The following is a 141,057-nucleotide window of genomic DNA, read 5'->3' as shown; positions in this document are numbered from 1 at the left end:
GCCTTGCCTTGTGTATGTGCTCAGCTAACTCTGTGCAACCCCATGGACTGTAGCCCTCTAGGCTCCTCTGTCCATGGGATTCTCCCAGACCAGAATACTGGAGTGGGCTGCTGTTTTCTCCTCCAGGGGATCTTCCCTGTCGTGGCCACATCCCAAACGACGGTGATCAAACCTGCGTCTTCGTGTCTCCTGCATTGGCAGGCAGGTCCTTTACCACTATGCCATCTGGGAAGCCAAGATATGGGGTGGGGGAAACCTATGAGTGAAACCATTAGGTGTCATTTCGGGGGCTCCAAAGAGCTCTGGTACCATAGTCCTTTATGTCTCAGCCCAGAAAAAAATTCAGCAAGAGGTAAAGTAGAAGATAAGAAGCAATTTATTAGGATAGGATGCCTGTGAGACTTACAAGTGGGCAGGCAAGGGAATGCCATGCCCTGAGAACTTACCTGACTAGTTTTATAATCAAAGGAAAATTCAGGAAGAGGGAGAAGAACGTCTTTGTCTTTCTTGAGTTATTTAGTCCCTGAGTTGTGTCCAACTCTTTGTGACCCTATGGACTGTAGCCCACCAGGCTCCTCTGTCCATACGATTCTTCAGGCAAGAACACTAGAGTGGATTGCCATTTCCTTCTCGTGGAGATCTTCCTGGCCCAGGGATTGAACCTGCATCTCCAGCAAGTCTGCTTTGCAGGCAGGTTCTTTACCACTGAACCACTGGAGCAGGAGAGTTTTCTTGTCCCTGCGTGGTCAAGCTAGGTCCACAAATTATTGTTTTTAGTGTGTGCAGAGAGCATGTCCTGGGGTCACTGACTGCTCGCTGGGCAGATGTGGGTCTCATGCCACCATTATTTTATTGTTTGGGGGCATGTCTCATGCTTCTGTTGCATGGTTTCGTGCTAAGCAAGCCTGCTTTCTTGAGCAATCATTAACTCACAGGGATGTCCTATTTTTCTACTTACTTCCTTGAGTAGTCATTAGCTTACAAGGTGTCCAATGTTTTTTTCTACTTACCATCCCCTGGTGGGATTAACCAGTCGCCCACTTCGTCTCTTTACTCTGTCTGTATCACATCTGCGAAGCACCTCCTGCACCTGGCACAGTATTGAGCAGGGTTTGAGGCCACGGGAGGGAAGAGGGACTGGAGAAGACTTTCCTTCTGCCTTCCCCCCACCGCACAGGGCCCCCCTGACTTCTCCCACAAACACACCTGGAAACCTGCCGTGGTTGGGCCTTCAGGATCAGGCCTGAGTCGCGGAGATGTGAGCGCCTGCTGCCAGCCTGTGCTGGACAAGCCTGGAGCTCCGGGTTCCCTGCACCGTCTGGGTGGATGTGGGGTCAGAGGCAAGGGTCAGGGTGCAGTTTAGCCTCGCCCTCCACGAGGATCTCAGAATCCTCCCTCCCCCATCTTCCCTGGGCCTGGGAAGGGAGTCCAAGAGCAGGCTCCACCCCTCCCCCAGACCTGCAGCACAAACGGAAACAGTCTGGAAAGAGAAGGTGAGCTGCCCAAGGTCTGGGTCTGGGAATTCCCAGGTCTGTGCTCTGACCTCTACTCCACGAGGCTGTCTCAGCCTGTGTCTCTCTCAGGAAATACGGGGACTCGGGGATGCTAGGGTTCTGTCTCCAAGGAGGGCATTGGTGTGCAGTGTGGGCTGGGCTCTTTCCAAGCACAGGACTCAGAGGGAGGTGGTGGAGATGAGTCTGCAGAGAGGCTGGGAACCACCGCGTGCTGTCTCAGCTGCACGTGTGTGTAAGAATGTGTGTGTGTGAACATGTATGTGTGTGAGAGTATGTGTATGTGTGTATGAACCTCTGTGTGTGCATGCGTATGTGTGTAAGGGTGTGTGTATGAGCCTGTGTGTGTGAGCCTACATGCTCACCATCTACATGTCCTCCATCGTTCTTGTGGGCTTCAACACCACCTGTGTTTCCAGAGAAGAGACCAGGTACTGTCTTGCAGCAACAGCCTCAGTCTGTGATGAGAGGGTCCTTATTTTATTTTAATTTTTTTGCCACACTGTGTAGCATGAGGGATCTTAGTTTCACAACCAGGGATGGAACCCAGGCCTCCTGCCATGGAAGCGGGGAGTCTTAGCCACTGGGCCTCCAGAGGAGCCCCTAGGGGGTCCTTAGAGATCAGCTGAGTGCCCTGTGGGACAGCCTGGCCCACGCATCCCCCTTCTAGCATGGATCTCAGAGTGCAGGGGCTGCTGGGCAGAATGTGCCTGGCAGAGGAGCAAACAAAATCCGGCTCCCTGTCAACTGTGGCCTCTAGATATGCCCTCAGGCATGCGGGCAGCTGGCTGGGGCCGGGGCACCTCCTAGGGTCCAGTGGAAGGACGGTAGAGGAGAAGAGCGCAGAGAAAGGGTAGGTCTCAGCACAGCCCAGGGGTTCCTAGAAAGGGTGAGAGGGACCTAGACTCTAGTTCTGCCTCTGTCACTTACCAGCTTTGTGACCTTAGGCAAGTCATTCCACCTCTCTAGCCTCGGTTTCCTCACCTGTAAAATGGGGAGTGAAAATAGATAAATTCTCAAAAAAAAAAAATAGATAAATTCTCCTTTCTGTGTTGCTGTGAAGATTAAATAAGAAGCAGCACTCAACCCAGGGTGCCCGGTACACAGTGAGTGCATCATTAACATGCTGGCTCCCAGGTCAAGGCTGCAGGGCAGCCCCACAGCAGCCCCATCTCACATTTATGGGGCCCCTATTGAAAGCATCCCACTTCTGAGACTTAAGCTGATCCTGTATTTTAACTAAGCAAGCATCCTGTTAGACCAGAGCCCTAAGCATCCTATACAGGCCCCACCTCCAGACCATTGGGCCCCGAGGCCAACGGGACTTGCCCTTATTGAAAGCCAGACCCCGCTGCCCGCCAACCCGATGCTGCCCTGGGAGGACTGTGTGCCCTGAGGTGGACTCTGTCAACCCATTTCACAGATGAGCCTGAGGTCCAGAGGCCGAGCAGCCCATGAGATGTGACCAGGCTAAGAGGGCACTTCAGAGCCCATGCCCTGGGGAGCCTATGGCATGGGGACCCCTCCCACAGCGCTGGCCCGGCTCCGAGCGCCGGGGCTGAAGCTGCTTTCCTCTGGGCAGCCTGATGGGGGCCTGTCGCGCAGGGACTCCTGCGTCAAGCACAGGGCTGGCACACACATCCACAATTAAGCCGAGTAAATATTTACAGCCATTACGACGATTGATCGCCTTCGATCCTGTGCTCGGCTGTGAGAGAGTCCTGCTTACTCATGCTTTCTTAAAACCAGCCTCTCCTCTCACACATCTTTAATAATTCAGCTCCTAATTGTCTCCGAACGCAAACCCGAAAATGCCAACTCAGGGCCTCCCTCCCCGCTCTGGTCCTCCTATGGCCTCCCTCCTATGCCCGGGGGCCCCTCACTCAGTTTCTGCTGCAGCCCCGGCCCCCTGCTTGGCCTGTGATCACTTCAGGAGGGACCCGGGCCGCTGGGTTCCGATGCTCCCCCGCTCTGACTGCTGTCCCACAGGGAGGGGCCCCTGGAGCAGCCTAGATGCCCGGCTGGGAGGAGGCCGGAAGCGGAAGGTGTGGCCAACGCCCCGCAGTCTCCGAGGAACGGGAGGGAAGGGGGAGGACACGCGGCATCTTGGGGTGACGGCGGAGGCCCCCCTGCCTGGGTCCCTGGATGGGCCTCTGGCTTGGACTGGGGGCCGGGGGTGGAGCCTGAGCACTGCTTCCGCGTCCCCTGGGTGCCCGGGATCCCGGGGCTTCTTGGCTGGTGGCGCTCTTTGGCGCCCTCTGGGGGCCATCTCCATAAGGGGAGACGGGCGGGGGCGCTGCAAAGCGTATCAGGTGGCCGTGCGGACCGCGTCCCAGCACTGCCTGTCTGCGTGAGCACGGGATACTAAAAGCCCCATTCTGGGCTAACCACTGGGGGTCCAGTGGTTAAGACTCTGCGCTTCCAATGCAGGGGGCACAGGTTTGATCCCTGGTCGGGAAACTAAGATCCCACATGCTGTGCAGTGCAGCCAAAAAACTCCTCCACCACTCTGAACCCCACTTCCCGTCTTACTTGAACTCCAGCCAGGTTGACACAGACGTGCTAGGGAAGAGTTGCCCACTCCCTCAAGCAGAGCGTCTTACGGGGCCAGGGCTGACTGGGGTGGACATCACGGCGGGGGAAGCAAGGAGGGACCCAGGGATGATGGTCTGCCCCAGGTCACACCCGCTGCTGCGGGGGAAGCAAGGAGGGACCCAGGGATGATGGTCTGCCCCAGGTCACACCCGCTGCTGCCAGGGAACCAGAGGCCAGGGTCCCCAGTGCCGGTGAGGTCTCTGGGTTGGTCCTGTGCAGACTTCCAGGACGCCCTGCCCTCCAGTCCCAGGCCAGGCCGAGAGCACCCTGCAAGTCCTTGAGTTTGCCCACCAGGTGCTGTCCTGAGCTCTGGAGACATAACACGCAACAGGGAACTGGACAAGTCAAAATTCCTCTAGAGATTTTTTTGTCTTTTGTTTTTTAATTAATTTTGCTGTGCAGGGTCTTAGTTGCGGCATTCGAGATCTTTAGTTGTGTCATGCGAACTCTTAGCTGCAATATGTGGGATCTTAGTTCCCTGACCAGGGATTGAACCTGTGTCCCCTGCATTGGGAGTGTGGAGTCTTTGCCACTGGACCACCAAGAAAGTACCCCCACTAGAGTTTGTGTATATGTCTTAGTTGTGTCTGACTCCTTGTGACCCCATGGACTGTAGCCCACCAGGTTCCTATGTCCATGTCCCATTACCCCCAGGGAAGAATACTGGAGTGCATTGCCATTTCCATCTTCAGGGGATCTTCCCAACCCAGGGATCAAACCCGCATCTCCTGCACTGTGGGCAGACTCTTTACCAAGTCACCAGAAAGTCCCACAAAGATGGGATTTTAAAGTCAAGAGGCTGGACGGAAGTTGTCCAGGGTGAGCCAAGCATGAACACCAAGATTTAAGGGTCTCTGACTCCTGTGCCCACCCCCTGAGCTTGGCTCCTGGCATCTGCAGAAGGGATCAACTGTTTATTCTGTCCCGAAAAGCACTTATCTATGTTCCAGACCTTCATTTTGTTCTACCGCTGATCAAGACAAGGTGCCCAGCTGTTTACAGGCTTCTGGGTCTAGAGGTGGACCCATGACCTGGCCAGTCAGTCATGGAGGGAAAATGCCCCAGGGCAGGGTCAGCACCAGGCCCAGACTGGGACAATGAGAGCCCTTCCAGATCTTTTGACAGTGAATGCCCCCAGGCCTGGAAAAGAGAAACTGTGACTCACAGGCCTGGTGGCTTCTAGCAACCCCCTCGCCGCTCCCATCTCTGTGCAGAGGTGGCCACAGCAGACCAGAGCTAAGTGTAGGCATGATGTCCTGAGAGCAGTGCCCGGGGCGACGGGCAATACCCAAGAAGCACAGAGATCCTGGCCCCAGAAAACAGGCCATGGGTAAACCCCATGACCTGCCCACCCCCCATCCCCCACCTGCAGGGCTGGGCCCACACGCACGTGACAATCAGATTTGGACACAGGCTCAGCATGTGAGAAAAACCAACGACATTAAAGAGAGACATTAAGCTCAATGAAATGCATGCATGCTCAGTCACTCAGTCGTGTCCGACTCTGTGTGACCCCATGGACTGTAGCCCGCCAGGCTCCTCTGTCCTTGGGATTCTTCAGGCAAGAATACTGGAGTGTTGCCGTGCCCTCCTCCAGGGGATCTTCCCAACCCAGGGACTGAACCTGCAACACTTATGTCTCCTGCACTGCAGGTGGATTCTTTACCACTGAGCCACCTTGGAGGTTCTCAAGCTCAATGAAATAGACTCTCAAATCAGCAGAGTTGCTAAGGCAAAAGAAAAGTAAACAATGGAAGGAGTATCATTAATATTCTCAGAGACCCAAGAAGACGTTATCTGCATACAAAAGAATCAACAATCTTGGAAGTGAAACTATAATTGCTGAAACCTAGAAAATTTCATGGATGGGTTGAATAGCAGAATGAACACCCTGAAAAGCAAGGCACTATAGCCTTTTCAAGTGATATATACTAAAAAGCGAAGAGAGGAAAATATGAAACATAAGATCATGAAAATATGAAACTAAATAAGATCATGGAAGAGAGTTCCATGAGGAACTCTCATGAGTGAGGGCCCCAGAAGAGATGGGAAAGGGACTTTTCCATGGCCGCATAGCTAGGACTAGAATCTGCTCTGGGTCTGCCTGACTCTAGATCTGGGCTCATGCTCAGACATGCTGGTTACTCCCTAGAAGCTTATATTGGGAGAACAGTTCCTCCAAGTGTGGACCACGGGATATTAATATGTGTTCCATGAAAAAGGGTTCTGTCGCATTTGCATTCAAGAAGCGCTAGGTGGAGGCGGTTTAACAAAGTGATGCGCTCTTTCTGTTTTGAAGGCAATATGGTGGCTAAGCACCCTGGCTGGCCTTGGAATCAGTCAGATGGGTTCTCAATACCTCTCTGTCTCTTTTGTGTGTGTGTGTGATGGTTGGGAAGACATTTTGTGCCACTACACTACCCTACCAACCCACCAGGCCTCACTTTTCCCATCTGTTAAATGGGAATCGTAATTACATCCTTGAGATCCCTGGCTGTCTTTCAGGATTTAGGGGCCACAGGCAATGATAGCTGTGGAACTGCTCCTAATGTGTAAGGTTGTACAAATATGACACATCCTGTCTCCCACGAGTCCTGTCACTAAATCCTCCCTCTACCTGCCGCATCAGGCCTTGATGGGCAGCTGTGCAGATTCCGTCTCCTACACAGTTCAGCAGTTTGGACTCCAGCGTCTGATCTCTTGGTAAACACGTGAGAGGTGAGAATAGGCCAGGATGCTGGCTTCAGGGGAACCTTGGGCAGCCCTGTGACCCGTTCCTGAGCCCTGGACATTGGGGTACAGCAGGAGGCGCCCAGAGATCATCCCTCCTGCTGCCGGGGGGCAGTGGGTTCTGTGTGCTCCCAGCACACCATCAAGCTTCTGCCAAACAGCATTATTTAATTGAAGCTAGTTGATTTACTGTATTATATAGGTTCAGTTCAGTTCAGTCGCTCAGTCGTGTCTGACTCGTTGCGACCCCATGAATTGCAGCATGCCAGGCCTCCCTGTCCATCACCAACTCCTGGAGTTTACTCAAACTCATGTCCATTGAGTCGGTGATGCCATCCAACCATCTCATCCTCTGTCGTCCCCTTCTCCTCCTGCCCTCAATCTTTCCCAGCATCAGGGTTTTTTTGAATGAGTCAGCTCTTCGCATCAGGTAGCCAAAGTACTGGAGTTTCAGCTTCAACATCAGTCCTTCCAATGAACACTCAGGACTGATGTTCTTTAGGATGGACTGGTTGGATCCCCTTGCAGTCCAAGGGACTCTCAAGAGTCTTCTCCAACACCACAGTTCAAAAGCATCAATTCTTCAGCGCTCAGCTTTCTTTATGCTCCAAATTTCACATTCATACATGACTACTGGAAAAACCATAGCCTTGACTAGACGGACCTTTGTTGGCAAAATAATGTCTCTGCTTTTTAATATGCTGTCTAGGTTGGTCATAACTTTCCTTCTAAGGAGTAAGCATCTTTTAATTTCATGGCTGCAATCACCATCTGCAGTGATTTTGGAGCCCAAAAAATAAAGTCAGCCACTGTTTCCCCATCTGCTTGCCATGAAGTGACGAGACTGGATGCCATGATCTTAGTTTTCTGAATGTTGAGCTTTCAGCCAACTTTTTCACTCTCCTCTTTCACTTTCATCAAGAGGATCTTTAGTTCTTCTTCACTCTCTGCCATAAGGGTGGTGTCATCTGTGTATCTGAGGTTATTGATATTTCTCCTAGCAATGGTGATTCCAGCTTGTGCTTCTACCAGCCCAGCGTTTCTCATGATGTACTCTGCATATAAGGTAAATAAGCAGGGTGACAATATACAGCCTTGATGTATTCCTTTTCCTATTTGGAACCAGTCTGTTGTTCCATGTCCAGTTCTAACTGTTGCTTCCTGACCTGCATATAGGTTTCTCAAGAGGCAGGTCAGGTGGTCAGGTATTCCCATCTCTTTCAGAATTTTCCACAGTTTATTGTGATCTACATAGTCAAAGGCTGTGGCATAGTCAATAAAGCAGAAGTAGATGTTCTTCTGGAACTCTCTTGCTTTTTCAATGATCCAACGGATGTTGGCAATTTGATCTCTGGTTCCTGTGCTTTTTCTAAAACCAGCTTGAACATCTGGAAGTTCACGGTTCACATATTGCTGAAGCCTGGCTTGGAGAATTTTGAGCATTACTTTACTAGTGTGTGAGATGAGTGCAACTGTGCGGTAGTTTGAGCATTCTTTGGCATTGCCTTTTTTTGGGATTGGAAAGAAAACTGACCTTTTCAAGTCCTGTGGCCACTGCTGAGTTTTCCAAATTTGCTGGCATATTGAGTGCAGCGCTTTCACAGCATTATCTTTTAGGATTTGAATTAACTCAACTGGAATTCCATCACCTCCACTAGCTTTGTTCATAGTGATGCTTCCTAAGGCCCACTTGACTTCACATTCCAGGATGTCTGGCTCTAGGTGAGTATGAGTGATCACACCATCGTGATTATCTGGGTCGTGAAGATCTTATTTGTACAGTTTTTTTGTGTATTCTTGCCACTTCTTCTTAATATCTTCTGCTTCTGTTAGGCCCATACCATTTCTGTCCTTTATTGAGCCCATCTTTGCATGAAATGTTCCCTTGGTATCTCTAATTTTCTTGAAGAGATCTCTAGTCTTTCCCGTTCTATTGTTTTCCTCTATTTCTTTGCATTGATTGCTGAGGAAGGCTTTCTTATCTCTCCTTGCTATTCTTTGGAACTCTGCATTCAAATGGGAATATCTTTCCTTTTCTCCTTTGCTTTTTGCTTCTGTTCTTTTCACAGCTATTTGTAAGGCCTCCTCAGACAGCCATTTTGCTTTTTTGCATTTCTTTTTCTTGAGGATGGTCTTGATCCCTGTCTCCTGTACAATGTCATGAACCTCCGTCCATAGTTCGTCAGGCACTCTGTCTATCAGATCTAGTCCCTTAAATCTATTTCTCAGTTACACTGTATGATCATAAGGGATTTGATTTAGATCATATCTGAATGGTCTAGTGACCATTTTCTAAATGGTTCCTAAAGTTCCCCACTTTATTCAATTTAAGTCTGAATTTGGCAACAAGGAGTTCATGATCCAAGCCACAGTCAGCTCCCGGTCTTGTTTTTGCTGACTGTATAGAGTTTCTCCGTCTTTGGCTGCAAAGAATATAATCAATCTGATTTTGGTGTTGGCCATCTGGTGATGTCCATGTGTAGAGTCTTCTCTTGTGTTGTTGGAAGAGGGTGTTTGCTATGACCAGTGTGTTCTCTTGGCAAAACTCTATTAGCTTTTGCCCTGCTTCATTCTGTACTCCAAGGCCAAATTAGCCTGCTACTTCAGGTGTCTCTTGACTTCCTACTTTTGCATTCCAGTCCCCTATAATGAAAAGGACATCTTTTGGGGTGTTAGTTCTAAAAGGTCTTGTAGGTCTTCCTAGAACCGTTCAACTTCAGCTTCTTCAGAATTACTGGTCGGGGCATAGACTTGGATTACTGTGATATGGAATGGTTTGCCTTGGAAATGAACAGAGATCATTCTGTTGTTTTTAAGAATACATCCAAGTACTGCATTTTGGACTCTTTTGTTGACTCTGATGGCTACTCCATTTCTTCTAAGGGATTCCTGCCCACAGTAGTAGATATAATGGTCATCTGAGTTAAACTCACCCATTCCAGTCCATCTTAGTTCACTGATTCCTAGAATGTCGACATTCACTCTTGCCATCTCCTGTTTGACCACTTCCAATTTGCCTTGATTCATGGACCTAACATTCCAGGTTCCTGTGCAATATTGCTCTTTACAGCATCGGACCTTGCTTCTGTCACCAGTCACATCCACAACTGAGTGCTGTTTTTGCTTTGGATCCATCCCTTCATTCTTTCTGGAGTTAGTTCTCCACTGATCTCCAGGAGCATATTGGGCACCTACTGACCTGGGGAGTTTATCTTCAGTGTCCTATCTTTTTGCCTTTTCATACTGTTCATGGGGTTCTCAAGGCAAGAATACTGAAGTGGTTTGCCATTCCCTTCTCCAGTGGACCACATTCTGTCAGACCTCTCCACTATGACCCGACCGTCCTTGGTGGCCCCACACAGCATGGCTTAGTTTCATTGAGTTAGACAAGTCTGTGGTCCATGTGATCAGATTGGCTAGTTTTCCGTGATTATGGTTTCAGTCTGTCTGCCCTCTGATGCCCTCTCTCAGCGCCTACCGTCTTACCTGGTTTCTCTTACCTTGGACGTGGGGAATCTCTTCACGGCTGCTCCAGCAAAGCACAGCCGCTGCTCCTTACCTTCGACGTGGGGGAGCTCCTCTCGGCCACTGCTCCTGACCATGGACATGGGGTAGCTCCTCTGGCCATTGACCTCGAATGTCAATGGCCAGAGGTAGCTCCACTCGGCCCCGCCCCTGACCTTGGACGTGGGGGAGCTCCTCTCAGCCACTCCTGCACCACACAGCTTATTATATAAGCTACAAGTATATAATATAGAGATTCACAATTTTTAAAGGTTATACTTCATTTGGGCTTTGCAGGTGGTGCTAGTGGTAAAGAACCTGCCTGCCAGCACAGGAGATGTAAGAGATGTGGGTTGAATCCCTGGGTCAGGAAGATTCCCCTGGAGGAGGAAATGGCAATCCACTCCAGTATTCTCGCCTGGAAAACCCCACAGACAGAGGAGCTACAGTCCAGGGGGTCGCAAAGAGTCGGACATGACTGAGTGACTGACGCTTTCATTTTATGAGTGATAGCACATGCTGCAGTGGTTACTATAATGGAAATAAACCAAAACACACCAGATGCTGCGTTGCCCTAGAAATGAAGCCCTGTCCCAGTTCAGGTTTGACCTTGGGCCCCTGCGGCCCTGCCTCGCTGGGCGGCGCTCCCTCTGATCATGATACCAGCTCAGCTTCAGTCCCACACACCGCCCACCCTTCTGCCCCAAGCTTCATAGCCTGGCCCATCTCCCCGAACCCTCCACACACCCTTCCTGGCCTTTAGACGTTTCCCATCCAAGCTCCCTCTGGGAAACCTGGTCTGGACCTTATGTCCAAGCTGGGAGCTCCTCTGACGTATTTCTCCAGTCAGAGTCCTTACTTCTGTATCATAACTGTTTCACTGTCTGTCTGCCCTCAAGAATGTCAGCTCCTTGAGGCCAGTGGCAGTGTCTGCCCGACACACAGTAGAAAATAAAATATGTGTTGAATGTGTAATGCGTGAGTGAGCCTAGGCCTCTTCTATTCTGAACTCTTATGACTCTCCAGATTGAAGGAAGAATCTAGACCATTTTTCCTCCTCTGGTCCCGACCTCTCCTCTGTGAGGGCCTCCCAAGTGTCCATCCTCATGGACTTGCCTGGTGGGCCAGTGGTTAAGACTCTGCGCTTCCAGGGCAGGGGGCACATGTTCAGTCCCTGGTCAGGGAACTAAGATCTCGAATACTGTGCAGTGTGGTAAAAAAAAAAAAATTAATTAATAAATAAAATAGAGACAAGTCCCTGCCCTCAGCCAGTCCAGCACTCTGAGGAGAGTTGGATATTTCCAGGGACGTTCTCAGAGCACCTGTTCAGGTTAGAATTTTGATGCTTTTGACAGTGGGTAGCGGAAGTCTGCAGCCTGTATTGTTTGCAGTTGTGACTGGGGATGCTAATAGGGATGTTGAGGATGACATGCTATTACGTACGTCAGTTCCTGGGGCTTCCCAGTAGCACTAGTGGTAAAGAACCTGATGTACAAGCCACAAGCGTCATCAGTTCGATCCCTGGGTTGGGAAGACCCCCTGGAGGAGGGCACAGTAACCCACGCCAGTATTCTTGCCTGGAGAATCCCACAGAGAGAGGAGCCTGGCAGGCTATAGTCCATGGGTCCACAGAGAGTCAACACAACTGAAATGGCTTAGCATGCACATGTCAGTGCCTAGAATACGGGCACTCAATAGATGAAGATGCTGCTATTACAACGATTACCCAGTTCCCTCCCTCCACTGGGCTCGGGGAGGGGAATGGACAGCTTGAGGCCACAGGCTGGAGACAAAGATGGGACTCAGATCCTGGACGTCCAGCCCTGGCACCCTCTCTGGAGCTCTGGCATCTCCCCTGCTATTTTCCATCCCAAGGTTTGGATTCCCAAGTCATTCATCTGTATCCAGCTGACCAGGGCATGTGTAATAACATACCTCCCCGAGCTGCCAGAGGCCACCACAGAAGCCGAGTAAGCAGCGTGCCGGGTGGAAATTCCCCAGGACACCCTTGGGCCCTTGGCTCGAGTTCAAACAAAGAAATACTTTTGTCCAGACATCTTTACAGATCAGCAACAAAGATGTGATTTGAGAGCACTTAGCGGCGTTGTCATAAAACATGAGGATTGATGGCCCCCTGTGACTGGGGCGAATGCCAGGGGGAACAGGCAGACTCTGAGCTGGCCAACGATGCTTCCTGGGCACCTCTTGCGAGCAGAGACTCAGCCCTGATTCAGCGCTGCACTAAAATACCGCAGCACTGGCCAGTATGTCCATAGGGCCCCTCACTGCTCAGCACGCTCTCGCATGCATGGATGCACCTGAGTCTCATGGCAGCATACAAGGGGGTGTCCCTGGGATTAAAGGATGCTTTCCCCACTTTGGAGGTGAGGACCTGTGGCCCAAGGAGGTGGAGAGCAGCATGACGTAGGCTGCACAGCCTCGGAACTCCTGACTCACCATCACCCTGTCCTCTTGCCAACACAGAGGCGGGAAAGCCGAGGTCCGCCGAGAACTAGAAATGGACCCAGCGAAACTCACAGATCAACATGGTGGGCGCTACGTAAACTCCAAGGGTTTCAAGACTTCCCTGGGGATCCAGTGGCTGAGACTCCACGCTCCCAATGCAGGGGCCTGGGTTCAGTCCCTGGTCAGGGAACTAGCTCCCACATACTGCAAGTGAGATCAGGGGCAGCCAAGTAAATTCATTCTTTTTTTTTTTAAGACGTTAAATTTTTAACAGCCAAAAACAAACAAACAAGCAAAAGCAAAAAGCAAAACAAAACAAAACCTCTAAGGGTCTGAAGTGAAGTTGCTGAGAACTATGGCTGCCCTTATCTGGTCCTGTCATTTTGGAACTGGTTGGTTCCCCTGGGATGGAGCTGGGTAAGGTTAAGAAAAGACACAAGAAGAGGTGAGAAGTCCTCCACCTGAGGGAGAGAACAGGAATTCTCCATCACAGTGGACAGTGGACATGCTCTTAGGGGCCCTAAGAGCATGATGCCCTTAAGCATTCCATCACTCACTCAGTATTACTAGACTCTGAAACCCCTGGGGCAATAGACGGGGATTTGGATAAGCCTTGCACAGGGATGGAAGCATGAAGAGAGATCCTCTCCTTCTGACCAAGGGGGAATCAAGCAGGTCAATGGGCAATCAAAAGACTGTTTTCCCTTCAAGTAGGCAGTGAGGGTTCCCCCAGCATGGTGACACTGGAGATGTGCGCACTTGGTCGGGTTGCTCAGTTCTCGCATGCTTTCCAAGTCTTTCCAGACCATGAGAGCCATGGAACCTGAACTGCTTAACTAAGCCACATGAAGTTCTTTCCTTCCAGAGACCACTGGCCCTGATTCTGGCCAAGATGCTGAGAGATCCCAGAGACTCCTGTGGTGGGCAAAGACTTACTCCTAGAAGCTGGTTCCACGATGGGGAACTTCATCTCTTTAGTACTCCTTGTGTAACGTGTCTAAATGAAAACCTCTCTCAGGTTTAAGCTCTGAATGTCTTAATCTGCCTCAATGTCTTAATCCTTCATTTTGAAGGACATTATTTTTGGGGGGTATATAATTATAGATTGGCCTATTATTCCTCCTAGAGTACTTTGGGGAGAAAGTACTTTGGAATTCCACTGTATTCTGGCTTCTGTGGTTTTTGCTGCAAAATCTGCCGTCGCTTGGACTCATTCCTCCCCACCCACTGGATGTCTTATTTCATCTGGATGCCTTTAAAGTTTTCTCTTTACTGTTGGTTTTCAGCAGTTTGACCATGACATGCCTAACTGTGGTTTTCTTTGTATTTATTCTGCCTGGATTTTGTTGACCTTGTTGAAAGGGTGGTGTGATATCTTTCATCAGTTTGGGGAAATTTTCTGCCATTGTTTCTTCAGATTTTAATTCTGTCCCTTTTTCTCTCTCCTCTTATTTTGGGACTCTGTTTATACATTTGTTAGTCTTTTTCAACTTTGTCCTTTGCCCACATCTTCCTTATATTCTTTCCAGTTTTTTTTTTTTCCATTCATTTTTAGTTCAGTCACGTTTACTATAATTATTGTTACAGTTGTATTTAATCCATCATTTTACTACTTGTTTTCTAAGTGACACATTTTTATTCTCTTCCTCCTTCACTGCCACCTGGCATGTAAAACAAATTTCTTTTAGTGTACCATTTAAATTCCTCTGTTGATTTTCAAAACTATTTATTTTGAGTTACTTGCTTAGTGGATCTTCTAGGGATTACAGTATACATTTTAATTTATCACAGTTTACCTCAGAGTAATATTAAATTAGTTTCAATAAAATGTAAAAACTTTCCTCCAATATGTTTTCTTTTTCTCTCTTCTTTTTTTTATCATCACATATGTTATATCCATATATTGTTATAAGCCAGAACATACAGTGTTATAATTATTGGTTTATGCAAACTTATATCTTTTAAAGAACTTAAGAGTAGAAATTTTAAAAATATATTTATACAATATTTTAAGTTTATCCACATAATTACTATTTCTGGCACCCTTTGTTTCCTTCTGTGGATTTGAATTATTTTCTTTCAATGTGAAGGACTTTCTTATGTATTTCTCATTAGGCAGTTCTTATAGTAATGAATCCTCTTTGTTTATCTGCGAATGTCTTTATCTTCATTTTTGAAAGATGAAAAGTGAAAGTCGCTCAGTCGTGTCTGACTCTTTGCAACCCCAAGGACTGTAGCCCGCCAGGCTCCTTTGTCCATGGAATTCTCCAGGCAAGAATACTGGAGTGGGTAGCCATTCCCTTCTCTATGGGATCTTCCCCACCCAGGAATCGAACCCGGGACTCCTGCATTGCAGGCAGATTCCTTACCATCTGACCCACCAGGAAAGCCCTTTTGAAGGGTAGTTTTTGCTGAATGAAGGATTCTTGGATGATAATTTATGTTTTCTTTCAGCACCTTAAGTATGTCATTCCACTGCTTTCCAGCCCCCATTTCTAAAAAGCTTATTTTGTGTCAGGGTAGTAGACACAACTTAGCAACTGGACCACAACAATAGCCAAGTAACAATGCGGTGATGGTTCCAGGTGAACAATGAAGGGATTCAGCCATACATACACATGTATCCATTCCCCCCAAACTCCTGTCCCGCCCAAGTAGGTAATATTGAGCAGAGCTCCCCGTGCTATATGGTAGGTCATTGTTGGTTATTCATTTGAAATGTAGCAGTGTGTACATGTTCACCCCAAACTCCCTAACTATCCCTTCCTCCCAGCCTCCATAATTTTGATGGGAAATCAGCTTAAACTCATATTGTCATCTGTATATGATGTGTCCATTTTCTCTTGCTGCTTCTGAGATCTTTTCTTTGTATTCCATTTGACAATGATGTGTATAGGTGTGAATATCTTCATGAGTATATTTTGGATTATTTGTGCTTCTTGGATCCATAGATTTATGTTTTCCGTTAAACTGGGGAACTTCAGGCTATTATTTCTCCAACTATTTTTTCTGCTCCTTTCTCCAATTCTTCTGGGACTCTCATCACACATATGTTGGTATGTTTAATATTTGTCTGCAAGTATCTGAGACTCTTCAATTTTCTTTATGTTCTTTTGTTTTAGTAATTCCTATTCCTATATCTTCAATGTTACTGATTCTTCTGCCAGTTCAAATCTGCTAGTGAACCCCTCTAATGAATTTTAAATTTCAGTTACTTGACTTTTAATCTCCAGAATTTTCACCTGGTTCTTTTATATTTTCTTTCACTTTATTGAGATTCTCCATCCACTAAGCCATCAGTTATATTTTCCTTCAATTTTTAAAATAGGGTTTCCTTACGTTCTTTGAATATATTTTAATAACTACTTTGAAGTCTTTGTCTGCTAAATCTGGCATCCTGTGATATTCAGAGACAGTTTCTTCCTCTTTTTTATCATGTTATTTATTTATCTTTGACCGTGCTGGGTCTCCGTTGCTAGAGGGGCGTTTCTCTAGTTGAGGCAAGCAGGGGCTGCTCTCTAGTTGCGGTCCTCAGGCTTCTCTTGTTGAAGAACATGGGCTCTAGGGCACTTGCACGTCAGTAGCTGTGACACTGGAGTTCAGTAGTTGCGAATTCCAGGCTCAAGAGCTGTGACGCATGGGCTTAGCTGCTCCATGGCATGTGGGATCCTCCTAGATCAAGGATCAAACCTATGTCTCCTGGATTGGCAGATGGATTCTTGACCACTGAGCCACCAGGGAAGCCCAGAGATGGTTTCTTTTGACTGTTTTGTTCTTTTTCCCCCTGAAGATGAGCTGTATTTTCTTGTTTCCTGATACGACTTTTCACTTTCTGTTGAATACTGAGCCATGTGCAGCTGTTTAGCAGATGGGATCAGCTTCTATGGGTCCCCTGCGTTGTCAGGGTTGGAGGCAGTGAGAGGCAGATGTGGATTCCAATTTGTTCTCACCTTCACTTCATGTCCAGTTTTGCTTTTTTTCCCCTGTCTTCTGGAGCTGCTGACCTACAGCAACTTCAAGCATAGTCAGAGGGACCGCCTTCCATACATAGACTTCTTCCTCAGCTGCCACTGTTGTGTAAGGACTCATTCTTATAATTAACCCCTTATTCCATATCACTTGTGGTGGTTCTGCTTCCCTTACCAAACCCTAACTGACACAAGATCCCAATTCTCTGTTTAAAATTTAAACTTCATCTTTTCATTCATCTCATCCATTTCTTTTTCCATTTATAAAAATATTAATTACAGTTATTTTGAAGTTCTTATCTGCTAACCCCGGGCCTCCCAAGTGGCATGAGCGGTAAAAAAAAAAAAAAAAACCCACCTGCCAACGAAGGAGATGTAAGAGGCGTGGGTTCGATCACTGGGTTGGGAGGATCCCCTGGAGGGGTCATAGCAACCCACTCCAGTATTCTTGCCTGGAGAATCCTCATGAACAGAGGAGCCTGGTGGGCTACAGCCCCTGGGATCGCAGAGTCAGACATGACTGAAGCAGCTGAGCACTCACGCACATCTGCTAACCCCAGCATCTGGGTCACCTCTGCATTCTGTTTCTGTTACCTCCATGATCGGTCACCTTTTCCTTCTTCTGTTTAGCAATCTTTCATTGCAGGGCAAACACTGTAAATGAGATGCTGTGGATCCTCTGGATTAGTTTCTCTTCCCCTAAAGCATGTTAAGCTTTGTTTTGGCAGGCAGTTAAATTCCTGGCAAATCACACTAACTCTGTCAAAGCTTACTTTTTGACTTTGTTAAGGCAGGTCTGTTTCAGCTTTTCTCCTTATTTATAGAGTGTAGCTGTTTTCTTAAGGTACGGTCTTAATTCTGAAGTGTGGCTTTCGTGATCTTAAAGGAAAGCACAGGGGTTCACCAGTGTCCTCCCTTTTGGCTGGGTGTGAACCTCAGTATTTCCTTGGAGCTGTGTGACCTCTGAAATCTCTGTTCAGCAATCAGTCTTCCCAGCAGCTATTTTCGGCAAGTCCTCTTGAAGTTCCCTGTTCATGCACAATCTGAACTAAGGACCAGGGGACAGTTTCATATAGATTTTGGGGGCTGATCCTTCACTGTGGCTTCTTCCTTTCCAGATCCCTGCCCTCCTTAAATCACGGCCACTTAAGCATTTCTGAACTCTGATTTCTTTTTCCTCTACCCAGTGTGACCACCAGTGCTGGGAGGTTTTACTGCACTTTTTTAGCATTTTGGAAAAACATGATCAGATGAAATGAATGTGGGAATCATTTAAAGTGATTCTGTCTCTCAAGGACCATTATCCTGTGTTAATTGCTGTCCAATGCCCACATAGAGTTGTTTTACATTTTTTCCCCAGTTGTTTTCCGTGGTAAGAGAGAGCTGATGCCAGCTATTCCATTATGATTGGGACTTCCTTTTCTGCCCTCAAGGGAGTTGAGTGATATAGTGGCATTTGTATGGTTAAAAATGCAGACGTATTCAAGCTCACCCATATTCCTCCTTGGCCTCTGAGCATCATTAGGATGTGCAATAAATCCTTTTTCTGTAATAACAATAGAAGCTACAGCCCTCAAATGGGCAAAGGACACTGTTCTAAGTGTTTTACATGTACTTATTTTACCCTCAACACTCACTTGATATAGATATCACCGTTCCCACTTATGGTTGCAGGAACTGAATCAAATTGAAGCTAAGTTACTTGCCTAAGATCACATGGCTAATAAGTGGAGAAGCCACGATTTGAACCGATGCAGCCTGACTTTGAACTATGGTGCAGAAGATGACTCTTGAGAGTCTCTTGGACAGTAAGGAGATCAAACCAGTCAATCCTAAAGGAAATCAACCCTGAACATTCATTGGAAGGACTGATGCTGAAGCTGAAGCTCCAATACTTTGGCCACCTGATGTTGCAACTAAGACCCAGTCAAATAAATAAGTAAATAAACAAATAAAATATTTAAAGAAGAAGAAGAAGAAACCGATTCCTTTGCAAAACACTCACCGGGACCATCCACAGAGTGAGGGCTCAGTAAATACTTACATCATTGACTTATCTAAGCCCTACCCACGGAGAGGCCTATCAGTAGGGGTCGATGAGACACAATCTGAAGCCTTTTTAAAACTCTGCATTGGAGGAAATTGATTCTCTTTATTTAATATCTCTTTACTCAGCAGGCAGATGGGTAAGACCTTGGACCTTGGGCCTAGGTACCATAAACAGGTTTTTGTCCAGGCAATGTTCCTTGTTTGCCTCAATATACTCCTTACCTTCTCCCTGTTTAGAAAGGGCTACTCACTGTCTCAAGGCTTCTGCAGCAGTCTTTGCTACCCTGGTGTTCTCACTTCTCTTGCTAGCAACTGGTTTAGGGATGTCATGTGAAACAATTCCAGCTAATGAAACATGAGGGATTGTCCCTGCTATAAATAAGAGACATAGGAAGAGATGGTCCCTTCTTATTTTCCAGGATATGCCAGGGTGTGATGTCTGGAACTGGGCATCCATCTTGTGATCTTGAGGTCAGTCTACTGTGGATAAGACAGACACTGTGTGGCTTGCAGTGTAAGTAGATACAAGAAACTAGATCTTTAAAGGTACTGTTGAATCTGAGCTGACTGTCCCTGGAGCCAGCCTCCTACTGGACTTCCCATATGTACATGATAGAGTTCTTTGTGGTTTAAGCTAATGAATGGAGGTTTTCTGTTACCTGTGGCCATAAATCTCTCACATTTCATCTGAAGTTGGGCTGGGACAGAGATTATGTGAATAGGTTCTGTGTGGTCCCATGGGTCTGCTCGATTGGAGGGCTTGGGCAATGAAATAAGGCAATACTGGACCCCTTTCTGTCACTCCCTAGGTGGTCCTGGCTCTGAGAAAGCAGCTCCTTCAAGAACAAGGTCCCTCATGTGTGGCTCAGGATGCTTTCACATCCATCAGCTTGTCAGATACTCACAGCTCACAGTGTGACAGGCGGGTAAATGTCACTAAGTGACCCCATTTTGCAAGAAGGAAAGGAAGGCTCGGAGAGGTGTAATGCCTTGGCCAAGTCTGCCGACAGTTCAGGGTTGCAAATAGGGACTTGGCCCTGGTTCATATAACCAGCCTCAGCTGAATGTAGAGACTGACAAGGGGGAAGAGGCCAGGAAAGTCACCTCTGTAGACAGGACATTAGGCTGAGACCCAAAGAATGACTAGGGTGGGTGAAGAGGAGGAGGAGGGTGGGCACTACGGCTGGGGAAGAGCCTGCACAGCGATCTGGGGAGAGAGAGGGCTGGCAGCTGCGGGCGTGGGTGGGGTCCTGTGAGCAGAGGAGAGGTGGAGGAGCCTGACCGTGCGGGTCTAGAGGGATAAGGTGCTGCTGGGTTACAATCGCAGGCTCTGAGAACTTCCCTGGTGGTTCGATGGTTGAGAATCTGCCTTCACATGCAGGAACGCGGGTCTGATCCCTGGCTGGGGAACTAAGATTCCCAGAAGGCTGTACACTGTGGCTAGGACCCAATGCAGCCAAATAAACAAATTTTTTTTTTTTTTTTAATCACAGGCTGTGGAGCTGACTGCTTGGATTCAAATCCTAACACTGTGGTTTATCAGCTGTGTGCCCTTCAACAAAGCATTAACCATTCTGTGCTTTAATGTCTTGTCAAGAGATCGGAATCTGTGAGGAATAAGGGAGACTAATCTGTGAGCTATACTGAAGCGCCTCGTAATAGTGAGTGCTCAGAAGATGCCAGCAGCTCTCATGGGGCTTGTTAGGGATTTTGATCTTTGGTCTGTGAGTCACGGAGAATTCATTCATCAGGACCATCTTGGTCGCAAGGGACAGCAACCCAGCTCACATCGGCTTAAGCAACAATAGGGGGATTTATCGGCTCCTCTCACTGGAATAAATAGGTTTGGATGTGCCATCAGGGACAGCTGGATCCAGGCACACGACACCGTCAGTGGGACTCAGTCTCCTTCTCTCCACCCTTGGCTCTGTTTTCTCATGAAGGGGCTACATTCTCAGGGTTGCTGTTCTCACGTGGTGGCAGGCTGGCCAACTATCTGTCCTAGTAAGAGACAGAGCTTCTCTCTTGTCCCAGGGCCAGTCTCACAGAGGTCTCTCATCACCCTGGCCCCCGTGGTGCCCATCCCTGAGCCAGTCGCACGGCACTGAAGCAGAATTATGGAGTTGGAAAGAAGAGTCATTGCTGATGGACCAGTCATGTCCCCAAACCTCTGAATTTCTGGCCTGAGGCTAGGAGCTTCCTGCACCTGCCAGAAATCAGGGTGCTGCTACCAAATCAGACGGAGAAATACGGAGCAGGTTGAGTCAGAGAGTCACTGAGGTTTCAAGCAAGAGAAGGACCTGATGTTCACCTTGAGATGATCACTCTGGCTGCTGAACGGAGACAGGAGGACAGGGTGGAGGTGGGGGGGCTTGCAGGGCAGTGTCGGGAGTCCAGGAGGAGCAGAGATGGAGGAGAAAGAGGCCGGTGCCTGCGCTGAATGACAGACAGGCAGGAGTGGGGACAGGCAGAGCCCAGTCTAAGAGCCAGGGTTTGGGCCTGAGCAGCCGTGACGGCCTCAAGCCGTGAGCTTGAGGAGGGACTGGTTTGGGGTGAGACTGCGTGGTCAGCTTTGGCTGCACTGCATTTCAGGAGCCCTGGGACATCACATGGAGGAATCTTAGAGGCATTTCTTTGGCTGTGGAATTCCACTCCTGGGCATTCTCGTTTGGCTGTTATGAAATATGAGAAGGATGACTAAATTGCATGATGCCCGTTCTGCCCAATAGAATGTACTAGAACCAAGGAAGGCCTGCCCTCCAGAGAGTTGGGACAGGAACAACTTGCTGGGCTGTTTGCAGGAAATGGGTCTCTTAAACAGCATGTGTCCGTCCCAATTTCTCCCTTAAGAGCTGAAAGACCTCTCCAAATCCTTGGGCAGCTAGGTGGTCAGGAACAGTAAGCAGGCAGCACCCGGTGAACGCTGGCCAAGCTGACAGGGTCTGCGCTCACAGGAGTGGGCAGGGCAGCTGGTGAGAAGAGGACCAGGATCATGGGAAGTGTGGGGGCTGACAGCCAGCACGCAGCACGGAAGGGGTGGCCCAGGCAGCAGAGGCCTTGGGGCTCAAAGGAGACGGCGCTCATGCTGGGGGTTAGTGCAGGGCTCCAGGGTGGCTTCCTGGTGGTAGAACTGGCGTGGCATCAAAAATATTCCAGGCACCTATTGTACAGCACAGGGAACCCTGCTTAATGTCACGTGGCAGCCTGGATAAGAGGGGAGTCTGAGGGAGAATGGATGCATGTGTATGTATGGCTGAGTCCCTTTGCTGTCCAGCGGAAATTTTCGCAACATTGTTAATTGGCTATACTCCAAATTAGAAGTTAAAAAAATATTCCAGGCCAAAGGAAGACTATGACCTCAGGTGCGAGGTGCAAGCCTAGGTTTAGAGGGTACCCCACCCGGCCCCAAGGCAGCTGGGTCTCTGAAACATTCTAAATTAGATCAGTCCCTCTGGGACCTCCCATACCACCTGTAAGGTCTCTATGAGGGTTCAGCCACCCCCACCTCGCCCACCTTCCCCTGTCTCCTGAGGAAAAGCCAGCATCCCCTGGAGTTCCAACCTCTGCGGCCACCCTCAGCCCCCTGCCTTGCAGAGATTTCTCTGTCTGCACTCCTCCCCTGAGCCTGGCCCTCCCCTAAGCTCAGAGAGCGGGCATCAGGGAGCACAGCCAACACCCAACTTGCTTCCTGCCCCCTGAGGCCTTTAGGGGGTGAGGAGGAGTGAATGAGTGCCAGGGCAAATGCCCCCCTGGGAGGGGAGCCAGAGGCAGCTGGAAAAGGCTAGGCCTGGCCTGGCCCTTCATGGGTGTGGTGAGGATGTACGGGACTTGGAGGGTTGTTTGCCAGCTCCCCCTCCAGGTCCTGGGCAAGTGGGCTGTGAGAGTGCTGCCAGTGCAGCCTCAGTGGGCCTGGGTCGGTCCCCAAGCTGGCAGGCCCCAGGCTAGTGAGCGAGCAGGGCAGTCAGCTTCCCATCCATTAGGCCCCTGGCCTGGGCTGCTAATGCCAAGCAAGCGGACATTCTCCTCTCAGCCCTGGTACCCACTTAGGCATCGTTAATATTTTACGCTGCATAGCCAGGGATCGATGTCTGGTTTCTAGCTCGGTGTTTATGGGTAGTCACTGAAGCTCTCATGGGGGAGGTGTTTGGGAGCACCAGGGGAAACTGAGGCAGGAAGCAGAGTTGGGGCAGCTCAGGAGGAACCCCACTCACCCCAAGATGGTTGCTCTCTTCTCTGCCCCCTGCCCTCCATCTATCTTAGGTCTGGCACCCTGCTTGGAGAACATGGGCCATCAGAGCCTGTGACAGATGCCAGTCCTTGTATTATTCAATTCTTTTCAAGCCCCTGTAGGGTCTGGATCATCACCACCACCACCCCTTTTATGAATGCATGAGAGAGTGCTTAGTCACTCAGTCAACTCTGCCACCCCATGGACTGTAGCCTGCCAGGCTCCTCTGACCATGGAATACTCCAGGCAAGAATATTGGAGTGGGTTGCCATTTCCTTCTCCAGGAGACCTTTCCCACCTAGGGACTGAACCCACATCTCCTACATTGCAGGCGTTTTCTTTACTGTCTGAGCCACCACGGAAACCCCTTTTATGGTGAGGAATAGGCTTAGGGAGGTTTCATGCCGCTGGGCTCTTAACCAGGCTGTTGAGTGAGGACTGGCAAACTAGCTGGGAAGCAGGCTAGACTTTGCTCAGCACTGAAGTGCGTAAATTAGACGGCAGGAGGCTTTTTAACCTTTCTAGACTATTGCACACAAGCAACTCGTGGGTTCCAGCAGAACCACTTAGACCTCTTGCTTTTGGTCGGTGGAGACTCACCACATGCCCACTTAAGTGGAGTTAAACGTTGTGGATTTACAGTTCTTTAAAAATATCTCCAATAACTCAGTCTTTTACCCACGTGTGTTAAACAGCGAGGTTGAACTGCACGGAGACGCCAGGCCTTTCTCTGCTTCAGCTTCCACCGGAAGCAGCCCTGTTCCAGGACAGCATCTGCTCTGGGACTCAGCGGGCCTGGGCTGCACCTGTATCCCCTTCCATAATCCACCCTCTAGGTCTCAGTGTTTCCACCTGTAAAGTGGGAGAAGAGGAATGCCCGTTGGGGGAGCCCTTAAGGATTACAAGTGAACCTAAAGGCTCGGCGCGCCTGCAGCTCCAGCAGGGCCCTCGGCTGTGCCCGCGGCGGTTTTCCGCCACGCCACACCCCTCTGCACCTGGGGCGCAGTACACGCTCAGTATTTGTTGAATGAAAGAGCGGGTAGCAGGGCTCCATAAGTGGAAGCCGCTATTGTTCAAGCGCTAGGGCCAAACAGGGTTTACTTTCCCGGGCGTGGTCCGGGGCTGGATTTCCCACTGCACTAAGAAACCAGAGAACAGGAGAACTTAGTGTTCACAGCAGCCCACCGCGGCCGCGCTCCGAGTCCTGGGTCGGTGAGCGCACCGCGCGCTCAGCGCCCGCCGGAGGGCAGCAGAGAGTCACGGCTTCGGCCCGCAAGTCCCGGAGTTTGGGGGCTAGGAGGATTCCGGGCTCCGCCCTGCCACGCCCCCACCTCTCCCCTTTCTTTCTCCTTCCGTGCGCGGCTTTCCTTTCCTACTCTGTGTCCCCGGGCAGGAAGAAAGCGATACACAAACGATTTAGCACTCCCTCTAACTGCCCGCATGTAGCACTTGACATCCGCTCGGCTCTTTCCCACAGCCGGAAAGGCAGGCACCAGCCCCTCTTTGTGGACGAGGAGGAGGAGGCTGCAAGTCCCTGACTGGACCAAGGTCACGCAGCAAAGTCAGGACTTGAACTCAGCTTCGTAGACTCTTAATGCCAAAGGCCAACTCCCTCCTAAAGCCTCGAGCGCATGAACTCGAGAACTTTGGGTACCAACTTTTCCATTTTTTTGCACGGAAGCCAGACCAGGGCCAAGTTCAATCTCCGGCCGTGGACTGATGGTTGTGGGAAATACCCTGGGGCGAGAGGGCTTCCCGGCTCCTCCGAAGGCCAGCTGTGTCCTGGCCCGCCGGGCGAAGAGCGGCGGTGGCCAGGCTCCGCGCCCCTCCATCGGGAGAGTGGAGCCCCGACTCCCCCCGGGAGTGGCGCTGCGGCTCCCTTCCGGCCCCGGCCTCCTCCCCTGCCACACGGCCCCACCCTGCACGAGCGATTCTGTAAAACCGCGGACCGCTCGGCCACGCGGGGGCTGGCTGGGTAGCGCTGGCTCTGCGCCAGGCACCGTCTGCGGGCTGGCCCGTGCGGGGCGGGGCCACCTCCCTCCGCCCCTTCCCGGTCTGGCGCGCGCGGTGTGTGGGGGGGTGGGAGGGGGAGCCTGCAGGGGACTCCTCCCCTGGTGGTCGCCGCGCCTAGGCCAATGAGCGCGCGGGGATCCGCGATGGAGGCTGGGGCGACCGGGAGCGCTGGGGACCCCCGCCGCCGCCGCCGCGCCCCCGTGCCCCGGAGCCCTTGGGGCTGGAGAGGGGCCGAAAGAGGCGCGGCGCCCGCTCTGGGCATGGAGGCGCCTCTGGCCAGAGCGGGCCACGCGAGCTGCGCTCCGCGCCGCCGCCGCGCCTCGAAGTTTGCCGGCTGACTCGGAAAGTTGCGCTCCGGCTCTGTCGCCGCTCAGCATCCGACCTCCGGGCCGGCCCCAGCTCGCCGCCGCCGCCGCCGCCCTCCGCTGGGCCCCGGCCCCGCCGACGCCCGCAGCCCCGCCTGCCGGGGGCATGTGAGCCGCGGTCTCCCCTAGAGGCCGGGCGGGCTGCACCGGCCCCCGTGCCTCCGGAGGCAGCGTGAGGGCGAGGGGCACGCCCCGGCCCCAGGCAGCAGGGGCCGCCATGGGCATCCAGGGCATGGAGCTGTGCGCCATGGCCGTGGTGGTACTGCTGTTCATCGCTGTCCTCAAGCAGTTCGGCATCCTGGAGCCCATGTCCATGGAAGGTAACGCGTGGCCACCCGCCCCTTGGCGGCCCTGCGCCGGGGGCCGGCGGTCAGAGGGGAGAGAGCAGCACTCGCGCTCCGGGGTGCGGGTGCCCAGGTCCACCCGGCGAGGGGCGGCCCTCGGGGACGCTGTGCTCTGCGGCCCTGCCCGCCTCGGCCACCGCCCCCTCCTGGCTCCGGAGGGCTGGTCTGGATCTAAGGGCGCATAGAGGGCTCAGACTCTGAAAAGCCCCAGAGGGGATGCAGCCGCGGTGTAAGCGAGATCCCGGGAGAAGCCTTGAGCTGGCATCCCCGGCTGTCCTAGGCCCGCCGGTCCGAGCCGGCCCCGGTGAGCTTGGCGCCCGGCGGTGGGAGGTGGCAGAGGGTGAAGAGAGCAGGGACGACCCTCAGCCCAGGGCGTGTAACTGCAGCAGCGAGTAACACAAAACCTCTGCCTCGTGATGAGGCCGGCCCTTCACCGGTAGCCCACATCCAGTCCCCTTTCCCTAGGCAAGACTCAGGAATGGGTAACCGACCCTCAGGCGCCCCTGTTTTTGTCCCAATAAATATTAACCGAGGAGACAGACAAGCTCTTAAATCAGACCCTGGCGGTGTCCCTGGGACCCCTGACAGGTAGGTACCCTTAAGAGTCGCCTCCAGCCCCAGTAGCTCCCACCCACCTCTGGGCAGGTCAGGAGAGGAAGCCGCTCCAGGGCGCATCCCCTGTGAAGGGGGACCTTGACCCAGCAGGGCTGTAACTTGTCCTCTATGTGCTGTTCCTCTGGGCTGCGGGGAAGGGGCTGGCCGGTCTTCTTTCCGTCACCTGCGCGCCCCTGCGGTCCTCAGGGGAGGATGGGCGTCCTGCCTGCCTCAGCACTCCACTGACCTTGCCAGACTCCAGCTCCTGGGACTGAAACCCGGAGGCTCAGGGAGGGGAGGAGCGCGAAACTGCCCTTGCCTCTGGACGTCCAGCACACCCTCTGGCCTAGGGACGTGCCCCCACCCCCTGCAAAGGGCTGCCGAGGGCAGGAAGCGGCCCAGGGCCAGGAAGCAAGGCCTGGCTCGATTCAGAGCCCAAGTCTGACTTGTTACCTGAAGTCCGTGGCCATGAGCCCTTCAGAAGGCATTGAGCTGCTTCACACCTTTTCAAGGTGAGTTCAGGCGACCCTGAGAGAAGGGACTTGCTGAAGGTGGTTCTCGGAGGTGCCGTCTTGAACTTTACATCGTAGCTGGGAGAGTCAGGTTTCCCTGGTGGCTCAGATGGTAAAGAATCTGCCTGCAATGCAGGAGACCCGGGTTTGATCACTGGGCCAGGAAGATCCCCTGGAGAAGGGCATGGCAGCCCACTCCAGTATTCTTGCCTGGAGCATCCCATGGACAGAGGAACCTAGCGGGCTACAATCCGTGGAGTCAGAAACAGTTGGAGCTACTGAGCGACTTTCACTGGGAAGATAATTGCCCAAACTGGGCCTGCACTAGGCTGGATGGATACTGGCCCTGGCAGGAAGAGTCTGTGACAGGCACCTCCATGGGGAGTGCAGGTAGGGGTAGGGGGCATCTCACCCAGCGGCGCCCTCAGAGCCCATGCACTCTGCATGCACTAGCACCCCCATCCCCTGCCTCGCCCCACCTGGAGTCCACAGTAGGCAGGGGGGTGTTTGGTACTCAGGAATCTGAGGCTCCTACATTACTCTTCCTCCACTTCCTGGGCCCTCCTGGGACCACCATGGCCTGGGAGCACCAGCCAGCCTCACTCTGCTTTTTATTGACACTATAAAGTCTTCTTAAGGGAACCTCGCATGCTTGTGGTTCTGGGAGCTTGCAGTTTACCTTTGCGATTTCTAGGCAGGGATTTGTTCACAAGGTGAGCCAGACGTGTCAGAGCACAGGTGGTTTATTTGGCTTGCGGCGGAGCCCACTTCTGGCTCTCATCAGTTTGTCTCTTTTGGTACATCTGTCCACTCACGCCCTTTGACTTCTGCGGTCTCGATGCGGTGGGAGGCGCACGGAGCCTCAGAGTCAGCCAGAGATCCCTGAGCTCGGACCTCCTATCACCCGCACATACCGGCTGTAAAGCCCCTTAACCTGTTTGAGCCTTGGCCTGACTATCTATAAAGGGGGGCCAATAATAATGCCTGCCCGAAGGGCTGCAACGGGCTTTGAACTAGTTAAGTGAAGGTGTTAATACCTTCAGGAGCATTCTTGGTGTGTAATAAATGCACAAACTTTGTGAACCATGGCTATCACCAATAATTAGAGGATGATTACTCTTAATAGCAGAATTGAGTCATGGTTGAAAGCATTCTCTCACTCAGATCAGCCACCTCTTCCTACGTCAGAAGGGAGTTCTGAGTACCAGATGGTCCATGTTGATGGCAATGATGCCGGCTAAGTGCCTGGCAGGGCCCATTGGCCAGGCAGTGCCTAAGGGACTGTCATGGGCTGTGAGAAGCCCAGGCCGTTGGGCCCCAGCCTGGGTGTGAGCTGGCACTGCGAGAAGAGGGCGCCCCTCCAAGAATACGTGCACTTAATTGGATGTTGTGTCTTGTCCTCTTTGAGCCTCTGTAGTTCTCATCTGTAAGAGACCAGAGTTATGGTGCCCCTGGGGATTGTTAGGAACTAATGGATTTGAGTTCTGGGGACACAGGCTTCTAGAAGTAGATGCAGAAGTCGAAAGACCTTCCTGTCTGTCCAGCCAGTCTCTGTGTCTAGGCGACTCCATTGACGGGGAGTTCCAACCTGGCTTGACCACTAGCTCACTGGGTGACTTTGCTGCGTCAAGCCTTCTCGAGGCTCGGTCTCCCGGATTCCCAGGTTGCTCGGTGGTAAAGAAACTGCCTGCAGTGCAGGAGGCGTGGGTTTGATCCTTGGGTCGGGAAGATCCCCTGAAGAAGGAAATGGTGACGCACTCCAGTGTTCTTGCCTGGGAAATCCCATGGACAGAGGAGCCTGGCAAGCTACAGTCCATGGGGTTGCAGAGTCCGACATGGCTTAGCAACTAAACAGCAACAAGAAAATGAGGATACTAATAGAATATTTCCCCCTGTACACCTCACTGCCGTCTGTGGGGTCACACAGAGTCGGACACGACTGAAGTGACTTAGCAGCAGCAGCAGCAGCAGCGTACCCCCAGGGGTGTGGTGAGCTGAAGCACCTTGAAAAAGTTACCGACCGGACACAAATCTAAGCGATCTCATGAGTGTGGACACCCTGGTGAAAAGTGAGCCTGGACTGGTAAGCTTGGTGCTCATTGGTAAGGCTGGCTTGGCCCAGACACCGGACTTTGTCGTCCACATCTGTGGCCCGAGGCTTGACTTGAGCTGCTGCCTGTCTTATCTCAGTCCCTTTTTTCCAAGTTCTAACTAGTAGCTCTCAATTGAGAGCAGTTTTGCTCCTCAGTGGACGTTTGGTGGTGTCTGGAGGCGTTCTGGATTGCCACAACTGATGGGGAGGGTACCAGGGGCATCAAGTGGGTAGAGACCAGGGATGCCACTAAACATCACGCAAGGCCCAGGCAGCCCCTCACCACAAAGAATGCTCAGGCCCAGGGACTTCCCTGGCGGTCCAGTGGCTAAGACGCCGTGCTCCCAGTGCAGGGGGTGTGGGTTCAATCCCTGGTCAGGGAGCTGAGATCCCACATAGCACAAAGTGTGGCTGCAAAGTAAAAAAAAAAAAAAATTGTAAAAGAATGCTCAGACCCAAATGTCAGTGGTAAAGTTGAGAAACCTTGTTTTAGAAGGAGCACTGGCCAGGAGCTTGAGCTGCCTTTCAGCTCTGACGTGGCCCCTGACATGCTGACATAACTTGGGAAAATCACTATTCCTGCCTGAGCTCCACTTCCTTGTCTGAAGTGGGAACCTCATCTGTCAGTGGGGAATGGGATTAGAAGCACCCTCTCCCCCTGGGAACTCCCCCTGACCCTTCCGGACCCCTGCCCCGGGGTTGTATTAGATGACACTGTCCTGGAATTTTCTGTATCCCTGTCCCCACTTACGGTGACCCCTCCAAAGGCTGCAAGCGCTTCTGTCCATACACTTGTGGCCCTGGGGTGTGCCCAGCACTGCATGCAGCAGGTGTGGAGTCTAGATAAATCGTATGCCATGTTCAGCCATACTTAAGGGGCACCCACTGTATACCAGGCCTGGAGCACCAGAAATGCCGGGTCTTGGCCCTCCCTGTAGGGTGGCCCTGGGAGACACCCTTGGAGGGGAGGTCCCTCTGGTTGGGGTGGAGGCAGAGCTGGCAGCTTGTGGGGGCCTGCATAAGATAGGTGAGGAGAAGAGTGGGAGGGGAAGGATGGGGAGTGCCCAGGTGGAGACAGCCTCCTCCGGAGTTTGGTCTGCTTGTGGGCAGAGCCAGTGCCCCCACGGCTGGTTCCGATGTGTTCCAAGTGTTGGGCTGGTCATGCCCATTCACTGCAGGAAGGCGCTGCAGCGCCAAGGGCAGGCTGACCAACCTCTGGGTTCTAGAGGGATTGGAACCAGCAAGTGTGGATAGAGCAGCTTGGAGCTTTGCTGCAAAGGGGAGTGAAGCCGGATACTGGCTGGCAGCGAAGCGTTGTAGTGCAGAGCCTTGCAGGGGTGCCAGGGCAGCCAGGTGGGGGGGTCATGCACGGGGCTGCCCGTCGCCCAGTACCTTGTCCTTAGCTCAAAGGACTGAAGACTCGGAGCCACCCTTCCCTCACCCCTGCAGGCGGGGCTGTGTTGAGTGGGGTCATGGGACAGGGACTAAGGCTTTTACTCAACGGGAAGAAAGCCTGGTTTGTAACCTGTCAGACCATGGTACGACTTTGCGTGTGTGCTGTGTCGCTTCAGTTGTGTCTGACTCTTTGCAATCCTGTGGACTGTAGCCTGCCAGGCTCCTGTGTCAATAGGATTCTCCAGGCAAGAAACTAGAGTGGGTTGCCATGCCCTCCTCTAGGAGATCTTCCTGACCCAGGGATGGAACCCACATCTCTTACATCTTCTGCATTGTCAGCCAGGTTCTTTGCCACTTTGCGCAAACAACCATGGAATATTCAACCATAAAACAATTTTCTTTTAAAGCCTTATGCTTTCATGCCTTTGACAAAATGCTTGTTTGATAAGGAGGTGAAATCTGTATTGCTGATCCCCTGGTTATCACGAATACTTGATGGAGAGGGGATGATCCCAGAGTAGCCCTTGGAGAGGGAGGGTGAGGGCTGAGCAAGGAAGACTGTAGAGGCAAGTTAGCTTCATGGTTTTGCTGAACAAGGCTACTCATCGTGGGGAGGAAAGCCGTGTGGGTGGTTGTTTAGGTCCAGGACCGCCTTGCCCCGTCCACTTGGTAGCCAGGGTCAGTGGCTCCTTCTTGACACCTCTCGCCAGTCTCTCCTCTCTATGTCACTTTGTTTGACCCCCGAGGCCAGAGAGGCCATTCTGGAATGGAGATCAGACAAGCCCTTCCCTCTCCTTGGCTCTTAGGTGGTTCTCATCCTCACATACCTCTTGGTATACCCTGGACCTGCTCCCCGGGGTGCCCTTTGACCCTGTTGTCATTGTACATGATTCTTGGAATATCGCTTCTCTCTGATTCCTCACCCATCCCCTGCCCAACAGGTGTAAGCAACAGGGAATGTTGCTTCAAGAGATAGGCCCAGCCTGGAGACATTAAAACTGACACCCAAGGGACTTCCCTTGTGGTCCAGTGGCTGACACTTCTTGCTTCCCAATGCAGGGGGCCCAGGTTTGACCCCTGGTCGGGGAGCTAGATCCATGTGTCACAACTAGAGCATCCCACATGGCTGCAGCTAAGACCTGGTGCAGCCAAATTTTTTAAAAAGTTGACATCCCAGTCAGCAATTCATGGACCCACCCAAGAAAACATAGCTGTGAGGGATCCGACCCAGCGTATGTTACAGGGCACCTCCCACACTGCGTGGGGCCCTGTTCCAGACTGGGTGAGCTGTGAGCAGACAGGAGGGCCAATTGGCTTGTTCTCCTTGAGCTGCCATAACATAGACTGTAGCCCGCCAGGCTCCTCTGTCCAGGGGATTCTCCAGGCATGAGTACTAGAGTGGGTTGCCATGTCCTCCTCCAGGGGATCTTCCTGCCCCACGGATCAGTTCCAGGTCTCTTGCATTGCAGGTGGATTCTTTACCATCTGAGCCACCAGGGAAGCCTAATAGAATATCTGACCAGGGACCTTAAACAACAGAAATGTATTTTCCCACAATGCTGGAGGCTAGAAGTCCCCAGTCAAGGTGCCAGCAGAGTTGGTTTCTGGTGAGGCCTCTCTTCTCCGCACATAGACAGTCACCTTCTTGCTGTGTCCTCATGTGACTTTTCCTCCCCCTCCTTTTGGAAAGGAAATCACTCTTCATCCTCTTATAAGGTCACCAAATCCTTTTGGATTAAGACCCCACCTTTATTAAGATTTCATTTAACCTTCAGTTCAGTTCAGTCGCTCAGTCGTGTCCGACGCTTTGCAACCCCATGAACCGCAGCACGCCAGGCCTCCCTGTCCATCACCAACTCCCGGAGTTTACTCAAACTCATGTCCATTGAGTTGGTGATGCCATCCAACCATCTCATCCTCTGTAGTCCCCTTCTCCTCCTGCCCTCAACCTTTCGCAGCATCAGGGTCTTTTCCAATGAGTCAGCTCTTCACATCAGGTGGCCAAAGTATTGGAGTTTCAGCTTCAGCATCAGTCCTCCCAGTGAACACCCAGGACTGATCTCCTTCAGGATGGACTGGCTGGATCTCCTTGCAGTCCAAGGGACTCTCAAGAGTCTTCTCCAACACCACAGTTCAAAAGCATTAATTCTTCGGCACTCACCTTTCCTCACAGTCCAACTCTCACATCCATACATGACCACTGGAAAAACCATAGCCTTGACCAGACGGACCTTTGTTGACAAAATAATGTCTCTGCTTTTTAATATGCTGTCTAGGTTGGTCATAGTGTTCCTTCCAAAGTGTAAGCGTCTTTTAATTTCATGGCTGCAATCACCATCTGCAGTGATTTTGGAGCCCCAAAAAATAAAGTCAGCCACTGTTTTCACTGTTTTCCCGTCTATTTGCCATGAAGTGATGGGACCGGATGCCATGACCTTAGTTTTCTGAATGTTGAGCTTTAAGTCAACTTTTTCACTTTCCTGTTTCACTTTCATCAAGAGGCTTTTTAGTTCTTCTTCACTTTCTGCCATAAGGGTGGTGTCATCTGCATATCTGAGGTTATTGATATTTCTTCTGGCAATCTTGATTCCAGCTTGTGCTTCCTCCAGCCCAGCATTTCTCATGATGTACTCTGCATATAAGTTAAATAAGCAGGGTGACAATATACAGCCTTGACATACTCCTTTTCCTATTTGGAACCAGTCTGTTGGTCCATGTCCAGTTCTAACTGTTGCTTCCTGACCTGCATACAGGTTTCTCAAGAGGCAGGTCAGGTGGTCTGGTATTCCCATCTCTTGAAGAATTTTCCACAGTTTATTGTGATCCACACAGTCAAAGGCTTTGGCATAGTCATAAAGCAGAAATGGATGGTTTTTTTTGAACTCTCTTGCTTTTTCAATGATCCAGGGGATGTTGGCAATTTAATCTCTGGTTCCTGTGCCTTTTCTAAAACCAGTCTGAACATTTGGAAGTTTACGGTTCACATATTGCTAAAGCCTGGCTTGGAGGATTTTGAGCATTACTTTACTAGCGTGTGAGATGAGTGCAATTGTGCGGTAGTTTGAACATTCTTTGGCATCGCATTTCTTTGGGATTGGAATGAAAACTGACCTTTTCCAGTCCTGTGGCCACTGCTGAGTTTTCCAAATTTGCTGACATATTGAGTGCAACACTTTCACAGCATCATCTTTTAGGATTGAAATAGCTCAACTGGAATTCCATCACCTCCACTAGCTTTGTTCATAGTGATGCTTCCTAAGGCCCACTTGACTTCACATTCCAGGATGTCTGGCTCTAGGTGAGTATGAGTGATCACACCATCGTGATTATCTGGGTCGTGAAGATCTTATTTGGACAGTTCTTCTGTGTATTCTTGCCACTTCTTCTTAATATCTTCTGCTTCTGTTAGGTCCATATGATTTCTGTCCTTTATTGAGCCCATCTTTGCATGAAATGTTCCCTTGGTATCTCTACTTCTTGAAGAGATCTCTAGTCTTTCCCATTCTATTGTTTTCCTCTATTTCTTTGCATTGATTGCTGAGGAAGGCTTTCTTATCTCTCCTTGCTATTCTTTGGAACTCTGCATTCAAATGGGTATATCTTTCCTTTTCTCCTTTGCTTTTCGCTTCTCTTCTTTTCACAGCTATTTGTAAGGCCTCCTCAGACAGTCATTTTGCTTTTTTGTGTTTTTTGGTTTTTTTTTTTTTTTTTTTTTTTTTTAACATTTAAGCTTAAGTACCTCCTAAAGACCTTGTCACACTGGGGATTAGGGCTCCAATATATGAGTTGTAGGTGGAGGGGGAAGTGATTCCCTGGCGGCTCACGGATAAAGAATCTACCTGCCCATGCAGGAGATGCCGGTTCCATCCCTGGTCAGGGGAAGGTCCCACCTCCCTAGGAGCAACTGAGTCCATGCACCACAACTATTGAGCCTGTGCTTCAAAGCCCAGGAACTGCACCTAGTGAACCCGTGTGCCTTGACTGCTGTAGCCCACACACCCCGACTAGAGAGTAGCCCCCCCTTGCCCCAACTTCATTGCTGCTGAGGGGAACAGTATTGAAGACCCAGCACAGCCACAAATTAATGTTATTTTTTTAAAAATTGGGCTTCCACAATGGCTTAGCAGTAAAGAATCTGCCTGCCAGTGCAGGGAACATGGGAGACTGGGATTTGATCCCTGGGTTGGGAAGATCCCCTGAAGCAGAAATGGCAACCCACAGTGTTATTGCCTGTAAAATCTAATGGACAACGGAGCCTGGAGGGCTGCAGTCCATGGGGTTGCAAAGAGTCAGACAGGCATGCATGCAATAATATTGCAATTAAAACAAAACCAAAACATATGAATTGTGGAAAGAGACAAAATTCTGTCCATCACACCAGTAAACAGAGAAATATGTATGTGCCAGGAAGTCATGGCCAAATGAAGAAAGTAAAACAGATGAGGGAAGATAGGAATGGTGGCGTGCATGACACCCTGGAGGAGGTAACAGTCAAGCAGAGGAAAGCAGGAAGTGTGGATTCCAAGGGAGAGCATTCAAGCCAGAGAGGACGGCAACGGAATGGGCCTGGTGGGTTTGAGCAGGGGCAGCATGGCTGAATCCAGAGAGCGGTGAAGGGAGGGACCCAGGAGATGAGGTCAGAGCTGGGGGGCAGGGAGCACAGTTATTGGCCATTTATGGACTTCTGTGTTTATACTCAGAGCCTGGGGGAGGCTGTTGCACAGAGGGGGCCTGAGGATATGTTTTCAGCAGCTTCCTCCAGCCCTATTTGGAAAATAGACCAGCAGGATGCAGGGCAGAAGCAGGAAGACAAGGCAGGAGAGATGGTTGCCGGGAAGGGCCAGGGGAGGTGGGAAGGGGGCTCAGAGGCGGGTGCAGGTTGAGGGGAGTGCTGGCAGGGTTTGCAGGGGGCTGAGGGCTGGGAGGAAGGTCTGTGCCCAGGCTTTTGGTGAGAGCATCCACAGGGTGGAGTTGCCACCAACTGAGCCGGGGAAGGCTGTGGGTGGAGTGGGTTTGCAGGGGGAGATTAGGAGCTCAGTTTGGGTTTGGTCCATCTACGGACCTCCTGGGTTTCCACTTGCAGGTGGTAAGCAGGCAGGTGAGTCCGGAGCTCGGGAAGAAGTTAGCCCACATCTCCAGACTGAGGCTTGACTCTGTAAGGAACTTGCTGATTTTGCAGGTTCATTGGGTGTAACTTTTTTTTTCTCATCATTCTCAGATGCATTTTTCATACTCATGATTTTAAACACCGATGTGCATGTTTATTAGCTTTTTCTGTTTCCTTATCTGTCAATTTCCTGTGTATATCCTTTAACTATTTCTCCTGGGGTTGCTGTGCTTATTTTCAAAGTCACCAATGGTTCATCCAGACCAAAGGTGTTTTCTCTCTCTCCCCTCTCTTGCTCTGGGGACTCTAATTACTTTTAAATATTTTAGTTAACCTGTACTAAATGCATTATGGGGTTCCCCGATGACTTGATGGGTAAAGAATCCATCTGCAGTGCAGGAGACCCAGGAGACTTGGGTTCAATCCCTTGGTCAGGAATACCCGCCAGAGGAGGGCGCGGCAACCCCCTCCAGTATTCTTGCCTGCAGAATCCCATGGACAGAGGAACCTGGCGGGCTACAGTCCATGGGGTCACAAAGACTCAAGCAAAACTGAGTGACCAAGAACGTTAACCTAACACATTAAATGCATATGTGAGGATGGATATATATATTCGATATGTGAGTCACCAAGAATAATATAATGATCACTAGTGAACCCATTCTTCCCCTAGAACTGGAGCATCACCAGCCTGCCTCTCTGAGTCCCTCTCTTCTCCCACCTGTAGAAGTTGCTACCAGCATTTGTCATTCCTAGTTTTTTTGTTCTTATTCATAATGTTATCTCTTATGTCTCCCTGTGAATATATTGTTTGGTTATTCTTGAATTTTTTCTTTTTATTTTTCTTTGACTGCACTGCATGGCATGTGGGATCTTAGTTCCCCAACCAGGGATCAAACCCATGCCCTTTGCAGTGGAAACATGGAGTCCTAACTACTGGACCACAAGGGAATTCCCCTTGGCTTTGAATCTTATACAAAAAAAAAAAAAAAAATGCAATCATGGTCTCCTAGGACTGTTTTTTCAGCTACACTGCTTCTAAGACTTACCCACATTGGTCTGTGTTATAGGTCATTCATTTTTCACTGCAGTGTAACATTTCCTCCCGTGGGGGCACAATCTATTTATCTGCTCTGTTTCCATGGACATTTGCTTGATTCAGGCTATCATTACTGTGGAGTCCTCTAGGGACCCCCGGGCAATGATTTTCTCTGACATGTATACCCCAGGGAGGATTACCGTGCCCTGAGATTAGTTGTGTGTGCTCAGCCATGTCCGACTCTTTGCGACCCCATGAACTGTAGCCTGCCAGGTTCATCTGTCCAGGGGAGTCTCCAGGCAAAAATACTGGAGTGGGTCGCCTTTTCTAAGGTATGCAGATATGAAAATGCAAGTGGTTTTCCACAGTGGTTGTACCAATTTACACAGTCACCAGCATGTTTAAAAAATGACCATTGATCTATTCCTCTCCTGTGACTCTTCTTATTTCATTATTATTGTTTCTTGTCAATCAGAAGGTGTGGTCTCCTCATCGTAATTTTCATTTCCTGTTCGTTGAGGAGGTTGTGCCGTCTTTCATGTCCTTATTCATTTCTCTGGTTTCCTTTCCCGATGTTTATCAGTTCTAGACATTCTTCTTTCATCGGCTGTAAATATTGCCTGCTGTCTCCTCCCATTGTGTCAAGCATTCCTCACTGGTCATGGTGCCCTCTGTTGAACAGAAGTCCTTTGATGTGATGGAGTTCATCAATTTTTGTCCTTTCTGGTTTGAAGTTTTAAGAAATCTTCCCCCACCTTTAGGCTGGCAAGATACTGTTTTACATTTTATTTTTATTTATTTATTTATTTGTTTTTGGCTGCACTGGGTCTTTCTTGCTGGAAGTGGGCTCCTCTAGTTGCAGCAAGCAAGGGCTACTCTCTTGTTGGAACTTGCAGGCTCTAGAGCTTTGGCTCAGTAGCTATGGCATGCAGGCTGAGTTGCTCCTTGGCATGTGGTATGTGGGATCTTCCCAGACCAGGGATCAAACGCATGTCCCCTGCACTGGCAGGCAGATTCTTAACCACTAGATCACCAGGAAAGCCCTACATTTTATTTTAACTCTAGAGCTCACTTTTCACGTTTTATCTTTAGTTAATCTGGAGCTCGCTTTTGCACATGGTATTTATTTTCTTTATATGATGAGTCAGTTTTCCTAACGCCGTCTACTATACTGAACAACTGGCCTTTCCCCAAAGCTTCTGGGAAGGGCCCGCTATACCTCAGCCTCTTTTTGAGCTCTCTGGTTTGTTTGCTAGTGGGTCTGTCTGTTCTTGTACCAAGCACACAATTTTTATTACAGTGATTATAAATGTTTTAGTATATAATAGGGAAAACTCTCTCTTTACTCTTCCTTTCTAAATTCTTATGGATTTTTAAATTCTTTATTATACATTTCAGAGTAAATTTATCAAAGTCCTCAAAAATTCAACTGGATTTTTTATTGAGATGGTGTTGAATTTATAATTTTTCACAGGAGAAATAGCATCTTTATAATGTTATTATAATCATATCTAAGATGGAATGTCTTATTTATTCAGATTAGCTTTCTTTATAGAGGTTCTTTGAGTTTTGGTTAATACTTCAATACTTTTTTTATTTCTATTATGAATGTTATTTTTATTGTATTTTCTAGGTGGTTATTACTGGTGTAGAAAATTGCTATTGATTTTCATAAATTAATCTCACATCTGACAACCTACACTGAACTCTCATGTATATTGATTCTTTTGTTCCCTGTAGGGACCATGTCGTCTATAAATAGTGTTAATTTTATCTTATACTTCCCAACTCTTACACTGTTTGGAGTTTTTCTGTTTGTTTTTTTCCTTTTTCAAAATTTCCTTAGAGTATTGGCTAGACATCAGTTAGTGGTAACTGTGGCCAACTTTGGCTTGTCCCAAATCTTAAAGAAAATGTGTGTGAGCCTTTGCCATTAAACCTAGTATTTTCTGTAAAGAAATATTTGTTTTACAAATATAAGCCACATCAAGTTTATAAAGTTCCTAGTTTGCTAAGAGTTTTTGCTTGTTTATTTTAATTATAAATAGATGTGGATGTTTATCAAATGCTTTTTCTGTATTAGGATTTTCATATGATTTTCTCTCCTTACACTCTTACAGATAAAACCTTGTTGATCCTGGTGTACTTTTTTTTTTTAATTTCAGTTGGATTAATTTACCTAATGTGGTTTAAGATTTTGCATCTATGTTCAAAAGTGAAATGGGCACATAATTTTCTTTTTGTTCATTTGTTTTTCCAGCTGTATTAAGCCATAATTAACACCTAACATTGTGTAAGCTTATGTAAAGATCGCCCACAATAAAGTTAGCTGATGCACCCATCACCTCGCATAATTACCATTTTTATTTTGTGGTGGTAGTGGTGAGAACATTGGAGAACTACTCCCCAGTGGTTAAGAATCCAGCTTGCAATGCAGGGGACACAGGTTTGATCCCTGGTTGGGGAACTAAGATCCCACATGCCTTTCGGAACAGCTAAGTCTATGCATTGCAACTACTGAAGCCGAGGAGCTCTGGAGCCCACACTGAAACTAAGACACAAAGCAGCCAATAGTTACTTAATTACTTAATTTAAAAAGTAATTTTAAAAGATCTATCCCTTAGCAACTTTCAAGGGTACAGTACAGTATTGCTAACTATAGTCACGTACTGTAGCTTAGATTCCCCAGAATTTGTTCGTCTTGCACTCGGAAGCTGGTACCCTTTGACCAACATCTCTCCACCCCTGCCCTCTGCTTCCTGGCAACCGCCAGCCTACGCTCAGTTTCCTTGAGTGCGGCTTTTTTAGGTTCCACATATAACTGAGATCATGCAGCATTCGTGGTTTAGACTTCTTCGCTTAGCGTGATATCCTCAAAGTCCACCCGTGTGGTCACTGTGCTTTTCGTTCTCAGCTGTCCTTGCCTGCCTGAGGAGTCTAGATGACTGTGCTGGTCACTGGACTAGCAATACGGAGCTTACTGGCGATCTAAGAAAAGCAGTTTGCTTGCAGTGGCGGGGCACAGACCCCGCAGAAGTAAGATCAAGGGAGACTAAGAGGAGAGGAGGTGAGGATGGGAGTTAAAGGAGAGAAGAACGCAACGGCTCGAGAGGAAAGTAGGGCCAGTGGAGCTTTGGTTCCCGTATTTTCAGTGAAAGAACCCGCCTGCCAGTGCAGGAGACGTGAGTCACGGGTTCAATCCCTGGGTTGGGAAGATCGCCTGGAGGAGGGCAAGGCAACCACTCCAGCATTCTTGTCTGGAGAATCCCACGGACAGAGGAGCCTGGCGGGCTATAGTCTCACGACTGAAGCAACTTAGCACATGATTCTTACTGGTGTGCAGTGGTGTTTCATCGTGGCTTTAATTTGTATTTCTTTAATTGAATATGGTGTTAAACATCTTTCTCATGCTTATTTGCCATCTGTGTATCCTCTATGGTGAAGTGTTTGATAGGTTTTTTTTTTTTAATCCATTTATTGATATTAATTTGAGTTGTACTTTTTCTTACTGATAAATTTTGAGAGTTCTTTATATATTCTGAACATCCTTTGTTAGAAGTTTGATTTGCAGATCTGTAGTTTCCCTTTCTATTTATCAACGTCTCTTACAGAGCAAAACTTTTCTTATTAAGAAGTACAGTTTTTCAATGTTTTCTTTTATAAGTGCCTATTGGTGCCATGTCTAAGAACTCTTTGCTAAATCCAAGCCATAAAGACTTTCTCCTATTTTTTTTCTAAAAGTTTTATAGTTTTACATCTGACTTTTTAAAATGTATGCTCCATTTTGAGTTAATTTTTGTATAAGAAATAAGATTTAGGTCAAAGTTCATTTTTTTTTGAGTACATGGATGTCCAATTTTTCTAGCACCATTTGTTGAAAAAAATTAAACTTTTTCCATTGATTGCTTTTGCACATTTCTGAAAAGTCATCTCAGTCATATTTATGTGAATGTGTTTCTGGGTTCCCCGTTTTGCTTCACTGATCTGTATGTCTGTCTTTTCTCCAACACCACACTTTCTTCATTATTATAGCTGTATAATGTTTTGAAACCGGGTAGACTGATTTCTACCACTTTTTTTCTTTTATCTAATCTATTTATTTTGCCTTTCCACATAAGTTTTAGAATCACTGTGTCTATATCAACAACAAAAAATTGTCCTGGGATTTTTACTGGAATTATGTTCAATCTGTAAATCATTTTGAAGATAACTGACATCTTTATAATGCTGAGAACACAGTGTGTCTCATTACTTATTTAAATCTTCTGTGATTTCTTTTATCGGCATTTTGTAGTTTTCAATATACAGATTATGTGCATGTTTTGTTAGATTGTTTTACCTATTTATTTTTGCATTTTATGTTATCATTTTATTGTTTATTATTATCATTTAATATTTTATATTTCATTATTTATATTTTTAATATTTTGATCTATTTTCCCTACTTCACTTATGGGATGGGTGATTATAATTAATATAACAAGTTTTTAGAATTTTGGTTACAATGGTATATTGTTGATCAGTAGAAATGTAACTGATTTTTTTTAATGTGGACCATTTTTTGAAATTATATATTTATTTATTTTTGGCTACACTGGGTCTTTGTTGCTGCATACAGGTTTTCTATAGAACTGTGATTGATTTTTGTATTGACTTGGTATCCTGTAACCTTGCTAAGCTCATTTATTAGAGGATTTTTTGGTATGTTCTTTGAAACTGTCTGCATGGATAATTATGTCATCTGTAAATAGGGATAGTTTGGGTTTCTTCTTTCTCATCCATGTCCACGTGACCCTGCTGTCGATTTTGATGTGTTGTGATTAAATAAAAGATCTGGTCCGTACCCTACAGACAGAGAACTTGAAATGTGACTTTCTACTCAAATGTGAACTAAGCCCGTACACGAAATGTAGCCAAGCAGCAGTGTGATGAGCAAGAGGGTGCCCTTCGCATCCCTGGGGGAAGTCAGGGAGCGCTGCATGGAGGAGGTGGTCCAGGAGTCGGGTCTTAAAGGTCGAGGTGCCCTGTAACTCGTCTCTGTCTTTTTCCTTTCCACCTCCCCTTGTTTAGTGCCTTTCCAGTACAAGACTCACTCCCACCTCCCACCCCATCCCACCACATGGCTGAGAGGGTGAGCCCAGCAGGGAGGGCCCATTTTGTATGAGGAGCAGGGCAGCAGAGAGACCAGGAGGCACAACTGAGTGTGCTGTAAGCTGCAGCCCGGTGGATTTGTGCAGTGCACAGCCTGGGCAGCCGTACGTGGTAGTCACACAAGGAGAGTCTCCCCACCCCTACTTCCACCCGGAGCCTGGCACCCACACTGGGGGGAGATGGGAGCAGGGCCACATGTTCCACCCTCCTGGGTCTGTGTCCCCCTCCAGATAGCAGCGACAGTGAGCTGGAGCTGTCCGCAGTGCGCCACCAGCCAGAGGGGCTTGACCAGTTGCAGGCACAGACCAAGTTCACCAAGAAGGAGCTGCAGAGCCTCTACAGGGGCTTCAAGAACGTGAGTGCCCCACATCCCCCACCTCCAGGGCTGGCCCTGACCCCCCGGCTCTCCTGTTCCTGGCTCCAGGGTGCTGGCAGACCTTCTGGAAATTCCCCATGGCACAGTGCATACCTCAGCGTCTTTATGGGGCTCATGTTTTGCGGGACAGCTGTCTGGGGGGAGGGCCAGGGCCCAGAATCACTGTTCTGAAGGCACTACCTTTATGAGTGTCTCAGTACTGGTGCAATGGAGGAACATGGGGACAGACCAACTTAGCGTGAGGGGTCCTGCCACCCCCTCCCGCCTACCCCTCCCATGATGCCCACTCCACTGGGCTTTCCCCTGCCTGGGGCTGGGGAGCCCAGCAGTGCCTTGCATAGCAGGCATCGGCCAGAGGGAAGAGAGAGGCCGGGCCCCGGAGTCGGGGGGCAGGGCAGGGTGGCTGGGGTCACTGAGAGGAGTCCGTTCCTACTGCAGGAGTGCCCCACAGGCCTGGTGGACGAAGACACGTTCAAACTCATTTACTCACAGTTCTTCCCTCAGGGAGGTGAGTCCAAGGCCCACGGTTCCTCCCGAAGTCCCTGCTTCCCTGTGGCTGCCCCACAGAGTGTGGGCTTCCCTTTTATAGGGAGGGGACCCTCAGCCCCCCCACAATCTCCCCACCATTCCTTGCCTGGTGCTGCCTCCATCCAGTAGGAAGCGGGCACTCCAGCCCAGGACACAGTGGGAATGCCCAGTGGAGCAGCCTGGGGTTGGGACATGGGCGGCCGGGCGGCCTGGACACTCCCAGCCTCGCGCTTGGTCTCCCTAGATGCCACCACCTACGCACACTTCCTCTTCAACGCCTTCGACGCCGATGGGAACGGGGCCATCCGCTTTGAGGTAGGTCCCTGTCAACCCCTCCCGCATCCCCGGCTCCTGCATCTCCCAGACGTGGTACCACCCCTTCGGGGCCGTCCAGAGGCTCAGACGTGACCCTGGTGTCAGCGGCCCGGTGGGTCACCCAGGGAACACATGGACTCTGTGTGGCTGGCCCTGGGCCTGATTGAAGTCGGGGTAATTCGAGTTTGCTGTCTGGCCATCCTATTCTCAGCCTTTCCTTCTAGCCCTGCCAAGCCACGGTGCACTGAGGTGGTAGTGACCCAATGGAAATTTGCATTTGAAAAGGAAGCAAGGTTTAACTAGAGGTCTGCGCCCAGAATTTACCCCTTTGCCCCCAAACAGGCAGAGCATCCCTGCCTGAACAGGCTTGGGGGTCATGCCAGCCACAATGTGAGGCACTCGTGCTCCCCACCACTGGTAAAGCAGCCCCCTTTCCCCAGGAGGGCTCTGCCTGGGCTCTGAGCAGGCAGCACGTGGGCCCCACCGACACCCGGCCACACAGCATCAGTTGAGAGAGGCCCCAACCGCGGAGCCCAGGCCCCTAAAAATAGCTGCAGGCAAAAAGCTGAAACCTCTTTGGAGAGGAAAACCTTGCTGAGAGCCGGGCTTAATCAATAACCACCCAGCTCGGCTTCCAAGGCCAAGGGCAGCTGACCGGAAAGTGAGAGAGAAAGCCCCTGGACCGGCTGGGGTAATAGCCCTAGATTCCGCTCAGTTCCCTTTATGCTCACATCCAGCCTGGCTCACTGACATCGGGCTGGGCGGGGCGGCCCAAGGGCATCGCCAGCTCTGTGACCACAGGGGCCCCACCCTCCCTGGACCACACTTGTAATGTGCCTGTGAACTCACAGTGTTTTCAGCTTTTCTGTTTTCAGTTCTGCCTGCACATGGTAAAATGCAGTCGGTCCAAAGGAGTCAACAGGGAAACCTCACTGTCCTCCCTGGCCCCAGCCCAGCCTCCACCGTGACCAGGTTCTTGCGTGTCCTGGGAGAGGCACCTGAGGCTCCTGGGAGTGAAGTGCCAGAAGCAGTTGTGTGGTCCGCCCAACCAGGGCTCTGATGAGGGCTTCTCTTGTTCAGGGGTCCGATGACCAGACCGCGTAGCAAGGCCCTGGCATGGTACCGGGTGTCAGGACGGTCTCTGTCAAGCTCCTGTGGCCGCTGCTCTCACCGTGGTCCCTTTGAAGCGGTCGATGGTGGGTCTTGTTGGGGGCACTGCAGTCGCTGAGTTGGGGGTGCTGGTGCTGATCCCCTTCTGCTCGGCACCTTCTCAGAAGGTTGTGCATCTCTGGCATGAAATTAATCCTCATGTTCCTTCCAGGGAAGTTTGTTTACTGTGACGACCTTCTTCCTTGTTCACCTTCAGGATCTTGATATCAGAGCTCTGCTCTAGGAAGCCTTTTTGGGGTGTACCTCTCAGGGACCTTCAACTGGGCAGGGCCTATTCCTGGGTGCACCACAGTGGGGACCCCTGTGGTCAGGAAGGATCTGGAGGGGATGGGGTGAGGGGACACTCAGCCCACCTCGCTGCTTCAGACCAAACGTCTCAACACGCCCATGAAATCGAAAGTCAGGGGCCTTCCTTGGTGGTCCAGTGGTTAAGCATCCACCTTCCAATGCAGGAGACGTGGGTTCGATCCCTGGTCAGGAAACTCAGATCTCACATGCTGTGGGGCAACTAGGACCCAATGCAGCCAAAAATGAAAATAAATACATGAATTTTTTTTTAGTTTTTTTATTTTTTTAATATTTTAAAACAAAACAAAGAACCCAGAAAGTCAGATCTGCTTATCAATATTTACAACAATTCAAATCCTTTTTGTATATTCTTGAGATAAGACACATGTTAAGTAGAGTTTATTGATATGGTAGCCATGACAAACCTAGACAGCATCTTAAAAAGCAGAGACAAAAAAAGCAGAGACATCACTTTATGGATAAAGGTCTGTATAGTCAAAGCTATGGTTTTTCCTGGTAGTCCTGTGCGGAAGTGAGAGTTGAACCATAAAAAAGGCTGAGCACTGAAGAATTGATGCTTTTGAACTGTGGTGCTGGAGAAGACTCTTGGGAGTCCCTTGGACTGCAAGGAGATCAAACCAGTCCATCCTAAAGGAAATCAACCCCGAGTGTTCATTGGAAGGACTGATGCTGAAGCTGAAGCTCCAATCCTTTGGCCACCTGGTGCAAAGAGCTGACTCTCTGATGCTGAGAAAAATTGAGGGCAAGACAAGGGTGAGACAGAGGATGAGATGGTTGGATGGCATCACCGACTCAATGGACATGAGTTTGAGCAATATCCAGGCGGTAGTGAAGGACAGGGAAGCATGGCATCCTGCAGTTCGTGGGGTCGAAAAGAGTCGAACCTGACGTAGAGACGACGACGACCGCAAAGTTGACGTGAACAGCCTTCTCTTGCACTGGGAAAATGAACTGATGTTTGAAATGGTGTTAAAATATTTTTTAATTAAAAGAACACTCTGGAAAGTACTAAATACCTGTAACTTACAAACACCCACTTTTGACGTAGTAAGTACGCCTTAATCTCATGTGCGCTTCATGGGATTATATAGACTTTGTGGCCGTGCTGGGTCTTCACTGCTGCACAGACTGTTCTCTCGTTGTGGCGAGCAGGGGATACTCTGTAACTGCACTCCACAGGCTTCTCATTGCAGAGGCTTCACTTGTTTCAGAGCAGGGCCCTAGGCTCCTGGGCTTCAGTAGTGGTTGCAGATGGGCTCGGTAGTTGTGGTTCCTGGGCTCTAGAGCACAGGCTCGGCAGTTGTGTGCATGGGCTTAGCTGCTCCTGGGCCTGTGGGGTCTTCCTGGCAGGGGTTGAACCCACGTCTCCCGCACTGGCAGGTGGATTCTTTACCACTGAGCTACCAAAGAAGCCCAGATTTCTTATCCTTTGTTAAAATATGTACACTCAGTGGACAAGTAATACCAAAATATGTATATGTTATTTAAATATATATATCTACATCTCAAAAAAGTGAAAGAAAGATAACACCATTTCTCCTTTCCTGTATCTTCATTTTCTTCACTTATACACACACAAGACCTTCAGGCTCCAGTAGACTTATAGGGCGTGCTTTGGAAAAACAGCAGTTAACCACCTGCAGACACACCTTTGTTTTAGCTGCCTGTCACTGTCTCCTTGTTGCCTAATAGTATCCTTTTATTGCTGCTTCTCAGCTGCCCAGTTTAGATGCTATCCCTTGGCTCTGCACAAGTGAGGAGTTGGATCTCCCACACACACACCCCTTGCCCATCCCCTGGCTTTCCAGAACTATGCAATTCAGATTGGATAAGCACTCTTGGTTTTCTCCTGATGTGAATTTGTTCCCCAGCTGAGCCTGTCAGTGAACTGTGATTACGTTTCCCTTGCCTGCATAGATTTTTCTTTTGCCTACAGTTAACAGTCATCTGGCTGGTGTCTGGCATCACCGACTCGATGGATGTGAGTTTGAGCAAGCTCTGGGAATTGGTGATGGACAGGGAAGCCTGGTGTCCTTGGGGTCGCAAAGATTCGGACACGATTGAGTGACTGAACTGAACTGTGACCTTACCAGTAATTCACCCTTGACTCTTTTGCAGTCATCTCAATGAACATCTGCCTAGCCTCTGACCAGCTCCGTCATCGTGGTGCTGATGGTCCTCTGTGGACCTCTTCCCCTCTCTCCTGGGTTGGGTCTCCTGGTTCTGAACTCCTTCGTCTTCTTCCGTGCTTTTCTTTGCAAAAGCTCGGGAGCCACTGTGCTCATTTGCTTCGGTCGCGTCTGAAGCACAGCTGTGACCCCGTGGACACACACAGCTGTGACCCATCAGGCTCCTCTGTCCGTGGGATTTCCCAGGCCAGAATACTGGAGTGAGCTGCCATCCCCTCCTCCAGGAGATTTTCCTGATCAAACCCTCCTCTCCTGGATTGCAGGCAGATTCTTTACCGCTGAGCCACCAGAGAAGCTCCTTTCAAAAGCATATCTTTCAGGAATTTCCTACAGAAGACTACACGGGAGGTCATTTCTGAGCCTTTAGACACCTGCAAGTACCTTTGTTCTGTCCTTCCTCTTTTTGTTTGTTAAATTTATTTATTTGGCCCTTTGGGTCTCAGTTGTGGGCACTTGGGATCTTCCACTGTGGCACATGGGCTTAGTTCCTCTGCAGCATATAGGATCCTAGTTACCTGACCATGGATCGAATCTGTGTCCCCAGCATTGCAGGGCGGAGACTTAACCTCTGGACCACCAGAGGAGTCATTCCATTCTCACTCTTGTTTGACCTGTTGTATGGAACCGGAGCTCTGGTAGATGCTGTTTCCTATGATGCCTGACCCTGTGGACAGGACCTGATTTTGTGATTGCTGTAGTTGCGGTTTGGCTTTGTTTTTCTCTCTGGAAGCTCACAAGATCCTGTCATTGCACCCATTTTCTGAGATGGCTTGTGATAGTCCAGCCACACCTCGGGCTGTTTGCCTTCATTGTTAGGTCCTTGGCAGGACCTGGACAATCACAGCCTTCCCCTTTATCCCCTCTTGGACACACCCCCTCCATTTCCTCAGCCTCTTCCAGGAACTTCTGCTGGTCGAGTTTCAGTCCCTCTGGAGTGGACTGCTCATTATCCGCTTTTCTCTTCTCTTTTCCAGTTTGGCCTTTTCAGGCTGCTTTATGGAAGATTCCACATGCTTTTCAAACCCTTCTTCTGAGTCTGTCATTTTGTTTTCTCATTTTTAATTCCCAAGAGCTCTTTCTTGTTCCCAGTGCTGACTTTAAAAAAATGTACAACCTGAGTTGTTGTTAAGTCGCCAAGTCATATCTGACTCTTGGCAACCCCATGGACTGTAGCCCGCCAGGCTCCTCTGTCCATGGAATTCGCTAGGCAAGAATACTGGAGTGGGTTGCCCTTTCCTTCACCTGGGTATCTTCCCAACCCAGGGCTCGAACACACATCTCCTGTATTGGCAGGCACTGAGTCATGGGCTTCTCATAAAAAAAAAAACAAAAAACTACAACCTGAGAGTTGTGAGTTAAGTTTCATTTGGGAACAAAAATGAGGACTGTAGCCAGGGAAGCAGCATTTCAGATAACCCTGAAATACTGCTCCAAGGAGGTAGGAGATGATGTTGTTTAGTCACCCAGTATCTGACTCTTTGTGACCCCATGGACTGCAGCACGCCAGGCCTCCCTGTCCCTCACCATCTCCCGGAATTTGCCCAAGTTCATGTTCATTGCATCAGTGATGCTCTCCAGCCATCTCATCCTCTGACACCTCTTCTCATCCTGCCCTCGATCTTTTCCAGCATCAGGGACTTTTCCAAAAAGTTGTCTGTTCACATCAGATGACTAAAACACTGGAGTTTCAGCTTCAGCATCAGTCCTTCCAGTGAACATTCAGGGTTAATCTCCGTTAAGATTGATGGTTTGATGTTCCTTGCTGTTTAAGGGACTTTGAGGAGTCTTCTCCAGCACCACAGTTCAAAAGCATTGATTCTTTGGCGTTCTGCTTTCTTTACGGTCCAGCTCTCACAACTGTACATGGCCACTGGGATGACCATAGCCTTGACTATACTGACCTTTATCGGCAGAGTCATGTCTCTGCTTTTCAACACACTATGTTTGTCATCATTTTCCTGCCAGGAAGCAATCGTCTTCTGATTTCATGGCTGCAGTCACCGTCCATGGTGATTTTGGAGCCCAAGAAGAGGAAATCTGTCACTACTTCCACCCTTTCCCCCTCTATTTGCCATGCAGTAATTGGGCTGGATGCCATGATCCTAATTTTTTAAAAATTATTCAGTCTTAAGCTGGCTCTTTTACTGTCCCGCTTCACCCTCATCAAGAGGCTCTTTAGTTTCTCTTCGCTTTCTGCCATTAGAGTGGTATAATCTGCATATCTGAATTGTTGAGGTTTCTGATGTAGGTCAGTATATATGTGATTTTGGTGAAGGGGGAGTACATGCAATCAAGCACATATTTTTTTGCAGAAGGTTTCTGATAGTCATGGGCTTCCTTGGTGGCTCAGATGGTAAAGAATCTGCCTGCAATGCAGGAGACCCAGGTTCTATCCCTGGCTTGGAAATATCCCTGGAGAAGGGAATGGCTACCCACTCCAGTATTCTTGCCTGGGAAATCCCGTGGACAGAGGAGCCTGGCAGACTACAGTTCTTGGGGCTGCAAAGAATCGGACACAACTGAGTTAACTAGCACTTTCACTTTCTGCTAGTCACAAGGAGCAGTCACCATGAGAGGATTTTAGTGCTTTTCTAGACATAAGGAGATACAAGAGTCAGACTCATAAAATTGGCTCCTGAAAATACACCTAACTGTCTGAAGACCTGTCCTGCCAGTTTTTCCCAGAGCACAGAGCACCTTATTTCTGCTCTCCACCCTGAACTCCTTTCAGGGGGTGTTGAAAGTCAGCAGCTGCAGCAGCACATGACTTAATCTTTGTAAAGATGGGTGGCAAGTGCCAGTTTGTAGTTGACATCAAGTGTTCCTTTTTAATAGCATCCTATTCTTATTGTTGTTATTTGGTCGCTAAGTCATGTCCAACTCTTTTGAGACCCCATGGATTGTAGCCCACCAGGCCTCTCTACTGGAGGGGGTTGCCGTTTCCTCCTACAGGGGGTCTTCCTGACACAGGGATTAAACCCACATCTCCTGGGTTGCAGGCAGATTCTTTACCACTGAGCCACCAGGGAAGCCAGATTATTGTAGGGAAGCCAGATTATTGTAGGGATGCCAGATTTCTAATCTCTGAATCTAATAGTTTCTGTGAAAAAAAAAAAAATTTTTTGGTCCTGGAATAATTTTTATTTCTTCAAAACTGCTTCTCTCAGTTTTCCTTAGTTTTTGTTTCTCATGATACAGGCTTCCTGTGATCCAGAAAATCTAAAAGTTGAATGAGGGACTTCCCTGTTGGTCCAGTGGTTAGGGCTTGATACTTTCACTGCTAGCGCCCAGGTTTGACCCCTGGTTGGGGAAACTAAGATCCCACAAGGATGTGGTGCAGCCAAAAATAAGCATTAAACTCTGAGCGGGGCCCTTGGAGCAGGCCCTGTCCCTTCAGTCTGCTGTCCCCGACTTCCCACCTGCAAGACAGCCCCTCTCAGCTCCCCTTCTTTTGGAGTAGCCTGGGAGACCCTGTGGGGCAGGAAGGGCTTTATCTTCGAACCTTCTGGAAGTGACAGGAAAGAACTGCTTTCCGTCAAGTGTTCTAACAAAACAGTTGAAGTTTTCACACAAACCCATCTGAACGTTGGCATCTTGCCACATTAGTGATAACCTGCCGCATCTCAGACGTGGCCGTGCACGGGTACAGCAGGACCCCAGAGCCGTTGGTTCAGTCTTTCGGGTGTGGTTCTTCAAGCACCCTGGCGTGCAGACACTCGATACAGTGGACAGAGCGCCCTCTTCACGAAAGGAGCACCCGCAGGCCTCCTCTGTCAGTGGCAATGCACTAAATGGGTCTCACACACCAGACGCTTAGGAATTCCCTGGTGCCCAGTGGTTAGACCTCCACGCTTTCAGTGCCGAGGGCCTGAGTTTGATACCTGGTCAGGGAACTAAGATCTCAAAGCTTCACAAAAAAAAACACCCAAAAGTCATACATTTGAATGTCTTTTATTTTGAGACGAACAGCACCAGCCACCATGCCATCCCCACCACACTCACACACTCACACACACACACACATACACACACACTCACACACGCACACACACACTCACATGCACACACTCACACACATTCACACACACATTCTCACACGCACACACATACACTCACACACACGCACACACATACTCACACTTGCACACACACTCGCGCGCACACACACACTCACACACACACGCGCACACACACACACACTCACACTGTACCCACCTGATGGGCACCACCCCCCCGGTCTGTGACGGAGGCGCCTCACCTACACAGACGAGCACTTCAGTGGGAGCCACACGGCAGACTGGAAATAGAACCCGCCACCCTTTCTCCACAGGACTTCGTGGTTGGTCTCTCCATCCTGCTGCGAGGAACAGTCCATGAGAAACTCAAGTGGGCCTTTAACCTCTACGACATTAACAAGGATGGCTACATCACCAAAGAGGTACGGGACTGTCTGAGGAGCTGAGGGTAGCCTGTCTGCCCGCTCCACACCCCTGACCTCTTTCCTCATCTCTCTCACTGCCCTCATTTCCCGTTTCCTCTCCCTGTCCAAGGACAGAGCACCCAGCCCGCCCTCGGAGGGGACAGCGGCCTGGAGCTCTCCTCCTCTCCCAGGCTCTCGGGCCTGGATACCTGGGTGTGCGGAGTGTGGCGCTTGTGTGCCCCTCACCACACATCCCATCCCCTTCAACAAGGTCCCCAGTCGCTGTTTCTTACGGCGAGGGCGTGTGGGAGACCCGCGTGGAGAAGCTGGAGGCAGGGGTCGGGCAGCTGGCCTTGGTTCCCAGCTATCAAGGGAGGGCAGTGTGGTCCCTTAAGGAAGGGTGTCAGTGGGCCCACCGTCCAGTTTCGTTTGGCCCAAACACTCTTATGTGTGTTAAAAATAGTTGCTATTCATATACAAAAAAAAAAGTATTTCATATACAAAAAAGAGTGTTTGGCTGGAACACTCTTTTTGTATATGGAAGAGTTACTTTTCATATAGTGTCAAATTCTAGAGCTTGCACATAAAAACCTATCTCCAGATGCCCTGGAGAGTCAGAAGCTTGCGCTGGGCGGACTGGATGGGGGTGAGCCTATCTCTCTTGGCTCCTACAGCCTCACCCTCTCACCCACCTGGCAGCCAGGCTCATGCCAGCCCCTCCGCCCTCCCCTCACTCCCCCGCAGGAGATGCTGGCCATCATGAAGTCCATCTATGACATGATGGGCCGCCACACCTACCCTATTCTGCGAGAGGATGCGCCGCTGGAGCACGTGGAGAGGTTCTTCCAGGTGAGCGCGCAGGGAAGGGGCCATCAGGAGAGGAAGGAAGGGACTTTCACCCTCGGGGCCCGCTGCTCCCCTCTGTGAGCCTTCCTGCTCCCACGGGAGGTGCAACTTCCCTCCCCCGTCTGGCTGACTGAGTGAATTAAAACCATCCCTTTGCCCCCCATCTGCTGAACCTCATCTCAGAGCGGTCAGGTTCATGGATTCTCAGTCAGCCGATACCCCCGGCAAGAGCTTCTCCTACCCCCTGCCGCCCCATCTCCACCAGGGACTTCTCTTCGAGGGGAAGGGGTCGGGGTCACTAGGGGGACTGAGGCTCCATCTCCCACTTCCTGAGGGCCCTCAGCCGCTCCACCTCCCCAGCTGCCTGTCAGGGAGGTGAGGGGGTCCATGAGCATGGGGGTGCATTCCGGGAGGTGTGAGCTTGGGAACGCTGCTGGGAGATGGCTGAGGTTGGGGGCGGCCTGGGGAGACACCAGAGTGGCTGGCATGCGGTGGAGGTGGAGGAAAGGGAGCTTTATGTGGCCTGGATCCCAGGGAGGGGCCCGAGGGGACGGGCTGGGGTGGAGGGCACACGCCCAGCCACCCACCCACTGCCATGTCCTCAGGCCTGGGGCAGGGAGCGGCCCCAGCGGGACATAGCCTCACTGAGGGCATGGCTTGAGTTGCAGAAAATGGACCGGAATCAGGATGGGGTGGTGACCATCGACGAGTTCCTGGAGACCTGTCAGAAGGTAGGCAGCATCAAGGCTCGGGAACCCCTGGGTCCCCCCCTGCCACTGCCCTCCTCAGCTCAGACTTCCGACATCCTCTTGCACTGTTTCACCGGAGCCCACAGCCTAGCCAGGCCACGTCCCGCAGCTCTGCCCTCAGCGGCCCCCATCAGAGGGGACAGACGTGGGGCCCTGAGGACCGGGTCACGCTGTGGGAAGGAGCCTGGAGTCCCCCCCACCCCGGCCTTGTGGCTGACCATCCTCTGCAGAGCGCTTTCAGGGGGCAGGACGCTGGGCCTCCACCTGCCTCTCTCCTCCCGGTTACCCTGTAAACCTGTTACCCTGTAACCTCCCCCCGGTTACCTTGGCCTGCACCTGGGTGGGTGGCGGTTGTCCGTCAGTGGTTAACAGCTCCCAGACGGACTGGCTGTCAGACCCTGGAGCTGGAGACAGGCTCTGCATCACCGGCTCGTCCTTCGTCCAATAAGATGGGCAGAGTTCCTGGAAGGTCGCAGGTGCCTAATGAGACTTTGAGCACGGTGAGGCTGGATATGGGCCCCACCCGCCCAGAGCTGACCAAGCCTCTCGTCCTCTCTCTCCACGCAGGACGAGAACATCATGAGTTCCATGCAGCTGTTTGAGAACGTCATCTAGGACTTGTGCGTGGGGAAGGTGGAGGGGCTGCTGAGTGGCTGTCGCCACCTCTGCCCCCAAAGAAACCTCAGTCCTGCCAGGAGCAACCTCCATGCGAAACTTTTTTCTAATATATTTGCACAAAGTGAATAGTTTGCTCCACACACACACACAAACACCCCCCCACACACACACACACCCTTCATCTGGGCTGGCAGGTGGGGGGACAGAGGTGAGAAAGGGGCCGGGTCTGGCTGGGAGCTGAGTCCGGGGCATGAGACCACACAGCTCCCAGCACCGGCCCCCCAGGCCTCTGGGTGGATAGCTGAAAGAGAGGCATTTTCAGGCCGCCAACCACTGGGTCATCTACAGGTGAGGGTCCAGCCCTGTGAGCTCACTTGCCCGCCCCTCCCTTCTGCCGCCCTTCTTTCCCGCTACACTCACAGGCCCCGGGGGCTGCTCTGACCTGCTTGGCCCCCAGCCACTCCCTGCCCACCGACGACCCTTCCAGAATGGCCCTCAGCTCAGGACCCCAGAGGGGCAGCGCAGGGTCAAGGGAATTCAGACCAGGAAAGAGGTGGCACTTAGAGCCTGCTGCTTCCTGGAAGCGCTCCCCTGGGTGTCAGGACGCCCACCGTCCACTGAGCTGGTGTGAGCCCCAGTGGGGACGCACCAGCGGGCACTGCTCTCCCCCACCCAGTAAGGGGGCTTCCAGTCTGGGGACTGGGTTTCTTGGAATCTGAGGGGACCTCTCTGCCAACGCCGCCTCCCTCGCCCCAGCTGGCTCAGTGAGGGCCCAGCAGGAGTCGCTGCCCACAGCCCTCAGGTACCCAGGTCATCATTCAGGGGTCCTGAGAAGGTCCCAGGGCTCAGGGCCTGGCAGCCAGGGAGCCCAGGGGGCCAAGCAGGCCTGGGAAGGGGCTTCTCTCTCCCGTTGGCCCCCAGCTCCCTTGCCCCCCCCAGCTTGGATGAGCCCCCCTCTTCGTGGTTAGGGTCTTGGAGCCATGTGGCCACCCCTCCGCACACAGGCGCACCCCAGCCCCATGCACAAAGCACATGCGTCCCCAGAAGCTCAGGCTGCAGCCCCCGAGGGGAGCCCAGACAGTGCTTTTCAGGGCCAGGCCTCCCGGTGGGCTGAGGCTCGGGCCCCACCGGCCGGCATCAAGAGGCCGCCGGGGTTCTGGGGGAGTCGTTCTGTGCCTCCGAGCAGTGTGTGTGTGTGTGGGGGGGTGCCCAGAGGGGGCCCACCCCCGACTCCCCGAGCCCAGCCCAGCTCACTAACATTCAAAAGCACAAACCCCTGGGATTCTGCTTGGCCGGGTCCTGCCCTGAGGACGGAGGCTGACGTCGGCCGGAGTCCAGCGCCGCTAGGGGTCGCGGGGCCGAGGGGCAGGTCAGCAGAAGCCAGCGGGAGCGGGGCTGCGCCTCCAAGTCTAGGCCGCCCTGGAGGGGCGCAGCCTCACACCAGAAGCCCACAGGAGCGGGAGCCGGGCTGCGCCCCTGCGCCCAGGCCACCCGGGAGGGGCGCAGCCTCGGGCCCACGGCCAGTCCCAGGAACGTTCCCGATCATACATTCCATCGGCTGCCGCCCCCGTCTCTGCCCGGGCCTGGCCTGAAGATGAGCGGGGACCTGGGAGGAAGGACGGGGCGGCAGAGGCCGTGGAGATGGGCTGGCTCGGCCGCGGGGACCCCTGGGCACCACACATGGGCGGGCCCCCTTGGAGTTGCACTGACACCCCACCTCCAGTCTGAATGGGGCTCCCTCCCCTTCCCCGGGGAGGGGGACATCAGCGTTCCCTGGCTCAGGGATCTTCTCCCCGCCCCCACCCCCGGCCCTCAGCCCAGCCCTCCCCGCTGGCGTGGCTTTGCTTCTGAGGGTCCGAGGCCAAAGCAGAGGGTCACGGCCACCACGCTCTGCCCTCCCCACCGTGGCCTTGGGCAGACGGGCTGCACGTGCCCCTGGAGGGGTCTGCCTCCCATGCTGGGACGCGGGCTGGCCGCATGTCTGCATGGCAGAAGTGTCTCCCTTGGGCACGGCCAAGGAGGGTGGTGCCTGTTCTCAGCGCCCACCAGTATTCAGTCCTGTATATTTTAATAAAATAAACTTGACAAAGGAGAGCGATTCTTGCTGGCTTTATCCTGACTCTCGTCTAGCCTCTCCCATTCCTGCTGCTGTTAGCCAAGGCTGTTGCCCAGAGATGAGCTGGTAAATGTTAAACATTCCCTGAATTGTCCAAGATCCCTGTGTAGGCCCCTGAAAGCAGAGTCAGGAAGAAGGGCCCACGGTTGGGAAGCCTCTGTGAGAAGCTCCAGCCCTCCAGCCTGTATACGGAGCCGTGAGTCAGGGTAACTCCTTGAGGTGCCACTGTGTTTTGTTCCCAGGTTTTTTTTCTTCCAGTTCTAAGAAGTCACTTCTGCATATCCCCTTGGCTAGAGGGTGCAGGTCACAGGCCAGAAGCAGAATTTGCCTGAAGACATCTTCCTTTCTTGGTTGTAGTTTCAAAAATCTAAACTCAGTGCAGATTATGCCAGGGGAAGGGCAATGAGAAGCTTCCGGGGAGGAGAAGTGAAAGAAGTCAAAAATGCAAGTGTGAGTTGCTCAGTTGTGTCTGACTCTGCAACCCCACAGACCATCGCCCACCAGGCTGCTCTGTCCATGGGATTCTCCAGGCAAGAATACTGGAGTGGGTTGCCATTTGCTTCTCCAGGGATCAAAGCCAGGTCTCCTGCGTTGGAGGCAGATTCTTGACTGTCTGAGCCACCAGGGAAGCCCCAACTCAGGGATGGCGGTTCTGAGCATCTGGCAGCGCTTCAAGGGCCAGACCCCAAGTCATGTGACGTCACCTCCACTGTGAACACAGACCTAATCCTCCATGAGTCACCAGATGTGGCTGATGGGAATCTCGTCAATAACCAGGAGGACTGACAGCAGGAGCCCCGTTCTACCACCAGACACCCCGCAGGCTGCAGGCTCCCGGACTGCCAGGGTGCCGACGCGATCCAGGCAGGGAGCCCTGACCTTGCTGCCTGGAATAGGTTTTCTTGCAGTTCCATGGGCTGGTCCCTGCACTGCGGGCACCTGCCCCGGCCACAGCCTTCTGGGCACGGATGGGGAAGCTGGCTGAAAGGTGTTACGACAACCCTCAGCCATCGAAGAGCGGAGCCTGCTCTTGGACCCAGGCAGGAGGCTCCAGGCTGGGTGTGAGCACTGAAGTGCCCACTCCATGACCGGCCACAGAGCTCAGCGAGGTGGGCCGTGTCTCTAAGGCCCGTGTCTCTAAAGCACGGGGCCCACGCTTTGCTTCTGGGGCTTTCTATTTTATCTTAAGCCTGTCAGTTTACCTGACTGAGCCTCAGTTGCCTTATCTGTAAAATAAGCAGAAAAACAATCCTCTGGAACTTCCCTGGTGGCCCAGCAGTTAAGACTTTACGTTCTAGGACAGGAGCCACAGGAGACTCGGGTTCAATCCCTGGCTCGGGAAGATCCCCTGGAGAAGGAAATGGCAACCTGCTCCAGTCTTCATGCCTGGAGAGTCCCATGGATGGAGGAGCCTGGGGTCGCAGACAGATGTACACAACTGAGCCCACACACGCAGTCATAAACGTGAGCGTCCTTCTTGTCCTACCGAGTTTTCATGCACTTTTTCCCCTTTCTATCAGAAGGTGACTCATACCAGTAAACCACCAGAGCAAGGACAGACATTTCAGAAGTTTCCAGGGGCTGCAAATGAATCTGTGACGGTCCCCAGTTTCCCTGGGAGCCCCAAAGCCCATTTAGGAGTCAGCCAGCTAAGGACGGGCAGGCATGCAGAGCCGTCAGTATGCCCCACCCTCCTGCCACCACTCACTGCGTGGCCATGCTGCCCCGCCCAGGCTCCCGAGCCAGCACTTAGCCTCCCAAGTCCCTGCCTGACTCACAAGCCTTTATAGAACGGGATGGGAAAAGGGCCACAGGCACTGAGTAAAGCACCCATACCCTTCCTCCACCCAGCTCTGCAGCACAACCTTCCAGGGCAATGACCAGTCTGTGATTTAGAAGATCTGTGGTTCCTCTTCCTCTTCCATCTGTGGTTTTGTGTGTGAATGCGTTTACTTGCTCAGTCGTGTCCGACTCTTCGCGACCCCATGGATTGCAGCCCCCCAGGCTCCTTTGTCCATGGGATTCTCCAGGCAAGAATACTGGAGGGAGTTGCCATTTCCTTCTCCCACTGATCTTCCCAACCCAGGGACTGAAACCGAGTCTCCTGCATTGGCAAGCAGATCCTTTACCGCTGAGCCAAGTCCTTCTCTGTCCATTTCTTCAGTCGCTGTCGAGTCTGACTCTTTGCGATCCCATGGAGTGCAGCACATCAGGATTCCCTGTCCTTCACCAACTCCTGGAACTTGCTCAAACTCATGTCCATTGAGTTGGTGATGCCATCCAACCATATCCTCTGTCGCCCCATTCCCCTGCTTCTGTCCATCACCTCTGGTTCCAAGTGCTATGCTTTCAATCTACCACCAGGGGGCGGCAGCACCACACCTGCCTCTTCACTCATTTCCTGCCCTCAGGTCCCCTGGGAAGCTTCTTGGAAGGGAAGCTACTTGTCATTTCTTTTAAGATCCTGAAGACATTTTCATATCCCAGCCTTTCTCCACTGGGTCCTGGGAGTAAGACATACTATCGACTCTATTTTGTTAACTGGGACACACAACTCTCATGAGACTGCATAACTGTTACCACACAGAGCTGACTTCATTCCAACCCAAAGCACATACCGTATACGTTTGGATTACTCAGGCTAACTTAACCTATTAGGCTTCCCCCTCCCCTTTTCTCTCCTTCTCTCTCTTCCTTTTTCTTTTCTTTTCTTTCTTTCTTTTTTTTTTTTTTTTTTGGCTGCCCTGCATGAAGGATCTTAGTTCCCCAACTAGGGATCAAACCCATGCCCCCTGCAATGGAAATGCAGAGTCTTAACCACTGGGCCAGCCAAGGAAGTCCCAAGGCTTCTGAAATCCTGGAAAGAAGCTTGAAGAGCCCACTCAGGCCCTTCCCAGGGGCGGTCTAGAAGGGAGAACAGGAGACCGCACTGCAGGAGAAACTCCTGGGCTGCCTGAGACCCCAAGGGAGGAGGCCTGTGCCTTGCGTCTGTTTAGGTGGGATTCCTGCCCACCAGGCAAGGGCATCCCTGTGACCTGCCCTGCTCCTTCCAAGTTCCAAGTCCCCAGGTTTGCACAAAAGGAGGCATCATTCTCCCTCTAGTAACACCATCCACACACCGGGTGTGGGCCGTGTTGTCAGGAGACCACAGTGGACAAGCCACAGGCTCTGCCTTCAGGAAGCTCGTTTGTGGGTTCACCAAAGGCAGTGATTCGGGCCATGACGGCACCTGTAGGCTGGGGACCAAGCATGCCACAGAGGACTGCAGGGGGCTGGGGCCTCCCACAGAGCTGTGGATAAAACAAGAGGAAACGGATTCCAGGTGAGCAGTTGAGGAGCCCGCCACAGAGTAGCGGGGCATCCCCGATGGCTCAGCAGTAAAAAATCCACCCGCAGTGCAGGAGCCGCAGGAGACACAGTCTCAACCCCTGGGTCGGGAAGATCCCCTGAGGAGGAAATGGCAACCCACTCCAGTATTCTTGAAGGAGAATCCCATGGAGAGAGGAGGAGCCTGGTGGAGTTGCAAAGATTGGACTTGACTGAGCAACTGAGCATGCACTCATCAGAGTGGTATTCGGGCTGTCTGCTCACCGTGCTTGGAAGCAGTCCAGACCGGAGCCGTGCCACTGAGTCAAGAGGGCTCTGAGACTTCATACCGGCCCTCCCTGAGCCAGGTTCTGTCATCCTAACATGGTCCCTGTTCTTTTCACTGCCCCCATCAAATTTCTCCACCTCAGACAAGCCCCCAAGGCCATGGACACAGCTTCCAGCCCTCCGGCTGACCCACAGGGGCCCTGGCCCTTCAGGTGAGGGAGCAGCAGGGCCCGGCCAGCTCTGATGTCACGTGATCGGCTCAGATCACACGGACTTTGTCTGAAGCCGCTGGGTGCACAGAGAAAGTACAGACTTGAGCTGCCTGCGGGATGAGCTTTTCAGGGTTCAGAAACTGGAGAGGAGAGTGGGGTATAGGTGGGCCCCAGTGCATCAGGAATGGTGCTTGTGGGCCAGAGCGGAAGCCATCGTGGCCAAGATGAGGGGACCTGGGAGAAACCGCTTAGCTCATGGCCAGAGCTTAGCCTGTGCTTCCCTAGAGGCTCAGTGGGTAAAGAATCTGCCTGCAATGCAGGAGACAGGGGTATGATCCCTGGGTCTGGAAGATCCCCTGGAGAAGGGAACGGCTACCCACTCCAGTATTCTTGCCTGGGAAATCCCATGGACAGAGGAGCCTCTCGGGCTTCAGTCCACATCCGGTCACAAGAACTGGACACGACTTAGTGATAAACCAGAGCTGAGAGGTCCCAGAGGAGGGACAGTGTAAGGGGGGTGGGCCGGGCAGGAAGGCCCAGTGTGGCCCTAGAAGATATTCAGGGCCTCTCAGGCACAGCCCTCTCTCAGGTGGTGATGACACCAGTCAGGGCTCCATCCAACCTAAAACCGTCCCCTTGACAGCTGCCCTGACTAGGGAGGGCTGCCAGTCTTAGAACTGGGCTCCCTGCCAGTTGCTATGTGCCCCCTTTTTTTTTTTTGCCTAGCCGTGTGGCATGTGGGATCTTAATTCCCTGGCCAGGGATCGAACCCATGTCCCCAGCATGGGAAGCATGGAGTCTTAGCCATTGGACCACCCGGGAAGTCTCACTGTACGCCTCTGTATTCTGTCTATTCCTCCAGCAAGAAAGCCCAGCTTCCCTCTAACTCACCTGCCACCGCCTACCTGCCTTTGCTGTTACAGCTTGTCCTGGGCACAGGGTTCACCTCTCTTGAACCCCTGTGGATGCAGGACCTATGTCTGCCCATCCATCCCTCTCCGACATGACCCCTCTGTCCCCCTGGCAAGAAAAGGCCTCTGGGAACTTCTCTCCTGCTGACACGGGTGTCTGGGGTCAGTGAAGAAGACCAGCTGGTTGGACCTCAGTCTTCAGCCTCCGCAGACCCTCCCTCTTCTCCTGGGATGCCCCTGTCTTGCCTGGGGACCCCTCCTCCCCTCTCTGTGCAGTCCTGGGGTTCACCCGACCTCCAAGGCCAGCCCAAGTCAAGGGGTGCATTACCTACCCCCACAACTCTGGGGCAGGAGTGGGGGGGCACCCCTTCCCAGGAAAAGCTGACGCAGCCCCAGGAAACTTCTGCTGCTGGGAATGCTTGGGAAAGACACTGTTCCCTCACTAAGGCCAGGAGATGAGCCCTAGAGCCCTGGCTCCCACTGTTAGGGGCTGTGGGAACGAAGGCACGCAGAAGGGAGGGGTGAAGAGACAGAAGACAGGATTGCAGGGTTAGGGGGACGGGTCAGCCCTTGAGCTCAAAATCACACTGCACCTTATGCAAGTGCCCCCCTCAGTCTCTAGACCCTTCACTCATAAGAGCCACAGATAAGCTCCACTCTCCCCACAAGCCAGTTAAAAAAAAAAGTGGGTTGACAGGCACTTTCAGCTGAAAATTCTCCATTGCTACAGCCCCTAATGTCAGGCTCAGCTGTGGGTGGTGAAGGTGCTTCCCAAACTCCAGTGGGCCTGGAGGCAGGAGGGGGCCCTGGGCCAACATGCCCAGCAGTCTCCCCTGCCAGGCTGTGGGCGACCTTGCAAGCGTTTAGCCCTGGAGCCCCGCCCAGCACTGGCACTGCGGGAGGCACAGAGGGTGGGGATCAGTCAGTAAAACCGCTGCATTCAGCAGCACAGTGGAAGGAGGCCATGGCCGAGAGCCCGGGGCTGGGGGGGCGGGCAGGGCGGCAGGTCTCAGGCCCCAAGCCTGCAGGGTCAGGGGCCAGCTCTCCCAGCACCAGGGTCAAAGTCTCTTTGAAACACTTCTGCTGGCCAGTAGCCTAGGGCATCTTGGCCGGCTTGAGCAACACTCTCCTAACCCCAAGACAACTTCTCAAAAGATAACATTCCTTCTTGATCTTGTTGTTTAGTCGCTAAGTCATGTCCCCACTCTTTGTGACCCCATGGACTGCAGCATACCAGGCTTCCATGTTCTTCACCATCTCCCAGATCTTGCTCAAATTCATGTCGATTGAGTCAGTGATGCCATCCAACCATCGCATCCTCCCTTGCCCCCTTCTCTTCCTGCCCTCAATCTTTCCCAGCATCAGGGGCCCTTCCAATGAGTCGGTTCTTCAGATCAGGTGGCCAAAGCATCAGTTTTTCCAATGAATATTCAGGACTGATTTCCTTTAGGATGGACTGATTAGATCTCCTTGCTGTCCAAGGGACTCTCAAAAGTCTTCTCCAGCACCACAGTTCGAAAGCATCAATTTTTGATCTTGTAAGGGGCCACAATGACACTTAGACTGGACTGTGTAAACTGTCAATAATATATCATTTAATGTTCAGCCCTCCAGCTCAAAAAACTTGCATAACTGTGCCTTGCCTTCTAAAGAGTGGAATGGTTCTCAGAACTTTCTGAGGAGCTGTTCCCAGGTTATAATCCTCCATTTGGCATGAATAAAGCTTTGCATTTTCTTTCTTAGCCGGGCTGATGAATGTTTTCATTAACACGCATGACGTAACCAGCAGGATATCTGCCCTCCAGAGGGCCCCCTGGAGCCTACCCAGAATGGGAACCAGCACAGCCCATCGATCCCCGCCAGCTTCTCAGTACTCTTCAGGTGTTCCCGTGAGTTCTCCTGATATATGGATTTCATTGTTTGAGTGAGAATCCTGAACATTTTGAGCTGCTTCACTCAAGATTTGGAGTCTTAAGGGATACCAGTACATTTCTTCGGCAGGACCTAGGGTGTTTGGGTAAGATGCCCAGGGAAACACGGGTGGCTGGATTTTTGTTAAAACTGACTTAAATTGCACACAAAGAATGAGTTGATGTAAAGTCTGAACAAAACTTTTGCTAGTGAAAGAAGAAGCTGAATTATTCAACTCTGAAGAATAAGGGAGACCCAGTATAGTCATTAAGTAAACGCTGCTCACCCAGGGACGAGACAGAGGCTGGTGACCCAGCGTTCTGAGCAGCCACGATAGTTGCAGGCTGTCACGGTGTCACTGAAGTAAGCCACAGGGGCTCTGCCCGCATCCTAGCCCAGCCAAGGCTCTGAGTCTCTGCGAGGGGCTGTGGGGGAGGCTTCTTTTCCCCTTAGGGTTTAAGTAGATGAATAATGAAATCTAAGCTGAGATCCGGGCTTCCCAACTGGCTCAGTGGTAAAGAATCCACCAGGAGACACAGTTTTGCTCCCTGGGTTGGGAAGATCTCCTGGAATAGGAAATGGCAACCCACTCCAGTATTCTAGCCAGGAAAATTCCATGGAGCCTGGCAGCTACAGTCTGTGGGGTCGAAAAGAGGCGGACACAATGGAGCACACACACACGAGCGGAGGTTTACGCAGTTCAAGCTGCGCTCGATGGCCAGTGCGCTGATGACTTCTCGTCCACCTGGTAAGCAGGATTTGATTTTAAAACGTGAAGCCAGAGGGAGGGGGAATGAGGCTAGCGATGGGGAGGTGTATGCACTGGTCTACACTGGGAAGAGGCGGCTTTTCTGAGGGAGTGGGGAAACACCCCGTGTTTACCCGGTTTTGGTCCTTAATGTCTGGTCTCGGCCACCAGCAGGTGGTCATTTAGTATGTAGCAACATCAACACATGGGCTTGCTTGGTAGCTCAGCTTAAAGAATCTGCCTGCAATGCAGGAGACCCTGGTTCAATTCCTGGGTTGGGAAGATCCCCTAGAGAAGGGAATGGCAATCCACTCCAGTATTCTTGGGCTTTCCTGGTGATTCAGACAGTGAAGAATCTGCCTGCAATGTGGGAGACCTGGGTTCAATCCCTGGGTTGGAAAGATCCCCTGGATCTTTCCATGGGGATCCTAGAGAAGGGAATGGCAACCCACTCCAGTATTCTTGCCTGGAGAATCCATCCCATGGACAGAGGGGCCTGGTGGGCTACAGTCCATGCAGTCCCAAAGATTCAGACGCGACTGAGTGATTAAGCACAGCACGGCACAAAATCAAAATATAATGAGACTTGAGTTCTGCTGGAGGTCGGATTCATCGCCATCTTGGCTGAAGCTGGTTCCATCTGGATTTTTGTTTGTATCTGTCTTCTTTTCTTATCTCTGGACTCTTTAAAGATTTACTTTAGGGACTTCTCTGGCAGTCTAGTGGCTAAGGCTCTGAGCCTCGGATGCAGGGGGCCTGGGTTCAATATCTGGCCAGGAAATGAGATCCTACATGCTGCAACTAAGACTCGGCACAGCCAAATAAATAAATATTTTTCAAAATAATTACATGAACTCCTGCTAAAGGCAGGGGTTGGCAGGTGTGAGCAAATACCTGGAGCAGCTCTGGCAACAATAGGCCATGGCATGCCATGGGAAACAGTCGAGCTGAAGGGTACCTCCTTGGGGAGCTAGGCTCAGAAGCAGCACCTGCACTGCCCTCAGAAAGCTGTTCAGGTCATAACTCTTATCCGAATTAGGCCACAGAATTAATACTGGGAAACTGCCTCAAAGGGCAGACAGCTCCTGTGTAAACCACCACCTCTGGGAATGACCACTGCGTTTATATATGCAAATACTTGCAAGTACTTAGTTGAGAACTACAGGAAACTGGGCCCTAAAATTGCCAATTGTTTTGGGCACCCCAAAACAATTTTGAGCTCACAGTTAAAGCCAGCAGTCTTCTGAATCTGTGCCTGCAGGGTCTACTGGAAAAGCAGTGGTACGTGTTTTTCATTTTCTAAAATTAGGTTTTGTGTGTGTATGTGTGTGTCCGCCTCTGCGACCCCATGGAGAGTGGACCAGGCTTCTCTGTCCATGGAATTTCCTAGGCAAGAACACTGGAGTGGGTTGCGAGGACAAATATCTTAGGGCTAGCTCCTTGGATCCTTTGAAGTGGAGAAATATCTAAATTGGTACTATTTTTTAGAGAGCTCTCATCTTAAACTATTGTACCTTTTCTTTTGGCACCTTTTAAAATTGGTATTCAGAAGTCTGAAAAGCCTTCAAAATTCCCAAATAGCCTCATTGAAAGGTTTCTGTAGGAGGCTAATGAAAGAGCAATGATCTAAAAGGTACTTAAAACTTTATCTGGGGCTTCCCTGATGGCTCAGTGGTAAAGAATCTGCCTGCAACGCAGGAGATGCGGGTTTGATTCCTGGGTCAGGAAGATCCCCTGGAGAAGGAAATGGCATATTCACTCCAATATTCTTGCCTGGGAGATCACATGGACAGAGGAGCCTGGTGGGCTACAGTCCATGGGGTCGAAAAAAGTCAGACACGACTTAACAACTAAACAACAACAAATCTATCTACTGCTCCCCCTGTCTTCCTTTATTAGAGCACTCATTCTGGTCATCTTCAATCTGAATTGCCTTTCCACTCAGAAGACACTATTAAATGATGACCTTTAGAAATGGAACTATCTGAGGCTGCAGGCAAGGCTCTTCAGATCAAAGGCCAAACTGAGGACCATAGTTAAAGAAATTCTTAAACTCAGGGAGGATCCTCAAAAGTGTTTGTAAATGGATTACCAAAACGAGAGGCCACTGATCTGAATAAACTGACTATATGTGATGTTTGGAGCCTGATAGGAATTTTGCGGGGAGTAGGGGAGGCTTTTCCCTTAAGCTAAATGCGGGAAAGTAAAACATCTCAACATAGGTGAATTTGCTGTCATTGAGGCGGCCATAAACCCCGGGAGCTGGTGATGGACAAGGAGGCCTGGCATGCTGCAGTCCATGGGGTCACAAAGAGTCGGAAATGACTGAACTGAACTGAGGCAGCCACACATGCTTCCACTGCAGGGGGCATGTGTTTGATCCCTTGCCAGGGAACTAAGATCCCACATGCTGCATGGCATGGCCAAAAAGAAATAAAATTTCATAATTAAAAAAAGAAAGAAAAACAACTGTCCTTGTTTTACAAGTCTAGTCTTTATAGAACAACAGGTGCGGCTCTAGAAATAATCCAAAGCCCACCCCTCATTGTATCACAGTGAGGAAAGAAATTCTGTGAGAACGTGTATGTTTCCAGAGGTTATAAAATATATTCACAAGCGCCAACCAGGAAATCCTCATATGATATATAGTTCACCATTACTTCTTGGTTTCTTACTAGAGATTAAGGTTAAGAATTATAATGTATGTAATTAAAATTACTAAAATAATCAGGGAAACATCGCTATATGCAAGGAAAATGGGAAGTGCATTTTCAGTGGAAGGTGGGTGTAAGGAATGGAAAGGCATTTTCTTCTGAGATGCTGATCCCAGGTTATAGTCCTCAGTTTGGCTCAAATAAAAATCTCCATCTCTTTCTTAGATCGACTGATTATCTTTTCTTTGATAGATGAGTAGGAGTGAGTCAGGTAAAGGGCTGTGGGGTGGGAAGCACTCCTGCCCAGAATGAGGGGCTAGGCGGATGGGGCCAGAGCCTAGATGCATGGGCCATGTCACATTAATTTTTCGTTTTCCCAGTGCAATTAAAATTTGCTACATTGTACTGTAGTCTAGTAAGTGTGCAATAGCATTATATCTAAAAAAACAATGTGCGTGTTCAGTTGCTCAGTCATGTCTGACTCTTTTGTGACTTCATGGACTGTAGCCCGCCCAGCTCCTCTGTTCATGGGATTCTCCAGGCAAGAATCCTGGAGTGGGTTGCCATTTCCTTCTCCAGAGGATCTTCCCAATCCCGGGATCAAACTCAGATCTCCTGTGTCTCCTGCACTGGCAGGCAGATTCTTTTTACCACTGAGTCACCTGGGAAGCCCTATAAAAACAATGCACATATATTAATTAATAAATACTCCCTTTTTATTGACACATGGGATTCCATGGTATGGATGTACCACATTGTGTCTAACCCACTGTAAAACAATTTGTTTGTTTCCATGTTTTTAGCTACTACAAATAACACTTCTGTGAATAATCATGTACAGGCATAAGTGCCCACCGCACAGCTGCTGGGCCATACTGTAAGTGCCTCTTTAGTTTTTTTAAGAAACAGTCAAACAATTTTCTAGTTTGGCTCTAATATTTTACATTCCCGCCAACAATGTATAAGAGATCCAGTTATCTACATCCTCTCCAGCTTGTGAGATCGTCACTATTTTTAATTTTAGCGGTTCTAATAATTTTGCAGTGCCATCTCGTGCTGGCCTCAGTGTAAACCCCTTCATCTCCAGTGATGCCAAACATCTTTCATGTGGTCATGGGCCATCGAATAGCTTCTTCAGTGAAACATCTCTTTATGTCATTTACCCATTTTCTAATTATATCGGCCTCATCTCTGTTGATTTTTTTAGATTTTTTTTTAATACATTTAGTTTATTTTTTAGCTGGGCTGGGTCTTCATTGCCGCAAATGCATTCTCTAGTCGCAGCGAGCAGGGGCTACCCTTCCTTGCGGTGTGCAGGCTTCTCACTGCAAGGACTTCTCCTGCTGCCGACCACAGGCTCTAGGCCTGTGGCTTCAGTAGTTGCAGCACATGGGCTCAATGGTTGAGGCTCACGAGCTCTAGAGCTCTCAGTGGCTGTGGCACACGCCGAGGCATGTGGGTTCTTCCTGAACCAGGGATCAAACCTGTGTCCTTTATGTTGCCAAGTAGATTCTTAACGACTGGACCCCTAGGGAAGCCTCTCTCTGTTGACTTTTGAGCATTCTTTGTATATCCTAGGTCTGAGTCCTTTGTCAGATATGTAGTTTGCAAATCTTTTTTCCCAATTTGTTCCTTGTTCTTTCATACTTGTAGCATCCTTTTGCAGAGCAGAAGGTTTTGAGCCCACTTCATCGATCTTTTTCTTTTCTTTTATTATGTGTTTGGTGGAATGTCTATGAAACTTTCACCAAGGTTATTGAATTACCCTTGCATTCTTGGATAAGGCCCATTTCAGTTCAGTTCAGTCGCTCAGTCATGTCCAATTCTTTGCAACCCCATGAATCGCAGCACGCCAGGCCTCCCTGTCCATCACCAGCTCCCGGAGCTTACTCAAACTCATGTCCATCGAGTCGGTGATGCCATCCAGCCATCTCATCCTCTGTCATCCCCTTCTCCTCCTGCCCCCAATCCCTCCCAGCATCAGGGTCTTTTCCAATGAATCAACTCTTCGCATGAGGTGGCCAAAGTATTGGAGTTTCAGCTTCAACATCAGTCCTTCTAATGAACACCCAGGACTGATCTCCTTTAGGAGAGACTGGTTGGATCTTCTTGCAGTCCAAGGGACTCTCAAGAGTCTTAGTCATGGCAAATGGGCTTCCCTTGTGGCTCAGATGGTAAAGAATCTGCCTGCAATGTGGGAGACCTAGGTTCAATCCTGGGTTTGGAAGATCCCCTGGAGAAGGACATGGCAACCCACCCCAGTATTCTTGCCTGGAGAATTCCAAGGACAGAGAAGTCTGGTGGGCTACAGTCCATCGGGTCACAAAGAGTCAGACATGGTTAAAGAGGCTTAACACACATCCCCAGGAGGAGCTAAGCTTACTGACTTGAGAATTTTCTTTACTAAAATAAGAATTTAGAGCTATACATTTCCTTCCAAGTACTGTCTTAGCAGAGTCCCACAAATTTTGATATGCTATTTTTCATTTTCATTAAGTCAGCCTCCATGACACTCAAGGATCTTTGTTACTGAGCATAGTGGGAACTCCAGCTCCTCACATGGCCTCCACTGTGGAGGGTGACCCCGTTACTACCCAGCAGGGAGCACAGTTCAGGCTCCCCACCTGCCCTTCTCTGACCCAGCCTGCTCACCGCTCTGACATGGGAGAAGGGTTGAGGCACTTCATTACAGGCTGGCAAGGGTGAAAATCTAGGCTTCCTACTCTGCCTTTGCTATTGGGCATGGGGGCCACAACAGTTATTGTCTAAATTTTCTGTTTTGCAAGACTGTCCCTTTCTGGGTCCTTTGACTAAAGAGAGCAGGATTTTCTTGGGGCTTTTTGTGTCTGCACCTGTTGGCATATCCAGTTGCCAGCTTTTTCAGCAACGCCTGTCCAGATATATGAGAAAAAAGAGTCCAGAGAATTCACTGCCGTGTCTCCTCATGGCTATGCAGACCCCATGCCGGTCTGCCTGCTCATCTTTTTTCAGTCTTATGATTGCTTTGTGTAGGTTTTTAGTTGTACTTAACAGGAGGAATAAAGACAAATGCTTCTGCATTTTTCTGGACACAGAAGTCCTCTGGCTGCTTTTAAATTTTTCTGTTTATCACTAATATGGACTAACTTGCTTATGCTATGCCATGATATCATTTCCCTCATGTGTCTTGTGTTTGAGGGTTGTTGAGATTCTTTTATAGTGGGTTTATAGTTTTCATCACGTTTAGAAAAGTCTTGGTCATTATATCTTCAAATATTTTTTTTCTGTTCCCCCTTCCCTCTCCTCTACTTTAGGGTCCAATTACACATATATTAAGCTGTTTGAATTTCTCCCACAGAAATGGTCTTTTCTAATGGTCTTTAAAAAAAAAAAACACCTCACTAGACATAAGATCTGCTGGCATATTTTAAAAAATAATTTTAATATTTTTGGTTGCATCAGGCAGCATGCAGGATTTTCATTACCCAACCACGAATCACACGCTCTGCAGTAGAAGAGTGGAGTGTTAAACAGTGAACTGCCAGGGAACTCCCCCTGACTTTGTTCCTCTATTTTTTTCCTTCACATGTTTTTCAGGAAGGTATCCCAACTCTTAGAGTGCTTACATCCTCAATATGTACATTAATTTTCTTGGGGAGAATCTTGCCTTTGTTTCCAACAATGCTGGCAGTATGCGGGGATACACTGCAGACTCAGTTCTGCTGTGGGCACAGTCGGGGGGATTCCCCTTTTGAACAGTGTCCTTTCCTTTTTTGTAGATTCACATGCACAGGGCCAAAGGAACAACTCCATGTTTTCTAAAAGACCTAGAGAACATTAGTCTCTTCTCTTCCCCTTTGTGTCGGTCATTTTGGCAAATTACCAGAAGATGGAGGCACCAGCCCAAAAGCTAGTGCTGTTTTCAAATTCACCAATCTTCTTTTCTGCAACATTGACTCTGCCTTGTAGGGTATTTTTCATCTCAGACAATGCAGTTTACATTAGTAGAAGTTTGGTTTGAGTTTTTTTTTAAATCTTCCCTTTCTCTACTTAACTTTTGAAGTTATGAGTTCTCTTGTCTCACTGTTTCTCTTCCATCTCTCTTGCTCATCCTAACATGGTGGGTCTCCTGACTGGGGTTATGCTAGGCTCTCTTTAGCACATCCCCCACCCATGACACTCACCCGCCATGTTCCATTTATATGGGCTGCTGTCCACGGGGTCACACAGAGTCGGACACGACTGAAGCGACTTAGCATGCATGCATGCTGACCTGCATCTTCAAGCCAGACAACAGCTGAAGCTCCAGACCCATGCAGAGCCCCCTTTAATAACCTACAGACACATTAAATACAACCCACCCAAAACTGAGCTCACCATTCTCTCCCCAGACACATTGCTTTCCTGGAACCTGTGTCTTGGTGAATGGCACTGCCATCTACCAGGCCAAAGACCTAGGAGTCAGCCTACACTTCTTTCCCCCTTAATCCCACCTCCTGTCATCATTGAGGGCTGTCAGTTCTGCTTTCTAAACATCTCAGGACTTTCACCATCTCTGCCGCACACCAAACCACTGCTCTCAGCTGCATCCCTCTTACCCAGACAGCTTTCCTTGCAGGAGTGGCCTGAACAAAACTTCTCAAATGCAACCCACTCCCTCTGAGGACATTCCAGTGGCCTCCTGTGAGATTAGCTAAGGCTCAAACTCCTTCCTAGGGCAAATAAAACCCTTGATGGTCTGCTCCTTGATTAAGTGTTGGGACTCTAGCCCAGACCTCCTCCTATGTCTTCATATTTCAGAGGCCTGGAAAGTAAGATTGTTTAATTAAACCACCTCTCCACTAGAATACCTGTTTTCTAATCACGGAGGTTATTGCCTCCCACTACCCTTTGTGCAGCCCATACGAAGGCAGGGCTGTAAAAAGGCTGCACTTGGGGTCAATATGACATCTTGAGTAAAACACTTCCGGCCTCAGGTTGCCCAGATGTAAAATGGGTACAAACATCCCTCCTCTCTTCACAGACCTGGCACAATGGAAATGCTTGTCTTTGTCAACCAGCGCGCCATAATTTGGTCTCCACCGCGTTTTGCTCAAAGATCAGAACAGGGCCTGGTCCCGATACAGGGCCTCAGGCGGGCCCAGGGAGCAAAATCTCAGGAAGCACCCACTTTCAAGTTCGTGCAAGCGCAAGGCGTCCCGAGAGCGAGTGCCTCCGGAAATGTGCCCGGCGTAGAGTCTGAGCCAGCAGGCCTGCACCGTCAACTAAGAGACCAACTACCCTTCAGCGCTGGGCCCGCCCCCTCCGCAACGTGCTTCCGGCACCGAACTAGACGCCCTACTATTGGCCGTTGTCCCCGTGACGTCAAGAGCGCGCGCCCGCCTCCGCTGACGTCTTATTTAGGGGAGCCCCTCGGCTCACCCCCTTGTTAGAACTCTAGGCTGGTAGCTGTCTCTCAAGCTCAGTACCTGCGCTCAGCCGCCGGGTGATCGTGGTCTCGGGCCCGCGAGTCCTACCCCGACAGCGAAGAGCGCCAGGTAGGTTAGATCTGGGCCAGATGGCGGGGCGCGCCGGGCCTCCGCCTCCCTCCTGGCCTCCCGGGATGGACAGGACTGAACGCTGCTGCCCCGCCTCTCCGACCACTCTCACGGGATGGGCGGGCCCTTCTGAGCGCCCACCGAGTGCAGGGGAGCCACACAGGGGCGCAGACGAGTGGATAGTGGCACGCGATCCCGGGCGCAAACCTTCGTCTCGCAGGCTTATGACACCTGCGCCGCCCCAGGTCCCAGCCTTTTTGCTTAAGGACCCTTTTCCGGAGCTGGATTGAGCTCAGGCACTGTAGCTCGCTGATTCCCGCAGAAGCAGCGGGGCCACTTTCAGGTGCCGTGGCTGGTGACTTCACCTTAAGCCTCAACTCCCCTTCTGTGAAATGAGGCGCTCTGCCTGGAGGGATTGCTATAGGACGAAATAAGAACCTGCAAGGGTCTGTCACGTGGGAAGGTCAGCCTGTGGTTATCTGGGAGAGCAGGTAACCAGCCCTCTAGTAGCCAGCAGATCAAATTTCCCGGAGCATGGCTGACGGCTTGCAGGGAGTCCCTGAGCCTCCAAATCTCCTGTTGAAGGTTCCTATTTCTCATCAATACCCCTGGGCTAAAGTGTCCCACGCTTAACACCCTGAGGACACCAGGACACGTTAACCCAAATCAAGAACTCCAGTGTCGCCTGGACCTGGATTCAAGTCCCAGCACTTTACTGTAGACTTTTTATCTGTGAAATGGGACCAACAGACCCTACCTTCCACAGTTGTCAGGAGAATTAAATCAGACATTGCAGGTAAAGCACCCAAGGTAAGACCTGGCATTCAGTGGGATCTGTTTAATCTTAGTGTGTGAAGTATCTGAGTGCTAACACTGTAGCTTGAACAGCCCTTGCCCGTGGCATGGTTGGTGCTTGTGTAAGGTAGGAAGGTAGGAGGTTTTAAACTCCTGGTTTTCTGGTTAAACTCCTCAGCCAGCACAGTGAGCAACCAGAAGTGATCTGGATCGAATCAGTCTTTAACTTATCAAGGCAGATGGAACCATCGGAGAACCAGGAGTCTGGGATTACCTCCAAGTGCCTGAGCATAATGCATGCTAAATCGCTTCAGTTGTATCTGACTCTTTGTGACCCCATGGGCTGTAGCCCACCAGGCTCCTCTGTCCATAGGATTCTCCAGGCAAGAATGCTGGAGTGGGTTGCCATGCCTTCCTCCAGGAGATCTTGCTGACCCAGGGACTGAACCCATGTCTCTTTCGCCCCCTGCATTTGCAGGTGGGTTCTTGACTCGGGCACCACCTGGGAAGCCCGAGCATAAAGGGCTACTTTTAAAAGCAAGGAACCATGAAGAGGAGGGACTTTTGGAACTGAGGCCAGACTTAGAAACAAAAAAAGAAGAGAATGGGTTTTGTCTTTGAGTGGAGCCTCGAACTCAAGATGGGACCTGAGCCTTGTTGATACTTTGTCAGTGATTTGAGGAGGGATAGCACCTCCTCTTGAGATCAATGATCACCAAGCTTTCCCAAGTAGTGAAAAGTCAAGCCCCTGCTCCGACATTCCTTCTTTCAGCTGAGACTAGCTGAGAGCCTGCTGTGTGGCAGGCACAGTACTAGGCGCCGTGCACCCAGTAGTGAGAGAGACAGTCATGGCCCAGAAACCCAGAGAGGAGAGCGCCCCCGTCAGGCTTAGCCCTGAACCCTCTGCAGCGTCTCCCCAGGCAGCCTGTGCTCTCGCCCATGCGTGCATGCTTAGTTGCTCAGTCATATCCAGCTCTTTGTGACCCCCGGGACTGTAGCCTGCCAGGCTCCTCTGGCCATGGGATTTCCCAGGCAAGAATACTGAAGCGGGTTGCTATTTCCTATTCTAGGGGATTTTCCTGACTCAGGAATCAAACCTGTGTCTCTTGCATCTCCTGCATTGGCAGGCGGGTTCTTTACCATAGCACCATCTGGGAAGCCCACATAGGAGGGTAACAGGATCAAATTGGCATTTAAAAAAATGACTTCTGTCAACTTGTCTTTGAGTGGAGCCTGTTTCATTTAATGAATTCCTAGTCCTGTTCATCTTAGCCTAGCCCACACTTCCTTAAGAAACTCGACAAAGGCAGGGCCCTCAATCTTCCCAGCTGCTGTTGCTGCTGCTGCTAAGTCGTGTCCGACTCTGTGCGACCCCATAGACGGCTGCCCACCAGGCTCCGCCATTCCTGGAATTCTCCAGGCAAGAACACTGGAGTGGGTTGCCATTTCCTTCTCCAATGCATGAAAGTGAAAAGTGAAAGTGAAGTCGCTCAGTCTCGTCCGACTGTTCGTGACCCCATGGACTGCAGCCTACCAGGCTCCTCTGTCCATGAGATTTTCCAGGCAAGAGTACTGGAGTGGGGTGCCACTGCCTTCTCCGAATCTTCCCAGCAATGGTCTCAGTGACTGAACCCTACTTAACCACATCAGTTGTTAACATCAGTCTTCCCTGCAGGCAGGACAGCAGGGCTGAGCGTGTCTGGCCTGCATCGTTTGCCCAGTGCCTCAGTGGTGCAGGTACAGCCCAAGCTGTCAGGAAGCACCGGTTGAAGGAAGATGGGACCTAGCTCAGTGGCTGGCATGAAGTAGTTGCTTCTCTAGAAGTGTTTCATTGTCGTTGTTCAGTTGCTAAGTCGTGTCTGACTCTGAGACCCCATGAGCTGCAGCATGCCAGGCTTCCCGGTCCTTCACTGTCTCAGTGTTTCATTAGAGGCATAGAATTGAGCAAAACTTGACCTTATATACGTGGTGAAATAACTTAAAATCTGGACCGCTTCCCATGCCGTGTGCCAGGAAAGGCCAATGGGGCAAAAAGCCTTGGGCTGCAGCTCGAGGAGCTTTGGGAACCCCAGCGATGGTTTCAGGCCCTCTGTCCTCGGGACCCACTTTCTCCCCATAGGAGCTGATGCTGGGGTCTGGTGGAAGGAGGTTGCTCACGACTGTGCTGCAGGTGCAGAGGTGGCCCTTTCAGCCCTCCAGAGATATGAGATTGGTGCAGTTCCAGGCACCCCACCTAACGGGACCCCATCTGGGCCTGGAGTCGGGGAATGGCGGGGGTGTCATCAACCTCAACGCCTTTGAGCCCACACTGCCCAGGACGATGGTGGAGTTCCTGGAGCAGGGAGAAGCCACTCTGTCAGTGGTGAAAAGGTAAGTCAGCAGGCAGCATGGCCCTGCCCTAGCTGCCCCATTTTCCCCTCCCGCCTCACCACCCAAACCCTGCCCTGGGAAACAGAACCAGGGTAGTTCTTTTGCAAGGGATCAGGGTAATGCAGGCTTCCTTTCTCTGAACAAAGAGCCTTAGGAGTCTTGTGTGACAGTAGGCTCAGTTTACAGGGGGTGCCCCAGGGAGGATGACTGACCTTCCCTGGGCCACACACTTGGTGAGGGGGCCAGGATTCTACTCTGTCCGACTGCCTTCCCTAGGGGGTTAAGGCCTGCTTGCCTGAGGGGCTGGAACCTGAGATCCTAAGAGGGGAGAGGACTGCAAAGATGTTCTTAAAGATGGTTCTTGGGTTTGAGTTGGATTAGGTAGGTGCCTCCCTGAACCCAGGAGCCCTATGGTATCTGGTCTAAAGATGCTGACACACAGTAAATTAAAAACCACTCTGAGACATCATTTTCACCTGTTAAGCTGATATAAATACAGATGTTTGACAACACACAGTGTTGGTAACGGTATTTTCCCCCTACTTTCATATTCTTGCAAGATTAGAAACTCCTTCCATGTCCCTTATTAGAGAATTGGGTGCATCTACTGTGCAGTAATATACAACCATACAAAAAAGAGGAAGCTAATAGACTTTATATGTTAAGATCTCTAAAATACATATTTTTTAAAAGGCGTATATATAACGTGCTGTCATTGGCATAAAAAAGATGGGAGAAGAGATTACACAGAGTGACTGTGAAGATCTATCCAGGTCATAGCACTTGTCTGTGGGGAGGGAGTGGGGTGCCTAGGAGAAGGGGAGGAAGACAGAGCTTTCTTTTATCCCCATTTGCACCCTTTGAATTCACTTACATGGAAATTATTTTGTATTTCTGAATTATGTAATTCCGTATTATGTTGTTGTTTAGTCGCTAAGTAGTATCAGACTCTTTGTGACCCCACAAACTGTAGGTCGCCAGGCCCCTCTGACCATGGGATTCTCTAGGCAAGAATACTGGAGTGGGTTACCATTCCCTTCTCCAGGGGACCTTCCCAACCCAGGGACTGAACCCTCATCTCCTGCATTGGCAGGTGGATTCTTTACCACTGGGCCACCTGAGAAAGCCCATATTACCTAATGGGGGAGAGGAAGTCAACACTGGATGAACATAAACAGTACTCTCATATCAAGGGGCAATAGCTGGGCTTGATTTTCAATGCTGACTCTGATGGTTGCTCTAGAAAGTATGTTTTAAAAAGCAAAGCTTGGTAGCAGCTGCAGGGTCTCCCCAGCAGGCCCCTCTCCTGTTCTGGTCTTTGCAGAGCACTGGCCACCCACTTGCCAGTCCTCCCACGGGCAGAGGTGACGCTCCTGGCCCCAGTCACTCGGCCAGACAAGGTGGTGTGCGTGGGCATGAACTATGCGGACCACTGCAGAGAACAGAACGTGCCTGTGCCCAAGGAGCCCATCATCTTCAGCAAGTTCGCTAGCGCCATCGTGGGGCCCTACGATGACATCATCCTTCCGCCCGAGAGCCAGGTGGGTGCCTACCCCCCATTCCCCCACCCCAGGCACTGGGGCCCATCACACAGGTGCTCAGCGTCCCGCCTAAGGGAACCACCTGTTGCTCAGTAGTGCATTAAACAGAAACTCCAGGGTATTATACAGTGATAAGACAGCTCCTGGGGGAACAAAAGACATTAATTGTTTTTCTGTTTGATTATAAAAGTAATATACTTGCTTCATAGAAAATAAATAAAATATGTAAAGAAATTACATAAATTTCATAATTTTCAAATTTCAAAAGTACATAAATACATAAAGAAATGAAAAGCTACACATGTCCCCACTGTGCAGGGCTTGCAACATTCATGTTCTACTGTATGTCTTCCCAGAATTTTTTTTTCCTTTTGAACTTGTTTTGGGGGAATAGCCAATGAACCATGTTGTGATAGTTTCAGATGAACAGCAGAGGGACTCAGCCATATATATACATGTATCCATTCTCTTCCAAACGCCCCTCCCATCCAGGCTGCCACATGACATTGAACAGAGTTCCATGTGCTATACAAAAGGTCCAACCTTGTTGGTTATCCATTTTAAATACAGCAGTGTGCACATGTTCATCCCAAACTCCCTAGCTATCCCTTCCCCCCTGCCCCAGCAACCATAAGTTCATTCTAGCCAGTGAGTCTGTTTTGTAAGTTCATTTGTATCACTTCTTTTTAGATTCCACATATAATTCCCAGGGTTTTTCTATTCCTGTTTCTGTTTATACTGTACATGTGCCTACCATTTACTTAAGCTCTCTATATCAAGAACAGTTTTCATGCCATTAAATATTCTTCCCTGACGTTTTTTAGGTTACTGCTTAGTTTTCTGTTGAATCAGTGGCCATAATTTATTCAGTAGTCCTCATATTGCTAAATAGGTTGTTTGCAGTTTTTAGCTTTTATAATGTTGCAGTGAATATCCTTATAGAAGATACTTTGCCCATCCATGAATGTGTGATTATTTCCTTTAAATTAACTCTTAGAATGTGAATGTCTTTATCAGGGTATAGGCAGGGTTTCAAAAATTAGCCAGAGTGACCTTCGGCTGCAAAAGCAGTTTACATATCCACGAGCAGTGTATGTACCCTTACTAGTACTTTAAAATTTTTAGTTTAGAAATACTTTGAAAATTATAGAAAAGTTGGGGGGAAAAATGCAGTGACTACCCAGCGTCTTTACCTGGATTCACAGTGTACATTTTGCTGTATTTGCTCTTCTCTCCCTCTCTCCCTCCCTCCCTCCCCGCCCTGTTTTCCCACGTCTCAACTTCCTTTCCTTCCCTCATGTCCCACAGGCGCACACACACTTTTTTAAGGGGGGTTAGTAGAAAGAACTTTACAAAGTAAATTATAGACATTAAGACAGTTCACTCATAATTGCAAGTCATGTAGGAGAGCAGTCCTCCTCTGGGTTTCCTTACCCTCCTGCTCTCCACCCAGGTGCCCCTTCCTGGGAAAGTCTGTTGCTTTGTCAGCAAAAAAAAAAAGTTCACTCATAAAAACTTCAGCATACATCTCCTGAAAATAAGGACAATGTCCTACATGACCATAATACCATTAGCACAACTAAGAAAGTTAATATTAACCATATCTAAGTTAATATTAACCAGTCCAATTGGGAATATTAGCAGTTGCCTCCAAAGGTGACTTTTAATTTGGGTCCTATTTTGTTTTTTGGTGTTGGTCCAGGATCAATCAGGGTCACACGTTGTACTGGGTTATATCTCTTAGTGCCTTTTGTCCAGAACAGGGATTCACAGACTTTTTCTCAAAGGGCCAGTTAACAGTAAGTGTTAGGCTTTGAGCAGCAAGTAGTGTCTGTAGTAACAGTTCAGCTTTGCCACTGTTGTGTGAAAGCAGCCTGGCTGGTCCATGAAGGAACATGACTGTGTCCCAGAAAAACTTTATTTACAGGAACAGAGACAGCAAACAAGCAAGGATTAGGCCTGTGGGCCACAGCTTGCTGACCCCTGATCTCAAGCAGTTTTTCTCCCTACCTTTTTTATCTGTCATGACAGACTTTTTGAAGAAATCAGGCACATTGTCTCATAGCATGTCTCACACTCTGGATTTGTCTGGTTGGTCCATCATGATTAGATTCAGGTTAAACATTTTTGTCAAGTTCTACACAGGTTAATCTGCTCAGGCTGCTGTCACAAAATACTGCAGAATGGATGACTTATAAAACAAGACATTGAGTTCCTGAAATTCTAGAGGCTGGGAAATCCAAGATCAAGGTACCAATAGATTAGGACCCACTTTCTGGTCCACAGATGACTGCCTCTTCACTGTGTCCTTGGAGTGAGCTCTCTAACATCTCTTTTTATAAGGGCACTAGCCTCTTCATGGGGGCTCTGCCATCATGACCTAATCATCTCTCATACCATCACACTGGGGTTTAGGTTGCGGTAGATGAGCTGGGGGATGGGGAGGGACCCTGACATTGTCTGTAGCAGCAGGTGCGCACTTGTATCACATCCAGTGTCAGCTGGTCCTTCGTTTCCTTGATGCTCACATGACCTCTCCATGGTAAAGGTACATTTCACTATGGAAACGAGTAAACAGTCTGCATAGGAGTCACTGAAACCACGTGACTATCTTATTTGCCCCACAAGTTCTCTTCCAGGGATCATCTGGTCATCCTTCCCTGAACCCATTACTGCAGTAAGGGTTAGAAAAAGCTGACTTTTTTCCTCTGTCATGCCTTCTACTTTGATTAGCTAGTATTCTGTGGAGAAACACTGCTTGGTTTTTTGTTTTACCCCTGTCCCTTTATCACTGTAAATTCCTGATTTTTACTTTTATCCAATATGTCATAGTCCCTAGTCCATCATTTACATTGTTTCTGACACTCAGAGGATCTCAATTTGGTTAGGGGGAGGCTTCCGGATGGCCCCCACCCGCGTCACTCTCTGAGCACTTCCTTCCTATGGTCAAGCAGTTCCAGGCTTGTCTCCTACTCTCGTCACCAACAGGGACTTGGCCCTTTCCCCAAGAAATCCAGTTCTTTTTTGTGTTCATGGTTGTTACTGTTAGAATAGTCAATTTGCACGGCTAACTTGTATCTAGTTTATATTTGCACTTTGCTAATTATGGAACGAGCTGAGCATGTTTTCCTTTTTGTGGTCGTGTGTATATATTTTTGTAAACTGCTTATTCAAGACTTTGGCGCACATTTATTTTGGCATGTTGATCTTGTTATTATTTAAGTGAGTTAGTGCATTAAAGCACTTAGAATAGTGCCTGGCAAACAAGTAGGGTTAGCTATTGTTATTCGGTATTTATCCTTTTTTGGAAGTATCAAGAGCGATTTTGGTAAAACTCCCTCCCCAGAAAAACATTGCTCTTCCACAGTCCCTGGAGTCACTCTGCCTGCCTGCAGCGGTGCTGCCTCCACTGCCCGAAGTCTGTGGTCCACACGTGACACCTCCCCTGCGGGGCCTACCCTAGGGCTGCGGTCTCCCACGTTCGGGCCGGCAGCCACCCCACCGTTAAGAGGCCTGGCCCTGTGGCAGGAGCCCCTCAGTGGTATAGCGGAGCCCAGGGCCAGGCAGCTCACTGCCCCTTCCCGCCCTGCAGGAGGTGGACTGGGAGGTGGAGCTGGCCGTGGTCATTGGGAAGAGAGGCAAGCGCATCAAGGTGAGGGGGAGGGCCAGCTACCCTGGCACTGGGGAGTGGTTGGCAGCTACCCGCCCCTGACATGGCCTTGCCCCTCACCCACCACCACCTCAGCTGTCTGCAGCCCTAACATGGGATCGAGGCTTTGAGACCCTTTGTGACCGGGCTTGGTGTCACCATGAGCTAAGCTCCCATCTGGCCAAACCCCCTGCCCCACAGGCTGCAGATGCCATGGCCCATGTGGCTGGCTTCACTGTGGCACACGACGTGAGTGCCCGTGACTGGCAGGTGAAACGCAATGGAAAGCAGTGGCTGCTGGGGAAAACCTTTGACACCTTCTGCCCTCTGGGCCCTGCCTTGGTGACCAAGGACAGTGTGGCAGGTAGGTGCCTCCTGCCCGCTTGGTGACTCCTCTCCTTGCTCTTGCATGGATGCATCAGCAAAGCCGCTTTCCAGAAGGGGAGTGAGGGGCGTGGCCGGCCGAGGGCCCCATCCCCGGCTGCCCTCTGGTTGACTGTTGGATTAGAGCGGATCTCTCCACCTGGGCCGAGTGCTCCACCAGCCTCCCTCCCGCCCCTCACCGTAGAGGCCTACAGCAGCAGAGGCGGGGACTCCGCACTCGTGACATATGCAGTACAGGGGCCAGGGCTCTCTCCTGACGCCTGGATCAGGCTTCCTCTGGCTGCACCATATGGGAGGCCTTACGTCGGAAGGAAGCAGGGCTGGCCTTGGAGCATCGCAGAGAACAGCTGTTCCCGAGCCCCCGGCCCTTTCTTTAATAAAGGAGGTGGGCGCTAACCCCCGGGGCCGCACCCAGCCGGCGTGCAACCAAGTGGCAGCAGCGCAGCTGCAAGCAGCAAGGGCACAGTGAGAGCCCGGAGAAAAGACAGGGGTGAGGGGGACAGCACGGCCACCCGGGCGGGGCCTGTCCGTGAAAATCAGCCTCACAGCGCCCCTTGCAGTCAGTCATCACTGAAGGTAAACTGGGTTCCTGGGGGCGTGCCTGTGGACGTGTGAGCCACCAGAAAGTCAGGATGAAAGTGCTGGTGATGCAGGACGCTGTTAGAGGTGAGCCGGCAGGTGCAGGGGTCGTCACTACTGCTCACGCTGTTACCCTGCTGCTTTGGAACACGCAGTCAGCCTCTGCTGCAGATAGAATCTGGTTTTTAAGGCAAAACCCAGCCACTGTTCTCTGCCCCTTGAGTCTGGAACATTCCCTCATTAACCCATCCACTGACCGCTGGTGGGCACTGTGCTGGGTGGTGGGCACAGGGAGGCCTGGGCAGGCCAGAGTCCACACAGACTCCAGGGTGGGAGCGCCAGGAGCAGGCACAGGGAGCCCAGCAGACAAGCCTCTCACCTGGCAAGTTACAAGACCACCCTGTGCTTTCGTTTCCTGATTGTCAGGAGGGCTTTGAGGGTCAGAAGGGAGAATCCCAAATGTGTTGTTTTTGCATTTCAGATCCACACAACCTGAAGATCTGCTGCCGAGTGAATGGGGAAGTGATGCAGAGTAGCAACACCAACCAGATGGTGTTTAAGACAGAAGAGCTGATAGCCTGGGTCTCTCGGTAAGTGGGATAGAGCCTGGCCCCAAACAGCCACCTGGGGGCTTTACTGAGCCCCCATGCCAGGCTGTGGCACCTCAGCCCCTAACCTCACCTGGCCCTTCTGCCTGTAGGTTCGTCACTCTTTACCCAGGGGACATCATCCTGACCGGGACGCCCCCAGGAGTGGGGATGTTCAGGAAGCCTCCTGTCTTCCTCAAGGTAGGTTGGCTGAGCGAGGAAAGGCAGAGGCCTGGCAGGGTTGGCTCAGACCCGAGAAACCCAGTCTGTATGTGTGCGCCACGCCTCAGGCCCGACAGCCTCACGGCCCACTCTGTTGCAGAAGGGCGATGAAGTCCAGTGTGAGATTGAAGACCTGGGTGTCATCGTCAACAAGGTGGTGTGATGACTGCTGCTGCAGGCAGAAGGGGCATTTGTTCCCACGGAGCCCAGCATGGCGAGAGGCCCAGTGCCAGCCCCCGAGGCTTCTCTTCAGGTAGAGGGGGAGGCGATGGTGCTCACCTCCTCAATAAACTTCATCTTCCTTTAGGATGTGTTTCAAGGAGTGAGAGGGCATTCTCAAACAGTGGGGAAGGAGGGCAGATACACACACGTGATCACACCAAACACACGGTGCTGAGGCTGGGCAACGAGGACTCATCCAGTCTCTAGTTTATTGCAGCAAAGGATGCAGAAAGCAAGGCACAGTCAAACCGCAAAGATCTGACAGTCCAGCTAATCAGTTTTCTGCTCCAGGGCAGGGCTGTGTTCCAGGGCTGAAGAGTCTTGGCAAGGGCTCCTCCCCACAGTTCTAGCTACAGATGAACTGCCGGATGAACTGTCCCAGCTTTTCCTGGCTCTCCCGGCTGGCAAAGGCCTGGGACAGGTGGAGCACGGGGCCTGTGGGGCCAGGCATCTGCTGCAGCACCTGGGCCACAGAGAAGGGCGCTGAGTGCTCACGTGGGCGCTGGGCCCCTCCCCTGGAAAACTGACCCCTTGAGCCTTAGTGCTTGCGGTCAAATGCTGCCTCTCAAACATCCTGATGCCCCACCTGGGAGCAGGAAGAGCCAGTGGTCAGGGAGACAGAGGTGGGCAGGAAAACTATCCTACCTTCCCCAACTACTGTCCGCACGCCTATTCCTGGGAAACCCTGGGTAAATCCCCGAGTGGGTACAGCCAGCTGCCCTCAGCAGCTCTATCAGGGTATGGGGGTGGGAGGCAGGGGGACAGGAGGATGAGGAGACTGGCCTCTCTCACCCCCAAGTCTCTGAAGGTCCAGATGGCGCTGATGGCAAGATTTGGGTCCGCACACTCTGGATGAAAGAGAAATGGGGGCTGTAGGTGGGGACAGTCCCCTGGCACAGCTTCTCCTCTCTTTAAAGAAGGAACACCCCAAGGAGAGCACTCAAGCTGGACCCAAGGGCCTCCACCCTGCAGCCGGCACTCCCGAACTTGGGCTCTCACTGCCCACTAGGGGGCAGCAGCCACCAGCCACCCTCCCCCTGCCGCCCAGGGCCCGGGCTGGCTGCTGGGACTCACCGAAGAGCCCTTCCTCCTGGGCTGTGGCCTGTAAGAACTGGAACAGCTGCTCCGCGTAGCCGGACTCTGCGAGGGAGAGAGTCTGAGACCTGGGCCCCTGCAGGCAGAGCTCACCCCGCACCGTGTTCAGCCTCTCCTTGGGATGGCCACGCTGTGCAGGGCTCACCAGTATCTGGGAGCTGTCCCCGGTGGAGGAAGGCGGCAGCCTGCGCAAAAGCCTTGAGCACTGGGCTGAGCAGGCGGCAGAGGAAGAGAAAGAAGTCGGGGCAGCGCGACTGCTGGCTGAGCTGGAAGGGGACAGGCCAGGCTGAGGGCGACTCCCACCGCCTCCCCACGGCCCCCTCCCCAGTGGCTTCTCCCAACGCACCCTGAAGTACCGGCCCTCAGCCTCCTCAAAGTCGTCACTGTCACTGTCGGTGAAGTCCCCGCTCAGCTTCCACAGCAGTTTTGCACTCAGACGCTGCCTCCCTGTGTCACAGGCTGGCTGGGAGCCAGGGGTCTGAGGGCCGGGAGAGCCACGGGACCCTGTCAGGCTGGCCAAGGTCCAGTCCTGGCCCCCCCAACGGGGTACATAGCCATCCAGACGCAGACCTGGGGGCCTAGGAGGATGCCCCAGGCCATGAGAGATGGTGACAGCTGCTGAGAGGACATGAGCACCTACCCTCAAGGGCCACAGCCCCTGTGGACAAGAGGTGTGGAGGGCAGGGGGTATGCAGAAGCCCGTCAGTACAGGTACGCACAGGTCCAGTGCAGGTGTGGTTGACAGACCCCAAGGTGGAGTGTGGTGGCGGCAGGACCCAGGCATCTATTCAGCTGGGGCCGGAGCTGCCCTCCCCCACCCCACGGCGGGGAGGAGGAGCCGGGCCCAGGCAGGGGCTCCTGTCCACAGCCCCCTTCCTACCTCCTCAGCCACGAGGAGCCCACACTGGATGAGACGGTCCAGCACCTCCTGACAGTAGCAGTAGGAAGACTGGCAGGGCTGAGGGGCGAAGAGAGGCACCCATGTGACCTCAGGCCAGCTGGGCAGGGCGGCCCAGAGACGCAGCCCGACCAGACCTGCCGCCACAGGGCTCGGGCATGCAGGGCCCTCCGTCCAGGAGGTGAAGCGCAGGACTGAGTCGGCTGCGGGGGAGGTCTCACCTGCAGTAGCAGCAGGTCCTGTGGCAGCAAGTGCAGCAGCAGCAGGATCTGGCAGTACAGCTCCTTCTGGCTCAGCAGCTCGATGCCTTGCAGCTCCCAGGGGCCCTCGGGCGGCACCCTGCCTGCCAGCAGCCCTCGCACAGCACAGGCTGGGGGAGGAGGAGGCAGACATGAGGCGGCGCGCCATGCCCCTCACCCCTGCGCATTCCAGCCACTGCAAGCCCTGGGGACTCACCACCCACAGCCTCGCTCAGGAAGGCGGGCAGCAGCTCGGCGCTCAGGCGTGCCAGTGACGTGAGGCCTGGGCCAGGGCGTGGAACCACCAGCAAGTCCCCCTGCTGGATGCGCAGCAGGGCCACGTGTGGCCGCAGCAGGCTCAGCGTGTGCTGCAGCAGGCACCGCAGCTGCCCTGAGAAGCCCACGTCAAAGCCACGCAGCAACGTCTCCTCTGTCAGCCAGGAGAACTCCCCCAGGAGCTGCGACAGGAAGACGCCCTGGGTGGGCAGAGGGGGACTTAGCCAAGGGCCGTGGCTCCTCCCTCCAGCCCTGAGCACCCCGGGCCCTACCTTCTGGTGCCTGAACAGCAGCAGCGTCGCCATGATGGCCGTGCTCATCACCGCGGAGCTCGCCACGCTGGCTGGAGCCAGGGGTCAGGGATGCTGGTCAGGGGCCGAGGCCCAGCAGCTCCGTCCCCCCATCACTGGGCAAGTCTTCCCAGTCAAGAACACCTCCCTGCCAGCAGCCACACACATACTCCCACACCACTCCATCCTGGGAAGGGCACGGCAGGCCTGGGCCTCGCGTGCCACCCTCCCTGGTGGAGAATTGACATTTATCAAATATATGCCGCAACCCAGGCTGGAGGCTCAGAGACCCTCCCTGCCTCCTGTAGGCCTGTGCTGTGCTTAGTCACTCAGTCGTGTCTGACTCTTTGCAGCTCCATGGACAGTAACCCGCCAGGCTCTTCTGCCTATGGGGATTCTCCAGGCAAGAATACTGGAGTGGGTTGCCATTTCCTTTTCTAGGGGATCTTCTCAACCCAGGGATCTAACCCAGGTCTCCTGTATTGCAGGAAGATTCTTTACCATCTAAGCCACCAGGAAAGCCCTTACTACCCACCAGCCCACAGTCTCTGCCACAGCATAGACACTTGAGAAGATGGTGACAATGCTATTAAGGGCCCCTCTGTTCCAGGTACCTGTTAAGTCCCTGACATACGTCATTCGGTTCAGCCAGTGTCACCTCAAAGTGTGCCCTCACTTAGTGGCTCCACCACGTCCCCCTGGCTGCCCCCTCCTCGGGGGCAAGGGCAGGGTCAGGCGCCAGTCTTCATGTGCCCCAACGAGCCCACGAGAGGGGGCAGATGCAGAAACCCACCCGGAACAGAGGGCCCTGACCCACTGGCCAGCTGGGAGGACACGGTGCTCAGGAGCCTCCCCCGAGGCCAGACCGAGGCCCCTCACCATTCAGGACGTGCCAGCTTAGCCTCCTGACCAGCAGCTGGTCCTCCTGCCTGAGGGCCAGAAGGGGCCCGGTCACAGGTGTCCACTCCTGCTCCTTCTCAGTGTCAGGGACAGCGGTGCTAGGAGAGAGACACAGATCACAGGTGAGGGGACCAAGTGTCAAGACAACCGCGGGGGCGCCCAGAGCCTTCTGAATATAAAGGTGAGGGCGTTTCCATCCCTGCAAGGGGGGCTCATGTACCCTCAGTCCTTTCCAGGCCCGTGTGCCATAACCCACACCCAGCTTACAGGCGGGGCAGGGGCACCTGGATGGTCTGAGAGGACACAGATTAGCTGGGGAGGGAAGGCTGGGGCTGGTGACGTGTCTGTGGTCAGGACAGGAGGGGGTGCCAGCTCACGAGCTGGGGTCTTAGAGCTGCCTCCCTTGCCCAAGACCCTCATATTCCTCTGCCCTTACCACTGGCCCAGCACGATGGGCTGCAGCAGCTGCTCCAGGGTCTGCCTGCTGCCCCAGCAGCTTCTGGCGTTGATGGTGTATTCCTGCCCAGGATAAGGCTCTTAGGTGGTCTGCCCTGGCCCACCTGGAAGCCTACATACAGCCCATCTGAAGTGAGCCAGGCCATCCTTGCAGTGGCCTGAAGGCCAGGCTGCCAGAAGCCCTAGGACAGACCACAGGTACTCCCAGCCTTGCCCAACAGGGCCCACACCTGCAGGGAGAAGGGCTGGGCCAGATGCACACGGACACAGACTCGGCGGCTGCAGCCCCAGCGTCGCAGGCTCCGTAGAACAGCCAGAAGGCCTGTCCACAGCCCCAGGGGGGCCAAAGCCTGCAGGAAGGAGGGAGGCACTGAGGGAGCCGGCGGGCCTGGTGCAGGCCTTCCGTTCCAACCGGTACATGACCGTGACCTCTCCAGGCTCATTTTCTTGTCTATGAAACAGGAAAAATCCTTCCCCAGCAAGGTCTTTTGAGAATGAGATGAGAGGATGACTGTTACAGCCTCGGCGGGTGCCACAGGATAACCACCACAGGGGTGAGGTTCCTTTGCACTCCCCCATTAAGCCCAGCCCCGAGGGGCCTCAGTCACAGGACACAACACTGTGCCTCCTCTCTGGAGATGGTATCCACTTGGGGACCCAGGGCAGGAAGGTCTTACGTGGCATGCATCATGGGATGCCTCTGGAACCAAGTCATAGGTGACAGCCACTGGCACAAGCAGAGCGTCTGGGATGATGCCTGCCTGGACCGCCTGCACCACCAGGCCCAGCCAGGACAGGCCCAGGGCTGATAGCCGAGGCCCCCGAACCCCAGGGGGCTCCTCCAGGAAGATGAGCAGGGGCTGCCTGCTGGCCAGCAGCTGCTCCACAGTCTGGAAGTGGGTGGAGGGAGTCAGGTGTCAAAATCAGAACAGCCAAGGCCCCTGTTCCCTGGCCTAGCCCCATAAACCACCACTAGGGGCGCAGCACTCACCGCGTGGACCACAGCCCTTGCAAGAACCCCCTCAGGGGTGTCCAGGGAGAGGTTGGCCTCTGGGGGCAGAAAAAGCCCGCCGAGTTTCTTCAGCAGAGCTCTGTGGGGCACAGGGCAGAGGAGGGAAGGTGCTCAGGAGATGGGACCAAGCAGGAGGCAAGTGAGAGCCGTGGCTGACTCAGGGCCAGCCTGGGTCCTGCCTCAACACCCTGAGGCCAGGCATGGCCCTAGAGCCCACAGCTGACCCACCCTCTGAGCCCCACAGGCTGGGCTGCACAATGCTCAGAGCAGAGGGCCAGGAAGAGACCCTCTGGGGAGCTGTTAGCAACACCACCTTCCCTCCCCCCACACCTCTATCCCAGTCTGGGGACCTTGCTGCTGTACCTCTAAGGGCATAAGCCTTTTACCTGAGGGTGGGGGAACAGGTGCGGGGGTCCCAAGCCACACGGAGCACGCCCACGCCCTGGGAGAGCAGCACAAAGGGCAGCAGGATGCCATCCAGGACTGACTTGTGGGTAGAGAGGAAGACGAGCGGCGAACCCTGCTCCAGGAGAGCCAGATGGAAGTGCCAAGCCATACCCCCGCCCTGAAGATGCAGGCAGCTGAAACCCAGTGCCTCCAGACCCAGGGCAGTCCCAGAGGGAGGGAGGGTTCAGCTGAGCAGGCTTTCTCTGAGCACATTTCCCAAAAGCGGAGGAGCTCTGTCAACAACTTTTAAGGTAATCCATTGACGTAATGGTTAAGACATGATGAAAAGCCGTTAGAGGAAGCCTCTAGGGAGCAGGACCGTGAGACACGAAGACAAGGTCGTCAAAGAGCAGTGCATTTTTCCCACCCAGCAGACGGGACTGGTCCCGGCTCAGGGCTTGGCCTAGCCCTGTTCCTGTCCCCGTGAGGGCGGGCCTTACCGCCTGGGCGGCCTTGTGGACCATCTTCATCTGGCCCCTGTAAAGCTGCACGTTCAGGAAGAGGCAGTTCAGGAACCGCAGCAGTGCCCAGCTGAACAGCCTGGAGAGCAGTGCCCAGTCTGAGGTATGGGCCCCCCAGAACTCCTCTAAAGCAGGCACTACTACTGTCCTCATTTTACAGAAGAGGAAAGTGAGGTTCAGAGTGGTTGTAGAAGCTGCTGGGTAGGAGAGAAAGCTAAGAAGTGGGGGTGCTGGGACTGGAAGGTGGGCCTGACAGCAGAGCCCACACCTGCAAGGTGCTGATACTTCCCTAGGAAGACGTCATGGGCCAGTTGCCTCAGAGCACGCCTGCGCCCCCATGTATCCCAAAGGAGATCAGAGAACCAAGACTCCCTCTAGGCATAACCAGCCTTGTCTTTGCAAACTGCTGGGGAAAGTGAACTAAAAGGGAAGGGTTAGTAATGTAAGAAGAAAAGGGGACAATGAAGGGGCAAAATCTCTGGGGAGGGGATGTCCAGAAGTCTGATAAGAGGACTGGCTTTAGACAGACAGAAGCATAGACGCAGGCAGCATGGAAATATGGAGGACACGTGGTACGTCCTCATCAGACGGCTTCTGTTTCTCCGTGAAGCGTGAGCAGCACACAGTGAGTCAGTCAGAGAAGCAGCAGTCTAGAGCAGAGCCTTGGAGAGCGCTGTGTGCACCTCTGAGAATCACAAAGGAAATAGGCCTACCCACTGCGTGTGTCTCCAGCAACTTTCGGCCGCTTAGATGCAGAGAAGGCAGGTAGCTGGGCTCAAACACAACTGGGTTGCGCCCAGTGACTCCCTCCCAAGGACACTTTTGTCACCAGGAGCCCTGGAATCTAAGCTAGGCCTGGAGGGCAGGAAAGGTGGGCTGGTGGCTGGTTTAAGGTGCTCAGGTCAAGGGACTGGAAGTCTTGACAAAGCCAAAGAATGGTCACATGGAAGGCTGGTCAAAGGTCGCCAACAACCTCTACTTCCTGTTCCTGTTCACTTGACCTTTCAGCACTTTCAAGACAGCTGAGCCTCACATGTGCTGTACTCTCTCCCTCAGTGACTCACTCCTCCCTGGAGGAGTATCATCTATGTGCTAAAGACCTGCAAATACACATTCTTGGTCTCAACCTGTTTTTTGAGCTCCAGACTCATATATTAATATATAAGCAGCTGCCTCAGTGTCTCCACAGTATGTCAGTTATCAGAAAACTTTTATGTCCAAAACACCTTTTGTGGGCCAAACTCACTCCTCCCCAGGCCTGTCTTCTCATCTCCAACCACATTACCAGGTGCTCAGCCAGACACCCAGTTCACCTGCAACTGCCCCCTTTCCCTCCACTGGTCCCATTCCTACCCTCCTATACATCAGTGAGTCCTGTTAATTTCACTTTGGTTTCTCAATCCATTTTCCCAAGTTCTACTGCCATCCCCATCCCCCATCATCTCACCTGGACTAACCAACCAGCCTCCCCAGAGGACCTGTTCTCTATTCTTGACCTCAGAGGACCTGTTCTCTATTCTTGACCTCAGTTAATCTTGTTGTCATTCTCTGTCTAAAATCTTTCCATTGGTTTTCACTGCATTTACAAATCAAATCCAAACTTCTTCGCTCTACATATCTGCCCCCTTCTACTTCTCGATTTTGTTTCTAGCAACTCACTCCCTCACTTGCCAGCTTCCAACCACATCAGCTTCTTGAGCAAACCTGGCCTTTCCTGCAGCCACAATTCATGCTGTTCCCTCTGGCAGAACTGTTCCCTGACATCCTCACTTCCCCAAGGCTGGCTCGATTCCCCCTCTGTCCCGGGCTTACAGGTCTCTTCCCCGCCTTCAGGTATTCTCAATCCTAGCCCTTGTTCTGTCCTTCTTGCAAGCATGTGCACATCTCCATTTCCCCAGAAGCCTGCTCTGCATCTAAGAGGAGCTCCAACCTGTGCAGGACACATGTGGGAGGAAGCAGGTGTGACAGTGGCAGGTATGTGTGAGTGAGTGGGCAGGCCTACAAGATGGGAGACCACCCATCTCCTCTCTCCACAGGAGCCTGACCTGGGGAAAGGTGGAAGAATAGAGGAGGCACTGAAGTCCAGATCACAACCAGGGGTTCCTGAGATGATCCCCCTAAGCCCCCACCCTCTCAGGACAGATACAACAGCAGGCCAGCAGTGGTGAGAACCTGGACTGGAATCTGGGAGCTGGCTCAGATAAAAGCCCCTCCCCCTTACCCAACTGGTCCCCTGAAGGAGCCAGCTGTTTTCAAAAGTCTTAGTGTCCAGATCAGGGCTCCCTCAGGCTGTCTGGTAAATATACCACCCAGCTCCCCCAGGAGGGGAGTCTAGTCTTTCCCCAAGTCCAGTCAATGCTCTCTCCCCAAGGGCAGAGGCCCCAGCCCAGGGCGCCCTTCGGCAGAGTTACCTGAGCAGGAAGGGGCGGGGCGGGGCCTGGATGTGGCCCAAGATGCGCTGTACCTCTTTCTTCACGTGGCTGGGCACCGGGCCTTCCCCAGCCCCTCCTGGAGCCCTCCCTGAGATGACGTTCCGCACCCTGTGGTGGGGGGTAGGGGTGGTGGTTGCGGTGTGAGGCTGAAGCAGGCCTAAGGTCACTCCCCTCAGCCCCAGCCTCCAGTCTTCACCCTCCATCTTTAAAAAAGGGTCCCTGACCACACTAACACTCTAGAAACCAGTCCTTTCAACCAGCCCCGCCTAGAGCCTTTGTCATCCCTTTAAGGATCCCAGAAGTACCAACCAGATCCCAGTCCCTGCCTCCTCACCCAGTGCTTTCCATGATCTTCTGTGAGGCATCCTGGCAGGGTGGTATGTGCTGCTCCAGTGACCACAAGAAATAGCAGAGCCTCCGAACCAGCCAGCCCCGAAACCTGGGCACAGACCCCACAGCACGGGGTAGATGTCTCAGAGAGCCCCCGAACTAGGGCCCACTGAGGGTATTCCATCAGGAAGGGATCACATCCTAGTCCCGTGGACTGGAAACACCTGAGCTTGGCTTATCGTGAAGCAGGAATAGGAAGCACCTGCCCACCTGTGGCCCATTCCTATACCCTCTCCCCAGGAAACAGGGTACAGGTTCAGGGCTTGAAAGCTCCCAAAAGGAGCTGCAGGAAAACTCCAAGCCTGCCTGTCCCCACCCGTGGGTTTGGAGCAGAGGGTACGGTCCATTCTTGTCCCATCGAAAGAAGAAAATGATACCACAAAGCAGGGCCCCAGCAGCCCTGTACCCAAGGGCCCTGCCCACCACCCCACCCCAACCCCAGCTCTGACTACCTGGTGTTGTCCTCCTTCACCAGGATCACATTGCAGAAGCCGAGGTCCATTATGCTTCTGTGGAAGAGGGACTCCTGCCGGAAAGGGGCAGAGAGCAAGTCCTTGGGGGGCCTTTAAAGTGAAGTCGCTCAGTCGTGTCCAACTCTTTGCGACCCTGTGGACTGTAGCCCACCAGGCTCCTCCGTCCATGGGCTTCTCCAGGCAAGAATACTGGAGTGGGTTGCCATTTCCTTCTTTGGGGGGCCTTTGCAAACCGGTAAAGGAAAGCTCCTGCTCTGTCTTCTGCGGTCTTTACCTGATGGACTATACAGTCTACTGAGAGATGGATTATAGCACTGCAGTTCCCAAAAGATGTCTGACCTCAGATCCTGAAGTTCAGTTAGGAGAGAGGGCTCCATGGTCAAAAGAAAAGGGCTGCATCCTCTACAGAATCACCCTCTTGGAGAGTAGCATATCATTTCTGAGAAGTTCTCTCACCAACAGCAGGGAACATGTAGCCTGGATCTCCACAAGAACACTGAGTCCCATCAGCACCAGCACACAGCATGGACGTACAGAGATCCCCCAAGCATGTGCAAAGTACTCGCTGACTCTGAGTGGACAGTGTCTCTAGGCCCTCCACTCTGAGTGCAGGCATGCTCAGACCCCAGCCCTCTGGCATCTCAGATCCCTCTGTACCTCCCCACCCAACTCTCCCAGGCCTGGGAGGCAGAAGCCAGGAGCCAGGCCCAAACCAACAACCAACAAACACTAGCGCACCCATTCCCCTGAAAGACAACGGGCGCAGGGAAGGGCTGGGCTTGGAAGAATAAAGGAAGCTGCTTCCCAGGGCTGAGGCAGCTGTGGCTCCCAGAACCAAGCTTCCCAAGGTAGGGCCTGGCTTGACCGTCACTTACCCAGCTCTTAGGGGTACAGGTCTGGCAGCAGCGACCCACAAAGGGGCGGTATTTCCCCAAGAATGGGGTGACAGCCTCCAGCTTCATCCCAAAGCCTGAGGACCACAGGCTGGTCTGGAAAAGGGTCACAGGGAGAGATGAGAGGGCTCAAAGTCCTTGACAGAGGGAGGTGGGCTCCAGGAATGAGGGGCACAGGACGGGAGGCAGGAGGGTAGAGAGTGTTCTGGGAATGGGAGCGCTACCTCCCGACCATCCTGGCTGCTTCTCTGCTGAGTCTGGAATCTGGCTTCTGCCATGGTGTTCATGGGGGTCTACAGCATCTGGGAACCAGCCACCTCTGTGCCCCTCCTCTCTCTCCAGAAGAACCTGACCTGGGAAGAGGAAACAGGATGGAGGGGGTACTGGAATCTGGGCCATAACCAGAGGTTACTGGAGTGACCCCCACGCCCCCACCCCAAAACAGACAAACAATATGCAAGCCAACAGTCGTTTGATCCAGGGCTGGAATCTGGGGGCTGGCTCAGATCAAAGCCTTTCCCCTCAATGCCCAACCGATCCCACCAAGCAGCCAGCTACCCTCAAAAGATCTCAGTGTCCAGATCAGGGCTCCCTCAGGCTAGCACTAAGAAGATGGGTTGTCTCATCATCGATATCCCCTCTGCCATCTCACAGCACAGATGGGGCTGTACTAGAGACTCTGACACTTTCTGTGCACCAGGAAGGAGGCATGAGACTGCCAAATAGGAACAGAACCACTGTCCTAAGGCCACCAGGGCCTGCTCAGCTGCTCTTCCCCTCAGCACCAGAAGACAGCCCCTTTCCTTTCAATCATTACAAGAATGAGGGCTGAGGGTACTGGATGGGTGACCGTTCTCTGGGTTAAAACTCAAAAGAAATGCCACACAGACCTGTCACCAAGGAATGGTACTCTGGTTGGGGATACGACACTTTTCCACAACTGGTTTCCTCTTACACAGCACTCTCTACAGAAGACCCCACTTGGTATCGCCTCAGCCTCTTCCGCAATATTCTACCGCAATGTAACATCTATCTTCCATAAGACAGCACTGAACCCCTCCTAGTCCAGAAACTGGGCCCTAAAAACCCTTCTCTCCTGATCTCTCTCCATGTCCCTGATGGATAGGCTGATCCAATTATTGCTATCATCTCTACCCTCACTACACAGTTCCTACTCCTACCTGGGAATGCCTTCTTCCTTCCCATCACCTCCCCAAATTCTAAGTTCATGGCTCTAAGTCTGTGATGCTTCTGCATCACCTTCTGGGTTTTTCCTCCCTTCCTTGGTTCCCCCAGCCCAAGCCTGCCAGGCAAGAAGCCTCCTCCAGAGTTAGCCCACATCATCTGAAAGTACCATGAGGGCAAGAGCTACAATGCACTCATCCTTGTATGCGCAGCCTTCTACCCTGCCCAGAGAAGGGACCCAGGAGATGCTAGTTAACTGACTGTAACTTCCTCTCCCAGAATTCCTCTGCACCTCTCCTCTTCTCCTCAGTTAGCAGTTTAGAACCTGAGACCAAGCAGTACCAGAATCACAATTCCCCAGTGAACAGCTCTGGTAGACTCATCCAAAACGTACCTCCTCCTTTGAAAATGTTCTCCCAGCCCAATTCACTGACACTTGGCACAGGAAGTCCCCAAGACCAGGCTCCAGTCTGGAGTCCTGCCTGCTTGGCAAGGAGGGTGTCTGCTCCCCAGATTCAGAACACCCCCACTCTCCAACCTAACCCCACTAGATCTGGGCTAATGCTACAGGGACAGAGTAAGGGTGAGAGGAAGGGAAAGATATGTTAAGACAAGGCAAGGGGTAACTCCCAGTCACCAACCAAGTCAGCTACTCAGCTCACACAATCCAGGGCTCAGTTCCGGGATAGATCTTTCTAGCACCCGAGCCCCCCAAATGGGGACTTCTCTGTCAGTCTGCAACTCCTGCCTGGACGCCCCTCCCCACAGGACACCGACAGCAGAGGTGGCAAACTGGCCACCAGAGGGCCAAATGCAGTTCACAGATGTACTTTCTTTGGCCCTGCAATCTTCTACAACTTGATGGATTAACCTCAACATTTAAAACTAGAGAGTTTGTCAATCACAAATCAATTAAAAATAAATAAATATTTTCAAAAAGCTAAAGAGCTTGTTACTTTAAAACAACAACAAAACAGAAAGAAAGAAAGAAAGAAAAAAAAAAAACCATGTTTCCAGCGGCTGTTGTTAAAAAAAACACAAACCAGCGACCTGGCGTCTCTGGTACGCACGCTACAGGGTCTCGGCTGACCAGAGCCCAGCGCCACTGTCCCCATGCCCCTTCGCCCGGCCGCACACGCCCTCCCGTCCACCGCCGCCTCAGTCACACCTGATGCCCGGCCCCTGTGCGCATCTGAGTTCGCGTCCCTGATGAAGAGATCGCATCCAAACCCGTTCCCCTGTCTGGTATGCCTGTTCCCTACAAAGAACCACAGGCTGAACATGACCTCTTCACCCTGCAGCCCGCACCTGGAGTTGGGGGACATGGGACTTAACTCAGCCCCTCACAGACCCACGGCGAGTGTCCCCGAGCTGCCCTAAGACGGAAAGAAGGCCTCCTGCCACACTGGTTATGCGTCCAGGGTGACGAGAAGCCGAGGACCACACTTACCTAGGCTCTCTGAGGGGCTGCCCTTCAGGCCAAGGACCCCATAGTGGGCCTAACAGGGCCGGCCCTCCGTCCAACCCTCACCAATCCCCAGAAAGGCCCTCCGGGTTGGCGCCCAAAGCAAGAGGGCCCTTGAGCGGCCCTGAGCCTGGCCCGACCCAACCCAGCCCGGGAGCAACTCCCTCTGATCCTACCTCACACCCGGCGCCAACTCCCGCCAAAGCAGCAGCCGGAAGTGTACGCCGACAGCCTCTGCGCACCGCCTGAAAGGCATCTCTCAGAGCCAATTGGAAAACGTTCAGGGCCCGAAGCCCCGCCCCTGGCGCCCTGCCGCGACGCACGCTGCGTGGCCTCGCGGCCCTGAGTGTGGGTGGGCGGGGCTGCCTGTGTGGGTGGGGGTGTGTGGTCGTCTGGCTGTGGAGTGTTAGTCCGGTCATGTGCTGCTCACTTTCCCAGGCGGAACCCGCAGGTGCATGAGATGTCCATGAGACCTAGGGTACTTGAAGAATGGGGATGCGTGGGCTGCCAGGTTCTAATGAAAGAGGTTCCCAGGGTTCGTGAGTGCGTGGTGAGTCGTGTGCGACTCTTTGAGAGCCCATGGACTGAGGGTCCTCTGTCCGTGGGATTATCCCAGCGAGAATACTGGAGCGGATTGTCTTTTCCTACTCTAAGGGATCTTCCCAACCCAGGGATCGTACCCGCGTTTCCTGCCGCTCCAGCGTTGACAGACAGGTTATTACTGAGCCGCCTGGGAAGACCTTCCCAGGGTACACATGCCGCCAGATTGACGGGAAGGCTCTAGAAAAATCCCAAATTAGAGACACTTAGAAAAGAAATCCCCAGAAGCCAGTTTTGGATCATGAAGAACAAGTCAGGCCTACTCGGTGTCCTTTCCTTTGTTGGTTAGAATGCTAGACCACAGTTAGGAATTTACCGCAGTCACCAGGTGCCTGAGTTTCAGCTAGCCCTGTGACTGGTGTGGTTATTGGTGTGGTTGTTTGGTAAATATCCGACTCCTGTATCCACTCTAACATCCCTTTGTTCTGGGAACACCATCTGTCTATGCAGTTGAGTTTTGCAGCTGTCAGTAGGCCCCTACCATTCCTTCTTAGGGAGATTTAATGCTCAGAAGTAGCCCAAAACAGATACTTCACATCCAAAAGTTGCATGGATTATGATGGTAGAGACCAGGTCTGTCTTCTTGCAGAGTTTCTCGCCTCAGTCAAGTTGATTCTTTGGAAAAAGTGTTTTTTGTTCATGTTGTTTGCTGCAATTTGGACATTTTAAAAGAAGCATACTTCTCAGGCCTGGATTTTAGCTGGGATACCGGGAATTCAGTGTCCTCATCAAGCAGTGCACAGAAAACGTGGAACTCCCATGCCATGAGACCTGTGGGCCAGCTGCTGTGCAGATGGACTGGCTGACTGGGACCTTGGGAGACACAGAGAGGCTCCTTGGGTCTTGGCCCCGCCCAACCTGAACTGGACTTCGGGAGCCCCACCCCGAACTGGACTTCGGGAGCCCCACCCCAGGCTCAGGCCAGACAGCATCACCCAGAACATCCTGTTGCATGTAACTGAGTGTCTGGACCCAGAGGGATGAAGACCCTCCCTGTGATTGGGGGCCAGTGTACCCTGAATTAGATGGGCTTTCCTGTTGCACGTCTTCCGGAAAAGAGGACTTAGGCTGGCATTCGTCTGGGCAGAAGGGCTCTCGCCTCTCCCTGTAGGGATCACCAGGTGTGTCATCTCAGACTTGGCTAGCAATGGAGGGAGTGGTGCTGAGAAACATTCCAGGCCCACTCTTCATCTCCCCTTGGAGATTTTCTCCCTAGCATTTGTTTATGAAAGTACTGAGTGCCTGCTCATTGCTGGGTGAGAACAAAGTCAAGGTGAAGACACCCCCTCAAGTAGTCAGCTCATGCTCTTGGAAGGGGTGGTTCAATATATGACTGTGTCAGTTCTCCCTAAGTTAATTTCTAACTCCACTATAATAGCAATGAAAATTCCGGCTGTGTAAACTTGCTTTGAAATCTGTGAGGAGAGATTAAAGGTCTCTAGATGTCTAAGTAAAACAGGAGTGGGCAGGAAACTGCCTTACACAGATATTAAGACATATGACAGTGACATCATTTTAAAAACAAACGATAAACCAATATGGTGTCAGTGAAAGAATGGACAACTCACTGGAACACCATGGAGAACTCAGAGTTGGATCCCTGGTTATAGGGGAGCTTTGTATGTGATAAGAGGTGCACCACAAGCCAGTGGAGAAAGAGTTGTTCTTATTGGGAAAATTCTGACTCACTTTATAGAGAAAAATGATGTTATCCCGTATAAGGTGGATTAAAGAATCAATGTGAACAGACAAATTATAGCATTGATAGAAAATACATGAAGGAGACATCTTTGAGACCCAGAGGGAAGAAAGGATTTCTTAGACAAAATTCAAAGCACAATCCATAAAGAAAAAGGGAGGAATTTATTATGTCACAATTAAAAATATCTGTTCCAAATGATATGTTACAAAATCAGAAAATATACGTGCAAAGTCTAAAACAACAACAAATCCTTTGTCCATTTATTTTTCCTGTTAATTTGCAGGAGGCTCAATATTCAAGGAACTCCTGCAAATTAACAAGAAAAATAAATGGACAAAGGATTTGTTGTTGTTTTAGTCTCTAAGTGGAGTTGTACTCTTTTTGACCCCCTGGACTGTATAGCCCACGGGGTTCCTCTGTCCATGGGATTTTCCAGGCAAGAATACCGGAGTGGGTTGCCCTACCCTTCTCCAGGGGATCTTCCTGACCTACGGTTCAAGCCTGGGCCTCCTGCATTGCAGGCAGATTTTTTATCATCTGAGCCATGAGAGAAGGTTCTTCGTTGATGGCCCAGTGGTTAAGAATTTGCCTACTAATGCAGGGGACATGGGTTTGATCCCTGATCCAGGAACTAAGATCCCATATGCCAAGGAGCAGCTAAGCCCATGCGCCACAGCTCGCAAGCCCAAGTACCACAACTACTGAAGCCCACACACCCCAGAGCCTGTGCTCCGCACCAAGAGAAGCTACCACAATGAGAAGCCCGTGCACTGCAACCAAGAGCAGCCCCCGCTCACCACAGCTTGAGAAAGCCTGCACGCAGCAACAAAGACCCAGGGCAACCATAAATTAATTAATTAAATTTTAAAAATAAAGAGTACCTCTCTATAAAAAAAAGATCCTGCAGGCCTCAACTAAGAGCTGACGCAGCCAAATAAATAAGTATTTTAAGAAATATGTATCTCGCACCATACCTATGTGGTAGGCAGAATTCTAGGATGAGCCCCAGTGCCCAAGCCCTTTTATGAGCCTCTTCCCTTGAGCATGGTCAGGGCCCATAACTTGCTTCTAACTAATAGAATATAACAAAGAAGGTGATGGACTGTCAACCCCTGATTGGGTTACCCTGGAAGAAAAAGGTGAAGGGAATTTGCTGATCTAATTAAAGTCCCTAATCAGTTGATTTTCAGTTCATCAACAGGGACATTATCCTAGGTGGATAGAACCTAGTCTAGTGAGCTCTTTTAAGAGGGAAATAAAGGTCAAAGACTCTCTCTCCTGCTGACCTTGAAGAAGCAAGTTTCCTTGATTTCTGTGACCACAAGCTGATGATTTCTGCTCATTACCTGAGGCAGCCTGGAAGCAGGTCTTTCTCTAGTTAAGCCTCTGATGGGAACGCAGCTTGGCTATTATCTTGATTGCAGCTCGAGCAGAAGACCCAGAAAAGTCATGCCCAGGCTTCTGGCCCACAGAAAATGCAAGATTAAAAATGTATGTTATTTTAAGCCACTAAGTTTGTGGTAATATGTTACATGGTAGCAGAGAACTGATGCAATCTATTACACCAGGTCAAACACAGCTGGATAAAGTCGACTGGTGGTGTTGGGTGGGCATGTGGGGATGTTCATTAGGGTAGAAGGAAGAAGCTACTGTGGAAGTGTTTTAGTTCATAGCACATCTCCCCTGTGCTGTGCATAGTTGCTCTGTCGTGTCCAAGTCTTTGCGGCCCCAGGGACTGTAGCCCACCTGGCTCTTCTGTCCACGGGGATTCTCCAGCAAGAGTACTGGAGTGGATTGTCATGCCCTTTTCCAGGGGATCTTCCCAACCCAGGAATTGAACCGAGGTCACCTGCATGGCAGGCAGATTATTCACCATCTGAGCCACCAGGAAAGCACAAGAACACTGGAGTAAGTAGCCTATCCCTTCTCCAGGGGATCTTTCCAACCCAGAAATCAAACCAGGGTTTCCTGAATTGCAGGTGGATTCTTTACAAGCTGAGCTACCAGGGAAGCCCAGTACATCTCCCCTACAACCTGCAATTTCATTTCCAGGTATAGATGCAAAAGAAATTGACACGAGTCCAGAAGACATGCATGTCATGATGTTCACTGCAGAGTTATTTGGCAGGGATCGGGAGCGGACAGACAAGGGTTGTTGGAGCCAAACTAGGTGTCCACCTCGGGGAGAATGGAAAGAAAACTGAGTGATTCACAGCATGGAGAACTACGTGGCAGCTAGAAGAGAGTAAATGCACACAGAGCAATATGGATGGGCCTTAAAACAATGCTGAGTTTGTAAAGTAAGAAGCAACATGAGAATCAAAGCATTGCCATTGGCATAAATTTAAATATACATAAAGACAGTAGCCATTTTGCAAGAACATATATACAGTGGGGGAAGAAAAGGTCCATTAGCATGCTCCCTGTGCAGAGGAAGGGAATGAGAGAGCGTTAGATACAAGAGAATGAATAAAACAAGAGAGGGGCTTTATGGGGCCAAAGATGAAGTTGTGCCAAGGAATTCAACTCAACTTGAGGGCATGAGCTGCCCCTGAGGTCCAGTGGCAGCTGAGGCAGCAGCAATGTCCACTCCTTCAAAGGGGATGGTTCTGTTGGGCAGGAAGAGAAAGAAACAGCCAATGCTACCCAAGTGGGTAAGTGCTGTGCAAGCTGCATATGGAGAGTGATAAAGGAGAAGTTAATCTTGCCTGATAGGGAGTCCTGGCTTTCTATTTGTAGTGAATGACTTTCAATGTGAATACCTGAAAGCCCAGCTCAAGTTGTTTTATTTTTAGGGTTTGCTTGTTTGTTTTTTTTTTCTTTGAACAAAGGGAATTTCTTGACTCAAATGACTGAGAAGTTCAGAGGTAACTTTCAGGTGTAGATGGATTCAGGTGCCGTAATCATGTATCAGGATGTCCCCTAATGCCTTTCCAATCTGCTTCCCTCTGGGTTGGTTTCATTCTTGCTCAGCCCCTTGGGCTGTCCCTTTCCTAGAGGTTCCCACAAATCCCCAGGGCTGATGCTCTTGGGTCCAGAAGGAGTCACATGCCCAAGTCTGAACTAATTTGTATGATTCTGATGGCCACACTGGAGAGGCACAACTGTCTAGGATCAGTAAGGGGATTCTGGCATGGGGAATGGCATAAGCAAAAAGCCCAGCATCATGAAGCTGAACCAGCAGAACATGAAGTTCCCTGCTGCTGCTAAGTCGCATCAGTTGTGTCCGACTCTGTGCGACCCCATAGACGACAGCCCCCCAGGCTCCTCTGTCCCTGGGATTCTTCAGGCAAGAATACTGGAGTGGGTTGCCATTTCCTTCTTCAATGCATGAAAGTGAAAAGTGAAAGTGAAGTCGCTCAGTCATGTCCGACTCTTCGTGACCCCATGGACTCCTACCAGGCTCCTCCATCTACATCCATGGGATTTTCCAGGCAAGAGTACTGGAGTGGGTTGTCATTGCCTTCTCCGATGAAGTTCCCTACTCCCCAGCAGTTCCAGGGCAGCGGGCACCATCAGAGTTTCTGGGCATGGGAAGGTCTGATCATATCTGCAATTTGCAGGTTTCACTTGGCAGCTGGGGGTGGGTGCCCTAGAGGAGCAGAGACATTCAGGCCTGCTAGCATTTCCCCCAAGAAAGAAAGTGCCTCAAGAAATACCTTCCCAAAAAATAAAGAAATAAAAGAAATATCTTCCTCTAGGGACTTCCATGGTGGTCTAGTGGTTAAGAATCCACCTTGCAGGCTTCCCTGGTGGGTCAGTGGTAAAGAATCCGCCTGCCAGTGCAGGAGACATGGGTTCGATTGCTGATCTGAAAAGATCCACGTGCTGAGGAACAGCTAAGCTCTTTCACCACAACTATCTGGCCTGTGCCCTAGAAGTCAGGAGCCATAACTACTGAAGCCCACGTGCTGTACGGCCTGTGCTCAGCAGCAAGAGAAGCCACAGCAGTGAGAAGCCAGGGCACCACAACTAGAGTAGGCCTCCCGCCCCCCCCCCACCCCCCCCCACCCCCAGCCAAAGTGCAGAAAAGCCCACGCAGCAAGACCCAGGCCGCCGAAAATAAAGAATTCACCTTGTGGTGCAGGGGATGCAGGTTCAATCCTCGGCTGGGGAAATAAAATCCCACATGCTACGGAGCAACTAAGATGGTGAGCCACAACTAGAGAGTCCGTGCATCCTGCAGTGAAAGGTCCTGCATGACACAATAGAGGTCCTGTGTGTGCAGTTATGACCCAACACAGTGAGAGAAAGAAGGAAAGAGACCTTCCTCTAGGCCCTTCTTTCTACCAAAGAGGTTAGCCTGCTCAATGCTTCAACACAAATGGCCCTCATGGGGTCTTGGGTCGTTGCAAGAGAGAGTCTACATGGAAGCAAATCTCTATAATCAGTCACCCGAAAAATACTTAAATGACCTGTATTCATTCTGCACCAGGCAAGCTTTGAGGACAGAATGGTCACACTCTAGCAACAAAATCCTTTCTGGGCCAGCCCCAAACTCTGGGAATTCTCCAGCACTTAACCATCAACCCTTCTACCCCACCTAGCCTACGAGCAGATGGGAGGGTGGGTGATGGCGTTGTCTCCAGGGTCACTGGGGGCCACACTGGGCTGGGCAGGGCCATGGTGGGGGCAGCATGGGGGTTCTGAGAGTCAGGAATGGCCTACTGTATGCAGCCCCCACAACGCCCCTTTCAAAGCCTCCTCCCCACTGCCTGGGGCTTTGAATGCAGTCGTCAGCCTCTTCCTGGCTGTGGTGAGCGGCTAACTGCGAGAGGCTGAGCTCCAGCCATGTGGGCCAAGAATGGGTGGCATTGCTTTTTCCCAGAGTGGGACTGGTTGGTGCTAGTCTGCGCCTTCCTCCAGAGCAGGACACAGAGCAGAAGGAAACGTGGGTTATTTAGAAGGATTTCACCTGCAAGGAACAGAAGGCCCACCTCAAAGAGGCTTAAACAATAAGGGAGATGGGCCTTCTGTGCAAAGGAACCCCAGGGTAGGACAGCCTGGGGCTGTTTAACTCGGTGCTGCCGTGGCATCAACAGAGACCCAAGCCTCTTGCACCTTTTGTGCTGCCTGCCTCTGTCCTCAAACCAGCTTCCCTCATGATCCCAAGATGGCTGCCACAGTTCCAGCCATCACATCTGGCAGGGGATGGCATCCAGGAGAGATCACCTCTTTATGGATATGTCTTTTTAAGAGTGAGGGAGCTTTCCCCAGAATCCCCTAAGCAGCTTTTCTGTTATAGCTTAACTGACCAGAATTACATTACATACCCATTCTTGGTTGGTCTCCAGCAGAGGGCACAGGAAAACCACAACTGGCTTACATGGACTCCCCCCCAATAGCACAGAATTCTAATGCCCCAGCAGCATCTGCTACACCAGGACGCAGAGGTTCTTCCCACTCAGAGAGCAGTGGAAAGGAGACTGGAATTCCAGTCTTGTTTTCTGCACCAGTTACTATAACCCTGGATACATCAGGTCCCCCATTGGTCCTCCATCCACAGGCATTCTCTCCTCACACCTTGTCGACACTACTCTGATATGACTTGTGGCAAAGTGCCCAGCCAGGGGATGGCTCATGACTGTGGAAACAGTTGTGGAGCACCTCTGCCTTTTGTGGGGCTTCCCTGGTGGCTCAGATGGTAAAGAATCTGCCTGCAATGCAGGAGACCTGGGTGTGACCCCTGGGTCAGGAAGATCTCCTGGAGAAGCAAATGGCAACTCACTCCAGTATTCTTGCCTAGAGAATTCTGTAAACAGAGGAGCCTGGGTAGGCTACAGTCCATGGGGTCACAAAGAGTCAAACTGAGCAACTAACACTCATTTTCACAGTTTCTGCACTATGTTAACTACTTGCCTGGACAGCCTCCACTGAAACTAGGGGTAACCACATGACCAACTCCCAGGCAAAGAGAAAGGAGGACTCTGCTAGAGTCTTTCTGGGAGACTTTTTTCTATAAGAAAAGCCTCTTTCCTTTTTCTCTCCTCTATCCTCCCTTCTTTCCAGTTTTGTTTGCCATTAAAAGAGAATGTGATGATTGGAGCTTTGGCAGCCATTTTGCAGCCATGAGGGAAATACTAAGAAAATGTCAGACTTGCTGTCCTCATGCTTTGGCTCTGGGGGGCTGTGGGACAGTCCTGCAACCACATCGATTTGTTATGTGAGTAAAATAGACTCCTGTTTAGTTAAGCCCACATTACTTGAGCTTTCTTCACTTGCAGCCAGGCTGACATGGAGCTCATCCAAACTGACGCAGAGCCCAGTTTCTTCATCAGTAAAGTGAAGAGGATGGTTCTGAGGGTGGCCATCCTCCTTTGGGCTCTCATGCTCTGTGATGAGGGAATCATCCTAGAGCTCACCCACCAGGGCACTGAGTAAAACCAAGTTCCTGTTAACTTTCCATGTGCCCTTGTGAACTTGAGAGGACAAAACGATGTGATTGGAGAGTCCCCGAGCCCTCTCCTTTCCTACCAGGAAACTCCACCCATCCCCCAGATTCCCAGAGGACAAGGGGGAGGATCAGTTCAAATTGCATATAACAAAAACACAGAGACCTGACCGCAGTGTCTTAAGCAAACAGGGTTTGGGGGTTTTCTTCTGAAGGAATAAGAAAGCCATAGGTCAGGAGGCCACAGGTGGTCAACTCCAAGGGCTGAAGTGAAATAAGTTAGCAGGGCTCTTTCGGCTCTGCCATTTGCAGCAGGCCTTGCCCTCATGATCACAAGATGGCTTATGCCCCAGAGAGGAATAATTGTTGGGGTTTCCCTGGTGGTCCTGTGTTTTAAGAATCTGCTTTCCAATGCAGGGAATGCCGGTTAAAAGATCCCACATGCCTCAGGGCAACTCAACCCAGATGTCCCAACTATTGAGCTCGGTTGCCTCAACTAGAGAGAAGCCCCCGCTCCCCAAGGAATGATCCTGCCTGCCACAACTAAGACCAAATAAATAAATAAATTGAAAGTAAGAGGAAAAGGGGGTGGCAGAGGACAAGATGGTTGAGTGACATCACTGACTCAATGGACATGAATTTGAGCAAACTCCAGGAGATGGTGATGGACAGCAAAGCCTGGTGTGGTGCAGTCCATGGGGTTGCAAAGAGTTGGACACAATTCGGCAACTGAAAAACAGCAAATATATATATATATATACACACACACACACACACATACATACATATATATATATATATATATAAAATGTTAATCCCACTGAAATGTTGTAAAGTGATTGGCCTCCAACTAATAAAATAATTAAAAAAAAAAAAAAATGTTAAGTGGTGGGTGAAGAACAAAGTTGAAGCCACTGGGTCTGCCAGGAAAGCAGTAGCCATCCTGGAAACCCCACTGAGAGGAGACACCTGTCATCAGGCTTCCTGAGTTGTGTAGCCGTCCTCCGCTCTGAGGGAGGGGAAGGGGAGAGTGGCTGGTAGGCAGACGGCTAGCTGTGGGAGCCGCCAGGTGTGGGGGTCAGAAGACCTGGGACTCAGGCCCGCACCGCTTCTTGTCACCCTCTGGCCCTGGTGCTTAGTTAATACTTCAGCCTCAGCAGTCTCACCTGCCTGACACAGCGGAAGGGGGCCACATTTCAAGTGCCCAAAGCCACATGTGGTCAGTGGCTACCGTGGTGGACAACGCAGGCCTGGCGGCTGTTCCTCTGGTTGTTAGGGTGACAGTGGCGGGCATTAACCAGAACAGGGATTCATTTTTTTTTTAATTTATTTATTTATTTTAATTGGAGGCTAATTACTTTACAGTATTGTAGTGGGTTTTGCCATACATTGACATGGATCATACATGCCATGGGTGTACATGTGTTCCCCATCCTGAACCCCCCTCCCACCTCCCTCCCCATCCCATCCCTCAGGGTCATCCCGGTGCACCAGCCCCGAGCACCCTGGCTCATGCATCGAACCTGGACTGGTGATCTATTTCACATATGATAATATACATGTTTCAATGCTATTCTCTCATATCACAGGGAATCATTTGTGAGAGAGACAGGGAAACCGCCAGCCCCTGCTGGTCTATGGCTGTGAGAAAGACAGCTGAGAGGCGAGTTCTGTCCTGCTGGAGGATGTTTCATGAAAACAAAGTCCCCCTGATTATGTTTATGCATCTCAGAGTGCAGAGCTGTGGGCTCAGTCATGTGAGCAGGAAGGCCCTAGAGAAGAGGGACTGTGACTGCTTGTTGGGGCCGATGGCAGTTCCTTGGGTTAAGGGCAGGGGGAGCAGTCCCGGTGGGACACCCACAGGTTAGGAAGGAAATTTTAAAATGGCCTGTGCCTGGAAAGCTGCCTTTAAAAAAATCAGGTGAACTCAGAGCATGGAGCCAACTGCAGAGAGAGGGCAAGAAGCCTTCATATTTGGAGGAAATGGTTGCTCAGGTTTTGGACGCAAAGCATCAGAAACTCCAGGAGGAATGAGATCAATTGAAAAAAAAAGGGGGGGGGGGGTGATCTTGTCAGTGGAGAACAGGCCAATAAACGGAGTGGAAAACAGTCAGCCACTTCCATGACTGCAACCCTGCTCCTCCTCTATGGAGGAAAGTGGGACCAGCTCAGAAACAGGCTCAAGGGTTTGTTGGAGAAGTGGTAGAGTAAGGGGGTGGCTGTGGGAGGAAGTGAAGCTGCGGATGTCGTGGGAGAGGGGTCAGAGGAAAAGTCTGTGCTACTGACAGGTCACTAGTGTCACGTGCGGCTTGAAGACTTCAAGAACCAGGGGAAGCCTGTCTGGGTCCTAGACTCTCAGGGAGGAGCACTTACTGGGCCAGCCAGCCCTCCCAAGGCATGGACGAGGGCGGCAGCCCTCAGCATCTCTCCCCACATTGTCGAAAAAGGAGAGCTGGAGAAGGCTGAGAGGGAGGGAGCTGGCTTGGATTCCCCTCCACCCCGGGAGGGTCAGCCCAAGCCTCCTATATCTCCTGCACAGAACTTGCCCATCCCCCTGGGGGCTCAACCTTTAAACTCTTTGCTCAGCACTAGAAAAGTTCCAGCCATTAGCAAGGGCCAAGCAAATGCCCCTGGCCTTTGACCTTGGTGCATGGCCAGGTTCCTCTTTTTCAGAGGAGGTGTGGGGCCTTCCCCAGTGGCTTGGTGGTAAAAATCCACCTGCCACGTGGGAGACATAAGTTCAATCCCTGGGTCGGGAAGATCCCCTGGAGAAGGAAATGGCAACCCGCTCCAGTATTCTTGCCTGAGGAACCCCATTGACAATGAGTCAAATGAGTCAGACACAACTTGGCGACTCAGTGGCAGCAGGGACCCGGGAATGGAGAAGATCCTTCAGCCAGCTTGTACATCATCTCACTTAACTTCCCAACAATCATGCTTGGTGAGCATCATTCTTACTTTATGGATTAGGAAACAGCGGCTTATGCAGGTATAGGTCCCCCTGTGTAATAGCCAGGATAGGCTTGGTTATGCTGCTGTAACAAACAGCTGTAAAATCTCACACTGTAACACAACACTTCACATTCCCACTAGATGTATCCTGGAGGCTGGCAGGGGATCTGCTCCATGCAGGCCACGTAGGGATTCAGGCTGATAAAGACTCTATTCTCTGGAGCAGCCCGTGCATGTGTGCTCAGTCGCTAACTTGTGTCCCATTCTTTTGGGACCCCATGGACTGTAGCCCGCCAGGCTCCTCTGTCCAGGGATTTCCCAGGCAAGAATACTGAAGTGGGTTGCCATTCCCTTCTCCAGGGGATCTTCCCAACCCAGGGATTAAGCTTGTGTCTCCTGCTTGTCAGGCAGACTCTTTACCACTGACCCCTAGGGAAACCTCCTCTGCAGAAGTGTCCTTCTCAAACTCTCTGGCAAGGGAAGACACAGCCAGAGGGACCACACGCCGGCTTGTTGATGCTTTGGTGCGAAACTGTCTAACTAGAAGGAGCTGAGGAGTCTGGGAGAGCAGCTGGGATGTTGGATGAGCCACCCCAGTGAGGAAGTGGGAGCAAGATGAACCCAGGAGAGTCTAATGTCAGTCTGTGCTCTCACCCCCACATCCTGAAGCCCTGGATGACTGTGCAAGCTTGTTGTGAGCCGCATGGCCACGTGCAAATTCAAGGGGGTGTCAACACTGTGACCCCCAGACATTCTCATCCACCCCCTCCTTAGCCTATCCCCAGGCAGACATTTCTGCAAACCTAGGGCCCTTGCAGGCCTGGGGACAGTTGGATGGCACCTCCCCTTGCCCTTCAGGTTCTGCCCTCCCACCCTCCAGCTGCTCTCGGGCTCCTGAAGCTTAAGTCACCTTTTCATTCTGGTGAAATCTGGAGCCCCACCTCCAGCCCCACTCCCCCGCCAGGCCCAGGCACCTGCCCACTCCTCCTCACTGGCAGCAGCCTCGCTAACAGCCTTGCTAATCTGTTAATTATCTACTACTAGTGGAGGTGCCTGTTAATTGAAAACTCAGCCCCCTCCTTTAATTGCTCGCCTGCCTCCTGGTTGTCTCCGTTTTGTCTGGGTTTCTTCTGGGTCCTTTCCATGCCCCCCCGGGGCCTTTGGTTCTCAGTCTTCGGGCTCCTGATTTCTTCCTGGTCAACACTGGCCTCCTGCAGAGCTCAGTCAGTAAGGCTTCTCAGGTCCCAGATGCAGGAGGTACACTCTCAGCTGGCAGAAGACATCACACCCTTGCCTGGTCTCTTGTGGGAGGCCAGAGTGGTTAAAGCAATTTGCCTGGAGAATTAATGGAAAGGTACTGGGCCAGGGGGAGGACTCAAAGGGGGAGCAGATTTCAACTTAAACAAAAGGCCAGACTCCTCTGGTACAGAGCTACCTGGAGGAGCTGCTGCCTGGAGGGCTGTTAGGAGTCCTGAAAGGGGCTGAATCAGGAACCTGGAAGGCTCTGAAGTGACTGGGGGGCGTGGGGAGAGGAGTCTCCCCATGTCAGTTCAGCCCCCAGGCAGTTCAGTGGGTCAGTCATGTCTGACTCTTTGCGACCCCACGGACTGCAGCACGCCAGGCTTCCCTTCCATCACCAACTCCTGGAGCTTACTCAAACTCATGTCCATCAAGTCGGTGATGTGATCCAACCATCTCATGTTCTGTCATCTGTTTCTCCTCCTGCCCTCAATCTATTCCAGCATCAGGATCTTTTCCAATGAGTTAGTTCTTTGTATCAGATGTCCAAAGTATTGGAGTTTCAGTTTCAGCATCAGTCCTTCCTGAATGAATATTCAGGACTGATTTCCTTTAAGACTGACTGGTTGGATCTCTTTGCAGTCCAAGGTATTCTCAAGTCTTCTCCAACACCACAGTTCAAAAGCATCAATTCTTCAGCTCCCAGCTTTCTTTTTGGCCTAACTCTCACATACATACATGACTACTGGAAAAACCATAGCAAGTAATGTCTTTGGCTTTTTAATATGCTGTCTAGGTTGGTCATAGCTTTTCTTCCAAGGAGCAAGTGTCTTTTAATTTCATGGCTACAGTCACCATCTGCAGTGATTTTGGAGCCCCCAAAATTAAGATCTCTCACTGTTTCCATTTTTTCCCCATCTATTCGCCATGAAGTCATGGGACCAGATGCCATGATCTTCATATTGTTCCAATGTTAGTATATGTGCTGCTGAAGTGAGTACCCACACCCCGCACCCCCAGGATTTTCTGACCTGATTTCTTTGAGGCCCCTGACCTCGTTCACCACCTCTCTCCCTGCATAACACCAGATGGGACAGGTATAGATATTAGATTGGTACAAAAGTAATTGCGGTTTTGCATTGTTGAACTTTGCCATGTGATATTGGAATACATTCTTAAACAAATGTGGTTATATTATACATCATTCTAATGCACATTTCCCACTGTATTTTTTTTTTTTTTTTTGGCGAATGACATTACTTGCTGTTTATTTTATGTTGATTTTAGACTAAGGAAATGGTGTTAGACAAAAAGCAGATTTGAGTGATTTTCTTATTTGAGTTCAAAATGGGTCATAAAGCAGCAGAGACAACTTGCAACATCAACAATGTATTTGGCCCATGAACTGCTAACAAACATAGAGTGCAGTGGTGGTTCAAGAAGTTTTGCAAAGGAGAGAATTAAAGATGAAGAGTGCAGTGGCTGGCCACTGGAAGTTGATCACGACCAACTGTGAGCAATCATCAAAGCTGATCCACTTACAACAACACAAGAAGTTGCTGAAGAACTCAACATCAACCATTCTACAGTCATTCAGCATTTGAAATAAATTGGAATGGTGAGAAAGCTCAATAAGTGGGTACCTCATGAGATGACCATATATCGAAAAAAATCATCATTTTAGTGTTGTCTTCTCTTATTCTACTCAACAATAGCGAACCATTTCTTGATTGGATTGTGATGTGCGATGAAAAGTGGATTTTATATGACAACCAGCAACAACCAGCTCAGTGGTTGGACCGGGAAGAAACTCCAGAGCACTTCCCAAAACCAAACTTGCACCAAAAAAGGTCATGGTCACTGTTTGGTGGTCTGTTGCCGGTCTGATCCACTACAGCTTTCTGCATCCTGGCAAAACCATTGCATCTGAGAAGTATGCTCAGGAAATCAATGAGATGCACTGAAAAACTGCAGTGCCTGCATCCGGCACCGGTCAACAGAATGGGCCCAATCCTCCTGCACAACAACACCCGACCGCTGACAGTAGGACAGCCTTCTTCCCAATCCAATCTTTCCCCTCCTCCAGGAGGAGAGGCAGACTCCTGAAGGTGGAGGAAAGTGGGGGGTGCAGGGAGTGGGCACAGTCTTTGGTAAGTCTTGCCTGAGGATTCAAAACATAAGGGTAGCTGCTGTTCACTTCGATGGTCCCTCCCTGCTTCATCTTCAGAAACATCGTCTTCATGTGGTCATTTAAGAAAGAGGCGCCAAGCAAGCAGGAACTCGACGACCCAGAAGTCTGGGCACGAACCCTGGCTCTCCCACTAACTGGCTCTGTGGTCTGGGCAAGTCGGCCAACCCCTTCGAGCCTCAGTTTCCTCACCTATAAACTAGGTTCATTACAATGTCTGCCCACCTGATGGTCCCTCTGGATTTGTTTTCTCTTTTGGCTGTATTGGGTCTTCCTTGCTGTGTGCAGGCTTTCTCTAGTTACCGCGAGTGGGGGCTACTCTTTATTGCGGTACATAGGCTCTCGGCCCAAGGGCGTAAGAGTTGATAGTTGTGGGACGCCTGCTCAGTGGTTGTGGAGCACGGGTTCAGTGGTTGTGGAGCGCGGGCTCAGCGGTTGCGGGACGCAGGCTCAGTGGTTGCGGGGCACGGGCTCAGTGGTTTCGGGGCACGGGCTCAGTGGTTGCAGGGTGCGGACTCAGTGGCTGTGGGGACTCAGTGGCTGTGGGACGCGGGCTCAGTGGTTGTGGGGCGTGGGCTCAGTGGTTGTGGGGTGTGGGCTCAGTTTGTGGGACACGGGCTCAGTTTGTGGGACGCGGGCTCAGTGGTTATGGGGCGTGGGCTCAGTGGTTGTGGGGTGTGGGCTCAGTGGTTGTGGAGCATGGGCTCAGTTTGTGGGACACGGGCTCAGTTTGTGGGACGCGGGCTCAGTGGTTTTGGAGCGCAGGCTCAGTGGTTGTAGAGTGCGGGCTCAGTGGTTGTGAAGCATGGGCTCAGTGGTTGCAGGACGCGGGCTCAGGGGTTGTGGGACGCGGGCTCAGTGGTTGTGGGGCACGGGCTCAGTGGTTGCGAGGCACGGGCTCAGTGGCTGTGGGACGCGGGCTCAGGGGTTGCGGGACGCGGGCTCAGTGGTTGCGGGGCGCGGGCTCAGTGGCTGTGGGACGCGGGCTCAGGGGTTGTGGGACGCGGGCTCAGGGGTTGTGGGGCGTGGGCTCAGTGGTTGTGGGACGCGGGCTCACTTTGTGGGACGCGGGCTCAGTGGTTGCAGGGCGCGGGCTCAGTGGTTTTGGGGCGCGGGCTCAGTGGTTTTGGGGCGCGGGCTCAGTGGTTGTGGAGCGTGGGCTCAGTGGTTGTGAAGCATGGGCTCAGTGGTTGTGGAACACGGGCTCAGTGGTTGCAGGGCACGGGCTCAGTGGTTTTGGGGCGCGGGCTCAGTGGTTGCGGGACACGGGCTCAGTGGTTTTGGAGCGCGGGCTCAGTGGTTGTGAAGCATGGGCTCAGTGATTGTGGGACGCGGGCTCAGGGGTTGTGGGACGCGGGCTCAGTAGTCATGGCGCATGGGCTTAGGTGGTCTGTGGCATGTGAACTCTTCCCCAACCCGGAAAACCCACATCCTCTGCATTGGCAGGCGACTTCCCAAGCACTGGACCACCAGGGAAGTCTGGGTTCTCTGGATTCTTGTGAGGACCGGCTGTTCTGGCTGTCTTGGCTCCTCATAAGGGGTGACACCCAGGTAAACATAGAAGTTATCTTGGTTGCTGAGGGCTTCCTGCGTTCCTACCCCCAAAACCCACCTTATCTCGTGCCTCCCCACCCAGACGTGAAGCAGTCATTCTGCAGCTCCAGAGAAGAGCTCATCTCTGAGATTTTAGACAGAATAATTTCTTCTCCCTCTCACACCTGCCTGTCCGGGAAAATCACACAACCCACACAGCAACCCCTGTGGGTACCCACACACTCCCGCAGCCATTGTTCCCCTCATCTGCCAGCAAAAAATCTCCCCACCTCTGCGAAGCAGGGTGAGGCATGGGAAAAGGAGGGGGAAGCTGAAGAAAGAAAGGGAGGCTGACAGTTCTAGCCCCCGAGGGGCCCCCCGTGCCAGGCTGCCATCAGGAGGCAGGGGCCAGCTTCCTTTCGGATTCCCGCCCCATCTTGGTTCCATCTGCAAGGCTCACCCGGCTGAGAGCTTGGGCCAAGCCACCGCAGGAGCCACATGAGGCAGGAGTGAGTGAGCGTCAGCGCCCTGGTGTCACATCTGCAGCCGAGAGGGCCTGAGCCACATGGCCGGCTAGTGGCAGAGGCAGCATGAGAGCTGCCGAGTCCTGTGCTGTTTCTGCACTGTTTCCCAGAACTTGCCCCTGGAGGCCTGGAAGCCAGAAGGGCCAGGGAAGGAGGTACAGAGAGAGCCTGCACCCCGCTCTGGAGAGGAGAGTCTGGGGACACAGCACCCCAACTCCTCATTCTCAGCCCTGGTCACACAAGGTCTCTGCTGCCCATCGCTGCCTGGGCTGGGGCTCCACCAGCCCTTGGAAACAGCAGGCCCCTCCCTCACCACACTACTGTTCCCAACGTACCATGCCATCAGTGCAGTGAAACCTCAGAAGTGAAGGCCACTCAGTCGTGTCCGACTCTCTGCAACCCCACGGACTATAGCCCACCAGGCTCCTCTGTCCATGGGATTCTCCAGGCAAGAGTACTGGAGTGGACAGCCATTCTCTTCTCCAGGGGATCTTCCCCACCCAGGGATCAATCCCAGGTCTCCTGCATTACGGGCAGAATCTTTACCATCTGAGCCACGTTATTCCTGAGGTCCCTGTTAAGTCTCCCCAGGACAGGGAAGGCGTGCCTGGGAAGGGGTGCCCCCTGGCCACCCTGCCCTCCTGTAGGAGGTGAGTTCTGGGGCCAGGGCTCAGAGGGACCGATGTGGACCCCCCCACCCTCCCCGCCCCTGGGGTTGGGTGCTAATGATGAGTGAAGTGGGCTAGGGAGCTGCAGAAGTGGAGGTGGAGTCTGGGGACCGGGTGGAAGGCAAACAGCATGCTGGGGGAGACTGGATCTCAGACCCATTTTTTATGAAAACAATGGTACAAACTTTGGCTCAAAATCAGTTTCCACATCTCCTGTTTCCCTCAGGCACAGCCTTCTACTGAGGGTCTGGCAGAATGGAGTCAGGAATAGCTGTGGCGCCAGTCCCCCTCCCTTCTTCCAGTGGCGCCCCTGGTGGAGACTGCTCCCTGCTCTGAGACTGAGGGGGTGGGGTGGGGGGTGGGGGGCTGCAAGACAGGACAGAGCTGACCAGCACAAAGAAGAGGGTCTGGGGGAGGCAGGGCCTTCCTGCCCCCAGCAGGGCTCCTGGCCCCAGAAATGGGGGACAGGCTTCATCCCCACCATCCCCACAGTTACAGCCTCCTGACCCCTCTGTCCACCCCCATGAGCTCCCGCACCACTGCACCCGGCCCGCCACCCATCAGGAGATGGAGAATGAGTCCCTCTGCACGCCAGGGTCACATCTGGCACCAAAGGGAAGGGACTTTCATGGGAGTCACTCAGAGACAAACCTTGGGGACAGCATAGCTGGCCTGGGGGCTGAGAATTAGCTACTCCCACCATATCCAGAGCCATAAATACCCCATGATCTTTGACCCACAGTAATCCCACTGTTTGGAATCCTCCCAAAGACATAATTGCAAAGGGAGAAATAGCTATATGTGCACAGCTGTTTATAGCAACATTATTTATAATAGTATGAAAGTGAACTCAGCCAAAATGCTCTGCAAGTTGTGGAAGGGAGGGGGATAATATGTCAATAAGGCAGAATATTTATTATGCAGCCAAGAAAAATGGCAAACTTGGAAAATTTCATTGTGAAATAAAGTTAAGGGGAAAAAGAACACAAAGTTTTGCATATTTATTCTGTCTACAAATGATGACTACCCTGTCTAGGAGACTAGTCGAGGCACTAGAGAGACCATTGTGAATGGATAGAGCCGCTCGCCTCCAGGAGGGGACATTCCAGCACTGAGCCGTGTGGTCAACAAGGAATCAAGGCATCATGAGGTACCACCCCCTGAGACGGGAGAAGGACAGACAGACAAGCATCTTGGGCCTTCCCTCGTGGTCCACTGGTACGACTTTGCACTCCCAATGCAGGGGGCCTGGGGTGGATCCCTGGTTGGGAGACTAGATCCCACATGCTGCAACTAAGAGTTCTCATGCTGCCACTAAAGATCCCTTGCGCCACAACTAAGACCTGGAGCTTCCCTGGCAGTTCAGTGAGTAAGAATCCGCCTGCCAGCGCAGGGTACTTGGGTTCAGTCACTGGTTCGGGGAGATTCCACATACCACAGAACACCTAGCCCATGTGCCACCACTACAGAGCCCATATGCTATGACCTTCGATCTGTAACTACTGAACCCCATGCTGCAACTGCTGAAGCCCGTGCACCTGGAGCCTGTGCTCTGCAACAAGAGAACCCACCACAATGAGAAACCCGTGCACCACAGCCCCCGCTCACCACAACTAGAGACCACCCTCATGCATCAACAAAGACCTAGCACCACCCAAAGTTTTCTAATTAATTACCTTAATAAAAAATAAAATTTTAAAATGTGTCTCCACCCCAGCCCTCTGCTGCCCACTGCGGGGTCTGGTCTGTCTGGCTGGAGGGTCACCAGGGAGTGGCCCAGCAGAGGCCATGGGCCCCTAAAGGAAAGCCATTCATCAGGCAGAAGCTGAGCCCAGGAGCAAAGAAGCCAGGCCCGCCGTGAAGGTACCAGGCCACCTCAGTGGGCACAGCCAGACAGAGGGTCTTCTCCCGGGGGAGGGGGTCTGTCAGGCTCCTGTGGGGAAGCCTATGAACCCTTAAGAGTCTCTAGAGCGTGGGCTGGGTCTCCTACTGACTTGGCAAGTGGGGCCTGAGGACTGCAGGTCGGTTTTGCTCCCAGGGTGAAATGTGGCCCGTGGAGGCCTGGGGGAGGTAATGGGGTTGGAGGAAGAGGTGGAAGTGTCATCTGAAGGGGGGCTGGCCCCCGTCCTGCCTGTCCAAGAAGTCCAGTCTGTGCAGAAGGACACAGAACCTTCCCACACTTGTCCTGTGTGTAGATAAGAGGGATCATGGAGTGCTGAGCTGAGAGGGCTGGGACACCCAGGTCTTCAGGAGCAGGAAGCCCTTTCAGTCTCCCAGAGCCTGGAGGGAGCTCCCTGGGAGGCGGTGGGGAGCCGAGGCACAGAACTGCAAGGGGTCCTCTGAGGCCCCGGGCGGACCAGGGCTGGGGAACGGGCAGGCCCCCTCCACCACAGCTACCCCTCCCCAAGCAGGAGCTGAGACTCCCAACTCCGGGCCCGTGGGAAGCACCAGGCAAACAGAAGCCTCGGTGAGCTAAGCATGCTATTAGCAGCAATGGAGACGTGCCGATTATCTGCACAGCTGTCAGCATCTCCGGCCCCCTCACACCCGCCCTCGGGGAAGGGTCGCTGTTCCTCTGCCTCCCAGGGGCCCTGAAGGCAAAACTAGCCCCTGAGCCTGTGCCCCTGTAGCCGGGCCTTTGCTTCTCAAACTGTAAGTGTGGGGTAAGGGGCAGGGATGAATGAGCCACCACCTACAGGGTCGTCGGGAGCACCCTGGTGACATATTTTAAATGAAAGCATCTTGCAGATGATAAAGGGCTAATGGGCTCACTGGTGTTACCATTTTTCCATCAAAAATCTCATCTTCAGCAGCTCTCACTGTGTTTGCTTCACCCGGAAGGTAATGGACGCTATGGAAGGTCAAGTGATTTGACCAAAGTCGCAGCTGCAAACAGAAGTGGGTCTCGGTTTCTGAAGTAGAACCAGGAGGAAGCTCAAAGAACACCCTTCTTTCACCTTTGCTATAAAAGGGGACCTGATGGAGTAGGAAACTGCAACCAGCTCCAGTATTCTGGCCTGGGAAATCCCTGGGACAGGGGAGCCTGGCGAGTTACAGCCCATGGGGTCTCAAGAGAGTTGGACATGACCGAGCAACTGGGCACACACATATATATGTGTATAACTGCTTCGCTTTGCTGTGCATCTGAAGCTAACACAGCATTGTAAATCAACCACACTCCAATAAAAATTATTTTTTAAAAAAAGGGGACCCAAGATTCAGAAAGGTGGCCCCAGAGCAGGATGGAGGGCCAAAAGCAGGAAGGCCAGCCCTGCGCTCCCGCCAGGCTCACTCCCCACGGGGCCTTGTCCCGAGTTGGGAGCAGGTGGAGTAAAGGCAAAGTCAAGATTTAAAGCGACCCAGCCCGGGTCCCTTCATCTCGAGGGGACTCTCTTGGGGCCCCAGTGCAGAGCCTGGAGTAACATTCCTCTAATGGTGCGAGTGTGGGCTCTACCAGCGGAAGGGAGGGGGGCCTGCAGCAGAGCGCCGAGAAGCCTGCCCAGACACCTTGGGGGTCACGCCGTCTGGAACCTGTCGCTCCGACTGAGGCCCTTAGGCACCCAGCCTGTGGCCCAGACCCTGCCCCTGCCCTCACCCCTCCAACCCTGTCAGTCTCCGCACCTGCCGAGAGGCAGCCCTGGGGCCCGGGGGAGGCCCAGGAGATGGACGGGTAAGTGAGGGGCTGAGCGAGCGCCCTGCCCACCTGCCCACCCCCGCCTCCAGTCAGCCTTGGCCTTCTGAAAGCGCTCATGCAGGGAGCACGGGCCAGGGAGGCGAGATGATGCTCCATCACACGGAGTGGGAGGGATGCGGAGGGTGGAGAGGTGACTCACGGGACAGTGGGGGACGGGAAGCCTCTCAGGGAGGCACGTGGAAGAGGGGCAGGAAAGTGGCGCATTGCTCACTCTCCAGGGAGAAGGATGCCCAAGTTCACCAGGCTGGGTGGGGCAGAGTGAGAACACCAAGCGAGGCTTCCTGGCTCCTGTCCAGGGCCCTTTCCAGAACCAGGTGGGGGGAAACGGGCACCTTTCAGACCTGATGTGACAGCTGCCCAGGCTGACATGACAGTGTGGGAGGCAGGAGCTGAGGGAGCCGGGGGAGCTGAGCACGGCCGCTTGCCCGCCCCCGAGGAGCAGCGGGGGTAAGGAGGGGCATGGGCGCTGGTCCTGGGAAGGGGCCCTGGACCTCCTCCAGTAAACGCACCATCCTCCCCACACCCTGCCTGTGCTGGGTTAAACCTCACTCTGGGAAGAGCTGTGGACCCTCGGACCGGTGGGTTCAGGGACCACCAGGGGCCCCCTGGGGAATGAACGAGGGGGCCTTGGAGGGCTTGGGAGGTTGGAATGGTGCTTCGCCTATGTAGCCGGGCAGAGATCAGTGTCAGGAGCACCATCCGAGATTCCCTGGTGGTCCAGTGGTTAAGACTCCACACTCCCAACACAGGGGGCCCAGGTTCAATCCCTGATCAGGGAACTAGATCCCACATGCCACAACTAAGACCTGATGCCAAATAAATTTGTTCAAAATTTGTTTACAAAGAGAGAGAGAGAGCATCCTCCATTTCTGGGGAGCTCCACTGGGCTCCCGAGTCCAGCCCTGCTCCTCTGAAGTTGACTGCAGGATTGGGTAGGTGCTGTGACCTCTGAGTCCCACCCGAGCCCCGCGAGAGCTGGCATGCTGAGCGCTGAGCTGCCCTGGCCAGAGCACACAGTTTCTCTGGGCCTGGCCCCTGCTAGAGCCCAGCCAGTAAGGCCTCTGCAGGCCTTCTTCCAGCTGCAAAGATCTACATTCCTGGGACCTGAGCCTCCCAAGCAGAGTGGAAGTGGAGGAGGTGGAGGAAGCACAGGGAAGGGGGAGAGCAGAAGCCACAGCCAATAATTTATTTTTTATTTACTAAGTTTTTAAGATTTTTTTTTAAATTGCTCAAGAATATCTCTTTGCAAAAAAAAAAAGAAAAAATTATAAGTTCTAAACAATGCTAATATGCCTCTCAACTACCTCCCTTTCCTCAAAACGTGTTTCTGACTCCAGAGGTAATGACTAAAGCTAGTTTTCTTTTTTTTTCTTTTTTAACAAAAGTCATACACCATAGAAAATATATGCGCGTTCATGGTAACAATTGAAGCAAATACCAAATGTCTGAAATGAAATGTCTCTCTTGCCTGAATAAGCATTATTATTAACAATTTGGGGGGTATGCCTCTGACTCTTTTAAAAGTCACATACAGGGCAGAAGTTTGCTGTTTCCTCATAAAATATACATTCATTTTTTTCCTACACAAATGAGGTTACATTTGGCATACAGTCCTGCTGCTGGGTGTTCTCACTAACGCTCTCACTCTCGGAGGTTTATCCTCACACATCCTGTGTTGGCACTGCACTTCACTTAACCCTCTCCCTGGTCTGGGCCGCCGGGGTGTCTCCAGCTTCCCCGGCAGCCTGGGAGGAGCTCAGGGACCGTGATTCCAGGTGGCTGTGCCAGGCACCACCCGCGCGTAGGGCTCCGTGTTGAGCATCGGAGGGACCCAGGCAGCCAGCCGGGAGAGAGAGCTGCCTTTGTGGGGACCCAGGGCAGCCCTGAGTGGGAGCGAGGCTGGGACGCGTCCTGCCACCTCCTGGCTGCTGGTGACCTCCAACCAGCCACCAGTCTCAAGCTCCCCCGCGGGAGCTGGGGATGAGTGTAGTGAGTGGAGCCGACCTGTCCCTTCGGCCTCCCTAAGGGTGGGCAGGAGGTCATAGCGGCTGTATCTTTCCTAGCAGATGGCGCCTCCTGCCAGAACCTCAGCTAGGGCTCCACTGCCCTGGGCCCCCTTCTCTTTACTCCCCTGCTGGTCCTAACAGCTGAACCCCGAAGCAATATCATGCACAGACTGGCAGTGTGTGTGCCCTGTGTGGCTTCTGAGGGCCAGGGCGGCAGGCTAGAGGGCCACCTCAGGCCACCCCCAGCCACCGCAGATACCTCGAGCCAGTTTCTAATTTCTCCTGTTTCTCTCTCTACCGCTGCTGCTACTGGTTCAACAAATAAAGTAAACACCATCTCCACCGAGAAAATAAAAAATAAAAAGGAACAATAAAAAATTTAATACTCCTGGGATGTAGGTCTTCTCAAACAGGAGGCAGCTGTAGCCAGAGCTGACTCTGGCAGAGGCTGGGAAGGGCTGTTTTATTCTTATTAGCATTTTTCAATTTTTCCCCAGGAGGTGCGTCTAGTTAAGACACATTCCTAGAATGTGAGCTCCCTGTGCTTGGCTGGTAATTAAAGGTGCGTTTGTTAGTGTTTCCTCTGCCTATTTACCTAGTTTGTCTGTAATGATGGCTGAAGGCTTCTGAGTGACAGGATGGTACAGTGGAGGTCAGAAAGCGACATGTCTGCAAGGTCAGGGGGATGCTGCCCTCATTAGCTAGGGGCCCACGGGGTCAACCAGCCAGGGAGGTCAAATCCACCCTGGAGCAAGCCGTCTGCTACAAGAACCTGGATGAACACGCTGGACAGACTACCCATTAAATGGGATGGAATGAAGACATTCTCAGGCATACCTGCCTCTTCTGTGCCTTTTCTCGGGAAAGTTTTGGAACTGGTCTTCCATCAAACAAGAAACTATTGTTGAGAAAGAGCCAGTGCCCCGACGTGTCATTTCCAGTTGCCTGAAAGTGGCGACTCTTCCTCTGTCTTTGCTCCACAAGCAATGCCAAGGCCAGGGTGGGGAGCGCCAGCGAGAAGCTGGTTAGTGAACAGCATACAAACCCAGACAGCCCAGCCTGAGTGGTTCACAGGGAGAGGAAGAACATAGGAGTGAATTCAGGATTCATGTTCCCAAGATCCTTTGTCTGTGCTCCATGATGGCACCTGGCAAGCATCCCATTATATGCTTGGTTACTGCACATCCAAATATGGCAGGCTGCAGAGGCCAGCCTCACACCCATAGAGTCCACCCACCCTGTGGCCTGGCTTCAGGCCCCACCACGGGGCTGCTGTGAGATAAAAGTGTAGCCTGATATTGCCCCTCCCCATTGACCCCAGGAGCTCAGGGACACTGCTTGGAGCACCTCCCTGCCCCCCGCTCCTTGAGCTGGAGTGGGGAGTTCAGGGTCCTTCTTTAAGGACAGTTTGGGACTGCCCCCAGCCAGTCAACCCTGCGCCCCCGGCTCAGGGGCCATGTGAGCCTCAGTCACACGGCTGAGGACCAGGGAACCTCAGGGAAGGCTTCCATGGGTGCAGACTCTCCCTCCCTTTCCTCTCTCTGACCCTCCGCTCCTCCCTGCCTCCTTGGGGGTCCAGAGTGGCCTCCCTACCCCCGGCCCCAATGCATACATCTCTCCCCGCTATGTGTGACTTGTGTTATACCCCGGGGGTGTTTGAACTCCTAACCCTGTTCAACTCTATGCAGAGGAGTCCACTTCCAGTCATGGGGCCAAGATGGGACAAACCCTGTCCTTTCAGTGCCCCGGATCAATGGAGAAAGAAAGAACTGGCGGATGGCACACTGGCTTTCCAGAGCTGAAGACTAGAACTCCAGCTCACCCCGGTGTGGACTTGCGTGGGCTTTTGACAACATGAGGACTCAGTACATCTCCTGGCCTGAGCCAGAAGGGACAGGGCTCAGGACAAAGACGTTAAGCAGCTGTCCGAGTCCCTCAGTCGGGTCTAGGTCCCGGCTTCCTCCCCATGCACAGTGAGCTGCAGATGGATCCAGCCACGCCGTGCAGTGCTAGCCCTGGGGTATCGCTGTGGCTCTCCACACCTTCACTGGTGCTGTGGTCTGGAGTGGCATTTTAAGAGGAATTCTGGGGCTGCCCTTGGGATCAGCAGGGACAGATGTGTAATGGGTACAGGAATGGTTATGTGTGGCCAAGGATTTTTGAAACCTAGTCCAAACAGCCTCTAAGATCCTGGCCCAAGTCCACTGCTTTATCTCATCAGCAAGGACCAGATACGTGGCCACAAGCCCCCTGAGATGACCCTAAGAGGCCAAGACAGGGAAGTGGCGGCCCCCGGTTCTGCTCCTTAGCCTTTTTTCCCCCTGGAACCCCATCTCCCAGAGGAGAATCTGCAGCCCAGGGGAAGGGGCCAGGCAGGCGTGCCTCCCAGGCTCTGCCCCATAGCCCCCTCCCCTGCTCCTGGGCCCTTGGGGAGCGGCACCATAATTCTGTAACAGTTGGCACTGGTTCCTGAACACACCTCTTAAGGAGAACCCATTAAGCCTTCTTTTATTATTGCATACTTATTGCCATTAGAGGGGCTTTGTGCTCTTTATTTTGGAAACAAAACAGTTTTAAATCCCCAAAGCAAGAGAGGAGCACACACCAACTTGGGGGTTCTTCGTGGGGAAGGTGTGGGGGCAGGCAGGGGTCCTGGGTGGGGCTCTGGGTCCACAGACTCCTGTGAACCTAGTCAGGGGACAAACACAGCCTGAAGCCGACAGAACAGTGGCTGGTGGACCTGCCGCCAGAGGGGAGTGGCGGGACCGCTCATCTCCTGGCCCAGAGTCCTGGGAAGCGGCCACGGGCCCCATCAGGCATCAGGTCCTCCCTGCTTCTCCCGTCACAACCATCATCACACAGACAGCCTCTAACCCACTCCAGCACCTGGAGAGGCAGGCATTGTGGGCGTCAATGTTCCCTTTACAGCAAGAAAACAGGATGGTAAGGGTCTTGCAGGAGGTAATGGGGATACTGACAGTAAGAATAAGACTTATCATCCACTGAGCGTTTTCCTTCACAGACGCCATTTCGCTCAGCCATCACCACGGCCTATGAAGGAGGCACTAGTCTCTCAGTTTATGGTGAGGCTCAGAGGCATAAGGCAAAGTGTCCCGTCTCGCCAGCTCCTACGTGATGAACTGGGATTTGAACCCAGAGTTTTCTGCCTTTGGAGCTTCTCAGCCTGTTCTTTCCTCAGTCTCCCAAGAATGTGACTGGCCAGGGCCGGGACTCCCATGGCACTCAGGGATGCAGTGCTCTGCCAGCCTCTGGGGGGTCAGGATGCATGTCCTGACCCCCGACTGTGTGCAGGCGCTGTGCCCTGGGTGGACAGGAGGAAGTCACAGTCCTCTGCCAGGGAGGCCCAGCGAGCGAGGAAAACCCTCGGGGAGCTCGAGATGGCTGTTCCTGCAGTCACTGCACCACGCCCCTCAGGGGGAGCTGCTGCAGTGAGAGCGTGGCGAGAAGCGGAGGGAGAGGGCGACCAGGGCAAGGCACCAGGAGCAGCGGAAGGGCCCTGGGCGGCTTCCCCTGTGGCTCAGTGCTGGAGACGCGGGTTCGATCCCTGGTTGGGGAAGATCCCCTGGAGGAGGAAATGACAACCCACTCCAGTATTCTTGCCTGGGAAGTCCCATGGACAGACGAGCCTGGCGGATTACAGTCCACGGGGGTCGCAGAGAGTAGGAAACGGTTGAGCACGCATGCACGAGGGCGTTAGAGGGGCTTAAGTGCCTGATGCTGGGAAGGAGCTGAGAGGGAGGAGCCCCCTGGCAGGGGTCCCCTACTTCCCTCTGGGGCTTCACGTGGAGCTCCCCACCCCCCACCCCTGTCCAGGGAGGGCTTTGCTGTCTGGAGCTGCCAGAGAGGCAGACAGGATTCAGGTGTGAACAGAAGTCTCCAGCTCCTTTCATGAGGCAGCCTGGACGTGGTGGGCACAGAGGAACTCAGAGTCCACCCCACGGCGTGGCCTTCCGTCTCTGCCCCCACAGATTTCCTCTACAATCTTCTACAGTGGCCCTGAGGGCCAAAACTGATAACAAGACCACCTCTATAAAATGGACACACTAGAAGGACGTATTGAGTTGGCCAAAAAGTTTGAGTTTTTCGTAAAATCTTAGGGGAAAACCTAAGTGAACCTCTTGGCCAATCCAGTAAGAGAGAAGGGCTGGGATGTCAGGGAGGAAGAGCTTCTGGGCTATCCTAGCGTCTAGTTCTCACTTTGTGGAGGAAGAATCAGACCCAGGGAAGTCCGATCATTTGTTCAGGGCAGTTAAGGTGGAGACAGAACCCTGCCTTTCCTCTTATCCCATACTGCTCCAAATGGTGACTCTTCCCACTTTCTTTGCCTGCTCCTGCCCCAAATTATTTCTCCCCAGCCTCCCATGCTGGATGGGATCACATTATTAAGGCAGTTTCAGAGGTGGTTAATATGCATGCCCTTCAGGCAGGTTTTAAATCCATATCAGTTGCTCATACCTTAGTATGAATTAGTTTCATCAGCTGCTTTCCCCAGAACTAATAAAGCAAGGGTATTGGTGGGGTGAAGATTTATTCTTTTATTTGGCTGCACCAGGTCCTAGTTGCAGCATACAGGATCTTCGATCTTCTTTGGGGCATGTGAGATCTCTAGTTGCAGTGTGTGGGGTCTAGTTCCCTAACCAGGGATCAAACCCAGGCCTCCTGCATTGGGAATGCAGAGTCCTAGCCACTGGACCACCAGCGAATTCCCAGGATGAAGATTTTTTTAAGAAAAGGGCAGAGAAAGAGATAGTTGTGGATCCTCTAGCTTTGTTCAGGAGGGCAAGCTTACATGGGCCCAAGGCAGCTTTTCTATTAATCATACAAAGAGAAGGCCTGATTTCAAATCCAGTTTCTCGAGTTTATTCATTTGAGCTCCAAGTCCTACCTCCGTAAAATGGCAGCAGGGAACTGACTGAATCAGAAGTCTTTTCCAGGCTGACACTGCCCACCACAAGAGAGGGTCCCAGGAAGGGAGTAGGCTATCTTCCAGCCACCCCATCCTCACCCCTGCCTGAGTCCCAGAAAGGCCAGACCTCAGGGCCCTCCGTGTCATTGGCCAAGTCCTGTCGTATCTCTTCCAGAAGACAGGAAGACCGGCTCCAGCAGAAGTCAGCCACAGGACATTCTGATTTTGTCAGCGAAACAGGAAGCTGACTCAACCACAGCTCAGCTCCATCTTTGGCTTGTAATGTCTTCTTCCAGGGAAAAGGACTTTACTCCCTCATGATGAACATAAACTCACTCTATTTGTGAGTTCAGCTTACAGAGCTCTGTCATGTCCATTATTTCTCCCTTTTTATGTTAACAAGAGCATGATAAAATTAACATAGAATGAAACACATCAATCTTAACTGTACAGCTCCGTGAATTTCTACAAATGTATATGCATCCCTGTAATCATCATTCACATCAAGATAAGAAAGGAGCCCTGCAAAAGTATAATTTACTTGCTTTCTCTATCTTTCGTGCTACGGTCCCATATATTTTACATTTTTATTATTTTTGCTTCAAACAGCCAAAAGTCTTCCTTGTTGATGTTGCTATGAAAACATTAGCCTCTTCTATTTGTCTACATGTTTACAATGTCTGATGCTCTCCATTTCTTTCTGGTAGTCTAGACTTCCCTCTGGAAATCTTTTCTTGGCCTGAAGGACTTCCTTTATCATTCCTTTCTTTTTTTTTTTTTCCTTTTCTTTTTGGCCATGCCTCACGGCTTACAGGATCTTGGTTCCCTGACCAGGGACTAAACCCAGGCCCACAGCAGTGAAAGTGTAGAATCCTAAATATTGGGCTGCCAGGAAATTCCCCTTTAGCATTTCTTCCCAGGTGACTCAGTGGTAAAGTATCCAGCTGTCAGTGCAGAAGACACAGGAGACACAAGTTTGATCCCTGGGTTTGGAAGATCCCCTAAAGGAGGAAGAAATGGCAAGCTGCTCCAGTATTCTTTCCTGAATGATCCTGTGGACAGAGGAGCCTGGTGGGTTACAGTCTATGAGGTCACAAAGAGTCAGACATGATTTAGCAACTGAGCACCCATGCACGCACAGGTTTCCTAACAAGAATTCTCCAAGCTTTTGTCTGAAAATGTTTTAACCTGGCCTTTATTTTTGAAGGAGATTATTATTGCATATAGACTTCTAAGTTTGCAGGGTTTTCTTTTTTCCTTTAAGCCCTTTAAAATTGTTCTTCAGTTGTCTTCTGGCTTCAATTTCTAGTAAGAAGTCAGCTATAGTTATTATTTTTCCTCTGAATGTAATAAGACTATACTTTCTGGATGTTTTTAAGACTTTCTCCTTACTTCTGATTTCTAGCTTGATAATAATGTTATCCTAGAAACAGCCTTTCTTGTCTTTCTCCTGCTTGCTTTACAGAGATTCTTAAATCTATGGGTTGATGTCTTTCATCAGTTCTGGAGAATGTTCTTTCTCCACTTGTTTTCTCTCCCCATTCTCTCCCTTTCGTCTTAGACTCAAATCATACGGGTGTCATTTTACTTAATATTGTTTCATAGGTTTTTGTTGCTCTGTTCCAAGGGCTGGCAAAGTTTTTTTCTGAAGAGTATGAATACTTCAGGCTTTTCAGGCCTCTGTCACAACCACTCAGCAATGCCATAGTAGTGCAAAGCAGCCATTCAGCTCAGTCGCTCAGCCATGTCCAACTCTTTGTGACCCCATGGACTGCAGCACCCCAGGCTTCCCCGTCCATCACCAACTCCCGGAGCCTGCTCAAACTCATGTCCATTGAGTTGGTGATGCCATCCAACCATCTCATCCTCTGTTGTCCCCTTCTCCTCCTGTCTTTCCCAGCATCAGGGTCTTTTCAAATGAGTCAGTTTTTTGCATCAGGTGACCAAAGTACTGGAGCTTCAGCTTCAGCATCAGTCCTTCTGATGAATATTTAGGACTGATTTCCTTTAGGATGGATTGGTTTGATCTTGCTGTCCAAGGGACTCTCAAGTCTTCTCCAACACCACAGTTCAAAAGCATCACTTCCTCAGTGCTCAGTTTTCTTTATAGTCCAACTCTCACATCCATACATAACAATTCCAAACAAGCCAGCCATACATCCAAACAATCCATACAAGCCAGCCATAGACAATACTTAAGTAGAAATGCCTGTGTTTCAATAAAACTTCCTTTACAATTATAAACAGCAGGCCAGATTTGGCCCATGTGTCCATAGACTGCTGAATCTTCCTCTGTTCTGCTCTTGGTGATGGTTTCTTTCTACGTTTCAGTTTGGATGCTTTATTTTGCCCTGCACTGAAGTTTCACTGATCCTTGCTTCTGCTGTATTCAATATGTTATTAAGCCTATTAAGTGAATATGTCATTTCAGATATTGCATTGTAATTCCAGAGTTTCAATTTGCTAATTTTTTGATTAATTAATTTGTTTATTTTCATTATTTATTTCTGGCTGCACTGGATTTTTGTGGCTGCACGGGCTTTCTCTAGTTGCAGCGAGCGGGGACTACCATTCGTTATGGTGCGTGAGCTCCTCGTGTGTGGTGGCTTCCCTTGTTGCGGGGCACCGGCTGTAGGCACACAGGCTTCTGTAGTTGCACTGCACAGACTTAGTTGCTCTGTGCCACATGGGATCTTCCTGGGCCAGGGATCAAACCCGTGTCCCCTGCATCGGTAGGCAAATTCTTAACCACTGGACCACCAAAGATGTCCCTGTTTATTTCTTAATAGACTTTATTTCTTACAGTAGTTTTATATTCACAGTAAAATTGAGCAGAAAGTACAGAGAATTCCCATATACTGTCAACATCCCTCACCAGAATGGCACATTTTTTTATCATCAATAAACCCACGTTAACACATTATTGTCACCCAAAGTCTACAATTTACTTTAGAGATTACTCTTCGTGGTGTTCTATGGGTTTGAGCAAATGTATGAAGGGTACCCACCACTTTAGTGTCACTGCAGTGATACAGGATCACTGAGCAGTTTCAGTACCTTAAAAATTCTATGTTCTCTATTTGTTCATCACCACCTCCCTCAACCCCTGACAACCACTGATCTTTTTACTGTCTTCAAAGTTTTGCCTTTTCCAGAACAGAATATAGTTGGAAGGCAGCCACATTCACCACTATACCACCAGTGCTGCACCACAATATTCAGTGTTCAGAATGGCTTCTTTCACTGGATAAAACGTGCTTAAGATTCTTCCATGTCTTTTAATGGCTTGAAATCTCATTTATTTTTAGCACTGAATAATATTCCATGAGCTTCCCAGGTGGTGCTCATGGTAAAGAACCTGGAGATATAAGAGACCCGGGTTCAATCCCTGGGCTGGGAAGATCCCCTGGAGCAGGGCATGACAACCCACTCCTGTATTCTTGCCTGGGAAATCCCATGGACAAAGGGGCCTGGCAGACTACAGTCCCTCGGGTCACAAAGAGTCATACACAACTGAGCAACTAAACAACAAAGCTTTGGCAAATTGGATCTTTCTAAGAATTGGTTCATTTTATCCAGGTTATCAAATTCATGGACATAGAGTTCTTCATAATATCCCTTAAAGCTATGGTTTTTCTAGTAGTCATGTATGGATGTGAGAGTTGGACTATAATGAAAGCTGGGCATTGAAGAATTGATGCTTTTGAACTGTGGTGTTGGAGAAGACTTGAGAGTCCATTGGATAGCAAGGAGATCAAACCAGTCAATCCTAAAGGAAATCAGTCCTAAATATTCATTGGAAGGACTGATGCTGAAGCTGAAACTCCAATACTTTGGCCACCTGATATGAAGAACTGACTCCTTGGAAAAGATTCTGATGCTGGGAAAGATTGAAGGCGGGAGAAGAAGGGGACAACAGAGGATGAGATGGTTGGATGGCATCACCAACTCGATGGACATGAGTTTGAGTGAGCTCCGGGAGCTGGTGATGAACAGGGAGGCCTGGCGTGCTGCAGTCCTCCTCTTTGGGGTCGCAAAGAGTCAGAATCGACTGAGCAATTGAACTGACTGATTTTCCTTTTAATCAAGGATATATAGTAATGTCCCATTTTTCATTTCTGGTGTTAGTAGTTTGTGTTTTCTCTCTTTTTTTCTTAGCTTGGCTACAGGCTTACCAATTTTATTTACCTTTTCAAAGAATGAGCTTTTGATTTTGTTGATTTTCTCTATTTTTTTTCAATTTTACTGATTTCTACCCTAATTTTTTTCCTTCTACTTACTAATTTACTCTTTCTAATTTCCTAAGGTAGAAGTTTATATGATTGATTTTAGGTCTTTCTTCTTTTCTAATATATACATTCAACACTGTAAGTTTCCTCCAAGCACTGCTTTCACTGCATCACATACATTTTGATAAGTTTATTTTCATTTTTATTTAGTTCAAAATATTTTAAAATTTATGCTGAGAAATTCATTGACCCATGTTTTATTTAGAAATGTGTTCCTTGATCTCCAATTATTTGGGGATGTTTTTCCAGCTAGCTTTCTGTTACTGATTTCAAGGTTAGTTCAGTTTGGTTTGAGAGCAGATATTGTATGATTTCTATTGTTTTAAATTTTTTCAGGTATTTTTATGGCCCGAATGTGATCTGCGTTTGTGAATATTTCATGTAAGCTTGACGAGAAGGTGTATTCTGCTGTTGTTGATGTCTACATGTTTTTCTGCCAGATGAATCTGTCTATTTCTAATAGAGGAGTGTTGAAGCCTAGATGGCTTCATCTATTTGTGCAGTTCTATCAGTTTTTGCCTCACATATTTTGATGCTCTGTTGCCAGATACATATGCATTAAGAATTTTTATGATTTCTTAAAGAATTGAATTCTTTTGAAAAAGTATTTATGATTTTTTTTTGACATGCACACACTGCTATCTTTATTTTATATATTAATATATATTATATTATATATAATTATTAAATATGTAATTATAATAAATATATAATTGATTATATAATTAATTAAATATATAAAATTTAATTAAATATACAATCAATATATACTTATAATATAATATGTATAATATTACATTATATATAATAAATAAATATAGCAGTATAATTTAAAATAATTAAATTATATTTAATTAAATATATATGATTTAATTTAATATATACAATTAAAAATATATAATTATAAAATTATATTATATAATATTATATAATATATTATGTCATGTTATGTTATATAATATATAATATTATATAATACATAATACATATAATAGAATATTATTATAATATATATTATTATATATTACATTATATATAATATACTATATTATAATATATGTAATAAATAAATATAGTATGTGCATGTCAAAAAAATGACTCTTAAATACTTTTTAATAAATATTTATTTAATAAATATACATTATATATATAATTATAATATATATTATATAATTAACATATAGTATAATATATAATATAATAATATATATTATATTATATTATGTATTATATATAATATCATATACAATGGACTTCTCTAGTGGCTCAGATGGTAAAGGTGATTCCAATATTAGGTTCCAATATTGGGTATCCTATATGTATATAATATATAATTATATACATTTTATATATTATATAATATACAATATAAAAACACAATATAATTTATATTATAATAATACAAACATTATTATATAATTATAATAATATATGATATAATAATTTATAATATATTATATATATATTGGCTGCAGTGGGTCTTTGTTGCTGTATCGGGGCTTTCTCTAGTTGTGGAGAGTGGGGGCTATCCTCTCGTTGCAGTGCAAGGCTTCTCATTGCAGCGGCTTCTCTTGGTGCGGACACAAGAGCTCTAGGTACACAGGTTTCAGCCCCTGAAGCACACAGGCTGAGTAGTTGCAGCTTGCTGGCTCTAGAGCGTGGGCTCGGTAGTTGGGGCACATGAGCTTGGCTGCTCCATGACATGTGGACTCTTTCCAGACCAGGAATCAAACCCATGTCCCCTGCACTGGCAGGTGGATTCCTGTCCACCGCGTCAACCCCTGGGCTGCTTTATCATTATGTAATGCCCATCTTTATTAACTTTCCTTGCTCTGAAATCTGCTCTGTCTTAAAATTGATATAGCTAAAACCACTTTCTCTAGGTTAGCATTAGCATGGTATATCTTTCTTCATCCATTTACCTTTAATCTATCTGTATCTTTACACATAAAGTGGATTTGTTGTAGACAACATATAGTGAAGCCTTATTTTTTGATCCATTCTGACAATCTTTGTCTTTAACTTGATGTAATTAGACCATGCACATTTAAAGTAATTGTTGATATAGTTGGATCAATATTTACCATTTTTGTTACTGCTTTCTATTTGTTACCTGTTCTAGGTTCCAGTTTTTATCTTCCACTCTTCGTTTTTTTGCCTTTGTGGTTTTAATTTGGATATTTTTAAAAAATAATTCCATTTTTCTCCTTTCTTAGCATATCAGTTATATTTCTTTTTTTACACCCTTTTTAGTGGTTGATCTAGAGTTTGCAACATTTATTTACAAGTAACCCAAGTCCACTTTCAAATACCATTTTGGGTGGTGTAAGGACCTAATAATAACTCTTTCCTCCCATCCATGTATCACAGCTGTCATACATTTCACTTATACATATGTATACATACACTCACATACAGAAGTATGTGTGTGTGTGTATATATATATATATATATATATATATATGCATAATTGAGTACATTGTTGCCATTATTACTTTGAACTGTTTTTTGTAGATCAATTAAGAATAAAAGAAGTTTTATTTTACTTTTGTTTAGTCCTCTGATGCTCCTGCTTTCTTTATATAGATCCAAGTTTCTGACCTACCTCATTTTCCTTCTCTCTAAAGAACTTCGTTTACCATTTCTTGTATGACAAGTATCCTGGCAACAAATTCCCTCAAATTTTGTTTGTCTGAGAAAGTCTTTATCTCTCCTTCACTTCTGAGGGATAATTTCACAGAATGCAGAATTCTACAATAATGAATTTTTTTCTCTTAACACTTTAAATATTTCACTTCATTTTCTTCTTGATTAGGACTTCTGAAGAGAATTCAGACATAACTTTTCTCTTTGCTCCTCTATTGCTATCTTTCCCCCTTCTCTGGCTTCTTTCAGATCTTTTTATCTTTGATTTTCCACAGTTTGTGTATGACATGCCTAGGTGTGGTAGGTGGCTCTGGTTTTGCTTCTTTTTTTTCACAGTGTTATACTTGGTGTTTTCTGAGCAAGTTCTAAGCGCTAAGGGAACTTAACACTTAGCATGCTAAGTGCTATGGTCTGAGAGTATGTATCCCCCCAAATTCGTATGTTGAAACCTAGAGTCCAATGTGGTGTGTTAGGAGGTAGGGTCTCTGAGAGGTGATTACCATGAGGGGAGAGATCTCATGGATAGAATTAGACCTAATGAAAGAAGCTCAAGAATACTTCCTTACTTCTTCCACCACGCGAGGTTACAGCGAGAAAATGGCTGCTTCCGAACCAGGAAGCAGGCTCCCCAGGCACAGCACCTGACCACGCCCCTACCCCGGCCTCAGACTTCCGGCCCCGCAACTGAAAAACAAATCTGTCTATAAGCCAGTCTGTGGTGTTTTGATATAGCAGCCTGAACTAAGGCCCTGAACTTCCTGGATCTGTGGTTTGGTGTCTGACATAATGTGAGAAGGTTCAGTCACTCATTATTGCTGTAAGCACTTCCTCGTTTGTGTCTTCTTCTTCCAGTTTCCCCATTATGCATATATTACATCTGTGGCACTTGTCCCGCAGCTCTTAGATATCCCGTACCTGGGGGGTTTTTTGTTTTGTTTTGTTTTGCTCTTTTCTTTTCCATTTTGGAAATTTCTATTGACATCCTCAAGCTCACAGATTCTTTTCTCAGCCATGCCCAGTCTACTAATGAGTCCATCAAAGGCATTCCTCATTTCTGTTACAACATTATCTCTAGCATTTCTTTTCAATTCTGAGAATTTACATCTGCCGCTTATATTGCCCAGATGTTGTGTGCTGTCTACTTTATCCATTAGCACCCTTAACATGCTAATCATTGTTGTTTTAAATTTCTGATCTAATTATTCAAACTTCCCTTCCCTATCTGAGGGCTGCTTCTGATATTTGCTGTTTCTTCAAAACTCTCACTTCTTCTCCTGGCTGTATATCCAGAAGAAAAAAAAAAAAAAAAACTCTGATCCAAAAAGATACTTGCACCTGAATATTCACAGCAGCACTGTTTACAATAGCCACGACAGGGAAGCAACCTAAATGTCCATCAACAGATGAAGGATAAAGAAGACGTGGTTCACAGGTACAACGGAATAGTACTCAGTCATAAAAAGAACAAAATAATGCCAATTGCAGCAACATGGATGCAACTGGAGGTTATCATACTAAATGAAGTTAGCCAGAAAGAGAAAGACAAACACCATATGATATCACTTATATGTGAAATCTAAAATATGACACAAACAAACTTATCTCTGGAAGAGAATCACAGACAAAGAGAACAGACAGGTCGTTGACAAGGGGAAGGTTTGTGGGGAGGGATGGAGTGGAAGGTTGGGGCTAGCCAAGTTAAGCTTTTATATATAGAATGGATAAACAACAAGGTTCTACTGTACCGCACAGGAAACTGTATTCAGTATGATAAACCGTAATGGGAAAGAATAGTTTTTAAAAGGAATATATATATTCAAATATATATGTACGTATAACTGGATTACTTGGATGTACAGCTTAAACACAACATTATAAATCAACTATTCTTCAAAAAACAGTAACAAAAACAATATTTCAAAGGTGAGTTCAGCACCGTCCCCCCGTCCAGCAGGACTTTGGATCTACGTCCTCTCTCTTGCTTTCTATTCTCCAGCTCTGCCCTAGCTGATGCTTCTTCAGTCAGACCCCTATGGAGCTGGCAGGCCAGCTCGTCGGGAGCAGGTTCCCCCAGACTCCCAGGTGGTGATGGTTTGGGCCTTTTCTCCCTTCCCAGCAAAGTCAGGCCTGCCCCTCCGCTCCCCAGTCTAAGCAGCAGCCCCCACAAGGCGGTACAAAAGCAGCTGCCAGTCTCTTCTCTCCTGGAAGGGCTCATCCTCTCTGTAACTTGGTTCATTTTGACTCTGTGTGTGTGCTCAGAGCTTTCCTTTGGCTTTAAAGAAAGCATTTAAAATTTTTGTCTGTCTGCTGTGCTCTTCAGTTTGGATAATTTATTTCAACTTGCCTTTGAGCTCACTGATCCTTGTTGCTATGGAAGGAACAATGGTCTTTCACAACCATCTACATCCTACCAGAGCGCTATCTATTATCTCTTTTCAGTCTCCTATTAGCTCTGTGGATTGGTCAGGTCAGGGATTGGCTTCATTGTCCCCATTTCACAGTTGAGGTCACAAAAGACCAGAAGAGTCTGAGAATGCGCAGAAGACACGATGAAACCTGGCCTAGAGTCCAGTCTTCCATCCCAGCTCCCTTCCCCGCAGCACTCTGCCTCAGGGCTGTGCCCCTGAGGTCAGCCTCCTGTCCTCTCAGCTTAAGGTGGGCCCTCAACAAGCACACGGAGCTGGGTCCTAGGGTTCTGGTCCCCCTACCTGGAGTTTCTTCATCTCTGTGCCCACTCCGGTCTCTCGGATTAGAAGGAGGACTCAAGCATCCTTAGTGAGGCTTTTGTTGTTGTTCAGTTGTTCAGTCATGCAGACTCTTTGTGACTCTACGGACTGCAGCATGCCAGCCTTCCCTGTCCTTCACTGTCTCCTGGAGTTTGCGCAAACTCATGTCCATTGAGTTGGTGATGCCATCCAACCATCTTATCCTCTGTCATCCCCTTCTCCTTCTGCCCTCAATCTTTCCCAGCATCAGGGTCTTTTCCAATAAGTTGGCTCTTTGCATCAGGTGGCCAAAGTATTGGAGCTTCAGCATCAGTCCCTCCAATGAATATTCAGGGTTTATTTCCTTTAGGATTGACTGGTTTAATATCCTTGCAGTCCAAAGGACTCTCAAGAGTCTTCTTCAGCACCACAGTTCGAAAGCATCAATTCTTTGGTACTCAGCCTTTTTCATGGCCCAATTCTCACATCCACACATGACTACTGGAAAAACCATAGGCTTGCGTGCCCCCAAATTGAAGGTGCCTACAGGACATCCCCAGGAGCCAGTGGGGCACACAAGCCTGCTCATCCTTAGACACATGCACAAGTGTTCTCCATTTCATCCAGGCTCCAAATATCCCTGCTTTTTCCTCCCTAACCTCTGCAGTTAAACCCTCTAAACCCGGGTTTTCAAGCCAATAGCTCAGCTAACAGCTAATTCCACAAAGGTACCACATATGAACCAGGGGATCATCTCTGGCACCCAGGTCGTCATCTGCTGGACTTTTCCTTCCAAGATATGTAGTAAATGAATGTAATAAATAAATACCCCAGTCTTGTACAATCTTGTCTTATTAAGTGCCCACTATATGCCAGGTTTTGGGCACTAATGCCACAGTTCTTCACCTTAATATGCAATCTGACATTTCAACCCTTTCCTCCCAAATTTCACTGCCCCTCACATGTCTGGAAATGAAGGATACCTCAAGATCATCCCTGATTTGCAATGTCGTGGTGACCGACAACCTTAAACAATCTTATTAACTCTAAGATTGGCTCATCACCTCCTCCTCTTCCCTGGAGCATCCTCACTAAGCCAATTATGCTCATAATGGGGCTGATTGCAAGACCCCAATATCAGACACTGATCTTGCCATATAATTTGTGTTACCTGCTCATGTCCAACTCTTTGCACCCCAAGGACTGCAGCCCACCAGGCTCCTCTGTTCGTGGAATTCTCCAGGCAAGAATACTGGAGTGGGCAGCCATGCCCTTCTCTAGAGGATCTTCCAAACCCAGGGATCAAGTCCACGTCTCTTAGGTCTCCTGCTTTGGCAGGCGGGTTCTTTACCACTAGCGCCATCTGAGGAACATGCAATCTTTCAAATCCTGGTCTGCCACTAATCACCACTGTGACCTTGGAAAATTACTTGACTTCACGGAGCTTGCTTTCCTTATCTGAAAAGGAGGATGATAACAGTATCTGAGATGAGATGGTCCATGCAGAATGCACACACAGTGCACAAATGTGTTCAGTGGTACCCACTGTCTGCCTTCTTCCTTTCTCTTCCCTCTCCCAGACCCAGGGAACTACAGAAACCTGCAGACATGATCAAGCAGACCTCTGAAAAATCAGGGTGACTTGAAAGGTGTCCACAGATACATGACGGAGAAATTTGTCCCCATTTTCAAAGAAGAGATTCCGGAATCTGCACACAGATATGCTTGAATTTTATGGCTGGCAAGGTTCTTAAATTATTCAACAGCTTTATTTACAAGAGCTGAACACAGCATCTGCAGGCTCTTCCAGAGGCAGGCAATGGTCCCTTTCTCCACTTTGCTATTTGACTGGCATCAGGAGAGGAGGTTAAAAGCAGAGCATTTCTCAATTTGGCAAACTACCTTACGACTCCCTGGAGGTGATATACACAGGTTATAGCGCAATAGTGTATTTTCATATGTGTCTGAGCAGCAAATCATTCACAGAGTGGGCCTCTGATACTCAGCCACAGGGGTCCATCCTGCCCAACAATCTAGGCAGTGAGTTAGATGGGCCATAGTTGCATATTAATCAATCTTGAGGATTACACTGACTGGAGTGGATGGTGAGCTCATTGAACTATGGGATCCAGATTCAAAACTAACCCAAGAGGGACTTCCCTGGTGGTCCAGTGGTTAAGAATCTACCTTCCAATGCAGGAGATGTGGGTTCCATGCCTGGTCAGGGAACTAAGGTCCCACGTGCCGTGTGGTCACTAAGCCTGCTTGCCCAGATGCCACAGCTAGAAAACCTGGGACTGAATAGCTGAGTTATTCAGTTAAAAGACTCACAGTGTCAGTCTTTTAAAATCAGCATGTATTTTTGAGATTCACCCACACTGTAGCCTGTCCCTGTGGTTTGTTTCCTTTTGTTATTGAAAGCTTTATTTTTTTTTTATTTTGAAAAGCTTTAAATTGTATGATTATATCATAAAATGTTTATCTGTTCTGTTAACGCTATTTCTAGTTGTTGGCTATTATGAATATTATGAATGAAGCTGCTAAGAACTGTTGTGTACAAGCCTTTGCATGGAAATATGTCTTCATTTCTCTTGAGTAAATATTTAATACTAGAATTGCTGGCTTATAGGTAGATATATATTTAATTTTAAAAGAAACGAACAGATCTTTTCCCAATGTGGCAGTGTCTGAGAGTACAGCCACTGCTCCACATTCTTGGGTTAAATTTTTAAAAAATATTTCTTTATTTATGGCTGCATTTGATCTGGGGAAGAGGGACAACATGATGGTTTCTTTCATATTCTTTTAAGGACACAGGACAAGACTTGCTCTGTGCGGCTCCAAAGGGAAGCCTGAGGACACTTCCAACAGCTGGGAGTCACTGGCTTTGGGTCACAGCAGGAAGCGCTTTCTAGAGAGCACCCATGACCCAGAGACCTGCATGGCCCAGCACAGTGCCCGGCACTGAAGAGCTGACTGCATCCCATCCTCCCTGTTCCCCTGGAAACACCAGGCCCATGCATGCGTGTGTGCATACCAAGTCACTTCAGGCATGTCTGATTCTTTGCGACCCTATGGACTGTAGCCCACCAGGCTCTTCTGTCGATGGAATTCTCCAGGCAAGAATACTGGAGTGGGTTGCCATGCCCTCCTTAAGGGGATCTTCTCGACCCAGGGATCAAACCCTCACCTCTTGTGTCTCCTGCATTGGCACAGTTGCCCATAAACCAGCGAGTCCCCTCTCCCTGGAAAGATGCAAGCAGACCCTGGATGGCCACGTGACATCCTGCGGATGGAACCCCTGCACTGGGAGGGTGAGGTCAGACCCAAGGGAGTCTCACCTGAGAACGCCCTTGGGAGGGACGCTATGCTCTCGGCTAGGCTGCTGCAAAACCGAGGTTCCAAACATGCATGCTTTCTGGGAGGGCCTGCAAGGCGGAAATCCCCAGTGCTGGACTGCTGCCCAGGGCTCTGAGACCTTGAGCGCTGGCCAGGCCTGTTACTAAAGGTCCCTGCGACCTTGAGCAAGGGACCTCACTACAGGGGAGGTGGCACCGAACTAGCACACTCAAGAGTAACGAAAGCAGCCACACCTGTGCTGTCCCAGGGACTCCTAAGTGCATCTGCCACAGCCGAGTGGTGAGAGACTGGCAGGCTGCCCAGTGTGGCTCCCACGACCCGCTCAGAGCCTCACCCTGAGCAGGCAACTCTAGGCCACCCACGCTCCCACCCTGGGCCGACTGTGTGCAGAAAGACCAGTCACATCATTGATTTGTTTCCCAAGGGTTTCAGATCGGTCTCGCCATCCTAATAAACTTCCTCATGAGAACAGCCCCTTCTAGTTTGCAAAATGCAAATTGATGGAGCCTCTGCAGCCTCTAAACCTCTATCCAGGTCAGGATGGAGGTCTGTCTTGGACTCACACTTACCCCAGCCTGGGCACTGGGCCCAGCTGCCCATTCTGGAACGGGAGGCAGGAACTTCCCTGGTGGTCCAATGATTAAGACTCTGTGCTCCCAATGCAAGGGGTGCAGGTTCGATCCCTGGTTGGGGAACTAAGATGCATGGCCAAAAAAGTTTTTTAAAAAAGGGAGGGGGATGTGAAAGATAAGGGCCTTCCTGTCGTCTAGACGCCTGCCCTCCCCCTGGGACCACTCTGCTTGCCTGGCAAGATCATCGGATCCTTGACTGGAAGACCAGCTCTCCACACCACCCCCTACCTCAGGCAGCATGTAATTTATAAAGGAAGTCTGCCTACCTCACACCTTCCGTAGAGAGGAGAGAAGAGCTTATCCAAGGCCACAGTACTGGTAAAGGACAGGCGAGGTGGGGGGACCCACAACTCCTGTCTGTCCAAGCCCAGAGCAGTAAAGCCATCCCTCCCCCCTCCCCCCTCATGGCGGGCTGGCTCTCTGGCTTCCATGGGTAAATGGGAAGCCCTCCTTCCTCTTCCCTGGCCCCCACGACTCGCACATACCATGCAGGACTGCTTTTATCAAGAGGCAGATGGGATTAAGCTGTGAGGCTTTCACAGCACCTTCCCCTCCCTCCTGCCCTGGAGGTCACTCAGGCTCCAGTCCAGCTCCCCCCACTCCTTCCCATAGAGGCACTGGCCTCCAGGGCGATGGGAGGAAGGTCAGCCCTGCCTCCAGGCTGGCCCACCACAGGCGGGGCAGTAGAGTCATTCACGTCTGCACATTTCTGAGCATCCACATCGAGCCTGCTTCCAGGGGCCAAGGCTCCCACCCCTCCGCTGGCACGGCCACCTTCTGCGCTCCACCAGTGTGAGCTCTGGCCCGACCTCAGCAGAAAGGCACGCGGAGGCCAGGTCTCCAGGCCCCACTGCCCGGCCCACCTCCCGCACTGTAATCAAAGACCTGCATCGTCCAGTGCTGACCCTCCAGGCTGCTGCCAGGCACAGGCTCCTCCCACCCCGCACCCTCAGGGCCACACGCAGCTATTTCGAACCCCCTGCCTCAGCTCACCCTCCCTCTGCACCACCGCCCTCAACCATGCCCCTCCCCAATCTGCCTCTTTCTTGCTAAAGGCCTGAGTCAGTCACAGGCCTCCAAGCAAGACCCAGCCTCACCTGCAGGCCCTGGGAGAGGCCACTCAAAGGGTTTATTCCAGCTTTCCTTTCATCCTGGCTCCATCTCCTGACTCCCATGGATGTCCTTAGATACATATATATACTTAGAACTTTCTAGTATGATTCAGTTGTAGGCTCAGTATTCAGTTCCCAGAAGTGTCATGGTACAGCCTCATCCATCACACGCTTTCTCACTCAGCATCAGATTCACAGGCTCTCCTGGTAACTGTCTCTTGTTCCTGATGGTTCCATGGCCCACACCTGTGCTGTGCTTAGCTGCTCAGCTGTGTCCGACTCTTTGCGACCCCAAGTCAAAAAGAGTCGCCCACCAGGCTCCTCTGTCCAGGGGATTCTCCAGGCAAGACTACCAGAGTGGGTTACCATGCCTTTCTCCAGGGGATCTTCCCAACCGGAATCAAACTGGGGTTTCCTGCATTGCAGGTAGATTCTTTACCAGCTGAGCCACCAGCGAAGCCTGTGGCCCGCACCTACCTGTACTCTGATGTTGGACCACTAAATTTTTTTTGAAGTATAGCTACTTTACAATGTTGTGCTAGTTTCTGGTGTATAGCAATGTGATTCAATTATATACATATTGTTTTTTTCAGATTCTTTTCAATAAAGTTCATTACAAGATGTTGAATATAGTTTCCTGTGCTATACAGAGACTTACTGAATATAGGTCCCTGTAGGAACTTGCCGTTTATCTTTTTGGATCTCTAATTTATATATGGTTGCACCAGGTCTTAGCTGCAGCTCACAAGATCTTTGATCTTCATTGTAGCACGTAGGATTTTTAGTTGCAGCACATGGGAAATAGGTCCCTGACCAGCGATTGAACCTGAGCCCCTTGCAATGCGAGTGCAGAGTCTTAACCCCGGACCACCAGGTAAGTCCCTGGACCACTAATTTAATCTCAGTCATCAGGGCCATAAATACCACCATGAGAAACCTCCATGCAGCTTCCTACAAAGCCAGATGGGAGCTTCCTGGGAAACCCCCAGCGTGGGGTGGTAGCTCCAGACTTATACACACGTGTGGCCCAGGAGCTGCCTGGTGCTTCTCAGAGTGGCCGCACAGACTACATCCCCAGCCAGCCTGATGAGAGGAGAAAGCATGTGCCTGTTTGAAAAAGTCTTTGCAAGCTGCGGAGGCAGAAAGTGATGTTTCAAAGAAGGCAGGCTGAGGCGGCAGGAGATCAGAGGGGCTGTGATGGTCTCTCCGCACCACAGAGCAGGTGGGAAATGATGGAGAAGGAAGGGAGGAGACCACGGTGGGGATGGGGATATGAGCCGAAGTGCTACAGGAGAGTTAGCAAGTGATGCTAACCACCACCCACACTCCAGGGAGATGGAGCCACGAGGGGCGGGTTCCTGGCACTTCCCTGCAGGCTGTGAGGGGGAGACTTACTGGAAGCAGAGCTGGGTGAAGGGAGAGGAAGCCCCGCCTGAGCCTGGCCTGAGCCCTCCCCCAGCCCACCCCAAGAACCAGGCATGCTTCAAAAAGTTGAAACAACCCAACTGTTCATTAGCTGTTGGGTAGATAAACAAATGGTGGTATATTTATTCAATGAAATATCATTTGGTCATAAACAGGAATGAACTGCTGACACAGGCCACGACGTGGATGAATCTTGAAAACACAATGCTAGTGAGAGAAGACAGTCACAAAAGGCCACATGCTGTGTGATTCCATTTATATGAAATGTCCAGAGTAGGCAAATGCATGGAGACAGAAAGTGGATTTCAGTTCCAGGGCCTGGGGGGAGGAAGTGGTGTGAGATGTTGGAGATGACGGATACAAGGATTTCTTTCAGGTGATGAAAATGTTCTAATATTGATTGCAGTGATGAATGTTCACCTCTGTGATCATACTGAAAGTCCTTAAAGTGTGCACTTTGGGTAGATTATATAGTATATTATGAATGATATCTCAATAAAGAGATACAATGGATATGTGAATTATATCACATATATGTATATCCTTTGCATATCCTTTGAATATGCAAAGGATATGTGCATTATATCTCAATAAAGATTTTCTTTTTTAAATCTCCTTGGAGGATTATTTGCAGCAGTTTGGTCCTCTTTTTCTAGACCACAAAGCTTCAAGGAGAGGAAAGAGCAGCCCCACAAACCTGCCGGGTCACCTTCATCGGGCCACCTCCCCCCTCTGCAGCTCATCTAGTCATCTTAAGGATGGAGGGACCAGGTCAATACTGAGGGCCGTTCCACCCCGATGTGCATTGACTGACAACCTCGAAGCCTTTTGAGCCAGCAGCCCCAGTTCTGGAAATCTCACCTGGAGAGCCAAGCTCATGCAGGAGAAAGCACTTATGTTCCAAAGTGTTCCATGCAACATTTTCTGTTGTGCTGAAAAAAAACAGAAACCACCTCAGTTCCCCAAAGCAAGAGAACAGTTACATAAATGGCAGCTGAGCCATTTACAAACGTGGCCTGGAAACACGGACAAACAGGGAAATGATGCGGCTGGGAGGTTCGGTGGAGAGGCCAGACCCGGAGAGAGAGGCGAAGGAGAAGGAGAAGACTGAAGGAGAAGGGAAGCCTGAAGCTGCTGTGTTGGCGGGGATGGAGAGCTAAGGCTGAGCTCAGCCCCCTCCTCTGCTTAGAAGTCCATCAGTGTCAGTGTCAATCATGGTGTTGGAAATCAGTTCTTTGGTGTGTCTCCTGCCTGTTCAGGCTGCCTGCAGGCACCTCCTCGGGCAGGTGGACCCGGTGGCCACTCCCCAGGCTGCCTCGCAATAGGAGGGCAATGGGCAGAGTCCCTGCAGGGACAGTGGCTGTGGGCCATTGTGGGCTCTGGTGCAGGAGTCCTGCCTGCATGCCTTGCAGAGCATCCTCCCCCACTGGGTTAGCCCCCCAGGAGAAACCGGGACTCCATCTGGGGCAAATCGCTGCCCCCACAGCAAACTGGAACCATCTTGGGGACGGTGACCTTGGTAGCTCATTCTGTGTCCTTGCCCCTCCACTCAGGAGCCACCTAGGGTCTGAAGCATCAGTGACAGAGCAAGGAGGAGATGCTAGAAGAAAATGTTACCTCGGGGTCCAGCCCGTGCCCCATGGCCTCAGGTGGGCGGCAGGCAGGGCTGCTCTGGGTCAAGGAACTAACCCCCAGAGTCTTAGGGAGACTTTTCCACTTTCCAGAGCAGTTTCCCATGAGGGCCTCAGTCCCATCAAGCGTGGTCCCAGCCTGAGGGACAGGACAGACAAGCCACGTTTTATAAACCAAAGAGCCATCTGTAGGGCCTGCTCTGCCAGGCTCCACACAGGCTGTTGGAAGGGCCCAGTCCAGGGACAGACAGACAGACAGACAACTGAGAAGGCTGCAGCACAGAAACTGCCAGCAGAGTGTGTCCACAGGCTGCAGAGACCAGGCAGGGGAGACCTGAAGCTGGGGCTCTTTCTGAGCAGCAAGGCCCTGAGTGGATAAGCAGAAGGAGAAACAGCCAGGTAGAGGAAACAGCACCTGTGAAGACCCCGGGCTGCCGTCAAATAGCTTTAATTACTGAGAGCTACTAAGCTCTGGGTGCCCAAAGTCATCCCATCCCATAATTCTATGAGGGAAGTATTATCATCCCATTTCCTGGATGAGAAAACTGAGTCTCATGGTACACAATTTGCGGTTCCTCCTAAGATTTTTGGAAGTTGGGGTAGGCCCACTTAGGAGGACACCCAAATCTCTGTGGCTTAGCAGAAATACCTCACATCACAGTTCCATGTGAGTCAGACAGCTCACGTCCCAGCCATGACTCAGGGACCCAAACTCCATTCATGCCCT

The 141,057-nt window shown here is 50.7% G+C and overlaps 3 protein-coding genes across 7 annotated transcripts; 2 read left to right on the top strand and 1 right to left on the bottom strand.

The window, feature by feature from the left end:
- The first annotated feature begins 25,201 nt into the window (after positions 1 to 25,201).
- On the top strand, positions 25,202 to 55,233 carry KCNIP3 (potassium voltage-gated channel interacting protein 3). The gene is made up of 8 exons (XM_065927462.1): positions 25,202 to 25,749; positions 41,894 to 42,018; positions 42,478 to 42,547; positions 42,812 to 42,882; positions 50,881 to 50,988; positions 51,715 to 51,819; positions 52,485 to 52,547; positions 53,133 to 55,233. Exons 1-8 carry the CDS (start codon positions 25,647 to 25,649, stop codon positions 53,178 to 53,180), a joined length of 693 nt encoding a protein of 230 aa, XP_065783534.1. The 5' UTR covers positions 25,202 to 25,646; the 3' UTR covers positions 53,181 to 55,233.
- A 15,459-nt stretch (positions 55,234 to 70,692) lies between these two features.
- Positions 70,693 to 81,278, top strand: LOC136163035 (fumarylacetoacetate hydrolase domain-containing protein 2). 2 transcript variants are annotated; one of them, XM_065927460.1, is made up of 8 exons: positions 70,693 to 70,845; positions 73,760 to 74,010; positions 75,335 to 75,551; positions 79,144 to 79,203; positions 79,402 to 79,564; positions 80,645 to 80,753; positions 80,864 to 80,951; positions 81,073 to 81,278. In XM_065927460.1, exons 2-8 carry the CDS (start codon positions 73,766 to 73,768, stop codon positions 81,133 to 81,135), a joined length of 945 nt encoding a protein of 314 aa, XP_065783532.1. In that variant the 5' UTR covers positions 70,693 to 70,845; positions 73,760 to 73,765; the 3' UTR covers positions 81,136 to 81,278. The 2 variants fall into 2 exon arrangements, with proteins under 2 accessions (XP_065783532.1, XP_065783533.1); XM_065927461.1 differs by lacking the exon at positions 70,693 to 70,845 and adding an exon at positions 71,635 to 71,655.
- Positions 81,279 to 81,465: 187 nt separating this feature from the next.
- GPAT2 (glycerol-3-phosphate acyltransferase 2, mitochondrial) lies at positions 81,466 to 91,743 on the bottom strand. Of its 4 annotated transcripts, none has more exons than XM_065927456.1 (21): positions 91,681 to 91,743; positions 91,439 to 91,552; positions 90,543 to 90,616; positions 90,035 to 90,139; positions 89,680 to 89,808; positions 87,248 to 87,347; positions 86,747 to 86,880; positions 86,340 to 86,439; positions 86,026 to 86,238; positions 85,579 to 85,698; positions 85,329 to 85,411; positions 84,872 to 84,990; positions 83,975 to 84,045; positions 83,644 to 83,902; positions 83,409 to 83,557; positions 83,170 to 83,247; positions 82,636 to 82,767; positions 82,435 to 82,555; positions 82,269 to 82,334; positions 81,987 to 82,042; positions 81,466 to 81,657 (listed from the first exon to the last, which is right to left on the bottom strand). In XM_065927456.1, exons 1-21 carry the CDS (start codon positions 91,741 to 91,743, stop codon positions 81,541 to 81,543), a joined length of 2,403 nt encoding a protein of 800 aa, XP_065783528.1. In that variant the 3' UTR covers positions 81,466 to 81,540. The 4 variants fall into 4 exon arrangements, with proteins under 4 accessions (XP_065783528.1, XP_065783529.1, XP_065783530.1 ...); XM_065927457.1 differs by having other exon boundaries at positions 83,644 to 83,884; XM_065927458.1 differs by lacking the exon at positions 86,026 to 86,238.
- Between the last annotated feature and the right edge of the window lie 49,314 nt (positions 91,744 to 141,057).

Source organism: Muntiacus reevesi, chromosome 3, assembly GCF_963930625.1.
Source record: "Muntiacus reevesi chromosome 3, mMunRee1.1, whole genome shotgun sequence".
NCBI classification, from domain to species: Eukaryota; Metazoa; Chordata; class Mammalia; order Artiodactyla; family Cervidae; genus Muntiacus; species Muntiacus reevesi.
Note: the sequence above shows the minus strand (reverse complement) of the source record. Positions and strands in the feature narration are given on the sequence as shown.

Bases quoted from the DNA above. Each gene is read 5' to 3' on its own strand.
- LOC136163035 (XM_065927460.1), top strand. From the start codon at position 73,766: ATGCTGGGGTCTGGTGGAAGGAGGTTGCTCACGACTGTGCTGCAGGTG. The intron at 74,011-75,334 runs GTAAGTCAGCAG...TGGTCTTTGCAG, and splicing joins ACTCTGTCAGTGGTGAAAAG to AGCACTGGCCACCCACTTGC. The intron at 80,952-81,072 runs GTAGGTTGGCTG...ACTCTGTTGCAG, and splicing joins AGCCTCCTGTCTTCCTCAAG to AAGGGCGATGAAGTCCAGTG.
- GPAT2 (XM_065927456.1), bottom strand. From the start codon at position 91,743: ATGAACACCATGGCAGAAGCCAGATTCCAGACTCAGCAGAGAAGCAGC. The intron at 89,809-90,034 runs GTGAGGAGGCAG...CCCCCACCACAG, and splicing joins AAGATCATGGAAAGCACTGG to GGTGCGGAACGTCATCTCAG. The intron at 84,046-84,871 runs GTGAGGGGCCTC...CCCTGGCTCCAG, and splicing joins AAGCTGGCACGTCCTGAATG to CCAGCGTGGCGAGCTCCGCG.
- KCNIP3 (XM_065927462.1), top strand. From the start codon at position 25,647: ATGGGCATCCAGGGCATGGAGCTGTGCGCCATGGCCGTGGTGGTACTG. The intron at 50,989-51,714 runs GTACGGGACTGT...ACTCCCCCGCAG, and splicing joins ATGGCTACATCACCAAAGAG to GAGATGCTGGCCATCATGAA. The intron at 51,820-52,484 runs GTGAGCGCGCAG...CTTGAGTTGCAG, and splicing joins ACGTGGAGAGGTTCTTCCAG to AAAATGGACCGGAATCAGGA.